A 144179-nucleotide genomic window follows, 5' to 3' on the forward strand; every position below is an offset into this window, starting at 1 on the left:
TTATATTGCTGCATTTAGATCAGAGTGACAATTTGACTAAATAAAGTTTAACATTGCAGTACTAATGAATTTGTCTTTTTCACAGAATGGTTTAATCATGGAAAATATCAGCTAATTATATCAACAAATATCAATTGAATTGAATAAACTAAATTAATTGTACACTTAATTTTCTAATCCTTCATAATAGTTGTTAATATTTGATCAGACTGATTACTTTTATTCTGAGAATATAGACTCTTACTTACTAACATTGATTTAGTGCTATTCCTGTATGTGGCGAGGTCAGTTAAACCATGAAGCAAATAATATTCAAGAAAAAGCTCAATTTTTCCAGCAGCATTATGTATGGAGATTAAACTTAACTGTGAATATTAATCAGATATGTCAAAATTATTTTATGCAATAGCTGTGATCCAAGCAATATCTTTTAAAATAAATGTGTTTTCACAGAAAAAAAGTTTAATACATCTGTAAATATCTGTATATTGTAGAGTGTTTCTTTACCTTGTTCAAACTTGGAGAAAAAAAATGAAGTTTGCTTTTAATTGCCAGCCTTATCTGGTCCATTTTTGACTTTTCCCTTTCCTTCACTGACTTCTCTGTTTCCATTTCTGGGGATAGCTTATCAGTCAACATCCACTACAAACTGACTGACTCTCGCCATTGTATGCCCGAAACGTCGATTCTCCTGCTCCTCAGATGCTGCCTGGCCTGCTGTGTTTTTCCAGCACCACATTTTTCAACTACTGTTCCTCACACTCTGCTTCCTGTTAGGACTTGATTCCATCAGTCAGTTCCTTCATCTCTGACACAGCTGTTCTGATGATGTCACCTTCCACAGAGGTGCTTTTGACTTAGCCTCAAGTGAGAACTTTTTCCAATGTGGTTAACTGTGCCCGAACTGCAGGGGAATTGTTCCCTGACTCTGGTATGGCCAAGTGCCTGACCGAGTGTGGCCAAGCTGCGGCACTAAGTTCCGAATAGTCCTTTGACTGAGTGTTACAACATCCCCAAACGAAACAAGGACTCCTAGATTCCACTAAGAACTTTCAGACATGACCATTTGGTTGATGGCCATGCAGTCCATTTGCCATGTAAACTGCTGGCACATGCTGAGGGTGGGACAATGATGGAACATGGTACTGTATAACATGTCCACCCTCAGTGCTCTGAACCATTACAAGGTGCCTGCCTCATTCTTTGTTAAAAGGCAGTGTGACCTCAAAGTCAGCACAAAGTGAGTGAGTGCGAAGAAAGTAAGCTACAAGCTGTGAGATGCATGTACCTCCCTTGAGGAAAGTGATCTGGCAGGAGCGTGCAAGGTATGAATGTTTGTGAGCTGTAAGTCCTAAACAGCTGAAGTATGTGCAAGTTGCTCCGAAAACAGCTACCATGCTGTGGTGAAGCTGGTGATTCAGCAATACTGGACGATGGATGGCAAAAGATGGTGTTCACAAACCATGCAAGAAAATAGTGGTGAAACTGGAATTGTTCAGAGGTCCAGAAAAGCCAGTGGCAAACTGCTGGTACCAGAGAACTGCCCTGACTTTCATATCCGGAATTGTCACAATCTAGTTTCTCAAGGAAGAAGGGAAGGATTGGGAACCACATAAAAAGTAAGTGAGATTATTGAACAATGAGATGCAAATTCATGGAAATAAGGTGGTCAGTGTTAACTGTTAACTATTATTAGAAAGGTTCAGAATTTGCATTAAAACCTTAAGTGAGAAGTTGGGAGCTTTCCTTTCAATGTTAAGAACCTAACTTTTTCATTTTCGCCATATTTTCCGATCTTTCTGGCCATGCTACTCAGGAAGGTAGAAAATGGAAAATTCTACCTACAATAGCCATTGTCTGTCAACATCATCATCATCATAATTGACAAGCAACCATCTTTAATATTAATGATGATTCGACAGCACATTTTTCTTCATTAATATTCTCCCTACAAAGCCTTCATTTCATTAATTGAATTATGGCCAGACTTACTGTTGCATCAGTTTCTTATTTCAAAATAAATAATTAAAATAGAGATCCTTTGAGGCTGATTCAGCTATTTTGTCTTTATTATTAACTGACTGAGACATTATTAACTTTCACAGCCATGCACTCCTCCAGCATTCGATCATTTAATTTCAGAAACTTTGAAATTGATTTTCTGCCTTTACCAGGTCATTTGATTTAATACTGTGTTCATCAATGTACTTGGCGCTGTAATATTCACACTGAACAGTTTGATAATGCTGAATTGAGCATTTGTTATGCCCCTCAATCTCTTCCAGAAGTGATTGAAATTTGCACCATTAATCTTAAACTTCGGAGGTATCAGGAGAATCAATACCTCCCAAAGATGAACCATCCATCAACAATGAGATGTTTTCAGGGCTTTTTACTTGCTGAAGGTTTCATTGATTTAGTTGGCAGCTGCTGGTTAGGGCTAGCAAGCAGTGTAAAATCTGAGCAGCACAGATGAATGCCACTCTTGTGTTTTTTGAGGTTTGCTTATGGCCCTGCTAACAGATGCAGCAGCCTCATATTTATTACAATGATCTCCCAGGTAATCTGAATGTTGATCAAAACCAATAGAGTGTCAGATGTGTGTGATGCATCTACAGGGTGTATCCCCCACACAATATTGATCCTTTTCCCCTCCATTTTCATCAAAAACATTGACATAAGTGACCAGTTTCTCCCTCCAGGACTCCCAGAATTTCCAACAACAGTTCCTTTTTAGAAAGGCTGCATTTACTGGCAACACAACTGCAGGGATGCACTCACTTCATGTGCAACTGCAGTGCCTGTGACGTCAATGCATTTCACCAGAAAAATTGGAACAACTAGTAGGAGCATACCACAACTGCTCACTATGGAAAACTCCATTGCCAATTGAGGCAATCAATCCATCTATATTCTTCATTCTCAAAAAGTGCAGATCATTTCATGCAATTATAATACAGTGCTGACCCCGGAATCCGAACGCCCTATTGTTTGAACAAATTGGAAACCGAACAATTATTTCGAGAAAATTTTGCCCTAAAATCCGAACACATTTTCAGAATCCGAACACCACGTACCGTTCAAGTCGCACATTGTTTGTTCAGTTCGTCTCGGAAAGTAGTCATGAAAGCATCTCTCATGTGTCCGTTACTAGTTTACCTCGTGTTTTCACCTTGATTTGTGCTGTTTTTTAAAATTATCACCCTTGTGCATTCACCATGGCACCCAAGAAGAACAGTGAAGCAAATAGGAGTAAAAGGAAGTCCGTGAGAACAACAATTGAGTTGAAGAAAGAACTTATCTGGGTCCAGAAACGGATTAATTCACTTGCCATTACTTCTTATGGGGAAAATAGTTTTGGAATCCAACCTTTTCGCAATCAGAACAGCCTCCTGGAACGCATTAAAGTTGGATTCCGAGGCACCACTGTATTTGCATACAAACAAATCTATCATGCAACACGCTATTGTTTCTGTCTGCAGATACTATGCTATTTAATAAAATATTCACAACAAGCAATGATGGTTTCATGAACACTATTACTGCAATAAGCATTTATTTTCTGAGTTTGTGAATTAAATTTAAATTCCATCGTATTTTTCTGGGAATTGAGCCCACATCCCCAAAGCATTAGCCTTGGCCTCTGGATTACTCAATAAATGACATTACCAACAAGACAGGTCACTCCCAAATCTTTGGGAAAGGTATGTTTGGAGCAAAATGCTAAGAACTACTAGCAACATATAGCTTCCTTTTGAGTTGCTTCTACCCATTTTAATTCAAGTTGTGTGAGTGTATGCTGGTGTCCTGCACCTGTGCTCAGGGAATTTTCGAAGAAGTGTGAGTTCTTCACAAGACACTTCATTTCCTTTTTATTGTATGTGTTACTTTGTGTGCTGTCCATGGAGAGGCCTATAATGGAAGTTTGTTTTCACTCATAGATAGTTCATTTTGGATAGTCATAATGTAAAGGATTGAGGAGGAACAGATCTCTTGAAATATATTCAATAGAACTTTTTTATGTCAATATGTCGAAGGTGCAACAAAGAATGGTGTAGTGCTGAACTTAATTCTGGGAACAAAGCTAAGCAGATGCTTGAGGTGGCAGTGGGAGAGCATTTTAATGATAGTGATTATATGTGTTAAATTTGTTATGGAAAAGGGAAAAAAAACTGTCTGCCAGGGGCTTGTACAAGGGAAGCAAATCAACAGAACCCATGGTGGGAGGATAGAGAATGCAGAGGGGCAGGACGTTAAGAAAGCAATTAGGACAGCAAAAGGGGGGAATATGAAAAAAACGTTTTCTGGAAATATATCAAGGGGAAAAGGATAATAGGGAAAGAGTAGGGCCAATATGGACTAAGTGGGAAATTGGTACATGGAGCCAGAGGATATTCGCAGGATGTTAAATGAGTACTTCACGTCTGTCTTCACTCAGGCAAAGGTGCATATCGGTATCAAATTTGGGAAGAGGTAATGTGATGTACTTGAGAAGATTGACATAATGGAGGATTGGGGGTGGTAATGAGGTGTTGGAGGGAAGGGGGTTTGTCAAACTTAAAAGTGGACAAATCCCCAGGTCTGAAGAAGTTATATCCAAGCTACTGTGGGAGATGAGGGAGGAAATTACAGGGACTGTGGCCAAAATTTTTAATTCCATTCTGGTCACGGGGAGGGGAGGGGGAGGTGAGTCGGGGGAGGACAAAGGGTGGTCAAGATAAACTAGGGAATTGGAGAATAGTGTGTCTCTGATCAATGTTAGGGATACTATTGGAGAAAATTCTGAAGGAGAGACTTAATCTCCAATGGGAGAGGCAAGGCTTGAGCAGGGCTTTGTCACAGTGAGGTCATTCCTAATAAATTTGATTTATTTGTTTCAGGAGGTGAGCAGGTCTGTAAATGAGATTAGCACAGTTGATATGGATTTCAGCAAAACCTTTGACAAGATCCCATGGTAACTTGGCAAGTTGGATCAATATGGCTGAAGTGGTAGGAGACAGAGGATGGTGGTAGAAGGCTGTTTGTGTGACTGGCGGCTGGTGTTCAGTGAGGTACCTCAGGGATCTGTGCTTGTTTGTGATATATATATAAACAATATAGATGAGACCGTAGGGATCTGATAAGTTTATGGGTGACAAGAAGATTGACCAACTAGTTGAGAGTAAGGAAAAAGGCCTTTGAATACAGGAGTGAACAGATGGATTGGCCAGATAGGCAGATTTGTGGCAGATTACATTTAACCCTAAAAAGTGTAAGGTCTTTATAACAAGACAAGGGAGTATTCATTGGCAGGACACATCTATCCCAGCTATGAAGAGAGGCTGGATTGGCACAGGTTATTTTCTTTGGAGCAGAGAAGGGTGTGAGAGATCTGACTGAGGTGTATAAGGGGGGATTATGAGGGGCATGTATAGAAAGCAGTAGTTCCCCTTTATTGAATGGTCAATAAAGAGGGGGCATACATTTAAAGTTAAAAAAAAGAGGTTTAAAGGTGATTTGAGGGAGAAAAAAATGTTTAATCCAGTGGAAGTCTAGAATGCTCTGCCTGGAAAGATAGTTGAGGTGAGAAACCTCACAACCTTTAAAACTTGGAAGCAAATTTGGCATGTCAAAACATTCAAGGCTTTTAGCCAAACGCTGCAGACGGGGGTAATTTATTCAATGCAGACTCGATGGGCCAAATGGCCTCTTCTGAACGGCATGATTTTATGATTAAACAGAAACTGATTGATTGTCATTGCTAATAATTCTTCTCCTGAGCAGCTCCAAAGATAGTTCTAATCAACAAATGTGTCTAAAATAACACAATTTTATATGCAATTCAAGAGTTATCTACGGCAACAGTACAAGTTTTGTATTTCAACTTGTATTTTTTCCGAACTACAATTACAATTAATTAATGTTCCCAATTAGCTTCTGCAAGTTTTAGTGGTTATAAATAACAAATATGTCAATGATTCATTGCTGCTGCTGCTCCACTATCCCTAATATTGTTAAAAGCTCTCCCTAGTATTATCATCAAATGAGATGGGGAGGTGGGGCTTCTGTCTGTTTTAGGAGAAAGTGAGGACTGCAGATGCTGGAGATCAGAGCTGAAAAATGTGTTGCTGGAAAAGCGCAGCAGGTCAGGCAGCATCTAAGGAGCAGGAGAATTGATGTTTCAGGAAGAAGGGCTTATGCCCAAAATGTCGATTCACCTGCTCCTTGAATGCTGCCTGACCTTCTATCTTTTTTCCATTCCTTGTCTGACTGTAACAGATTCTTTAAAAGGAAATGCTTAATAATTTATATTATTTAACTGTTTACATGTTGTGACAATGAAAGGCATAGTGCGGAATCTGATAGGAGCCTCAATGTCATAGGCTATGGGGAGAAATGTGTCTGAATCACGTAAGAGATCTGGTCAGGCTTAACTCAGCATCTGGAGCAACCTGCTGCATCTCCTAAGCAACTTCCGAGCATTGAGGAGGTTTCTTGCGAGGGGATGGCGAGTTGCCTACTAAGAGGGATTATTACTTGTTAATAACCTTATTTACTGCACTTCTTACCTCATTAATATGCAGCTTCTTCTCACTCGCTGCAAGCAAACTATGTATTGTGGATTCTCATATGGAAATCAGACTGGGAACCTAGCAACTTCAGCTTGTTACTGGCTGCAAGGAGCTTCCATGTTCTTCACCATGCAACAATATCTTACAGCACCATCAGTGGGCACCAGCCACATGCCCCATGACCCAACATTGGCATTCAACAGTTGCCAATGTCCCAGTGTCCTCATGGCACCTCTCTGATCCCCTTGCAAGATACCTGTGAGGCACGGACCTGCGTTGCAGAGCCCACCAGCAACAAGGATTGAAAGGCTGCTGCAGGCAGATTTTACACACAGGGACATGCATCTCATTCACCAGCTGCAACTTTGGCTGTCTATGTGCTTTGCAAGTGCTTGCTCATGTAGTGCCCCTCTGCCTGCACAATGTGTCATTGCCTTACCGTGCTGCTGTGCCACTTATTGCAGTCACATGATCAGGCAGCTTACCTTGCTGGTCAGCGGTCCTCAGTCAAAGGGCAGACACCTAGCTATATGGGAAATCGTGTCTCGCAAACTTGATTAAGTAACAAAGAGGATTGATGAGGGCAGAGTAGTAGATGTGATCTATATGGACTTCAGTAAGGCGTTTGACAAGGTTCCCCATGGGAGACTGGTTAGCAAGGTTATATCTCACAGAATAAAGGTAGGACTAGCCATTTGGATACAGAACTGGTTCAAAGGTAGAAGACAAAGGGTGGTGGTGGAGGGTTGTTTTTCAGACTGGAGGCCTGTGACCAGCGGAGTGCCACAAGGATCAGTGCTGGTCCTCTACTTTTTGTCATTTATATAAATGATTTGGATGTGAGCATAAGAGATGCAGTTAGTAAGTTTGCAGATGACACCAAAATTGGAGGTGTAGTGGACAGCAAAGAAGGTTACCTCAGATTGCAACAGGATCTTGATCAGATGGGCCAATGGGTCGAGAAGGGCAGATGTAGTTAAGGTCCGAGGGAGTATTGCTGAACAAAGAAACCTTGGAGTGCTCCTTGAAAGTGGAGTCGCAGGTAGATAGGATAGTGAAGAAGGCATTTGGTATGCTTCCCTTTATTGATCAGAGTATTGAGTACAGGAGTTGGGAGGTCATGTTGCGGCTGTACAGGACATTGGTTAAGCTACTATTGGAATATTGCATGCAATTCTGATCTTCCTGTCGGAAAGATGTTGTGAAACTTGAAAGGGTTCAGAAAAGATTTAAAAGGATGTTGCCAGGGTTGGAGGATTTGAGCTACAGGGAGAGGCTGAACAGGCTGGGGCTGTTTTCCCTGGAGCATCGGAGGCTGAGGGGTGACCTTACAGAGGTTTTCAAAATTATGATGGGGATGCATAGGATAAATAGGCAATGTCTTTTCCCTGGGGTGGGGGAGTCCAGAACTAGAGGGCATAGGTTTAGGGTGAGAGGGCAAGGATATAAAAGAGACCTAAGGTGCAACTTGTTCACACAGAGGGTGGTACATGTATGGAATGAGCTGCCAGAGGAAGTGGTGGAGACTGGTACAGTTGCAACATTTAAAAGGCATTTGGATGGGTATATGAATAGGAAGGGTTTGGAGCGATATGGGCCGGGTGCTGGTACATGGGACTAGATTGGGTTGGGATATCTGGTCGGCATGGACGGGTTGGACTGAAGGGTCTGTTTCCATGCTGTATATCTCTATGATTCTAGGACTCTATATTGCAGTGTGCTACATGAATCTCTCACATTTAGCCTGTTCCATAAGCATACACAGCAAAAACACTGCCATGCAGCAAGCATGGTTAGAGACAAAAAAACTGCAGGTGCTGGAAGAACACAGCCTGTCAGGCAGCATCAGGAGGTGGAGAAGTCGACGTTCTGGGTGTAATCCTTCTTCAGGACTTGGTTTGGGTGTAGGGAGAGCTGCAGATAAAGGGGATGCCGGGTGCAGGATGGAGAAGTGGGAACAGGTGAAGACAGGCAGAGGGTATGACCTGGTTGGTCAATGGAAGGAATGAATCTGGTTGGTGGCAGAGAGGAGTGGAAGGGAAGGGGAAGAGCTGGGAAGGGAATCTGGAGTTGGGAAGGGAAGTTATTTGAAATTGGAGAACTCAATGTTGAGTCCTCTGGGCTGTAGGCTGTCCAGGTGGAAGATGAGATGTTGTTCCTCCAACTTGCAGTGTGGTTTGTTGTAGCAATGGAGAAAGCCAAGAATGGTCATGTCAGAAAAGGGGTGGTTAGGGGAATTGTAATGGGCGGTGACAGGGAGGTCCGGTCAGCTCCTGCGGGCCTGGCTGCGTTGTTTGGTGAAGCATTCCTTAAGTTTATGTCCAGTCTCCCAATGTGGAGAAGACTACATCAGGAGCACTTGATGCAGTAAACTAGGTTGAAGGAGAGGCAAGTGGACCTCTGTCTCACAGGAAGGACTGTTTGGGACCCTGGACGGAGGTGAAAGGGGTGATGTATTGGCAGGTTTGTATCTTTTCCGGTTGCAGGGGAAGGTAACTGAGGGTTCAGGGGGTTGGTGGGAAGAGTGGCACAAACCAAGGACTGTCAAAGGGAACAGTCCTTGTGGAGACAGAGAGAGGTGGGGAGAGGAAGAGTTTCTGGTTGTGGGGTCCAGTTGGAGTTGGCGGAAGTATTTAAGGATGATGCATTGGATGTGGAGACTGGTGGAGTGGTAAGTGAGGACAAGAGGGACTCTGTCTGTATTGCGTTGGGAGGGGAAGAGGTTTAGAGCAATGGAATGGGGAATAGAGGTAGTGCAGCGGAGGTGGTGCAGCAAGCAAGCAAGTGATATCTCCAAGTCATAGGAATTTAGTCCTGACTGAAGTCTATGGAAGGACCTGTCAGACAGGAGTCCTGAAAGAGTAAGTGAAGGGCAATCTCCAAAACCAGTCCAGGGGATTGGCCGCATTTGAGCGACTGATCAGGTCAGGGAGTCTGTACCTCTGTGTAGTGGATCACAGACAGTCTTTTGGCTCAACGGTGGCCAGTCCTGGGGATAAGGCTAGTGTCATCAGGGAGATTTACAGTAATCACTCATGGGTGTGGGCATTTCTTGTCCTTCTGTCCACAGCTGGGTTGCTTGAGGGGGTGGGCCACAGTCAGACTGTCAGGGCCATTTACAGAAATTATGGGGAAAGGAGCTGGGGAGGTCAAGAGGGGGGTTGAGGAGATGCTGCTGGAAGGAGACTAAGAAACCTATTCACGAGAATGGCGGGGGTGCAGGCTCAGGAGTACAGGGGATAATAATTGTGAAGAGGAAATAAATGTATAAGGGTCAATAAAGAGGGGTCATAATTTTAAAGTAAAAAGCAGGATGGTTTGAAGGGATGTGAGGAAAAAATGTTTGACCCAGAAGATGTTGGGAATCTAGAATGCACTGCCTGGGAGGGTAGTTGAGGTGAGAAACCTCACAACCTTTAAAACTTGAAAATGTCAAAATGTATATTAAAGAATGGATGGGAATGAGGTAAAGCTGGACAGAGGGTACATCCACGGTGAGGATGACATTAGGGACGGAAGGAGCACCTCATATAACAGAGGTTGGGGAAGGAACAGATGGTCAGGTGAAGCTTCATGTAGATGCGTTGAGTGGGAACTTGGGGAGATACGAAGCCTTATGAGTTTTGGGGCAAGGGCTATCAGGAGGGGGATTATGGGTGGCCAGGGCTACACTGACACACAGAAGGGGAGGCTGGAATCCAATAGTCAGAGATTGCTCATTGTCGTCTTCCATTATGATGGAAATTAAACATTCACAATGGCAACGACCACACCCGCAGTGGTGAAGGAGGGGCCTGCAAGACCCACTGATGTGAAACCCTTTAAAGGCAAGCAACACTATTCACAGGCCCATGCACTGTGCACCTCCATGTCCCACACATCACTGACCTCTTCATTCACACCAATGCTATTGCACACAGAGGCCAAGGAAAGAATAGGGATATTTGACCATAAGGGACATTGCCATTGCCCTGAATATGCATTGTTCATCTTGCTTCCACATATTGCAGCAGGCTCTCAGCAAAGACATGGATCCATGGTACATCCTGTAAGGACATGGCATTAGACATCATGCTGCCACAGTTAAACAGAGATTCAAGCAAGTAGGAGTATATCAAAAGGAATCAACTTAGTCCAAAAATGAGACTTTATATAATGTGCAATGTCACACACGCCACCAAAGTGTCCTCAAAAGGTATTTTTTCTTCTTTGCCCTCTCACTACATCTCAGTGTAGTACATGGTTCTGCAGCTGGTGTGGAAGGTGCCTGTTTGCTAATGGAGCCCAATGGCCCTGGAGGTTTAGTTAGGCAATCCTGAGGTGTTTATGTCTGGACAGCCCAATTATCCTGAGGTCTTCTTGCCAGAGCCAAGTGTACCCTCCAGGGCAGGCAGGGTGAAGGTGAGGAGAGTCCTGAGAAGAGACTTCTGAGGCACCTGCGCGTGACTGGGTGCCACCTGGCACTGGCCTGTCTCCCTGTGAGAAAGGGACACCTGGTGTGAACCTCAGGTTACCGTTCCCTCATCGTCATGATTTCATTCCTGAGGATCAGTGGCTGGGGCAATGAAGTGTGACTGTGTGCTCCTCCAGCTGGTCATTGAGGGTGCTGGAACTGTCTTCCATGGCAGTGCCAATCTGTCATAATGGAGGTAGACAGACAATCGCAGCACTTAGGCACTACTGCAGCCTCTGGTCAATGAGGACCATTTTGTCCCACATCCCTGCCTGCTGCCCTTGCTTTTCCCTCTGTAAAAGGATAAAGTCCCTGACTGGCAACACCACAGGTTGCTCTCCTGGGCAGGGGGAAGCCTTGCGATGATTCCTCTGAGGCCTCAGTAATCTCTTCCTCAGAGGTTCAGAAGGCAGCTTCTAGTAGAATAAGACATTCCTCCTTTACTGCTGTGGGCATGTGGACTGCGAAAGAGAAAAGGCCACATGGTGAATGATAGAAGTGGGTGCAGTGAATGACATTGATAGTAGGGTTACCTTGAGAGTTGTAATGGAATGACAAGTGGGACTCATTGGTTTGGGCTATACAGATATGTCAGCATCCTGGCAGGAGAAGTCCTGATTTCCTGAGCAAGACAGGATTCTGTCCTCATTCTGAGTAGACAGGCTGATGTTGGAAACTCCTCCATTTATTAGGGCCTCTTCTGCCATAATGTAGCTGTCTACTTCTGGAATGTGAGTGAGAGACAAATTGAGTCAGGCCGAAGTGGTTGGTACAGTTAGTGCTGTGGGCAGGTGGGGGAGAAGATGGTGAGATGACTGAGTAGCCAGCACAGAGGCCATGTAGAGTTAGTGATGTGGAGGGTACAGGATAAATGATAGGGAGAGAGGGAAGATGTTGAAGACAATACTGTGAGTGGCAGAGCTTGATCCATGATGAGAAGTAGTTGCATTAGCAGAGCTGGAGTGAATGTGAAATGGCAGAGAGAACAGTGTGGCATTTACCCTTCTTGCGGCTCTGCTGGCTATTCCTGTGCCATGTTGAGACAGCAGTGGCCCAAGTGGTGAGCGGGGGCCAGGCTGCCATGGCTTCCTCTGCTGGCAGTGTCTAAATGCCAGTCCTCATCCAGGCCTTTTAAGTATATCGTGAGAGCCAGGGGTTTTGTTTTTTTTTGCAGATATTCAGCAATTGTTTTTTTTTTCTGAGTATGGAGTGTGGTAAGTTGGAACTAGAATTGGATGGGAGGAATGGCATGGGGATAGGTATGTAATTAATGAGGCGAGATTAGTAAGGTGGTCTTGAGTTTTTGGAACTCTCTGCCTAAAAAGGTGATGGAAGCGGTCGTTGAATCTTTTTAAGACAAAGAAAAATAGATAGATTCTTATTAAGAGATTAGAGTAAGATCATATTGAATGGAAGAGTGGGTTTGAGGGGCTGATTGAATGAATCCTTATTCTGATTCATATGTTTGTTGTGTCCTATGTAAAATGCTGCCTAATCTGTTGAGTAATTTCAACACTTTTTATATTACACCTAAATGCTTTGCTGTAAATCACCATTTCTTTGAGAAGTAATGGCATTTCTTTATGTCAGGCCATGAACAACATAAAAGCTGCACATAGTCAACATGATATATGATGGGATTAGTAATAAAACATTAGCTAAAGGTTCACATGTGATTAATGTCTTCAATGAACTAGCTGTGTTTAGCAGGAATACTTCTGATACTGTGTTAACAAGACAAGGATTGGTTGCTGTACAAATCCTTTTCAACACAGTAATGAAATTATCCTTTGTGTCTAATAGGCAGGGGAAAGCATGCTGCAAATATTGTTCTAAAACAGATGTGTGCTACCAAAATGTGAGATGTTTGGGCAGAGGGAGGGAGATGAACGCAAATTGATTCTGTGCTATTTTTAAAAGCAGAAATTAATGAAATATTTACAAATCAGATCATGCATTTGTAAGTATTCTTAGTGATCTCTAGGAAAACAAATTTAGTCAGGATAATTTGCATTTAAATTGCACCTTTAATGTAGAAAATCTTACAATCTATGTAGAAGGGAAAAATGGGCATTGTTTAGTAGAAGACGTAGGAAAGAGTCCCAAATGTGTTGTATTAACTGTTATTCATATCTTTTAATCTGTTGTCTGCAAGTTTAGCCACCTTCTGATCTGAAGAGAATGCATTTGTACAGTAAACAAAATGCAGTTTGCTGCATCTCTGCAACTGTTTATGGGTTATAAGAATAGGCTCTGCATTACTACAAAGACTATTGGAAGGACCTAACCTTAGGTCTGTCTCCCACAAGATCCTGTTTTACCCTTGCACCAAGTCCTCATCGCATCATCACAATAAGTACTGTTTATTGCACTAAATCACATATTAACCCTTTCAGACCATCTTGACTCAGAAATGTCGTCATTACTTCACTGTTGTTGGGTCAAAATCCTGAATTTTCTCCATAAGGGCAGTTTGGGTCTACATACAACACATGGACCATAGTGGTTTAAAAAGACAGCTCACCAATACCTTGTCAAGGACAACCAAGGACTTGCAATAAATGCTGGCTCAGCCAGCAACACCCATACTCTGTCAAATGAACAAAAAAAAGTTGCTTTGCTTCCAAACCCATGGAAAACATTGTCTCCTCCCCAGCTTTTATATCTGATAACTACTATTATTATATTTTTGTTTACATAATTATCTTCATCACTACCCCATCTCCCAAAAGTCACGTTACAATTTCGCGTGTTGTGGAGGTTTCATTATTCTTCCCAAGTTTAGGAAATAGTAATTTGTAGAGTTGAAGGTAATTATTTTGGACTATCTTCTTGGCAGCCTGAGTTTCTTTGTTGTTACATTTGCCATTTGGTTCATCCCAATCAATAATCTGAGGACAGTACAGCAATAATGGGATGAGGTTCATGCAGATCCTTCTTACAGTCCTTCAGCAGCATGGCTGATGTATGTAATGATCACATGAATTTGGGGCAGGGATAAACCATTTAGTCTCTTGAAATTTGTATGTCTTTCCCTCTTCATTTCGATATAGGGAATCACACCCTGGGGTAGGTCAAGGAAAGCACTTCCATTATGCAAATTGCCCTGGGACCAGAAATAAAGCCAGGTCCAGTGAGTTAGCTATGGAACAGAAGCACAGCCGAAGAAGATAAAAACTATTAGCCCACATCTCATCATAGACACCACAAGGTATTTTCGCTATAGCCCACAAATATTAACTTTTGTGCAAGGAGACAATAGCCTTGATTTTTAAATTGTCATTATTTTAAATCTGTGACTGATGACATGAAAATAATGCAAAATTACTGCCAGCTGTAGCTCAGTGATTGCACTCTAGACTTTAGTGTGAAGATTGTGTGTTCTCAAGATCCACTTTAGAGACTTAAGCACATAATCAAGACAGGCACTTCTGTGCAGCACTGAAGGCATACTGCAGTGTTAGAAATGCCAGCTTTCGAAAGAGATGTTAAACCACGCTCCAATCAAGTACAGTTAAAAGATCCAATGGTACTTTCCCAAAAGCAGGAGAGTTTCCTTGATGTTCTGGCCAATTACTCTTCATACAGTATGTTAAAAAAAACAAATGATTTCATCATTATCTCACAACTTGTTTGTGGAAATTAGCTTGGCACTATTTCTCAATAATTAGATTACTTTACAGTATGGAAACAGGCCCTTCGGCCCAACAAGTCCACAACAACCTGCCGAAGCACAACCCACCCAGATCCATTTACCCTACATTTACCCCTTCCCCTCCACTACAGGCAATTTAGCATGGCCAATTCACCTAACCTGACTGTTACATTTCCTGCATTCAAGAGTGGTAACACTTCAAAGATCTTTCACATGTTTATAAGGCACTTTATGTTACATAAATGCCCCTTGCTTTTTCTTTTAACCTAATCACAAGTTTTAGGTTACTGTTTAATAGGAACACTTCTTGCAGAATTTGATGTGCTTTTGGTAGTTTTGTTCTTTATTTCTGATAGCAAATGAGAATGAATATCTGAATATATAAAGATTATGTTAAGAAATCAGTGATCAATAACGTCCATTCATTTGGATAATAGATTGCTTACTATTGCATAGTTGCACATTAAGTAATTGGAGTAGAATGAAGATTATATCAGCAACATCTTGTGTCATTCAGTAGCACTATCTGAAATTAAATTTGTCAAAGAATTTGTTTCTAATTGATGACATTTTTAACTATCGTATTAAATTGCTTGTATATCCAATATGTACATGCCATGATGGATTAGTATATGTTGAAGTCCCACAAAACAATTAACTGTTAAATGTACAGAAATCTTTTCGTTGTATACATTTGTAGTTTTATATAAAAGGTTTGAGAGCAATTGGCACAGTCCGGGCTTTGAGTTAACATTTAAAAAGTAGATTTTTTCTGATTGAGCAAGAAAGTTTGACTGTTATCCCAAAAGGAGAGTCCAGCAGATCCCAATCAAAAATCTTTCAACGATCACAATAGGAACCAAATACAGCATGGAAGTGAAAGGAAATATAAGAAGCAAAGAGAAATTATAAGAGCTAGACAGCTAACAGAAAGAGACCCCAAGGTGTCTTACTGGTTAAAAAAAATTAAAAGTGAAGCCAAAAGTTTTTTTTTAAATGGGCATATTTATTCCTTGTAAAAGATGATAGAAATAATGACTGGTACCTATTAGGGGATTTAGGCATGGAGACAGATTTAAGCATGACTGAGATACTGACTAAATTAGTATTTCATGAGGAAGAAGACACTACCAATTTATAATGAAAGAAAAGGTGATTGAGACATTGAATGAACTAACTCTGAGAAAGGCCCTGAAATGAAATTATGGTTGTTTTGAAAAAATATATAGGATACACAAAACAGGAAAATAGGAACAAGAGTAGACCATCAAGTCCACTCTGACACTCGATGTAAAGATAAACCTAATAACTAAGAGCCATTAATTATACAATTCTTCAAGGTATGCCCAGGGTTTACTAGGGTAATTAATTGAGCGCAAGGAAGAAGTTCAACTCCTGACAATGACATTAATTTCTCTATTAAATTCCCAGAACCTTTCATGAAAGTTGGACATCCTGACTTTTTGCATTCATCAGCATTTCATGAATACTCATGAAATGGAATTATGTTCACAGGCATAAATTTGTTTACCATAAATGAGAAACACATGTGGTCACAACCTTAACCATTTTTATGAAGTAGGTCGCTAGTATAGTGGACCCCTGAAAATAAATCTGAAATGAAAATGGAACTCAAGTGAAAAGCGTAGAGAACACGAAATGTCAAAAATAGACAAGTGAGTATACCATCAAATTCACCTCACCATGCAAAATGATTGGTTGCACCTCTGTCTCAACGCCACACTCTTATGTTCTCTCGATACCACTTGGCACCTCTAACTTCTAGAAACCTGCCTATTTCTTTCTTAAATGTATTCAGTGACTTGGCATCCACCTTTTTCTATGGTAGAGAATTCCGCAGGTTCGCTATTCTCTTGGTGAATAAATTTCATCTCAGTCCTAAATGGCCTATTGCATATGCTGAGACCATGGGTCATTCAGCCAGAAGAAACAACATCAATTTTGTCCAGCACTTCAATGAAATCCCCTCTCTGTTATCTAAAGTCCAGCAAATACAAATCCAATCTCTCCTCATACCCCAAACCTGCTATCCCAGGAATCAATTTGCTGCATTCCCTCTATCGCAAGTGTGTTTTCTTTTTACGTAAGGAGATCAAAGCTGCTCACAATACCCCATGTGCCACATTGCCAAGACCCTGTACAGCTGCAGTAAGACTTCCTTGCTCTTGTGCACAATACACCTACATACTCCCTTTCAGTGACCAGAATACAGCGATACCCAGCCTCCTTTGTTCATCAACATTTCCCAATCTATCATCATTTGAATAATACTCTGCAATTCTGCTTTTCCTACCAAAGTGAAATATTTGGTAGGAAAATATTAAGTGTAATTTGTCCACATTACACTTAAGCAGGAGCCCATGCACTGATCCCTGTGGTATCTCACTAGTGACTGCCTTTCAATGTATACTCTAAGCTGTCCAGCACTGGGAAACTCCGTGCATGTCGATTGCCGTGCCAATATGCAGTTTTCACACGCAGAAGCTGCTGCAGCGCTCAGAACTCAGAGATCCACACATCAGCAAGGAAAGTTACATGAACCATCCTGTAAGTATAAATACAACAAAATGTTCTGGATATGTATTTGATTAAGATAACAACATAAGACTTCTAGAAGCAATGGCCGGAAATTCTTTGATTTGACAAAGTTTGGTGGATGGCAGGAGGTCTCTTTAAGGACAAGATTTCGTATCATCATATCATATAATCTCTACAGTGTGGAAGCACGCCATTTGGCCCATCGAGTGCACACCAACTATCCAGAGAGCATCCCACCCAGACCCACCTCCCCCCCCCCCCCCCCATCCCTTTAAATACCCCTCACCAAGACGAAAGCTTACCAGATCAAGATCAAATTGAAAAGACGTTTGGACAGATACGTGTCAGTGAAGGTTCTAGTTGAGTTTCGGAAAACTAGTTGACATGGACAGGTTGGGCCAAAGGGCTTGTTTCTTTGCTGTATGACTCTAACTCACTAACTATTAAATGGAGACAGGTCTAATTCTTTTGTCAGATATTTTCTAATCAACCTGTTCAGAGATGTTACTACATACCTCTGGAGCAGATGGGACTTGAACCCAGGTCTTTCAACCTAGGGGTGGGGACACTACCACTTCACCACAAGAGCCACTATAAGTAATTTTTTTCTTCAATTATTCCAAGCACACAGGAGCAATTTACCAGGGAATCCTGATTTGATACAAACAATTTCATTCAGGTTCATGACCATTGAATGATTTAAGGTTTTCAATGGTAATTCAACATTAAGCATGTTTACTGTATAAGGTACTTTTCCCGAAGGAGTTCATGTTGACGTTGCTCCAAACTATCTGATGATGTCACATGGTTTTAGATGGCATCTACTGAATTCTGCACTTGGCTTTGTTGGGAGTAGATGTATTCAGTCCAGCTTCTAAAATTCCTAGCAAATATGCTTGACTAGAAATCTAGTTATACTTATTCTATCTTAAAAAAAAACCTTCTTCTTTATTAAGAGCAGTGTTTTATCATAAAGAATCGATAGTAGTGTATCCTTTACCACTGATTATTAGATAGGGCCTGGACACAGCTTAGACAAATGATTGATGGCAGTGAACTACCATAAAAACCCTTGCCATGTGCTGTATAGGGCAGGGGATGGCACTGACAAAATTATGGTGAGTAGTGATGCAGATTTGAATCCCTTGCAAAGGCCCGCAACACAAGGAGAAAAGATTAGAACCAACAGAAGAAATTTATTTTTGAAGAAAAGTGTATTTACTGTTGTCTGGGCAATACTGTTCTAAGAAGACATACACACTTAGTCAGCAGCTGAAATGTGATTTCAAACAGGGAGAGGTTGCAGCTTCTGTAGAAGCAGCTGCAGGGTAAGCTGTACACTCCAGGACAAAACCTTCACCAGAAAGCTGGTAAGAAGTGCAGGGGAGAACTTGTGGAGAACGTAGGTTTCTTTGCATCATTCCCTATGTGCTATGAGAGCCGATGCTTTGTTTTAGCCCCTAACACTGCCACAAGCTCCTAAATCATTGAACATCCCCCTTTACAACTTCTTATTTCTCAGTTCCACTCAAATAACTTCCCTGGATGTATTTGCGGGAATATCCTTCCTCAGTAGAACTGTAATGCTATCCCTTATCAAAAACGCCACTCCCCCTCCTCTCTTGCCTCCCCTTCTGTCCTTCCTGTAGCATTTGTATCCTGGAACATTAAGCTGCCAGTCCTGTCCATCTCTAAGCCATGTTTCTGTAATTACTATGATATCCCAGTCCCAAATGCAGTTTAATTTATCAGTCTGACCTTGTTCTCTGCTTTTTCCTGCCTGCCCTGACTGTTTGGCTCACTTGTTGTATCAACTGCATGAGTTTCAGGTTGATCTCTTTACTCACTATCTCCCTTGGTCCCAGCTCCCTCCTGCCCCACCACCACCATACTAGTTTAAATCCTCCTGAGCAGGTCTAGCAAATCTCCTGCCAGTATATTAGTCCCCTTCGAAGTTAGGTGCAATCCGTCCTTCTTGTACAGGTCACTTCTAAGAAAACTAAAATAATGATCTTGAAACCCTCAATTTCTTGGAGCAAGATCATAGCTTGACCAAAACAAAATGCATGCAGATGAGACCATAAGAAATAGGACCAGGAGTAGGCTATTCGACCCCTTGAGTCTGCTACACCATTCAATAGGATCATTGCAGATCAGACATTCCTAACCTCCACTTCCCTGCATTTTCCCCATCACGCTTGATTTTCCAACTCATCAAGAATCTATCTATCTCAGCCTTAAATATATACCAGCACTCTCTCCCCACACGTCTCTGTGGCACACAGTTCCAAAGACCCAACCCTCTGAGAGAAGAAACTCCTCCTCATTTCAGTCTTAAATTGGCATCTGTTTCCTTTCAGTATATGCCTTCAAGTCAAGTTGCCAAAATCTTACCAGACCATAGGGCTGCTCTTTCATGAGAGAGAGAGAGATGACCCATGCTGATTTAACCTGAGGGTCATCACACCTCAGGGCAGGGGAGAGGTTGAGAAGGAGAGTCCTTCATGGTAACCTCAGCCAGTGTGGGAATTGAACCCATGCTGTTGGCATTACACTGCTTTGCAAACCAACTGTCCAGCCAACTGAGTTAAACCAACCATAGAAACAAGGCTTCAAACATGTTTAGACTTGAGGCAGGCATTAGTTCAGCTTGGATGTCATGACCTTAGACAGGCATTTTACCAGATGGGAACACTTCAACTCATTCAAACATTTTTATCCAAAGACCAAGAACTTTGGTCATATGACATGGTTCCTGGATGAATCAGTTTCTGTTAACAAGGTAGTTTCCGTGTTTCTGAATGAAGCCATTGTTTGTTGTAAGAGATAACAGTTGGGATATTAGAACCATTTCAAACATAATGAGTTAACATTTCTTCCCTTTGTTCTATGCTTCTGCTGGGGAGACTCAGTGTCTACTGTTGCTCAGCATTGGTTTGATTGAAATGACTACACAATGCATGGGTGTGAAATTCAATGTGATGATGTCTGAGTTATATATTGATAATTCCTGATTGGAATACTTCCAGAAATGGTGGTCAATTTACAACATGAAATTAGTACTGAACATGTTTTAGTACAACAATATTAATTTACAAATGTCAGCAAGAAAGTGTAGCTTTTAAAATAATTTATGATCTCTCCATGTCTTGTGGGCATGACAATTTACATGACTACGGTTATCCAATTTGATTTAAATAATTTATTTTCTAATTTTTCCAATTATTTACTATGGTCATGTAAATGTTTCACACATCCTAAATCTATATTGTAATTTATTCTGCAGCAATTCATTTTAATTCAGGCCAAAACCAACCAGATACAATTGCAACATCTACTCCAAGGTGAAATAGGTTAACAAATTGTCAGTTAGATGCTATTATGGGAGAAGGATGGTTAATTTTGTCTCAGACTAAATTTTGCAATAGAATTCTTCAGGTGATAAAGACTGTGCAGTTGTATTTTTAAATTTTATCTTAGGGATAATTTTATAATGCAATGCGATCAGATCAGCAGGAATGTTACGAAATTGCAGCTTTCATGTGGTTAAATGTACCCTAGTTTCTAGCAGAATAATTTAGTGCACAGAAAGATATGGATTCACTTTCTTCTTCAGCATTGGTCATGTGATGGCTATATTTAAAAGTGAAATTATAAGGAAACATCTGGCTGCAGGAGATTTATGCTATAGTAGCTGACAGCTCTTCCTTTGGGGATACATAGCCACTGGTGATGCAGTACAGGCAAAAGTCAATGAGAAATCTGTGTGATGGATATTCTTTCAACAAATTTGTTTCTATGTTACTTCTAACTCCATTTAATTTCAAATGTCTAAACTTTCATCTGATGAGAAAAGCTTTTTACTAAATTAAGCCAAGTTCCATTCTCCGTTCTTCTGTGTTATACTTCATGTCATGGTCACAGAAGAACTATTCATAAATGATAGAGCCCAAAAATCTTGAAATCTCTAATTCCATATGAAGAGAAAGTGTAAATATAAAAGTTGAGTAAAATTTAATTTTTTTTACATTACTGGGTTTACAAATGTTTTAGTGCAATGCATTACACGCTTTCAGGGTGCCACTAAACATTAAACTTAATGTGGAGGAATTGACTAACTTAAATTCATAGGGGGCAATTTTAAGCAATTAATTACCTATTCCTTGGCTGAAAGATGGCTGAGGATGGGAGTTAAAAATTGCAAGGTTCTCAGCTGCCCTCCCCCCACCCCCAAGACAACAAAGATCCAGTTGACATAATTTCATGTAGCCCTGCAAATGAATGAGCAACACGCCAAGCAGTTTCCAGAGGGAGGATAGTTAAGTGTGAAAATCAGGCTTTTGCATGTCATTTGTAATACTCCATTTATAATATTCATGTACAAGTTGGTACACTCACTCTACACATTTGTACTGGATGTAGAACTCCACACGCTCCAGTTCAAACAACAACTCTAAAATGTATTTGATAGTCTCTTTTAGGGTCAGGAGCAGCAAGGATTATTCCTGTATTCCTCTGGTGCTGAGTTACAGTCAAACCAGGCCAGTTCTCAACAATGCTCTAACCATTCCATGCAATGCCCAGGCGTTTTCAAAATGTGGAGAAAGTGAGGTCTGCAGATGCTGGAGAACAGAGTTGAGAGTGTGTTGCTGGAAAAACAGCAGGTCGACGGCATCCAAGGACCAGGAGAATCAATGTTTCGGGCTGGAGCCCTTCAAAGTGTGGCCTAAACTGAAAAATATGCTTCAGAGAAATAAAACAAAAGCAGAAATTGCTGGACAAACTCAACGGGTATATTGATCTCTGTAAGCTGTCTAAGGTGCATTGATCCATCATTTTCTTAGCATATGTGAAAGCACACTAAAAACAGTTTGACAATGAGTTAAATATGTTACATAGAAGGTGCCTTTGGTTGCAACTTTTTACGTAATGGAAAATAATTGTAAAGAAAAATACTTTTGATGATTATTTCAATTTCTTAGAGATTGCATCCATATTGTTGTTCCCATCTCATGTTACAATCAAAAGAGGAAATCATTGTTGACTTGCATAATTATTTAAGCGAAGCCATAAGTTCCTAGAAATTTTAGACTGCTCTGCTGTTACCTTGTTGAAATGGAGAATTAATTGAGTAGATAGTGAAGAAGTTTTCTAAGATTACAAAGGGATCTTGATCAAATGGATCAATGGACTGAAAAATGGCAGATGAATTTCAATCTGGATAAATGTGATGTATTGTATTTTGGTACAACAAACAGGGATAGGGCTTATACAATTAATGGTTGTCCTTGGGTGGTGTTGTTAGAACAGAGGGACCTAGAGGTTCAGGTGGGTAATTCTTTGAAGTTTACACATAGACAGGGTGGTTAAAAAGGAGTTTGGCACGCTTGCCTTCCTTGCTCAGTCCTTTGAGTATAAGAGTTGGGAAGTCATGTTGAGGTTGTACAGGACGTTGATTAGGCCTCTTCTGGAATACTGTGTCCAGTACTGATCACCCAGTTATAGGAAGGATCTTATTAAGCTGGAGAGGATTCAGAAGAGATTTAACAGGATGTTTCTGGGTACATTTGGTTTGAGTTATAAAGAAAGGCTGGATAGACTGAGACTTTTTTCACTGGAGTGCAAGAAGTTGAGAGACAACCTGTTACAAATTTATAAAATAATGAGAGATATAAATAGAGTTAATGGTATATGTCTTTTCCCTAGGATGGGAAATTTACTGGGCACATTTTTAAGGTGAGAGGAGAGAGATTTTAAAAAGGCATGAGGGCAAAGGATGGTTCACACGTTGAATGAACTTCCTGAAGAAATGGTGGATGTGGGTACAATTACAATGTTTAAAAGACATTTAGATAAGTACATGAATAAGAAAGGTTTGGAGGGATATGGGCCAGGAGCAGGCAGGTGGGACGAGTTTAGTTTGGGAATTTGTTTGTCATGGGGTGGTTTGACCGAAGGGTCTGTTTCCATGCTGTATGACTCTATGACTCGATAAGTTAGCTATGCTCCATTTAAAGTAGGTGATAATTGTCATAAAAATCTATCTGGTTCACTAATGTCCTTTCGGGAAGACAATCTGACCTATGCATGACTCCAATCTCACAGCAATGCAGTTGACTCCTAATTGCCTGGGCAATTGGGTTAGGCATTAAATGCTGGCCCAACCAATATCCCTCACATCAAACAAATGAATGAAAAACAGGCTTTATCAAGTGATCAACTTGAATGAAAATAATGGTGCTGTAAGGTCTTTGATGACCTGTGAGGGGTGTGACTCATTCAGGATCCATCTCACTTCAAATGAATGCTTTACATGTAAACATGCAGGAAACCTCACTGGCTATCTGAAAGATTAAAGGAACTTCCTTCCACTACCTTGGGAAATTTATCACCATTTAGTAAATGTGTTAGGTTTTAAACAATGCATTTAAAATTCATTGCTAGAGGTTGTAAAATTTCAAATCGTACAAAAGGTTAGCCAGATTTGTTCTGATGAATCAAAATTATCATCAGTTGTTCGAAACAAGGATGTCACTTTAAACTGCTATTCCCTTCATGTTTGCTCATTTTGCCTCATGAAGCAGATAGAGGGCTCTGTTGAGTCAATCTGTTAGTGTTGATTTATAACCTTGAGCTGACGCGCATCATTATCTATAACACTGCACATTACTAAATGTCCTGCAGCCACTTTACATAGGCTGTTCACTTTGATATTATTTGTTTGAAATCACACTGCCTCTATTCAGAATGCTGAGTGAAATTTTAAGCCGTAAATAAATCACTGGTGAAGCACTGACTTTGCCATTTATCTGGTTGTAATGCAGCAGACAAATCAAAAATATGTGCGTTGGAATGTAAGGTATGATGGGCCAAGGGATTTACTTACACTTAAACGTGTGGTAGCTACATTTTTTGAGAAGATTCTGAGATAAGATGTATATGCATTTGGAAAGGCAGGGATTGTTTAAGAGTAGGCAGCATGGCTTTGTGCATAGGAGATCATGCCACGCAACTTTGTTAGACTTTTTTGATGAAGTGACCAGGACGGTTGATGTGTTGTGTATGGATTTTAGTAAGATCTTTGATAAGGTTCCACATGATAGGCTGCTCTGGAAGATTAGTTTGCATGGAATCCAGGGTCAGCTGGCAAATTGGATACACAATTGGCTCGATGGTAGGAAGCAGAGGGACTGGAGGTCTGTGGCTAGTGGAATGCCTCGGGTCGGTGCTGGGCACATTGCTGTTTGTTATCTACATCAATGATTTGGATCCGAATGAACAAGGCATGATGACTAAGTTTGCAGATGATACTAAAATAGACGGTATTGTGGGCAGTGAGGAAAGTTATCAGAAATTGCAACAGGACCTTGATCAGCTGGGAAATGGGCTGAGAAGTGGCAAATGGACTTTAATATAAATAAGTGTGAGGTTTTTTTTGCAAAGTCAAATCAAGGTAAGAGTTTTATGCTGAATAGGAGGGCCTTAAGGAGTGTAGTGGAACAGAGGGACCTTGGAGTTCAGGTGCACGGTTCTCTGAAAGTGGAGTCACAGGTAGACAGAGCAGTGAAGAAGGCTTTTGACACACGCCCTTCATCAGTCAGGGCATTAAGTATAGAGGTTGGGAAGTTATGTTGCAGTTGTACAGAATATTGGTGAGACTGCACTTGGAGAATTGTGTTCAGTTTTGTTAACCTTGCTGTAGGCAGGATGTTACTAAACTGGAAATTAACTCGACTCGACTCAACTGTTAATAAGAGCAAAGAAAGGAGCTTTAATTAACTTCTGCAGAATTTGACCCAATACAGTCAGCCAGATGCCTCAATGTAAGGGGTATCTGAGCTTAATTCAGGTACTCGTCTTACACCGTTTCTTATCGTGCTCTCACGGGCAAAGACTAGGAAAACTCAAGTTGTGATTCTCTCATCCCCTGGTCTTGGACATAGAAGTTCTTCAGCTTTCATTGAATTCGACTGTCGCAAGGTCAAGTTGAATGTTTACAAAGTTCAAACAGAGACAAGCTGGCTGCAAATCTCATCAAAGTATTATTTACAAAGCTCAGCACAGCCTTAATTTTTAGGAAAGCATTCTCTTTCAAATTTCACAGTAAATGTAAAATTTCTTAATTTTCCATTACAGAGTACAGAAGAAATTCACAAGGATGTTGCCAGGATTCAAGGGACTGAGTAACGGGGAGAAGTTGGACAAGCTAGGACTTTTTTCTTTAGAGCATAGGAGACTGAGGGGGGTGGGGAAGGATCTTATAGAAGTGTATAAGATCACAAGAGTCATGGATAGGGTGAATATAGTTAGTCTTTTCCCAGGGTTGGGAAATCAAGGACTAGAGGACATCAGTTTAAGATGAGAGAAGAAAAAATAAAATGGAACCCGAGGAGCAACGTTTTCTACAGAGGGTGGTACACATATGGAATGAGCTGCCAGCGAAAGTGGATGAAGCGGGTATGTTAATAACATTTTAAAGTTACTTGGATGAACACATGGATCAGAAAAGTTTAGACGGTTATGGGTCCAGTGCAAGGAAATGGGACTAGCTTGGATGGACATTTTGGTCAGCATGGACCAGTTTGGGCTGAAGGGCCTGTCTCCATGTTATAGGACTCTGTGACTCTATAACATCATTACAAGAATCTAAACCAATTTCACATGGCTTTCCAATTGTTGCAGGACTTACTAAAATTGATCCAAATAATCAAAGCTCCTTAAATTTATTTTCAAATGAAGTACCTGAATTCTTCAATTAGGGGTTCAGTGGTTAACACTGCAGCCCCACTGTGCCAGGGTTCCAGGTTCAGTCCCAGCCTCAGGTGACTATAATTGTGGAGTTTGCACATTCTTCCCATGTCTGTGTGGGTTTCCTTCGGGTGCTCTGGTTTCCTCCCACGGTCCAAAGATATGTAGGTTAGGCAGATTGGCCATGCTAAATTGTCCACATGTGTCCAGGGATGTGTAGGTTAGCTGGATAAGCCTGGGAAATATGGGGTTGGGGGTGTGGGTCTGGGTGGGATGCCCTTCGGAGAGATGATGCAGACTCAATGGACTGAATGACCATTTTCCACACTGTAGGGATTCTATGTAATATGAAGACTAATTATTGAAAACCTTTCAATCAATAATATTTCATAAGCTGCGTGAATATATAATATGTAGAGGTTTTTATAAAATGTAAGCAGGTCATAAAGTGGGAAATATGCAACACAGCAGCATTAAAAAGTATGCATCAGTGTTATTTAACATTGAAACAATTCAAAGGTTTAAAATGAAAGGACGAGAAATGAAGTTAAAATCCCATTGCAGTTACGCTCGCCTGGGTCAGTAAGATTTGGTAGCAGTGGAGATGGGAAACTGCCCAGCTTTAAAAAAATAACAGGACTGATTGCCAGCTGGAAGCCCATAAAACTGTCTGGAGGTTGGAAGCAGCATTTCCCGCTCTGTCAGTTTCTGACAGTTGCTAAGAGTGGGAAATGACTGCAGGCAGAGTTGTGATTGAAGGAGCTGCTGCTGCTTCTCCAATGATAGATTCTGTCTTTCCAGGTTTGGTATACTGTGTAGGACCAAATTACTGCAGATGCTGGAATCTGTATTGAAAACAGAAAATGCTGGAAATCACAGCGGGTCAGGCAGCATCCATGGAGAGAGAGAGAGCAAGCCAACATTTTGAGTCTAGATGACTCTTCGTCAGAGCTTACATGAAATGTGGAGGGGGCAGCATTTATGCTATAGTGTGTGTGTGTGTGGGGGGGGTGGGGGGGGGTGGGGGAGGGGTGTAGAATTCTGGGGGAGAAAGGATATTGATAGTTCAGGTAAACTGAAAATGTGAGAATGGCGAAAGAATGGTGTGTCTTATTGCCAGACAGGAAAGAACAGACGGTCCCACTGGGGTGGAAGTGGAAAGAGAAAAATGGTGACAGAGAATGTAACAAATAACATAAAAGAAAGGGAAGGAATGGGAGTTGGCTCACAATTTGAAAGTGTTGAACACAATGTTAAGTCTAGAAGGTAGTAAACTGCCTAGTCTGAAGATGAGATGTTGTTCCTGTAGTTTGCGCTGTGATTCGATGAGCCCTGCAGCAAGCTGAGTACAGACAAATGGGCATTGAGAAGGATGCTGCGTTAAAATGACTGGCTACTGGAAGGTCAGGATCATGTTTGCACATAGACCGGAGGTGTTCTCCAAAGTGGTCACCCAGTCTGTGTTTGGTTTCTGCAATGTACAGTAGGCCACATTGGGTGCAGTGAATACAATACACAAGATTAGAGAAGGAACAGGTGAAATGCTGCTTCACCTGGAAAGACTATTTAGGCCCTTGGATAGAGGTGAAGGGGCAGTTACATGGGAAGGTACCATGGCGAGGGGAGTGGTGTTAGCAATTGAGGAATGGACTAAGGTGTCCCAGAGAGAGTAATCCCTGTGAAATGCAGACAGGGAGAGCGAGGGAGGGATGTGTTTGGTGGTGGTGTTCTGCTGGAGTTGTCTGAAATGGCAGAGAATGATCCTTTGAATGGGGAGGCTGGTGGGATGAAAAGTTGAGGTTAAGGAGAACCCAATCACACTGTTGTGAGTGATGGGAAAAGGCAAGTAAAGAAGCACAGGTGATAGGTTGGATGCAGATGAGGACCCTGTCAGTGGGCAGGAAACCATGGTGAGGGAAGAAGGAAGCCATGTCAGCAGCGCTGTTGTGGGAAATGGCATCATCCAAACAGATACGATGTAGGTGAAGGAACTGAGAGAATGGGATGGAATCCTTGCAGGACGTGGGGTAGGAAGAGCTGTCATGAAGGTAGCTATGGGAGTCAGTTTATTTCCTGCAATGGAGAGGGAGAGGTCAAGGAAAGGAAGGGAATTGTCAAAAATGGACAATGTAAAAGTTAGAGAGGGATGGAATTGGAAGCAAAATGAAGAAATTATTCAAGGTCCAGGTGGGAGTATGAAGCAGCACTGAAGCAGTTGTCAATGTACTGAGAGAAAGAGTTGTGAGAGGGGGGCCAGTGTAACTGGAACCTGTGTGGGTGCCCATAGCCACTCCTTTGAGTTGGCAGAAGTGAGATGAATTAAAGGAGAAATTGTTCAGTGAGTGACCATGTTCAGCGAGGCAGGGGGTGTGGCTGGGGTGTGTTCAGGCCTCTTGTGGAGGAAGAAGCTGAGAACTCTCAGACCATCCTGGTGGGGATTGGGGTATAGAGGGATTGGACACCCATGGTGAACAGGAGGCAGTTCGAGCCAGCGAACTGGAAATTGTCAATGTGGTGAAAGGCATCAGAGGAATCGTAGATGTAGGTGGAGACGGTCTGGACAAGTGGTGAGAGGATGGAGTCAAAGTAAGAGGAAATGAGCTCAGTAGGGGATGAACAGGCTGATGTGATGGGTCTACCGGGATAGTCTGTTTTGTAGATTTTGGGAAGGAGGTAGAAGCGGGTTGTCCAGGTTTGGAGACAATAAGGTTGGAGGCAGTGGGGGAAAGATCTCTGGAAGTAATGAGGTCTGTGATAGTCCCGGCAACAATGGCTTGATGTTCAGATGTGGGATCATGATCCAGGGCATGGTAGGAAGAGGTGTCCAAGAGCTGGAACTGAGCATCCACAAAGTAAAGATCAGTGTGCCAGACTACAACAGCACTGCCTTGATCGGCTGGTTTGATAACAAAGTTAAGGTTGGACCTGAGAGAGTGAAGTGCAACAATTTCAGAAGGGAACTGGTTAGAGTGAGTGAGAGGAGCAGAGAAATTGAGAGTCTGATGTCACACCAGCAGTTTTCAATGAAGAGATCAAGAGCAGGTAAGAGGCCAGGAGAAGGGGTCCAAGTGGAAGGTGAATACTGGAGGCGGGTGAAGGGATCAGTGGGATGGCGGGGATGGGGGAAAGGATTTCTGCCCAAAGAAATGAGCACAAAGACAGAGGCAGCGGGAAAACAGTTCAGCATCATGACATTAAGGTGGGAGTGTATGAGTAGGAAGTTGAGTCCTTATCTGAGGACAGTACATTCAGCTTCAGAGAGGGTCAGGGGGTATGGTGAAAACACAACACTGGTTGGGGTTGGGATGATTGACCTCAGGGGGATAGAATATGATGGTATCTGAAGGCTGGGAAAGGGCAACTCTCTGAGTGATGGGAGGGGATAGGGTCTGACAGGCAGAAAGGAGAGGGTGGTGCAGGATGGATAAAAAATGAGGTCTGCAGATGCTGGAGATCACAGTTGAAAATGTGTTGCTGGTTAAAGCACAGCAGGTTAGGCAGCATCCAAGGAATAGGAAATTCGACATTTCGGGCATAAGCCCTTCATCAGGAATGAGGAGAGGGTGCCAGGCAGGCTAAGATAAAAGGTAGGGAGGAGGGACTTGGGGGAAGGGCGATGGAGATGTGATAGGTGGAAGGAGGTCAAGGTGAGGGTGATAGGCCGGAGTGGGGTGGGGGCGGAGAGGTTAGGAAGAAGATTGCAGGTTAGGAGGGCGGTGCTGAGTTGAGGGAACCGACTGAGACAAGGTGGGGGGAGGGGAAATGAGGAAACTGGAGAAATCTGAGTTCATCCCTTGTGGTTGGAGGGTTCCCAGGCGGAAGATGAGGCGCTCTTCCTCCAACCGTCGTGTTGTTATGTTTTGCCGGTGGAGGAGTCCAAGGACCTGCATGTCCTCGGTGGAGTGGGAGGGAGAGTTAAAGTGTTGAGCCACGGGGTGGTTGGGTTGGTTGGTCCGGGTGTCCCTGAGGTGTTCCCTGAAGCATTCCGCAAGTAAGCGGCCCGTCTCCCCAATGTAGAGGAGGCCACATCGGGTGCAGCGGATGCAACAGATGATGTGTGTGGAGGTACAGGTGAACTTGTGGCGGATATGGAAGGATCCCTCGGGGCCTTGGAGGGAAGTGAGGGAGGAGGTGTGGGCGCAAGTTTTACATTTCCTGCGGTTGCAGGGGAAGGTGCCGGGAGTGGAGGTTGGGTTGGTGGGGGGTGTGGACCTGACGAGGGAGTCACGAAGTGAGTGGTCTTTGCGGAACGCTGATAGGGGAGGGGAGGGAAATATATTCCTGGTGGTGGGGTCCATTTGGAGGTGGCGGAAATGACGGCGGATGATACGTTGTATACGGAGGTTGGTGGGGTGGTAGGTGAGAACCAGTGGGGTTCTGTCTTGGTGGCGGTTGGAGGAGCGGGGCTCAAGGGCGGAGGAGCGGGAAGTGGAGGAGATGCGGTGGAGGGCATCGTCGATCACGTTTGGGGGGAATCTGCGGTCCTTGAAGAAGGAGGCCATCTGGGCTGTGCGGTGTTGGAACTGGTCCTCCTGGGAGCAGATGCGGCGGAGACGAAGGAATTGGGAATATGGGATGAAGTTTTTACAGGGGGCAGGGTGGGAGGAGGTGTAGTCCAGATAGCTGTGGGAGTCAGTCGGTTTATAGTAGATGTCTGTGTTGAGTCGGTCGCCTGAGATAGAAATGGAAAGGTCTAGGAAGGGGAGGAAGGAGTCTGAGACCGTCCAGGTGAATTTGAGGTCGGGATGGAAGGTGTTAGTAAAGTTGATGAACTGTTCAACCTCCTCGTGGGAGCACAAGGCAGCGCCGATACAGTCATCGATGTAGCGGAGGAAAAGGTGGGGGGTGGTGCCAGTGTAGTTGCGGAAGATGGACTGTTCCACATATCCTACGAAGAGACAGGCATAGCTGGGGCCCATGCGGGTGCCCATGGCAACTTCTTTAGTTTGGAGTGATGGATGGATGTTAGAGTCCATAAATTGCTGGAGCTTGTGCAGCTTGATGCCGAAAAAAAGAGGAAAAGTCTTTTGTTGAGGCAACGGATGAGACAGACAATTTGAGTAAGATGAAGTGAAATTGGGGAACGGCACAGCTTTCAGAGAAGGTGAGTCGATGTTGCTGCAGAATAGATTTGAATGCCCACGTATGACGGTGCATGTCATTATTGCGGATTGCAGTATCCGATGGGAACTGCAGTCCCAGGAATGTTGTATGTCCTGGAGCTACTTGTAATCCTGGGTGGATTTGAAACACGTAGGGTGAAACGAGTTGAAATCCATATGGGGTAAGTTTTAGTCATTGGCAGTCGATGAGAAAGGAAACATGGTTGTGTTTGAAGGTTGTTCTGTCACAGATTTGCAGACATGGCTCTTGAACATTTTGAAAAAGTTGTATGAATGTAGAGAAATATCTGTTTGCGCTTCCACATGAACTGTGTGGAGGAGGCTGGAATTGCCCTTGAGAGTAGGAAAGAAAGTTTTTCAAGGGAAAAACCTCTAGCCTGATGTCCATCAATGCCTATTTTCTTACACTGCAGTATCAAGCTTGTTGCAAAACCCACTTCTTAGCTATTTGCATGATACAGTGCTGTGTCTTCAAATTGGAATAAATTAAAATAAATTGTCTCTTTAAATATTTTTGCAATAATTTGATCTTTTATTGAAACTCGATGTACCTATTTCTTTAGTGCTCCTGATTTTACAATGCATTCAAAACTGGGAACGCAAGTATATGTGAGGAGCATGTCAAATATATGAACATAGAAGAGGAAAAATAAATGTTTTTCCAATTGCTTATTTCACACAGTTGAAACTTCACTGCATGCTTACAGGCTACATTGGATGTTCTTACAGAATATCTTGTGTACAGTCACTGACACCAATCTTTCTTAGTAGCATTAGTCTAATTCTGAGCTACTGATTGCCATGTTTGCAAAGAAAATGTCGTAATATTCAATGCTGCAGACCAAGTGTTGGAAAGTTGGATGAGTGAGATAGGTTGGCATAGATTCATTGGGCTGATGGAGCTCTCCTGTGCAGTTTGACTCTATTACTGTAACAGTGGGAGACTGAGACCAGAGTGAAAAAAGGCCATAGACAACAACTACCCATGAGTAATTTGGCTTTGAAATACAATTGTGAGCGGTGGGGCAGCCTGATTGCAGTAACACATCTATAATATATTGAAAACAAACAATTGTTTCACCAATTCATTCATCAGAAAGAATTCTTCCTAATGGCTGACTGAATTTTGAAGATAAGTGTAAATATTTTTATACATGGTCTTCTTTTGTTTGTCTTTTTTATAAATGATTTGAATGTGAATATAGGAGGCATGGTTAGTAAGTTTGCGGATGACTCAAAAATCAATGACAGAGTAAACAGTGAAGAAGTTTTCTAAGGTTACAAAGGGATCTTGATCAATGGATCAATCATCTGAAAAATGGCAGATGGAATTCAGTCTAGGTAAATGTGAGGTGTTACATTTTGGTACAACAAACAGGTCATACAACAATTGTATGACTTATACAATTAATGGTAGGGCCTTGGATAGTATTGTAGAACAGAGAGACCTCGGGGTTCAGGTACATACTTCTTCGAAGTTTGCATCACATATAGACAGGATGTTTAAAAAGTTGTTTAGCACACTCACCTTCATTGTTTATCCTTTGAGTATAGGAGCTGGGAAGTCATGTTGAGGTTATACAGGAGATTGGTGAGGCATCTTCTGGAGTACTGTGTCTAGTTCTGGTCACCCAGTTATAGGAAGGATATTATTAAGCTGAAGAGGGTTCAGAAAAGATTTACCAGAATGTTGCTGGGTATTGACGGGTTGATTTATAAAGAAAGGCTGGATAGGCTGAGACTTTTTTCACTGGTGTGTAGGTGATTGAGAGGTGACATGATAGAAGTTTATAAAACCATGAGGAGTTAACCATAGGGTTAATGTTAAGTGTTTTTTTCCCTTGGATGGGGGATTTCAAGACAAGGGGACATATTTTTAAGGTGAAAGGAGAGAGATTAAAAAAACAAGACATAGTGGCAAGTTTTTTACACAGAGGGTGGTTTGAGTGTAGAATGAACTTCCTGAAGAAGTAGTGGATGTAGATACAATTGCAATGTTTAAAAGACATTTGAATAAGTACACAAATGGAAAAGGTTTGAAGTGATATGGGCCAGGAGCAGGAAGGTTTAGTTTGGGATTATATTCGGCATGGACTGGTTGGATCGATGAATCAGTTTCTGTGCTATATGACTCTATCCCTGTAATAATTCTTTTTCACTTTTACTGTGGCATGTTCGAAGTAGAAATCCAAGAAATACTAATGTAACTTCTCATTAGTGAGATGGGCCCACAAGGAACCAAAATGTAAGATTGAATTTTAACATTTTTGGCTAAGTCCAAGTTGTGTTTAGCTTTTTGGAGGGTTTGTTGCCATGAGACCAAACCTATTTTCTTGCTGTATCTTATCAACCGTGCATCATTAATTGTTTACAATGCCCCATGGTGTTTCTCACATCTGATTTTCAAACCCATCCTTGCCTTGCACCATTTCGACAACACCTCGCTATTTAGCAGATCCACCAAAACACCAGCATCAATTGTGCCAGCGCCATCTTTGAAGGCCCTGGTGCACCTGGATAAGCACCATCTGCCGGGAACTTCCCTACACAGTTGCTGACATTCTCCCCAGACATGGCAGAAAGAGGGAATTCAGTTCCCTGCTTTGTATGTAGAACTCAGACAGGTTGATGCTAATTTGGGACTAACTCCACTGCCAGAACTAGTGAAAAAGGCAATAGCATCAGACTATGGCAGCCTGATCTGAGGTAGCTACCTGAGTCAATGAGATTTCCATTGTTCAGAGGAATATCCAGCAGTGTAGGCAATGTCTTTCTCGAGATTCCAGGTTCAGTGCCACCTGATATCTCGCACTCACTTTATCCGTGACTGTCCCCACCAAAGCTTATGCTTTACCATTCTCACTGTTGCCTGTAATATCTTCCTGCACTCATTATCAGTCACCCTCAACCTCCCACAATACTAACCCTGCCCACCTTCTGTGTTGCCTACTCACTTGGTCACAACACCACCCTACCTGCACCAAAAATAACATCCGTGAGATCCACCTTCATCTCCTGTGATATCTGTCACTCTCTCACTCCAGGAGAAAAACAGTCTGCAGGAGGGCAGAAAGATCCAAGACAGTTGGTGAACAGTTCAACATTCAGATCCTCAACTCCTGTGACAGGATCCTACCTCTTCACTCCCTGAGCAGGCCCTGCACTGGTATCCATGACCTATTGTGCAGTACTCCTTGAGTGAAAGCTATCCCTCTTCACTTGACTGAGGCCTAATGACAACCAAGACAGAGCTACCTGGCTTTCGATCTGTGCTAAACGGTAAGGCAAGACAACAGCAATGTGAGCTTAGAGTCTCTGATTAAAGGGGCAAAGCACAAAAAGACAATGCAAGGCAAGTTTGTTGTGAGCATCCATGTGAGTTCAGAGTGAGTCTGTGTACTATGACTGTGTGTGTGTGTGTGTGTGTGTGTGTGTGTGTGTGTGTGTGTGTGTGTGTGTGTGTGTGTGTGGTGTTCTTGCTGCATAGTTGCCAGTGCAGTCCAAGATGCAGTTTGAAACGTAGAAGCTAAATGTCAAAGGATCAGAAATATGACTTGAGACGTCTGGAGGCTGATACATGTTGGGCGCCAAAGTCCATGGACGTGCATTACACCGGCACCACTCCCCACCTCTTCCTCCGCTACATTGATGACTGCATTGGCGCCACTTTGTGCTCCCGCGAGGAGGTTGAGCAATTCATCAACTTCACCAACACATTCCACCTTGACCTTGAATTTACCTGGACCATCTCTGACACCTCCCTCCCCTTCCTGGAGCTCTCCATCTCCATTAATGACAACCGACTTGACACTGACATTTTTTACAAACCCACCGTCTCCCACAGCTACCTAGATTACATCTCTTCCCAACCTACCTCTTGCAAAAATGCCATCCTGTATTCCCAATTCTTCCGCCTCCCCCGTATCTGCTCCCAGGAGGACCAGTTCCACCACAGAACACACCAGATGGCCTCCTTCTTTAGAGACCGTAATTTCCCTTCCCAAGTGGTTAAAGATGCCCTCCAACACATCTCGTCCACATCCCGCACCTCCGCCCTCAGACCCCACCCCTTCAACCGTAACAAGGACCGAATGCCCCGGTGCTCACCTTCCACCCTACCAACCTTCGCATAAACCAAATCATCCGCCGATATTTCCACCACCTCCAAAAAGAGCCCACCACCAGGGATATATTTCCCTCCCCACCCCTTTCCACCTTCCGCAAAGACCGTTCCCTCCGTGACTACCTGGTCAGGTCCACACACCCCTAAAACCCACACTCCCATCCTGGTACCTTCTCCTGCCACCGGAAGAACTACAAAACCTGCGCCCGCACCTCCTTGCTCACCTCCATCCAAGGCCCTAAAGGAGCCTTCCACATCCATCAAAGTTTTACCTGCACATCCACTAATATCATTTATTGTATCCGTTGCTCCCGATGCAGTCCTCTCTACATTGGGGAGACTGGATGCCTCCTAGCAGAGCGCTTTAGGGAACATCTCCGGGAAACCCGCACCAATCAACCACACTGCTCTGTGGCCCACATTTCAACTCCCCCTCCCACTCTGCTGAGGAGATGGAGGTCCTGGGCTTCCTTCACCGCCACTCCCTCACCACCAGACACCTGGAGGAAGAACGCCTCATCTTCCGCCTCAGAACATTTTAATCCCAGGGCATCAATGTGGACTTCAACAGTTTCCTCATTTCCCCTTCTCCCACCTCACCCTAGTTCCAAACTTCCAGCTCAGCACTGTCCCCATGACTTGACCTACCTGCCTATCTTCTTTTCCACCTATCCACTCCCCCCTCCCCCAGCCCCCAACCTATCACCTTCATCCCCTCCCCACTCACCTCTTGAGAGATGTAGGTGCCCAGTTTCCAACATGGAGGCTGTTCAGACCCATATAAGATTTACTGTGTAAATTGCTGAACTTGCCATTTCATGAAATTCTGGGCTATATTCTGGTGAAACAAAGGTGCATACCTTTTTTACTTTGCTGGAAAGCCAGAGGCTCGAATTGATGTAATTATGGACTTTCCTGGTAGAAAAATGTAAAGATAAAATCACCATAGTCTTACCAGACCATAGGACTGCTCTCTCATTAGAGGGAAATGACTGCTGGTAGTTTAATCTGAAGGTCAGCACACCTCAGGCAAGGGCAGAGATTGAGAAGGAGAGTCCTTCACAGTAATCTCAGCTGAAGCAAGACTTGAATCACTGCTGGTATCACTGCATCACAGATCATTCATGCGACCAACTGAGGGGTAAACTAGAGCATTACCTGATCACAACAGAAGGAGAACCTTTCTATTTGAATTGGCAACTGACGTCAAATTCTAAGCTTCTCTCAACCACTTCTATCCTTTTGTAGAAATGTCTTAATTCTGAGGTTGGTACTGTCCCGATAAGTGCAATGTTAATTTTATATTTGCTACAATGCTATTCACTTAAAATTGAAGGTGCACATAAAGTATATGCTGATGTATAAGAGCAATTCTCAACAAAGCTGATAGATATAGTTTCTCAGCACCATTGAGACAAATCATCCATCAGTTAAGTATCCTTCCTCCATCAGAAAGTCAACAGAACTGTAGATATTATGGTTCAGTATTGTGTCAGATGTTTTCAGCAGTGAGATGCCTGGACACAGTATTTATACATTGCGGATTATATCAAAGCTATTTTACTTAAAAAAAAATCTGGAAAAGTTGAATTTATAATGTTTAACTGATACTTTTACTGAAACCAGCAGGATATTTTACTTTTTTAATTGCAGGAGGTTCATAACTGATGGCTGAATTTTCCCATCTTGGTAAAGGTCTGGTCATGAGTGAGTTTTGTATTGTCCAATTGTCATGGCCCAGGACAAATCTTCTCACACAATCTTCTACTTTTCACCTCATTAATTATGCAGCCAAGCTGTGTTTCTCAGGTAATCGTGCGGCAAATAAAATGGAAATGCTCACCACTGGTGAGACCTTCTGGCTTCCATGTTTGTGTTACATTTTGAACGCCCATTGCACTCAACTTCCGCCGCTGTATTGCCAGGAACTATTTCTCAAATTGTGATGCTTGACCTTGAAAATGTCTCAGAAGAAAGGCAAGCTAGCTCCCTGCTTCCAGGACAGACAATCTGGAGTCATTGGTAGACAGGGTGGTAGAGAAGAGAGCAGCCCCTTTCCCTGCTGACCACAAAAAGAGACCAGGTTAACAGAATCAACTGCAGCACACATCATTACTACATCCCAAGTGAAAAGATGCACACAGCAGTGTCACAAGAAGGTCAATGTTCTTCTATATTCCTCAAGGGGAAGTGTCACCATTATCTTACTGCTACCTCATATTTACAGGGTCCAGCATTCACTCTAACTCTGCTCCTGCACACTCATCTCACCAAAGCTGATAGATTACAACATACATCATGTTCAGTCAATGGTTCTCACCCACCTCATCCTCCCAAACTATTAATTCTTGCTGCCCTCAGCACTTCTAAGCTTCCTTAAAGGCTCAGCAAGTTAATAAGAACCAAAGATGTGTAACCATGAAAGTAATCTGTGGTGTTAACTGACCACCAGTTAGGCAGTAATTGCTACACTGTAATTAAGCATAACATAGAGGTAATGAAAGGACAAATCAGTCTGGGTTGACATTACTTATAGCTTCTATTGAACCTTAGAGATGGACATTATTTGAAAAGTCATTCAGGATAAGCTTTGGTGGAACAGTAGTTGGATAGGCTGGCTCCCAATAATATATAGCATTGACATCAGGACACCATTAGCATGACTTGATGAAGGGAAACTGAAGCCTGCAGAACTATTCCACAGCTTTGAAGAATATCTTTAAAAATGGTAAAGCTAGTAATTTGGTGGAATTTGTAATTGTAGTTGTATTGATATGCTGAGAGTTAGATTAGAATTAGATTTGCCTCAATAATGTCTAACCTGTCTTTTCTTTTAATGGACCAAAACATCAATATCCAAATAGGAAATAGGAACAGAAGTAGATCATCTGGTGCCTCAAGCCTACTCTGCCATTCAGTATGATCACGGCTGAACTGTTTTTGTTTTAAATGCCATATTCCTATCTATCCTGATAACCCATAATTCTTCTGCCTAACAATAATCTATCTACCTCTCCGCTAGCAATATTCAATGACCTTGCTTCCACTGTCTTTAGAGGTAGGGAGTTCCAAAGTCACAGATACTCCAGAGAGAAAAGAAAATTCCTCTCAGCCCTACTCAAATGCTATAATTTTAAAACAGAGTGCTCCCTAGTGCCAGATTGACCGACAAGAAGAAGCATGCTTTTGCCTGAAACGTCGATTTTGCTGCTCCTCGGATGCTGCCTGAACTGCTGTGCTCTTTCAGCACCACTAATCCAAAAAGCATTCTTTCCATGTCCACTCTGTGAGGACCATTCAGAATCTTATACATTTCAGTCAAGTCACCCTTCATTTATTACTCTTCCCTAACTGCCCAGAGGAGTCCAGCAATTTCTGTAGGTCTGGAGTCACATTGTAGGCTTGACCAATTAAACAGATTTCCTCCTTTGTAAGTCATTAATGAACCAAATGGCTTTTTACCATAATCAGCAATGGTCTCATGGTCTGTCCAAATTTTTAAAATTCAAATTCCATTACTTTCTGTGGTGTGATTCAAACCTGAATCTCCAACACATTACCTGGGTCTCTAGATTAATGTCTAACAACAATACCACTGTGCTATTGCCTCCCCCCGCACAGTTGGTAGCTCTTAAAGAGAACTCTTTGGGACCACCGCCATATGTGAGAGTTTAAAACAGAATTCTTACCTAAAAGTAGAGCCAGCAGGAGGACCAAGCTCATCAAGCCTCTTCTACACTAACCTCCCCACCACCACAACTTTTTCTGAACCCCTCACCCATCTTTCCTAACCCCACATCATTTCTCTGTATCCACTCCCCCATTACAACTTCTCTCCTTCATTCAATCACCTTTTCTCTTGCCCATAACCACTGACCTGTGTCTGTGGCCATGATTGGGACTCACTGACTTCATTAAGTGCACAAAGCACATACTACACTGGGAAAGAAAATTCTGCACCTACAAAGCAATTAAAAACCTACCCTGTTCTTTTCTAAATCCACACTTTCACCAAACTGCATTCTGCCCTAACAGAGTGAGATACTCATTCAACTTATGAACTTGATGCGCACTAATACTTTTGCCTTAATCATCAACAAAGCTTCTTAATATAAGCTGAGTTTCTGTGGTGTTGTCTGTGAGACTATATCAGATGAATTTGACTGCTTCTTTCCTCTGCAAAGCAGACTACAGGGGCATATAATTCATTGGATGATGAGAGCTCAGGCTTGTCTTGAAAAATGATAAGGCTTTATAAAAATGTAATTTTTTTCTTTCTCTTTTTCTGTCATTAAGGGTTCATCTGCCATAAGCACATTAGGTGATCACACATGTTTTGAAGCAGTAAGGATAACAGTAGAATCTTTCAGTGTGCAAGAAAAGTTATAACTAAGTCTCAGTATGAATCTAGTATATTCACAGTCAACATAAAGAAGAAAAGAACACTTAATTTCTGTTATACTTGGGAATAATCAGCTATGGTGTAAGCATGAATTGATCAGAATGAGCATTCTGATCTTTTAAAATCAAAAGGAGAAAACCTGGACAGTCAGAAAGTAACAGCAAGCTAACTGTCTTCATGAACATTTAAACCAGATAGTCTCTCGAGTCCATTCACAGATTTGATGAATTTGGGTTCCCATTTGAATTTGCTACATTGCGTTCTGAAGATTCTATTAACATTGGATGAGCATAAAATTTGGGATTCTTTCAATATACTTATATAATATTATCACTTTGTGTTATTCTGGATTAGTGGTGCTGGAAGAGCACAGCAGTTCAGGCAGCATCCAAAGTGCAGCAAAATCGACACTTTGGGCAAAAGCCCTTCATCAGGAATAAAGGCAGTGCACCTGAAGCGTGGAGAGATAAGCTAGAGGAGGGTGGAGGTGGGGAGAAAGTAGCATAGAGTACAATGGGTGAGTGGGGGAGGGGATGAAGGTGATAGGTCAGGGAGGAGAGGGTGGAGTGGATAGGTGGAAAAGAAGATAGGCAGGTAGGACAAGTCCGGACAAGTCATGGGGACAGTGCTGAGCTGTAAGTTTGGAACTAGGGTGAGGTGGGGGAAGGAGAAATGAGGAAACTGTTGAAGTCCACATTGATGCCCTGGGATTAAAATGTTCCGAGGTGGAAGATGAGGCGTTCTTCCTCCAGGCGTCTGGTGGTGTGGGAACGGCGGTGAAGGAAGCCCAGGACCTCCATGTCCTCGGCAGAGTGGGAGGGGGAGTTGAAATGTTGGGCCATGGGGCGGTGTGGTTGATTGGGGCGGGTGTCCCAGAGATGTTCCCTAAAGCACTCTGCTAGGAGGCGTCCAGTCTCCCCAATGTAGAGGAGACCGCATCGGGAGCAACGGATACAATAAATGATATTAGTGGATGTGCAGGTAAAACTTTGATGGATGTGGAAGGCTCCTTTAGAGCCTTGGATAGAGATGAGGGAGGAGGTGTGGGCAGAGTTTTTACAGTTCCTGCGGTGGCAGAGGAAGGTGCCAGGATGAGAGGGTGGGTTGTAGGGGGGCGTGGACCTGACCAGGTAGTCACGAAGGGAACGGTCTTTGCGGAAGGCGGCAAGGGGTGGGGAGGGAAATATATCCCTGGTGGTGGGCTCTTTTTGGAGGTGGTGGAAATATCGGCAGATGATTTGGTTTATGCGAAGGTTGGTAGGGTGGAAGGTGAGCACCACGGGCGTTCTGTCCTTGTTACGGTTGGAGGGGTTGGGTCTGAGGACGGAGGTGCGGCATGTGGACGAGATGTGTTGGAGGGCATCTTTAACCACTTGGGAAGGGAAATTACGGTCTCTAAAGAAGGAGGCCATCTGGTGTGTTCTGTGGTGGAACTGGTCCTCCTGGGAGCAGATATGGTGGAGGCGGAGGAAATGGGAATACGGGATGGCATTTTTGCAAGAGGTAGGGTGGGAAGAGCTGTAATCCAGGTAGCTGTGGGAGTCGGTGGGTTTGTAAAAAATGTCAGTGTCAAGTTGGTCATTATTAATGGAGATGGAGAAGTCCAGGAAGGGGAGGGAGGTGTCAGAGATGGTCCAGGTAAATTCAAGGTCAAGATGGAATGTGTTGGTGAAGTTGATGAATTGCTCAACCTCCTCGCGGGAGCACAAGGTGGCGCCAATGCAGTCATCAATGTAGCGGAGGAAGAGGTGGGGAGTGGTGCCGGTGTAATTACGGAAGATCAACTGTTCTACATAGCCAACAAAGAGACAGGCATAGCTGGGGCCCATACGTGTGCCCATGGCTACCCCTTTGGTCTGGAGGAAGTGGGAGGATTCAAAGGAGAAATTGTTACGGGTGAGGACCAGTTTGGCCAAACGAATGAGAGTGTCAGTGGAAGGGTACTGTTGGGGACATCTGGAGAGGAAAAAACAGAGGGCTTGGAGGCCCTGGTCATGGCGGATGGAGGTGTAGAGGGATTGGATATCCATGGTGAAGATGAGGCATTGGGGGCCGGGGAAACGGAAGTCTTGGAGGAGGTGGAGGGCGTGGGTGGTGTCTCGAGCGTATGTGGGGATTTCCTTGACTGGGGGGATAGAACAGTGTTGAGGTAGGTAGAGATGAGTTCAGTGGGGCAGGAGCATGCTGAGACAATGGGTCGGCCAGGGTGGTCAGGCTTGTGGATCTTGGAAAGGAGGTAGAACCGGGCAGTGCGGCGTTCCCGTATGAGGTTGGAAGCTGTGGGTGGGATATCTCCTGTGGTGATGAGGTTCTGTATGGTCTGGGAGATGATGGTTTGGTGATGGGTGGTGGGGCCATGGTCGAGGGGGCAGTAGGAAGAGGTGTCCTCGAGTTGGCGCTTGGCTTCAGCGGTGTAGAGGTCAGTGCGCCAGACTACCACTGCGCCCCCTTTATCCGCTGGCTTGATGGTGAGGTTGGGATTGGAGCAGAGGGATTGGAGGGCTGCGTGTTGTGAGGGTGAGAGGTTGGAGTGGGGGATGGGGGGTAGACAGGTTGAGGCGGTTAATGTCCCGGCGGCAATTGGAACTGAAGAGGTCGAGGGCAGGTAATAGGCCAGCGAGGGGTGTCCGGGTCGATGCAGTGTGTTAGAGGTGGGTGAAGGGGTGCTCGGAAGGTGTGCGGGAGTCCTGATTGTGAAAGTAAGCTCAGAGGCGGAGACGACGGAAGAAGTATTCGACGTCACGGCGTGTATTAAATTCATTGATACGTGGATGGAGGGGGATGAAAGTGAGTCCTTTGCTGAGGACTGATCGTTCGTCCTGGAGGGATGGTGTAAACTCAGCAGGGCTGGGAGCTGGGATCTGGTGTGGGTGTGGAGCTGGGAGTGGGGTCGGAGCCAGTAACTGGAGTGGGTGTGATGGTGGGGGGAGTGGGGGTGGAGTCATGAGCAGGGGTAGTGTTCCCCTTGGGGTTCTGGGGTGTGGGAATAGTGACAGTGGGGTCTTTGGGGGGCGTGTCAGCAGAATGCAGGTGAGTGGCACTGGTGGGGGCGGAAGTGGTGGTGACCATGGCAGAAGGGGTGGCGGAAGTCATTGAGCGTGTGGCATCAGCGATGATGTGAGGGGCGGACGTGATGTCATGTGTGATGCATGAGGAATTGTGAGGGGCGGAAGTGGTTGTGGGAGTGGCCATGATGAGGGCAGAAGTGACATCATCAATCAGTGGGTGGAGGGGGGGTAGCTGCATCACCCACATGACTAATGGCACCTGAATTGTTTCTGAGGCCAGGGGAATCTTCTGGAATGTTTGAGGAGTGCTGGTTATGGAGGTGGGTAGATAAAATTCATTATTGGTTTAGAATCTAGCTAGAGTAGATATTTTTAAACTAAATATTGGAGCATAATCAGTTTGCTCACTTATCCTATACCTTCCCTCACTTTCTTTGCTATTATTTGAATCATTCTTAACAAAACAAATTGCACATTTTGTTTTCAAACTTAACTTAATCTAGTCCAAAATGCCCTCAAGTCCAACTCTTCTGGGTACAAAATTATCTGAGCATGTACGTTTTTTCTTTTTTATGAACACCGACTGTTATGCTGTCTTTCAACTGCAGGCTTACATACAATTTTCGAAAATATATTTTCTACTGTGATTTTTCTAGTTAAGAATAACCTGCAATTGTTATTGCCTGAAAGATAGCAAAACTCTTCATCAGAGCTAATTTTTGATTGGTGTCTGTTTGTTGTCTTTGCTTGTGAAGGATAAAGAGTCACTGGACTCAAAACATTAACTCCACTTTCCCCCCACATTTGCTGCCAAACCTACTGAAGGTTTTCATCAATTTCTGTTTTTGAAAAAAAAATTAGACAAGTTAGTGAGATTACAAAAGCCAGGGTTGAAGAAATAGACTTTCAGAAGCCTTTCTGAAGTTTGAAAAGATTTAGTAAATTCAAGGTTTAAGATGAAAATCCCAGCCTGCAATGATTTGAAGATTGGAGGTTCAACCATACATAAATGAGAAGGAGAAGGCCAGAGGATGTACAGCAAGGTAATATCAGACCAGTGTCATGTGTGAATTTCTGCAGGGGCTGGGTTTCTTTGCAGAGGGAAGCTATGAATTGTAAATGGAGTAAGGATATTCTAAGCAGTGTATCAGGAAGCCAGTGTACGTTTGAGAGGATATGATGATAATTGAGTCAAACATCATACACAATACAGATGTAAGTTATTCAGACCATTGAGACTGTGCAAACTCTCTGTGGAACAATCCAGTCTTTCTCCTTAGTCCTGCAGGTTTATTTCTGTGGAGTGCCCGCACAATTTCCTTTTGAAATTGTTGATTGTTTCCTCTTCCAACATCCTCATGGGCAGTGAGTTCCAGAGTATTGCCTCTCACAGGGCTAAAATGTTCTTCCTCACAATCCTCCAGCAATTCTTCACTGAAACCTGAGATCTGTATTCCCAGTCCATAAGGTAATGAACAGGTTTTCCTTATCTAGATCTGTCATTATCATGTACACTTCTATCAAATCTCTCCACAATCTTCTTACTCCAACCTAATCATGTAACAAGAATTCCCCATGCATTGAGCCATCTGCTAAATCTCTTTCAAGAACTTGCACATTGTGTTGTGATCAGAACTGGTCTCAATATTCCACTTGGGACTTCACCAGAGCTTTATAAAACTTCAACATAATGTCACTTCCTTTGAACTCCATGCATCTATTCATGAAGCCCAAGATCCCATATACTTTGTAAGCAGGCTCTCAATATGTGCGATTGAGTCACATGCAGTCCCAGGGTCCTTGCTACTGGCACACTCTTTCAACCTTTGTCACTAAAATAACATTGTTTCTCCCTATCTCTTCTGCAAAAATGCATCATCCCAACCCTCTCTGCTTAACTCTATCTGCCACATGCCTGCCTTTACCTCCAACTAGTACCAAGCGCGAGTTTTGAAATTCTACTTCAAATTTATAAATCGTCCACATATAGCAAAATGGATGAGGTTGTGGCAGTAACACTTGGGGAACACCATTGTCTACCAAGTTCCAAACTGAAAAATAACCGTTCACAACGATTTGCTGTTTTAAGTCCAAAAACCATTTATTTTCATCTGATTGAACACTGAAGCTCCAACTCCAAGAACAACAATGTATATAGTATGTTCTTGAGCATTTGGCACTCTGTGTCCCTGCTATTTATACTATCATCTTCAACATTACTATTCCATATGATGCATCCCTTCTGGATTCGCGCTCTTTATATTGCTCCAGCTGTGTACTCCCACTTTTTCCATTACTCCTGGTCTATATTCCCACTCTTTACAATCCACCACTCTGGATTCCTGCTCTTTACACTGCTCCCACTATGTATTCCTGCTCTTTACAATGCTCCCACTGTGTATTCCTGCTCTTTATACTGCTCCCACTCTGTATTCCTGCACTTTACACTGCTCCCACTTTATGTTCTCACTCGTTATACTGCTCCCGCTCTGTGTTCCTTCTCTGTACACTGCTCCCACTCTGGATTTCTGATCTTTACACTGATTTGGCTCTGTATTCCTGCTCTATACACTGCTACCGCTGTGAATTCCCACTCTTTACTCTGCTCCCACTCTGAATTCCAGCCCTTTACACAGCTCCCACTCTGGTTTACTGCTCTTTACACTGTTGTGTGTTCCTGCTGCTTACACTGTCATCACTCTGTATTCCTGCGCTTTACACTGCCCCCCTCTGGACTCCTGGTCTTTGCAATGCCCGTGCTCTGTATTCCTGCTTGTTATACTGCTCCCACTTTGCATTCCCACTCTGTACACTGCTCTCACTCTGTATTCCCTGCTCTTTACACTGCTCCCGCTCTGAATTCCCCCTCACTGCACTGTTCCCACTCTGTATTCCTGCTCTTTACATTGCTCCCACTCGGTATTCTGCTCTTTACATTGTACCCCTCTGTATTCCCGTTCTTTACACTGTTGTCACTCTGGATTCCTGCCCTTTATAATGCCCGTGCTCTATATTCCCGATCGTGATACCGCTCCCACTCTGTATTCCCGTTCTGTAGACTGCTCCCACTCTGTATTCCCACTCTTTAAATTCGCCTCTCCCACAGATTCCTGGTCGTACCAATCCCCGTGCTCTATATTCCTACTCTTTGTACTGCACCCACTCTGTATTCCCGCTCTGCACACTGCTCCAACTCTGGATTACTGCTCTTTACACTGTTCCTGCTCTGTATTCCTGGTGCTTACACTGCTCGCCTCTGTATTCAAGGCTATCCGTGCTATTGAAAGGACAGATTGACATGCAGATTGGGCGGGGTGGCCCTGTTCATGAGGAATGATATTCAGTCCCTTGCGGTGGGGGAGATCGAATCAGGAGTCGTAGGGTCAGTATAGATAGAGCTGAGAAATTCCGAGGGTCGAAAGACCCGAATGGAAGTTATCTACAGGCCCCCAAACAGTAGTTTGGATGTAGGATGTAAGTTGAATAAGGAGTTGAAATTGGTCTGTCGCAAAGGTATTACTACAGTTGTTATGGGGGATTTTAACATGCAGGTAGACTGGGAGAGTCAGGATGGTACTGGACCCCAAGAAAGGGAGTTTGTGGAGTGCCTCTGAGATGGATTCTTAGAGCAGCTTATACTGGAGCCTACCAGGGAGAAAGCAATTCTGGATCTGGTATTGTGCAACGAACCGGACCTCGAAGTAAAGGAGCCGTTAGGGGTAGTGACCATAATATGATAAGTTTTAATCAGCAATTTGAGAGGGAGGAGGGAGAATCGAAAGTGTTATTATTGCAATTGAACAAAGGGAACTGTGGAGCTATGAGGGAGGAGCTGGCCAAGGTTCAATGGTTCAATACCCTAGCAGGGATGGCAGTGGAACAACAATGGCAGGTATTTCTGGATATAATGCAGAAGAAAGATCGTAAGGGGAGGCAGGGGCACCCATGGCTGACGAAGGAAGTTAAGGACTGTATAAAGATAAAAGAGAAGAAGTATAACATAGCAAAGATGAACGAGAAGCCTGAGGACTGGGAAACTTTTTAAAAGCAACAGAGGATAACTAAAATGGCAATACGCGGAGAAAAAATGAGGTATGAAGACAAACTGGCCAAAAATGTAAAGGAGGATAGTAAAAGCTTTTTTAGATATGCGAAAAAAAAATGGTTAAGGCTAAAATTGGGCCTTGAAGACAGAAACGGGTGAATTTATTATGGGGAACAAGGAAATGGCAGTAGAGTTGAATGGGTACTTTGGATCTGTCTTCACTGGGAAGACACAAGTAATCTCCCAGATGTATTGGGGCTGAAGGAGCTAGGGTAATGGATGAACTGAAATATTAGGCAGGAAATGGTGTTGGATAGGCTGTTAGGTCTGAAGGCTGACAGGTCCCCAGGACCTGATGGTCTGCATCCCAGGGTACTTAAGGAGGTGGCTCTAGAAATTGTGGACTCATTGGTAATCATTTTCCAATGTTATATCGATTCAGGATCAGGTCCTTTGGATTGGAGAGTGGCTAATGTTGTCCCACTTTTCAAGAAAGGAGGGAGAGAGAAAACAGGGAATTGTAGAATGGTTAGCCTGATGTCAGTGGTGGGAAAGATAATGGAGTCAATTATAAAAGATGACATTACAACTCATTTAGATAGCAATAACAGGATAGGTCAGAGTCAGCATAGATTTACGAAGGGGAAATCGTGCTTCAATAATCTTCTGGAATTTTTTGAGGATGTAACTACGAAGATGGACATGAGAGAGCCAGTGGATGTAGTGTACCTGACTTTCAGAAAGCCTTTGATAAAGTCTCACATAGGAGAATAGTGAGCAAAATTAGGGCACATGGTGTTGGGGGTAGAATACGGACTTGGATTGAAAATTGTCTGGCTGACAGGAAGCAAAGAGTAGTGATAAATGGGTCCCTTTCAGAATGGCAGGCAGTGACCAGTGGGATACCACAAGGTTTGGTGCTGGGACTGCAGCTGTTTACAATATACATTAATGATATACATGAAGACATTAAAAGTAATATTAGAAAATTTGCTGATGACATAAAGCTGAATGGCAGGGTGAAATGTGAGGAGGATGTTATGAGAATACAGGGTGACTTGGACACGCTAGGTGACTGGACGGATACATGGCTGATGCAGTTTAATGTGGATAAATGTGTGGTTATCCACTTTGGTGGAAAGAACAGGAAGACAGATTACTATCTAAATGGAGTCAAGTTAGGTAAAGGGGAAGTACAACGAGATCTAGGTGTACTTGTACATCAGTCGATGAAAGCAAGCATGCAGGTACAGCAGGTAGTGAAGAAAGCTAATGGCATGCTGGCCTTCATAATAAGAGAAATTGAGTATAGAAGCAAAGAGGTCCTTCTGCAGCTGTACAGGGCTCTGGTGAGACTGTACCTGGAGTATTGTGTGCAGTTTTGGTCTTCAAATTTGAGGAAGGACATTCTGGCTATTGAGGGAGTGCAGCGTAGGTTCACGAGGTCAGTTCCCAGAATGATGGGACTTTCATATGTTGGGAGATTAGAGCGACTGGGCTTGTATACACTTGAGTTTAGAAGGATGAGAGGGGATCTGATTGAGACATATAAGGTTATTAAGGGATTGGACACTCTGGAGGCAGAAAAAATGTTTCCGCTGATGGGTGAGTCCTGAACCAGAGAACATAGTTTAAAAATAAGGGGTAGGCCACTTAGAACAGAGTTGAGGAGAAATTTCTTCACCCAGAGAGTGGTGGATATATGGAATGCTCTGCCCCAGAAGACATAGAGGCCAAGTCTCTGGATACTTTCAGGAAAGAGATGGTTAGAGCTCTTAAAGATAGTGGAATTAAGGGTTATGGGGATAAGGCAGGAACAGGATATTGATTACAGATGATCAGCCATGTTCATAATGAATGGTGGTGTTGGCTCGAAGGGCCGAATGGCCTACTCCTGCACCTATTGTCTATTTCTTCTCTTTACTTTGCTCCCGCTCTGTATTCCCACTCTTAACACTGCTTCCGCTTTATATTCCTGCTCTTTACGCTGCTCCCACTCTGTATTCCCCCTCTTTACACTGTCCCCTGACTGTATTCCCACTCTTTATACTGTCATCACTCTGTATTCCTGCTCTTTACATTGTCATCGCTTTGTATTGACTGTCCTGCTACTTACACTGCCGCCAAACTGTGTCCTCGCTCTTTTCACTGCTCCCACTCTATATTTCTGCTCTGTACACTGCTCCTACTATGTCTTCTTGCTCATTACACTGCTCCCGCTCTGTATTCCTACTGTTACACAGCCGCCGCTCTGTATTCTTTCTCTTTACACTGCTCCCATTATGTGTTCCTGTTCTTTACACTGCTCCTGCTTTTTATTCCTTCTTTTTACACTGCTGTCGCTCTGTATTCGCATTCTGTACACTGCTCCCTCTCTGTATTCCTGCTCTGTACACTGCTCCCAATCTGTTTTCCCACTCTTTACACTGCTCCTGCTCTGTATTCCTGCTCTGTGCACTGCTCCTGCTCTGTATTCCCTCTCTATACACTGCTCCCGCTCTGTATTCCTGCTCTGTGCACTGATCCTGCTCTGTATTCCCTCTCTATACACTGCTCCCGCTCTGTATTCCTGCTCTTTACACTCTTCCTGTTTTCTATCCCTGCTCTGCACACTGCTGCCACTCTGTATTCCCACTCGTTACACTGTTCCCACTATATATTCCCACTTGTTACACTGCTCCGCTCTGTATTCCTGCTCTGTATGCTGATCCCACTCTATTTTCCCCACTTTACATAGTCATCGCTCTGTATTCCTGTGCTTTACACTGCTCCTGCTTTATATTGCCGCTGTTTATACTGCTCCCACTCTGTATTTCTACTCTTTATGGTGCCCTCACTCCGGGTTCCATCTCTGTATTCCCACACTTTACACTGTCCTCGCTCTGTATTCCCACTCTTTAACTGCTCCCACTCTGCATTCCCGCTCTGTACACTGCTGCCAATCTGTATTCCCACTCCTTACACTGTTCCCACAATATATTCCCGCTTGTTACATTGCTCCCGCTCTGTGTTCCTACTCTTTACACTCCTCCTGCTTTCTATTCCTGCTCTGCACACTCCTCCCACTTTTTACACTGTTCCCACTATATATTCCCACTTGTTACACTGCTCCACTCTGTATTCCTTCTCTTTACACTGCTCCCATTCTGTATTCCCACACTTTACACTGCTCCACTCTGTATTCCCACGCTTTCTGGTACCCTCACTCTGCGTTCTGTCTCTGTATTCCCGCTCTTTACACTGCTCCCACACTGTGTTCCCCCTCATTACACTGTCATCGCTCTGTATTCCTGCTCATTACACTGTCATTGCTCCGCGTTCCCTGTCCTGCTACTTACACTGCCCCCAAACTGTGTTCTCGCTCTTTACACTACTCCCACTCTGTGTTCCCTCTCTTTACACGATTATCGCTCTGTATTTTTGCATTTTACAGTGCCCCCTCTCTGTATTTCCACACTTTATACTGCTCCCATTTTGTCTTACTGTTCTTTACACTGCTTCCACTTTATATTCCTGCTCTTTACACTGCTTCCACTCTATGTTTGGCCTCTTTACACTGTCCCCGCTCTGTATTCCCGCTATTTACACTGATCCCACTTTGCATTTCCGCTCTTTACATGGTCATCGCTCTATATTCCTGTACTTTACACTGTTCCCGCTTTATATTCCCGCTGTATACACTGCTCCCACTCTGTATTACCACTTTTTACACGATCATTGTTCTGTAAGTCTGCATTTTACAGTGCTCGAATTTTATATTCCCACTCTTAACACTGCTCCCATTCTGAATTCCCACACTTTACAGTGTGCCCCACTCTGTGTTCTGTCTCTAAATGCCTGCTCTGTACACTACGCTGACTCTGTATTCCCACTCTTTACACTGCTCCCATTCTGTATTGCAACTCTTTACACTGTCATCACTCCGCATTCCCTGTCCTGCTACTTAGACTGCCCCCAAACTGTGTTCGTGCTTTCTATACTGCTCCCACACTGTCTACCCGCTCTTTCCACTGCTCCTGCTCTGTGTTCCCGCTGTTTACACAGTCCCGACTCTGTATTCCCGCTTTTTGCACTGCTCCCGTTCTGTATTCCCACTTTTTAGACTGGTCCATCTCTGTATTCATGCTCTTTACACTGCACCAGCTCTGTATTCCTGCTCTTTACACTGCTCTCACGCTGTATTCCCGCTCCTTACCCTGCTCCCACTCTGCATTCCCACTCTATACACTGCCCCTGCAGTTTATTTCTGTTCTTTACACTGTCATTGCTCTATATTCACGCTCTTTACACTACTCCCGCTCTGTGTTCCCGCTCTTTACAATGTCATAACTCTGTATTCCTGTTCTTTACACTGCGTCCACTGTGTATTCCCACTCTTTACACTGCTCCCCCTCTGCCTTCCCACTCTATACACTGGCCCACAGTTTATTCCTGTTCTTTACACTGCTCCCGCTCTGTGTTCCTGCTCTTTATAATGTCATCACTCTGTATTCCTACTGTTTACACTGCTCCCACTCTACATTCCCACTCTATACACTGCCCCCCAGCTTATTCCCACTCTTTACACTGTCATTGCTCTGTATTCCCGCTCATTATACTGCTCCCGCTCTGTATTCCCGCTCATTACACTGTTCCCCGCTCTGTATTCCTGCTCTTTACACTGCTCCCACTCAGTAATCTCGCTCTATACACTGCTTCCACTCTGTAATCCCCTTCTTTGCACTGCTCCCATTCTGTATTCCAGCTCATAACACTGTTGCCCGCTCTGTATTCCCACTCATTACACTGCTCCCACTCTGTATTCCTGCTCTTTGCACTGTCATCGTTCTGGATTCCTGCTCTGCGTTCCTGCTCTTTACACTGCTCCTGCTGTCTTCTCCTGCTCTTTACGCTCCTCCAATTCTGTGTCACCGCCCTGTACACTACCCCCACTCAATGTTTCCACTCTTTACGCTGCCCCCACTCAGTGTTCCTATTGTTTACACTGCCCCACTCCATGTTCCCACTCTTTACACTATCATTACTCTGTATTCCCACACTTTACACTGCTCCCGCTCTGTATTCCCGCTCTGTTTTCCTGCTCTTTATAGTTTCAACACCCTATGTTCCCTCTCTTTACACTGCCCCCATCTGTGTTCCTTCTGTTTGCACTGCCATCTTTTTGAATTCCCACCATTTATGTTGCCTCCATTCTGTATGGCCTCTCTTCAGATTGTGGAATTTTAGACAAATTGAATTTAAATGATGAGTAGACCACCATGTTTCTAGCGTAAATTTGACAAAGGCACAGAGTTTCAGTTGTAGTGAATCTGAGGTAGTATTGTTGGCACATATTTTCAAATATTATGTTCCACTTAACCTGTGGTAAACTACATTTCTATCGTAGAAAATCTAAACTGGAAGTATATTTATATCGTTTCCTTACATTGAAATGCAATTTTCATCATTTGGAAGGTTCCTGTTGACTGTAATTGTTAGATTGTACCAGAGCCATACTATTCTTCAAGATGTACTATTCGTAGAAATATTTTACTTCAGTCACCAAAATGATCAAATTGGTTTCCTTTATTACTGTTATCCTGAAATAAAATAAACTTTCAGCAGTTTTCCATGATATACTTAAAATTGTTTAATGCCAACAAAACATATTCTTCAAACAAGTAGAAAATCAACTAAACGGTATTCCAAAATTGAACTATATCTTTTTAATCCTAAACATTCACATTACAAACAGGACAATTCATCTCCACAATGATGATGTGAAGTTTTTTTAACAGGAGAAAGGGGGAAACAAACACCCCATGGGCCAAGGTTCTGAATTCAAAGAATAAAATGGGATGACTTCTCACAGTTCCCCAAATTTCTTATTGAAAAGATCATTATGCTGAGTGCTGTATGTTGATGTAAAATCTTCAGATCAACTTTCAGTGAAATTGGAAATCCAGTTAAGCTTAGATCTTTAGATAAAAACACCAGTTTAGCATACAGGGTTTCTATGGTAGTCCGAAAAACTGATATCTGTTACCTTCTCTGGTGCCCAGAATGCTTAATTGAGGAACAGACCGTGCATCTGGTCTTATTATAAAGTTGCCTCTTACTTTTTCAGGAGAGAGAGAGAGAGAGAGACTTGCCTGCTGCATGTTTTGGAGGTCTTTCTTCTACTACTGACACATCCAGATATTGTGGAAAAACAAGAACAATTTCCAAATGTTTGTAAGAAATGTCACTGGACTTAAAACACTAGTTCTGTTTTCTCTCCAAAGACACTGTCAGACTTGCTGTGTTTCTCCTGCAATTTCCATTTTGGTTTGTTCCAGAAGAGTGTTTGCTGAGTAAAATTCAGCATATAAACATCACCTCTTCCAGGCCAAGTTTGTTTGGCATCTCTTATTTCTTTTAAAAGTTTTATTTATCTCTTTTCCAAATTTATTTAACTTCAGTAATTACCAAGTGTGTCACAGATTCAATTACGACCGAACCAGTCAAAGAAATCATTTGTCCCTTTGAATCTTGGTAAATTCTTTTGAATGCAGAATGTCTGAAGAGTTCCATATTCCAGTTCCTCATGGTCCTTATGTCTCAATATGTATTCTCAAAATTTAGATTTTGTTTAGAATGTTGTAGCTTCTGTGATGAAGCTGCTTCTTTATCAAGTTTATGCTGCCCTTGACTTTTTTTCAGAGAGGTCATAAAAGACACAGACTCCAACAAGTTTACGTTTGAAGGGTTTTAGGGCCAATTTGATTAGAGCTAACAGGTATTGCCTCAAGGAACAAACAATTTTAAGTTTAAAAAAAAACTCTTATACAATGAAAGAGGAGTGGCCAGTTCTCCCAGATCAGCCCTCCCTCAGTTCGATTTGGTTTTGCTGGTCTGGCTATTCACTGAAGGCAGGCAGGCAATTGTGAAGCTGCTGACCCAAAGAAGCAAGTGCATGCTGAAGCTGTCTCTCTGATTTCTCTCCTGTAAACCCTGTGCTTGATTTTACCTTTTGTGCTAAGAGGTGTTTGTGGGAATTGTTGCAAGTATTGGGAACAGCATTATTAAGTTGCTGGTCTGTTGAGCTTTTGGATATATTAAGTTATTCAGTATTCTGTTCTCTTTTATTTGTGTTTCATTTGGTAATCTTGTAAATAAATTCTATTTTGTTTAAAAACAAGTGGCTTGACCAGCTGCATCACTCCTGGAATATCCACTTCACACCTGTTTAAAACAAGTTAGGGTCTGGGCTACTTTCTCGAAATGTTTTGAGGGGGTCTGGCCTGGTCCATAACACTTCCCAACTTCCAAATGCTCACTTTGACACATTTTTGATCAAACAAAGAAATAGTCATTTTACTGCAAGCAGCTAAATAAAAGTGATTCCAAAAATGTTAATTTATATAAGACCTCTTGTTTGTAATTTGCATGTTATCAAAACATATACTGTTAAAATTACTTGGATAAAATTAACACTTGCACTTGTAGCTACACCATATTATTACTGAGGTCATTGTATTTATTTTATTTTGTGTAATGATCTCTATAGAATGTAAGTAAAATGAAATGTCTACATTTCAGGGCTAGCCTGTCACAATTTATAATTGTGATGACCGATTGCAGTAACTGATGAATATTGCCTCACACATAATAAAGCAGAAAAAAGACAGAATTAAGGTACATTTTTTCTTTTCAGATCAAAATAATAAACATGGTGTGTGAACTGTGTTAACTGGTTTATTTTAGTGTACACAAAGTGGTAGCTTGTTTAGAAATTGTTTCCTCAGGGAGGTATTCTGAACCACGTTGTGGAAATATTTATGAACAGGACTGATGTAAACATTCAAAAATATGAAACATGAAATGAAAGATAATTTAAGTGACTGTACTTTCACTGTGAATATGCATTGATGGACTCAATGCTTCATGTGAATCAACATTGAAATTATTTGTTGAAACATATCATGCTGTGTGAGGTCCAGAAATGTGGCCAAAATGCAAGCATAGATAAATCTTAACTGGCATTAAAATTAGACTGCTGAAGGGAATTTGACTTTTCAGTCAGGATCTGGTACATCACTTTTAATTGTGGCAGAAGCGGCTGAATAATTTCTGTCTTGTGGTAGAATTTCCTGATTTAAGAAGAGCTCAACAAGACTTTTCCAAACTTGTACTAATCATTCTTACAAAGGGAGCTGTTTGTCACCATCACCTTCCATCTGCTCATAATTTGACTGCACATTTATCAGTCAATTCACCACAAAAAAACTCCTCATTCTGTTCCAAACTCACTTTCTTGTGTCCATCCCTAACACAAAACCTTTTGTTATCCTTTCTGTTGTCTCTGCTTTTGGTTATCTTTGAACAACAAAGGCACCATATAAATGGAAGTTGTTTCTATTCATCTATCTGGATATTTTTGTTTAAAATCCCTGAACAGGAATAAGGGGAAATTTATTGCAGAGAGAAGGTATGTTACTTATAAATTTTCTTTGGAATCCTGAGGAATTATAGGAAACAGTGAAGATGAATTTCTTTATGGCTGCCTTTGCTTTACCAAGTAACTTTCACAGAAACCCCACTTTGTCACAAGTGAAATATTATAGATGTTTTAGGTTTGGATATTGCAATGTATTAATCTAAAATAAAGAAAATAGAGCTTGATCTGGATAGACTTGGAGTGACAGATCTGAGACGAAAGCTTATTATGTTTCTGGGATGGTAGTGAGATGAATTTTCACCTTGGTTTATAATGTTCTTTCTGAATATCACTTAAGGAAATGGACTACCTTCAGAATGGGATTTTGAAGTTAAGTTGTGAACTGGAGGTAGGGAAGGAAATTAATTTAATTATGCATCTAATCTCTCCACAGTTGACCTATTCCTAGTTAAGTGTCTGATATATCCAAATTTATTGCCAGTACATAAAAAGGTGGAAGGAAATGTTGTGGAGAGGACATATGAAATCTGCAAGGAGAGATAGATAAGTTGAATGAGTGGGATCAAGCTCGGCAGATGGAATTTAAATATAGTTAAGTGTGAGGTTATGCACTGTGGAAGAAAGAATCAAAAGGCAGATTCTTATCTAAATGGACAGAGATTCTAAAAAAGTCAAGCAGAAAGGGATATGAGTGTTCTAGTACATTAAGCACAAAAGGTTAGGATGTAGGCACAGCAAATAATTTAAAAGACAAATGGAATTTTTGCCTTTATTGTTTTAGGATTTGAAGTTTAGAAAAAAGAGGAAATTTTGCTCCAACTGTTCAGTGTATTGGTAAGGTTGCACTTGGAGTACTGTGTACAGTTATGGTCCTTGTATTTTAAAAAACATTATGTACTAGCATTGGAGAAGTTCAAAAGAGATTCACCAGGTTGACTTAGAAAGAACAGCTAAACAGGTGAGGCCTTCATTCATTATAATTTTGAAGAATGAGGAATGATCTTATTGAAGCATACAAGATTCTGATGGGGCTTCACAAGGTAGATGTTGAGGAAATGTTTCCACCAGTGGGGAAATCTCTAACTGGGAGACGGTTAGAGAATAATGTGAAGTTAACTAAAAACTAAAATGCAGAGGGATTTCTTCTCCCACAAAGTAGTTAATGTCTGGAAGAGAGTTATGAAGGATAAATCAAATATTTAAAGCGGAAGTAGATAGATCTTTGAAATATGGAAGAGGTGAGCCATGAGCAGCTGGCATGAAAGAGGAGTTCAGGCCTGGGGTAGATTGAGGAGCTAGATGACCTACTCCTGCTCCTATCTTTCTAGTGTAAAATAACTTTCATGAAATAGCTTGGCAATCCACCCAGCACCTTGTTTAATGTTGCCCAATTTAAAGTTATGTCACAAAATCCTTCAAAATTCTGTCTGCTTTACAATGGATCTTATGATCTTTGTCTTCTTTGATTTAACTTGATTCTCAGTAGACAGCACCATGCCATCAACCAGAGCTGCACAAGCTTGGTCATCACTAGAAATGGTACACATCTGCAGAATCTCCTCAACTGTGCTTATGATAGCTTGGATGATGTGGATCCATCAATGTTTCATCAAATAACACAAATATTTGTAACAAATAGATCTTTCTTTTATTTAAGCTTTTGGTCTAGTCTCTGTTTTCTTCAGCCCACCTCTACTGCACCATTAGTCTCATCATCTACAATGAGCTTTGATGATTCTGTCTTCTTTTATATAGTTTCAACCTGGATTTCTAGTTTCCAGTCTTAGCAGCAATCACAGTTACTTTAGCAACTGGGACAATCAGTTTCTCCATTTCTGACTCAGTTTACTTTTTAATTAAGCTGATTTTCAAAAGGTGTATGCATTTGTCGCAGACTCATTTACACTATACATCACTGCTAATATGAAGTAATTTCAATACTGCAGCAACGAATCAATACTTCACGTAAAATGTTGTTTCAGACTAATCATGTAAAAATGCAAATAAAGTTCAAAATATATGATCTTAAGTCTATTTTCAAAGTGACTGTTCTGTCAGATTCTCCCATTTTTGTCCCCTGATATCACTGTGTTAATGCAAACAATCAACAGGGGCTTGAACTGTTGACATATAATTGTAATTGTGGGTTTCTTTGTTTTGATATCCAGTGACATATGTAGCATGTGGGAAAATGGGTCAATAATGCTCTGTTACTGAATATATTTGTGAAGGCATTTCGAGGAGGTTTAAGGAGTATTTCTCAGGTTATTATTGCAGTTGGAAGATTGTAAGTTGACCTCTGTGTGGAGCACTAGAGCCTGCAGTGCAGCAGTTTCCATTTGAGGAAGAACACTGCATTTACATGAATAGGTTCATTTCTGAGACAAGATCAGCTCCATGCCTTTGATGAAGACTTGCACTCCACCATTTGAGGTTAGTAGTTTGATAAGCTAAACATAGTTATCAAGAATGTTGCATCAACCTGTGAAATAAAATATAATTTTCACACAGCATTTTGGATGACAAAAGGCCAAAATAATTCGAAGATAAATATGATTTCAAGTGCAATATGAGATATGGCTTATCTGAATGTGTTTACATATTTGAAAAATGTATGCAGTTGTTGCGCATTGCAATGCATTTTACAATCTTTGTTATTTTAATCAATGTTTCTTTATGTTTCTGCCTGACCGATATTATTTTAGAATGAATTTCAAAATATTTTCCCTCTTCACATTTCCATTAAATTTGTATTTGTGGAATGCATTATGATATATTAAAAGAGTACACTTCAACTATAAGTAGTAAAGGCAATTTTGCTTTGCAGAATTAGATCTGTTGGGAATTGCTTAGTAATGTATTTGCTGATTCTTGACAGTTCAATCAATTACCACTTACTGCCCTTTAGTAAAATTTAGTTTCATGTGCCCACTAGGGCCACGTTTTGCAAAATTTAGTTCTGAAGATGAGACATTCATAAGTTCCATTCTTTTTCTTCAGGTTTATTTATGCATATGTCATATTACTGGATTTCAAAGTTGTTTGGTGTTTCATGAAAATTTGTATTGTTGAATATTTGTTATATCCTGAGCTGCAGTTAGAAGGAAGCTGAGTAATTTGCTCTTTGATTTTGATAAATTTATCACTCTTCATTGGATTAAATACCTTATTGTAACTTTTTTCTTTGCAGTGGGTTTATCAATATAATATTTTATATTAATCAAACTCAAGTTTTACTATGATTAGAATCCTGCTTGACAAATTTGAGCTTCCCTGCTTCTGGGCAAGAATAGGTTTTATTCTGCAGGGTAATCTTCCAAATTATTAAGCACTGAATAAGGCTTGCTATGGCTCTACACTTAATTTACTTTGCTGAATTTCCCCTCGACTGTTCTCAAGCATCTTTGAAATGCTCCAGTTACACTGTTAAATTAAAACAAATCACATACAAATGGACACATGCATGACCTGGTCTGACCCTTGCAACGTATAGACCAGCTTTAGAACTGCACAAAAAGCTATATTATATATTCTGAAAAAAAATTGAGACATGAAAATGTTTTCACAGGGGACCTGAGAGCCAAGGGATGTGGTAGCTCTGGAGTCACGTTGTAACCCAGTTCTGGGGTAATACTGCAATTTGAAGATTTTTCCAAATTGCTCTGTAGTGAGCAAGAGAAACAGGAACAGCTGAATCTTAGGCATTTTCGCTTAAGTTTCATTTTGTCAAATTTCATAGAGGGTTTCCCTCTGTGAATCCTCATGAATTATCTCAAGCTATAGTCTCAAACATACCTCATTAAAAACCAATCACCTCACCCCCAGACCCCGCCCCCACATGGTACTCCATGCTGACAGAATTCTACTGTTTGCTATAGCCAGAGGAATTTTCCACTGCCTGGATATCCTGGAATGGATTGGCACCCCAGACCATGGTGCCATACTTAAAAGGCAATTAGACACCTCAGCAGGCCCTGTCCTTCCAGACTTGCCCTGCATGCTTTGTGCCGTTTGCCCCAGACATATGCAAGGGTAAACTGATGCCCCACAGGTATGTGGATGTCTCGTTGGAGTGGTGGTGCAGATGGGGGATGTTCTGTGCCCTCAGGAAAATCAGAGGTGACCATAATAACAGGCTGAGGTTGTCACCTGGGTCAGCGTGGTCTCAGCTGTCTGGAGGAGTGCCCAGCAGTGTAGAAAGAAAGTTAATGACCGTCTCTACTGCCCCGGGTAAGTAGCACCATCTTCTCTTTGCTACCTCACATTCACTCCATCTCTGCTACCATATCCACCACCCACCACCCACCAAGGCTCGTGCACTACCACTGTCACTTTTACATGTGACACACCACTCACTCTTACCCACTCAACTGACCTTGCATGACTAACCGTCTGTGCTCACTCCCTCAGAACACCTTGCCTTCTTTCCCTTGCCTGCAACAGTATGAACAATTGTCTAACCAACCTTCACTTCTCTTAATACCTGCCTTTCCCATTCCAGGAGAAAGCAACCCACATTAAACAAGAAAGAGCCAAGAAGGACACCCCCTGGCTGATGGATGTCTCCTTAGAACTGATTGAAGACTTCCACTACAAGCTTCCTGACTTCCTGTCTGGGCTAAGTAACAAGGAAATACAGAAGTACAGTGACCTCTGGCTGAGGTGCAAAAAGGCAAGACAAGGCAGGGATGCTGTGAGCATCCAGGCAGGCTCCAAGCGAGTGAATGCTAACAGAGCAAGCAGGCAGCAGCATTGCTGGTACATTCCAAGGTGCAGCATGGCTGTGCTGAATTGGAGATATGTGATGATGATGATGATCAAGGCTTTTTGATTAATAATAGGTTATGGAGAGTGGTCAAGTAAGTGGAGTTGAGGCCGAGATGAGAACAGCCAGGCTCTTATTAAATGCCTGTGCAGGCTCCAAGGGCTGAATTGCCTAGTCCTGCTCCTCGCTCTTATGTTCTTTTGGTGTGGAGAGGATGGCACAAGATGCAAAGTCCATGAGTGTGGATAGTGTATAGCTGCTGCCTACAGGGCATGCCCTGAGATGATGGTACTAGGTCTCCAAAATGGTAATCCAAAGGAGCAAGTGATGAGCTGAAGTCACCAGGTTCTTGCTCTGACTTTCATATCAGGAATGTTGGCATCTAGTTTCCTTGTGGTGGATGATAGGAGAGGAAGTTGCGAGATGTGCAATTAATGAGGCCAATAACAAGTAATAATCCCAGCTAATTGTCATCTCACCACTCCCTAATGGACATCTCATACGGAAGCTAAGAACTGGTTGAAAATTCAATTCAACAAACATCAAGAAACAACTCATCTAACTTCTCTTGATGATTCTCTGAGATTTCTCACCATAGTTAATATCATTCATTAAGATTCTGCCCATAATTATTTTAAATTGGCATTCAATACCCAATTAAGGGAGACCTAGAATGAGACAACAGTTCATGGCCACAATTATGAAATGTTGTCAAGCCAGCATTTATGTTGGTTAGAAAGAACTGCACTCACGTTAAATAAAGCATGACATAAATATGTTGCTGTATAGATCTGCTGTAGCCAATACCTGTTCCAAGCGGGAAGTATGTTTTCACATAAGTAGCCATCACACTGCAAGTGAATAATAATTCAGCTTATCATGGAAACAGCAGTTTCATTTTCATCCTGTTGTGGAAATAGATTGAAATGCGGTATTTATTGAAGTGTTTATAATCACACAAAAATGGAATTAACTGACTGCTATGACAACTCCACAATGAAGTGACTTTTTGTATTAATGAAGTGAATTCTGTAAAGTGCAGGCTGTCATGATCTGAATTGATTGATCATCTGCTTAGGAAAGAATAAAACAAGGGATTGAATTTTTCCAAAACTTGGCCAGGTATTAATTTTAGGAAGTTTATGGCAATTTCTCTCTCTGAGTTTCAGCAAGTTTTCTCATGCAATTCCCTGCTGTTCACCTCATTAGGTATGCTCCCATCTTGGCACTCCCCACTGGTAGAAACACTCGCTGTACACCAAATGATCAAACCAAGAACTGCCCTTCTCAGTTGCAGTGTGTGAAGAACTTGAGATATTCGATAGAGCCGAGATTGCACTCTGATTTGCTTACAGGTATTAGGTGATACGGTGTTAGAGAGGAGGGCTGTCTACTTTCCTCAGGACCACTAGGGGACACCAAAGCAACAAATCCTGCCATTCTGTCTAAAGGTGCCACCCAGGTCAGTGCAGTGTCCACCATCTTCTCTCCATTCCCTCACACTCACTCTGATTCTGCCAATGCACAAACCACACCTCCCCAGCCCTCAAGGCTCATGGTCAATTACGATTGCATTCGGCATCTTCACTCAATCAGTCTCAGCCACCTCATGCCCCAAAATACTCACGCTGTGAGGTCCCTGTGTTTCCTACTTACTCATGTCGGACACCTCGCCACCTTTCCAGTTGCACCAACACTAACCACTGTGTCAACTACTTTTATCTCACCCAGTCCCTCTCTTTGTCTCATTCCAAGGGAAAGTAGCCCAGAATAGAGCAGGGAGGGCCAAGACAGGTGGTGGGGTGTCCTACATTCATGAGTTCACCTCTCAGAAGGAGACAATCCTTGCCTTAGCAGCAGAAGACCATGACTGTTCACATGCGATACCAAGACCCCCATGCCCCTGCCATTAAGTAAGGTTCGTAGTAATGTATTGTGCTACTTTCCCATTACAACCACTGTGAACCTGTTTTTAAAATGGTCCTTCAATGTGTTCTGAAAAGAGTCTTCAGGAGAGTCTATAAGGGGTACCTCCTCAGGCTGAGGGCTTACCCTGACACTTTAAGAGGAAGGGGCACCTGAATTAATGTCAGGGTCCCTTGTCTCCATGTCATCTTGCCTTTGGTGCTGAGTATCAATGATTGGAGTGATAGTATGCAGGTTTGTGCCAATATTTAGCAGACACTGAGCATTCTGCTGGACCTGGTTCTCCATGGCAGCTGCAAACCTGTCCATAGATATAGCCAAACATACTCATGCCAGAATAGTATAGATAGCTTTGATAGACTTCTCGAAACTTTGATCTAATTTACCATGCAACCTTCAAAACTACAGAAGACTAACCCAAGGGAAGTGCGCCTACATTTGGCCACAACATTCTCAGCATGTCTGGGCCCTTTAATCGCACCAGAACTCAACTGACCTTTCCAACAAACCCAATACCCTCCAATGTAGGGCAGCTTCCTGTACCCTCTATTGGTGGACATTCGAACTGCAGCTAAAAGCAGCAGGAGGGCAAGAAAAAAGTGCCTTTACATAACGGCATGGATGAGACTTAATTGTACTTGGGATATCACGTTTGTAAAGTTATGTTCACTTTAAATCATCACCATCATGATTGACTGTCACTGCAGCTACAAGAGTGAAACTATAGAAATCACCCTCCCTTTGTACCATACCATGTTAGGACTTTGTCTGACAGAGTGCCTTTCCTTCCCTAATTCCCATTGTAATGTAACATCTTGTTACTGTTGAACGTGGGAGCAAGTGGGAAATGTTGTGTAGCCTTCAAATGGTATTAATGATAACTTTAATTATACTGCAGGAAAAGTTGAGAAAGAAACAGCCAAAAAGGCTGCAACTGCTTTTGGGGCTACCCTAGGGCTTGTTTGTTTTTTGAGCAGCCATTCATTTACAGTCAGTGAATGTATCTCGCCCAACTCCAATCGATTGGAGGTGGCTAACAATTAAATCCTGCCTGACTTATTGCACTGCTCTCGTTGTGAATGTGATGTTCCTCCTCTTCAATGTCATCATCATCCTCCTCCGAAGACTGTTGCCATCTCCCAACTCTTAAGCATCTGTCACATCCTCTCTTTGCCAGCTCCAGTTATGCAGCACATGCTGCCTGGAGCATTGTGCAAGATCCTTCCAGACCAATTCAAACATTGGAACCTTACTCTCAAGAGGCCTGCTATCTGCTCCATGGCAGTCATGGTGTCCTCTGTTTATACACAGTCTCGTTTTCGGGGTGTGCCTAGTGCAGTCACCAACCCTCATTGTCAAGGGTAACCCTTATCTACCAACAACCATCCTTGTTATTCACGCAGTCCTTGAACTGAAGCAGGATTTTGAGAGCTATCAAGAATATAGGCATCATGGCAGCTTTGAGGGTACTTGGCACAAAATTCTAAGAAGTGGTTCTGATGATCTCAGATGATCTTTGCATTGACCAAATGTAACTCTTTCCTATTATGACATGACCCTCTCAGCACAATGTGGGTACACTCTAGAGCACCCTGCACCTAGGGCATACCAACTATATTGACAAAGCCTACTGCCCAGGCAGCAGAATTGACCTCGCCATAGGCAAAGTGAGTTGCAGCAGTGTGATCTGGTACAAATTGCATCAGTAATAGTCTTGATACATTTGTGGCTTGAAAATTGAGAGATCCCGTACAGGACACCAGTGAGTCCTTGGAAGCAGCCAATCTCATAAACATTTGGCACAGCTATCCCCTTGATGACCAATCATCTCTTCAGATCACAGGACCTGTTCCAGCAGATGACATACATCCTGGGACACAGTGACCAAGGACATCCTTACTGAGCAGTGACAATGCTCCTCCATCAGCTGTCGGACATGATATTGAAGATGATGCACTCTGGGCCTCCTGCATCACTTCCACATCATGAGGAGCCTTTCTGCAATGACATCTTTTGTGAAGGCAACTTGGCCCAGCTTCTGGAGCTTGCTGCTGCTCCTGAACTTGTTGATAAAGTGATTCCCTTCAATTTCTTTGTGCCTTTGTTTGCAGGAGCTACATCAATGATAAACTAGCTGTGGCTAGAGCCACTGGGGACAGTTCCAATGACCCTGTGTGGGGAATATCAGAAACAAAACAGCTCTGCGAGCAGTCAGCAGTCACAGCACACTCAAATGGGAGTTTACCATAGTCTTCGATACAGTGGGAAATAAAGGACACTGACAAGGAGGGCAATGGGATGCATGTTTCTGGACCTCTGACATAGTCAATCATGTTCAGATGTATGCGGCACACACCATGATATGCAAATACAGTAGGAGACTGAAAATGCAACAGGATTACAGAAACTTTCAACCCTCCCCATGCCCCCATCAATCAAGCAAGGGAGCAATGCTGTAAGAGTCTGTTAGTAAATACTCTCTGTTCAAGGTGAGAGGAAAGCAGCTTCATGCCCTTGAGCAGTCTGTGAAACCTCAGATTCTCTTTGTGAATTGTGGACCCATGAGATACTTTAAAGGTTGCCTGTAGTTAATTGTTATGAATAATTTGTCATGGCCAATGATGTGGTTAAGATTGCTTTGGCCAGGATTTTTATTTGATATAGTTTCTCACTGCATGATGATCACATGCAGAATTCTGTGTTTACAAATGTTTTTATCCTATAATTTTTAATGCAACCAACCCTCTGAAGGCCTCATTATCATATACAAATTGGGTACATTTACTCCACCCACTCCAATACCCATTTTCATTTCTATTTCCCAATTACATTTTAGAGGAGAATGGAAAGGAATACAGGTTGTGTTTTGGAGAGTGAGTTGTAGGTTCAGACTGATCTAGGTGACTCCCTAAACCCTTGTGTGTCTTGTCCTTCCTGTATACTCCATCAGTGTTGAGGCTTCCCATATTCTCATCGAACTGCTTCCTGTTATTTAATTGCTTGTATCGCAGTTTTACTCCTGAGCGCCAGGCCTGCAGCTTAATTATGCCAGACATTGTTATGCACTATCTCCCATATTAAAGCCAAGATGGTGGTAACCATCAATAAGCAATCCCCCCTCCAACCCCCACCCCCGATCCCCTCAGCTTGGAATGCCCTGTGACTCTTGATCATCTCCCATTCCAATACAGAGGAACCTCAATTATCTGAACGACACGGGTGGGGGGTATATTGTCGGATAATCAAATGTTCGGATAATTGAATGCCAGATAACACAATTTAGCCGAGTATCGGGTTCTTGCGATCTTGCCAGATGATCCGAAATTTGGATAATCAAGGTTCCTCTGTATGTTGATTTTATTTAATTCAGTCAGGGAATGTGGGTGCTGCTGACAGGGCCTGCATTTATTGTCCTTCTCTAGCTTTCTTGGGAACGTGGTGGTGAGCTGCCTTCTGGAATCACTGCAGTCCATAGGTAGACCCACAACACCATTCAGGAGGGTGTTCCAGGCTTTTAACCCATGACAGTGAAGGACACTGACATATTTCCAAGTCAGGATGGTGAGTGGCTTAGAGGGGAACTTGCAAGTGATGGTGTTCCCATGTATCTGCCGCCCTTGTCTTTCCAGATGGAGTGATTGTGGCTTTAGAGGTTGCTGTCTGAAGGCCTTTGATGAATTTCTGTTTTGCATCTTGTAGTTGGCATGCACTGTGCATCAGCGGTGGAAGGAAAGGATGCTTGTGGATGTATTGCAAATCAAGTGGGCTGCTTTGTCCTGGAGAGTGTCAAGCTTTTTGAGTGTTGTTGGAGCTGCACTGACCTTAGCAAATGGGGAGGATTCCATCACACTCTTGCCTTGTGCCTTGGAGATGGTGAGCAGTTTTGGGGAGTCCAAAGTTGAGTAACTGACCACAGGGTTCTGAGTCTTTGAACTTCTTTTCTAGCCACTGTATTTGTACAGCCAGTCCAGTTGAGTTTCTGATCAGGATGTTGACAGGGAGGATTCAGTGATGGTAATGCCATTGAATGTTAAGGGACAATAATCAGAGCTGTTTCCTGATGAAGGGCTCTGGCCCGAAACGTCGAATTTCCTGTTCCTTGGATGCTGCCTGACCTGCTGTGCTTTAACCAGCAACACATTTTCAGCAATAATCAGATTCTCCCCTGTTTGAGATGGCCATTGCCTGGTACTTGATCAGCACCTGCTATTTGTTTGCCTCCCTTAGCAAAAATTGTCCTAGCACTGTGCAAACAGAGCCTGGTAGCTACAGTCCCCTCTTGACTGTCAGCAAACAAACCACCAGAGCTGACCATGGCCCACCCCTTGACTGAGTTGAAAGGATAACCCTAACTGATTTCTCCAATCTGAGTTACAGATAATTCCCAGACTGGACGTACAGGACTATGGACTGTAATTATAAAAAACCTTCATTCTGAACACCCCAAATGGCTGACATGCCATGTCAAGTCTATGAACTGAGACTGGATGATGCCCTTGAGTGACTAGGGTGGGATGTCCTGACTAACACCAGTTCCCCCTTGATTTGACTAAATACTACTCCACATAGAGCACGTGACATGGTCACTTAGGTGTAGTCCATACAGTGTGTGTTTTCGACATAAGTTGCTGGTACATGCTGCAGGTATGATGTTAATAGAGCACTGTGGCATCCATCAACATGTCTACCCATTTCAGTCATCATTGTTGGTAACACAAGCTGCTTAGCTTTGTGTCTGCATTAAAATATATGGCAAGACAGGGGCTGTAATTTCTGAATGAGGTGACAATACACAAGGTGAGATGGTGTGAGCATTCAATTAAATACAAAATGAGTGAGTTCTATGAAAACAAGGTATGAACCGGACCCCTCTCCCTGGGTTTCTGTGTGTGGGGGAGCCTGTCCCAGTGAGGATAGCTCTGTCTAGGCCAGCAATGTTGCAATATAAGCTCTCTGTGAGCTCTAAAGCACACTAATAAGGTGGTAATCTGTGTTATAAGTAAGTCAGAACTATGTCATGATGGTGTGGTAAGGCTGATGTTTGACTATGCCAGCCTCTGTGGCTGGAGGATGCAGGCAGTCAATGCCCATGGGCATATCCAGAGTTGTTGGGTAATGCTGGATATGATGAACGTGCAATGAAAATGCCAGGGAGTTACAGATGCCAGTTAGAGTTCTGACTTTCGTGTTGGGACTTGCTGCCGACTACTTTCTCTCCATTGCCTTGGGAAAATAGCAACTTGCATTTTAATGAGGTGAAAGTAGGCCATAATGAGACATTAATGTAGGCACATTAGCCCTCACTGCTCACAGGCAGGATTCTTACCTAGCCATTGAACCATTCTGCACAAAATTGGACTTTTGTACTTAACATCAAGAATTTCATGTCTTCATTCTTGGTACCATATTTTCCCAACTGTCTTGTCATTGCCCACATTGTTCATGGGCCTGGAATAATTGAAAGAACTAAAATCCAAGATTGAATTATACTTATTGTCTGTGTAAACAAAATTAATATACTAGATGTTAATCCAACTGACATATATAAGTTAGTATATATTAATATTGCTCATAAACATCTGTTTCCTTCGATATAATAAACATGCAATGTTTCGTAAAGGAAGAACCATAATTCATGTTTTTGGGAAAAGTGATACAACTAAACTATGCAAATAGCACCTGATGAGTATAATTTACATGATATCCCTTTTACTTATCAATCTAACATTATAAAACTAGGTACTTGTTGAAAGACCTGTAAGATGAAGGGCTTATGCTCGAAACGTCGAATTCTCTATTCCTGAGATGCTGCCTAACCTGCTGTGCTTTGACCAGCAACACATTTGCAGCTGTGATCTCCAGCATCTGCAGACCTCATTTTTTACTGAAAGACCTGTAAGGACTGTTGACAGATCTATGACTTTGTGCAAAATCTAATTCTAATCTATGATAGACTCTTGAAGAGGCAAATGTACTTCAGAAAAGCAGAGAGAGGTTGTTCAAATCAATTTAAATAATATGTAGGAACTGTTTTAACTAACTCAACTTAATTAATTACAAAGTTCATTCCACTTTAGTAATGGAAAGGTTTAGGTTTGTTAGTGCTCTGTGCGTCAGCCTGTTCTTATTATGAGATGTGTAATAAATACGGCATTGCCTCTGGCATTGTGCAGTTGATTTTGTTTTTCTCATCACTGCCGACAGTACCTCTTAAACATTGTCACTTCTGGTTCTGTCCAACACTGGTTTCTGTTTCTATTGTGTATAGGCAAGTTGATTATTGCCCATAAAGCCAGGGATAAAATTGAGTGATACTCCAGCTCTGAAGTCTAGTCCTCACTGCAAATTGAGCAGATTCCAGAGAATCAGCAGCCATTACAGATAGAGCTGTTATCATTTGCTGTGTCAACTAATGCATTACGACAACACTTGAGCAATGATGTGAACTGAGTGCTGCTTTACATTGCTGTTGCTCATCACTGTGAAATGAGGAAAGCAGAAGTCTGCACAGGTGGACTCCAGCATATTCACTATGCATTCAATTAAAGTCTGTTACAGCACAGGAACCAGTCATCTGTCACATCAGGCTTGTGCTGTCAGCTTCTCAACAAGCCACTTATTGAACCCAACTCTCTAATTTAATTCCCCAATATTTAATATTCCAAGCAAAGTCTTATTCAAAAAATTTGAATGTATGAAATCTGCTTCAAACAGTGCTTTATGGCAAACAAATTCTAACCATTTTAAATAAAACATTTTTAAATCCTCCCTTTTAATTATTTTAGCGCTCTCTTTATTGTATATCTGTGCCCTCTAATTATCTTCTCATTCAGTATTACTATTCACTTTAACATAATCCTTTGTAACCATTCTTACATTTTAATCAGGCTTTTGTTAATTAACATTTTCCCAGTCTAGCAGAAAAACAGGAAAGATAACTTGATACTTATGTTACTAAAGTAATAATCTACAGGCCTAGACTAATGATTTAGAGATTTGACTCTGAATTTTCTGTAGGATGTTGAAACTACACATAAGGGTTAGTTCCAGGTCCTGAAACCACATTGTGTTCTTCAGGCATGGCTACTGCAATCTTCAATGCTCCAGGCATTTGGATCTGGGCTGACTATCCCAATCCAGTAGTGTGTGTGACTCCCAACTGGAGGGCCAATGGGAGGCCTTCTAGCGCTCAGTGACCGGGAACCCCACTATCCCAGTAGTCATCTTCCAATCAAATATTTAATACTCAAATGTCCCTTATCTTTTTTAACTATTCTAAACTGATGTTATGATCATTCTTCACATGATGTTCTCTCACTAGAGCATGTTCCAGACTTGCTTCTCTCCTGTTAGGGTTTGAAATAACCAAAAAATAAATTGCAGGAATTTCTACATTTCTTTCTCTTTTCATCTTGTAGCTACCTTAATTTTTATTATTATCATCAATTGTATAATTCTTCCATCATCATATACGTTGCCTGCGCATTTGCACCGTTATTATTTTCCCACTAATTTGTGGCCGATACTATGCATCTAGTCATGTAATAGCTGTTCTTTTGTTGGTTCTGTCCAAATAGATTTAGGCCTTGGCCCCTCAGTACACCATCCCTTTCCATAACAGTTTATTTGATAAAGATTGCCACACCCTCCTCTAGTTCCTTCTCTTTCCCAACTGTCTTCCTCTCTGGAACATTCCTCTGTTTCATTGCAATGTCTTAGTTCAATGTGGTGACTCAAAAGTTTAGTTACCGCACTCTGTGTTTTCATATGTGTACCCTAATCCATCTTCATATTTGACTGTTTCTATGCTATTCTTTGGTGTACTATCCTTTACCTCTCCCTGTACACCTCCTCAGTATTTCATTCTAATGACCATTCCTCTGCCAAATTAGTTTAACCTTTCACCAACTTAGAGGCTAAAAAGGTATACGTAAACAACAGTTATCCAACAAATAATAGTTTCTCAAAAAATGCTGGTGAAGGAAAAAAAACATGGTTATTGGAAATCTGAAAGAAGAAAAAAAATTCTGTTGTATGGTCCCACTTCAAGATCTTGATTTCAATTAATAAGGTAAGCATTACCAGCTTTTCCATTTCTTGGGGGGGGGAGGAATAGAAATCTATTTATTAAGAACCACATTTTAAAATAGTCAGCAATGTACTACATGTATATTCACCTTAATTAAGTAGTCTCAATGGGACGTATCTACATCAAGACAATGGATGACTGTAATAATGGAAGAATATTCACCTTTCCTTCAAGTTTTTTAAGAATTCAGGAAGAGGTTTAAATCCAAATCGCACCAAATCCTACAAAGCATAAATAAGTATGAGAACCAATTCAAAAAGCAGTATTTGTTAGAAATTGACCCCTACCAATGGGTAAATTTGTTTGGATTTGTCCTGGATATTTTTTCCAACTAAAATGTAATAGTCATTTATCATAACAGCATGTTGTGTTTGGAGTTCTATGGCCATTCAGACTAATGTTCATTTCAGGTTTCAATTTTATCTGCAGTATTGAAATTTTACTGCACCTAAAATGAATAATTGTTTTTTGAACCTCCGCAGTGTGAAGACTAAGCAGATTATTTACTGCTGGGGGTTGTAATTAATGCTTGCTGCTGCAGTTTCTTCAAAGCCTCTTAACAACCATGTCTCATTTTCAAATTATAGGATATTCACTGAATAATTGATGAAATACTGTTATTTTGAACATGATTTGAAAAGCAAAGTGCGACATTGGTCTATTTTAGCTCATCTGCCAAAACACTACAAGCAACTTTGTTATGGCATCTCTCTGCTTACCTTTTAGTTTTCATTTGATCAGAAATTGGTTCATTTAATTCTCTGTATATTTACCCTTACCCTAAAAAGTATCAATTTTTAACATTTATTTTGAAAGTTCCAAGGTATCCTGTTTAATGATGCACTATATTCTCTTTTTCTACAGAAACTGCTGATATTTTACTACCAGCTGGGTGTAATTTTCTTTCTGTTCTTTTCTATGTGATTCAGAATAAACTATTTGTTATATTGGCTTATAATAATTGCCTGGCTGGGTAGTTTACTTTCTGAAATGTGCAACAAAAGCCTCCAGTTCAAGGCTGGTTTACCAGCTCAAGCTCTACTTCAGTGTCTGACAAGCACCAGTTCCAATGTCATAGTTGGAACCTGCAGAACAAATCACTGCCAATCAAACCAAATTATTTCCTTAGCTTCAAAACATTAAGTAGAACATGTAAAGCTTTTCAACTTTACTTCATATTTTAAGTATCTATATTGAAATTGACACACTAGGAAGTAAAAAAAGATGTGTATATATCCTGCTCATGGTATGTGAATATTATTAAGCAACATGTTTTTATAATGGTGCAAATGTTAGTAAAGGAATTGGATTCAAGAATGCACATCTTATTTGTGTGGAAATTGCAATGCAAACATGTTAATGCAATATCAGATGTTAAAAGAACAATTTATTTATCTCAAGTTGACCAATTTAATTGCAAATAGTGGCTATGGAAAGAACAGGTTGAATGTTATCAAAAATTGACTAAGTGCCAATTTTGGAGAGTTTCATGGAGGATGTTTTTCCATGAATTCTAGTGACTTATCTCATGCAATTCTCTGCAACTTGCTTTATCATACATCCCGCACTCACAATATCGATGCATGGAGCAATGGCTGAGGTATTTGCCACTGCCAAGACCTCCCAGCATTCCTGCCCCTTCACAGTGCACATAGTAGGAGGAAAACAAAAAAGAAATGTTTCTGAGAGCACATAGGTGACATGGTTGACATTTCTTTGCCAATGTAAGTTTACATTTGTTAATGTGTTGCAACTTTACATTACCACATGGCTGAGTAACTGTCATTCTATCTGCAGCTATAAGAATCAAGCTCTACAGTTTTACCTATCCTTAGCATCATACCATCTGAGAACCATGGCTAAGGGAGTGCTACACTTTCCCCAACACCCAAGGTTGCATGATATCTTCTCATTGTTTACCACATGCTGGAAAGTCTTCAAATGGTTGAAAACAATAATTTTTATTTAGCAACAGTAAAAGCAAACAAACAAGCAAACAAAAAAAAATCTGTGTCTGTTTCTGCAAACACACAAGGGCCACTTGCCTTCCAAGCAACGACAAATTTATAGCCAATGAATTGCCAGCGCACCCAGATCTCTGGTATTGGAAGTGGATGTCAATTCATTCCTGATTAATTTGTTAAGCACAAAGCTGCACTGCTCTAAGATGGTAAAAGTGATGTTTCTTCTTTTTAATATCCTCATCTTCCTCCTCAGAAGATTCCTGCTGCTCTTCCAGCTCTTCAGCATCCATCACATCCCTTGTTTTCCTCCTCCAGTGTGCAAAGCATAGAATACTAGGATTTTGTGGCACACTCTGTCTGGATTGCATTGTAATGCCCTAAAACCATTGATGTATTGGAAGCCTACTTTGAGGAGGCCTAGCAATTGCTCCATGACTTCCCTGTTGAAAGAATGGGCTGCACTATATCTATGTATGGACTTAATCAGGAACCTGAGCATTCTCAAGGTAATAGGCATCATGGTAGCCCCAGAGTACCTGGTGCAGACTTCTAAGATGTGGTACTGATGATTAATGATGACTTGCACATTGTTGGAATGAACTCTTTTTAGTTGATGAAGTCTGCTGCATTATAATGCGGCCCTCTCACTGTGATGTTTATCTATAGCCTATAGTGCTTTGCAACTGGCTGAATCAGCTGCATTAATAAAACTGACAGCTCAGTTTGCAACACTGATATCGTCACACAGAAATGTCAAGATGTGGATCTGTCAATTCTATGAAAGCACAAGTTGCATAAGTAACTGCCTTTATATTCTTGTAGATTGGGGATTGTGAGACACCGCCTCCCCCTCCCCCCGCCCCCGCCACTTCACACAGGTCCACAGTGGATTCTTGGAAGCAGTCAGTATATAAATGTTTAGGGCAGTTGTCACCTTGATGGTTACTAGAATGGCCAAACATCCCTTCAGGCCACAAATTCTGGTCCAACAGCTGACTCAATTCTCTCATGATGTCCCAGGATATCCTCAGTCTGTGTGACATTATAGCTCACACTGTTGGAGGAAATGGCATTGATGATGTACTGTAGGCCTCCTGTACGTTCTCCACATCCTGAGGGGATCTTCAGCAATGACTTATTCATGTGGAGGCTGTTGAAGGTTGCTGCTGGTCCTGGCCTTGCTTGTGCATCTGTTTCTCCTACATTTCACTGAACCTTTGTAGCACCACAGCCACAGTGGTGATGATCCCTGTTGTGGCTGGATCTATTGATCACAGCTCCATTGGACTTGTGTGAGGAATATCAGAAGCAGAAATGGATCATTAGGAATGTGAAGAGTCAAACATACTTCATGCTGCAAGCAAATAGCCATGTCTCAATTGGTTCAGGGAGACATCCTTTGCTCAGGGGGTCCAGGGACTAAGGTTCAGTCAGGCAGCCAGTCAGAGTGGTCAGATTCAGGAAGTCCATACTTCTACGGTCTGTCCTGTGCATCCAATCCCCGAATTGTGGGAACTTAATTGGGAAGTTAAACTGATATCAGTCGGAGATTTGCACACTTGTCATTTTGGGCTGTCCAGCTAAATCTCTCAAGGGGGTGGGACACAGTCAGTCCTGGCAGCCTGTTGACTAAAGTTATCAGGGGTCCCAGCTGCAGGAGGGACACTGGGGGATTTAATTGTGGAGATTGGAGACCCCATTATGAATGGGGATGAGTGTTGCAGAATGTTGGGGCTCAGAAGGGATGACAACACTGAGGGAGGCCAACACAATGTGAAACTGGGGGAGATGCTGGAGCATGGGAGAGAAGAAACACTGACAGATTCACCATCAATGTAACTGAAAAATCCTAATTTCATCAACATCAGCAGTCTCTGTAAAAGCAAACACTGTAACCTGAAAACTGATTTGTTAGAATTAATGTATTAAAAATGTACATAAATTCCCCATTGAAGAACTAATCCAAGAATTTATGCCTCCATCTCAAAAAGCACAATGCCTGCAGTCTTATAGTTCAGGTTCACAGCAGAGTAGCACTTCAATAACGATAGGCCACTCCTGCAATATGTATAACCCAAGGATCATGAGAGAGAATTTACAACCATTATTAACCCCTGTCAATTCCATGAAAGATGACCTGTCCTGAGTGTCACTCTTCACTGCAGATAGACAGATTTAAAAATGATGCACAATAAGTGAACACGGTCAGGCTTTAGGATTCTCTGCTAATGTATTTCTCAGTGACAAACAGTTGATGTATTAGATAAGACACAAAGCATTATTTTGCCCTACTTTCCAGTCTGTCATTTGAGATTAGCATTTTTTAAGTATATGCTGCTGGAGGGCAAGGTAGAATCTAATTACCTGACAGATTTTAAAGAAAATCAAATTTGTTGGCTATATCTGGAACTTTGAACAGAATTGCCAGTCTACCTCTAGTCAGGACTTTTGACGCTATATAATTTTCATCTGAAACACAGAACATGTTCACAAGTCAATTTTGTGCTGTCATCAGTTTAAAACACCACAGTGCCAATAGGAAAATGGCACACACCCAAAGTGCTGCTGCACATCATATACCATCTTTGCATCTCATCAGATGCAGAGATCTGAGCCACTGTAACCATGAAACTGTCAGACTGATGTTGTGCGGAGACCGTCATGACTGATGTTGTAACTCAGGAGATATTAATAGAGATGTTGGAAATCATAAGGTTATGAAAACTAGCAGAAAGGCACTTTACTCGAAAGCTCATAGCATTCTTAGACTTAGACTTACAGTGTGGAAACAGGCCCTTCGGCCCAACAAGTCCACACCGACCCGCCGAAGCGCAACCCACCCATACCCCTACATTTATCCCTTACCTAACACTACGGGCAATTTAGCTTGGCCAATTCACCTGACCCGCACATCTTTGGACTGTGGGAGGAAACCGGAGCACCCGGAGGAAACCCACGCAGACACGGGGAGAACGTGCAAACTCCACACAGTCAGTCGCCTGAGTCGGGAATTGAACCCGGGTCTACAGGCGCTGTGAGGCAGCAGTGCTAACCACTGTGCCACCGTGCCGCCCCAAATAATAATAAGGTTAATGAGTTAATGGCACAAATCATCGTGAATGAATATGAGTTAGTAGCCATTACGGAGACATGGTTACAGGATAGTCATGACTGGGAATTAAATAATCTGCGGTTTCAGACTATTTGGAAGGACAGACAGGAAGGTAAGGGAGGGGGTGTAGCTCTGATATTCAGGGACGACATCAAGGCAGTCCTGAGAGGTTCTATGCGAATAAGGTTGGGTCCATTTGGGTGGAAATTAGAAATTCTAGGAAGAAAAAGTCACTGATGGTCAGTGTCTATAAGTCACCAAATAGCAACATCACACTGGGATGGGCAATAAACAAAGATATAACTAATGACTGCAAAAAAAGTTATGGCAAGTATCATGGGGGATTTTCACCTACATGTTAATTGGTCGAACCAACTCGATCAGGGTAGCCTTGAGGAGGAGTTCATTGTGTGTATCCGCGATAGTTTTCTTGAACAGTATGTAATGGAACCAACAAGGCAGCAAGCTATCCTAGATCTGGTCCTGTGTTATGAGACAGTCCTGTGTTAGGAATAATTAATGACCTCATAGGTAGGGATCTTCTTGGAAGAAGTGATCACAGTATGGTTCAATTTAGAATACAGATGGAGAGTGTGAAGATAAAATCCAGTAACAGGATCCTGTACTTAAACAAGGGAGACTACAATAAGGTGAGGGAGGAGTTGGCTAAAGAAGCCTGGAAACCAAGACTTTATGTTGGGACAATTGACAAGCAGTGGAGGACTTTCAAAGTTTTCAAAGTGCTGAACAAAAGTATATTCCAGTGAAAAGGAAGGACTGTAAGAAAAGGGGTAATCTGCCATGGGTGTCTAAGGAAATAAGGGAGGCTATCAACTTGAGAGAGAAGGCATATAAAGTGGCCAAGAACATCAAGAAGCTAGAAAATTGGGAAAGCTTTAAATATCAACAAAAAGCCACAAAAAGAATGATAAAGAAAAGTAAGATAGAACATGAGAAAAAACTAGCACCAAATATAAAGACATATAGCAGAAGTTTCTGTAAACATACAAAATGAAAAAGAATGGCTAAAGTAAACATTGGCCCTTTAGGTGATGCGAAGGGGAATTTAGTTATGGGATATGATGAAGTGGCTGAAGCATTGAATAGATATTTTGTATCTGTCTTCACGGTGGAGAACACTAATAACATGCCAGTAATTGACAAAGAGATGAAGGTAGGTGAGGACCTGGAAACAATCATTATCACAGAAGAGGTAGTGTTGGGCAAGCTAATGGAGCTAAGGATAGACAAGTCTCCTGTCACTGATGGACTGCATCCCAGGGTACTAAAAGTGATGGTGGGAGAAATACCAGGTGCACCGGCAGTAAATGTCCAAAATTCACTGGACTCTGGGGCAGTCCCAGCAGATTGAAAAACAGCAAATATGATACTTTGTTTAAAAAGGGCAGTAGACAAAAGATGGGGAATTATAAACTGGTTAGCTTAACCTCTGTAGTGGGGAAGATGCTTGAGTTTATTATCAAGGAAGAAATAGCAAGTTATCTAGATAGAAATTGTCCCTTTGGGCAGATGCAGAATAGGTTCTTGAAGGGCAGGTCATGCTTAACAGATCTTTTGGAATTCTATAAAGACATTACAAGCAAAGTGGACAATGGGGACCCAGTACCCTGTGGTGTACCTAGATTTCCAAAAGGCTTTCAACAAGGTGCCACTCAAGAGGCTGCTGCATAAGAAGGGTGAAGTATTAGCATGGATAGAGGATTGGTTGACTACAGGAAGCAAAGAGTGAGGATAAATGAATGCTATTCTGATTGGCAATCAGTGAGTAGTGGTGTGCCTCAGGGGTCAGTGTTGGGACAACAATTATTCACAATTTACATTGATGATTTAGAGTTGGGGACCACATGTAGGATGTCAAGGTTTGCAGATGACACTAAGATGAGTGGCAGAACAAAGTGTGCAGACGACTGTGAAACTTTGCAGAGGAACATAGATACTTAAAGTGAGTGGACAAAGGTCTGGCAGATGGAATACAATGTTGATAAATGTGAAGTCATCCATTTTGGTAGGAGTAACGGTAAAAAGGATTATAACTGGACTGGTAAAAAGTTGCGGCATGCTGCTCTGCAGAGGGACCTGGATGTCCTTGTGCATGAATCACAAAAGGTTGGTCTGTACGTGCTACAAGTAATTAGGAAGGCAAATGTAATTTTGTCCTTCATTACTAAAGCGACTGAGTTTAAAAGCAGGGAGGTTATGTTGTAGCTGTATAGGGGCTGGTGAGACCACACCTGGAGTACTGCATGCAGTTTTGGTCTCCATGTGAAGAGGAGGTTCACTAGGTTGCTTCTGAAGTTGAGGGGGTTGGCTTATGAGAAGAAACTAAGTAGACTGGACTTTAGAAGAATGAGGGGGGATCTTGAAGAGAATAGATAAGATAGACGTAGAGAGGATGTTTCCACTGGCAGGTGAAACTACGACAAGAGGGCAGAGCCTCAAAATTAGAGGGAGCAGATTTAGGACTGAATTGAGAAGGAACTTCTTCACTCAGAATGTTGTAAATCTATGGAATCCCCTGCCCAGTGAAGTAGTTGACACTGTTTTAAATTTATTTAATTTTCTCTGTTATCTCTTATTCCTGTTGCCTCATATTAAAGTCATGTTGTTCATTTAGCGGTTTGTGTTTTATCAAAGCAATTCTGCATCCTAGTATGTTTTTCCTTTACCTTCCTCTTTGTTAAATTGCTATTCATCTAAAGTTCTCCAGTTTTAGTGACAATTTACCTGTACTCTTCACAACTGCCGGCTGACTCTCTCAGTTAAGCCTAATATGCTGACAGTTTAAAGAACAGCTACACATGCTGCTAAATTATACATGTAATTCGTTACCAGAATTGATCATGCTAGCTTCAACACTGTCTTCACCTAGAGAGCAGATTCAGAATATTGGTGTATATTTTTGTCCACTTCAGTTTGCAGGTAATTTTGGAGATGAGCATCTTGCAAAGTATATGTTGTGTTATTAGGTAGTGAACAAATTGTATAATGGTTATTAGTTCAGATTGATGAAAAAGGAGACCAGATACCAATCTTTTCACTTAATATGAGACTCATTTACAAAGTGCATAATATGTCTACCTCTTCCTAAGCAGTACTGAGTGTCCTAGATTCTTTCTTTATATGTTATTGGTTAGGCCACTTTTGGAATACTTTATACAATTCTGGTCTCCCTCCTATGGGAAAGATGTTGTGACACTTGAAAGGGTTCTGAAAAGATTTACAGGTATGTTGCCAGGGTTGGAGAGTTTGACCTTCTGGAGGGGTGACCTTATAGAGGTTTATAATATCATGAGGGGTATGGATAGGGTAAATAGACAAGGTCATTTCCTTGGGGTGGGTGAGTCCAGATCTAGAGGGCATAGGTTTAAGGAGAGAGAGGAAAAATTTAAAAAGGACTTAAGGAGCAACATTTTCTCGCAGAGGGTGGTGCATATATGGAAAGAGCTGCCAGAGGAAGTGGTGAAGGCTGGGATAATTACAACATTTAAAAGGCATCTGGATGGATATATGAATAGGAAGAGCTGAGAGGAATATGTGCTGGCAAATGGGACTAGATTAGTTTAGGATATCTGGTCAGAGATAAAAAAAAAGCTGCAGATGCTAGAATCCAAAATAGGCAGGATGCTGGAAGAACACAGCAAGCCAGGGAAAATCAGGAGGTGGAGAAGTCGACATTTCCGATGTAACCCTTCTTTAGGAGCCTTGTTGGCATGGATAAGTTGGACTGAAGGTTGGACCGAATCTATGTGCTCAATATTTTCTAATTATATCATTAACAATAGCAAGTTGACACAATGCATTGGTACAATGAACAGCCTTTTCTACAACTCCCTCTACCCATGACAGCCTTCTTCCTTATAAAATCTTTATTCTCAGCTATTCTGGACCATTTGCTCACCCCATATATGCTTCATCAACTCTACATGACGCAGTCATGAGTTTAACAAGTGCACACATGGTTTAACCATTCATCGGTAGATCTGGACAGACCACACAATCATAATGGTCAGTGTTTTCCTCTTCCGTAATGTCTAATACATGAGGATTTCTCAAAGAAGAAAGATAACCCATGGCTTGACTTTCTCTACTATCAACTATCCTAAACAACCTTGAAATGTTGTTCTATATTCTACATGTTCTAAATGCACCATCTAATTGCAAGTTATTAATTCTCTGTGCCTTATATTTTTCCAAGTTGCAAATACATTCTTCTACATGATTATAAACAGGCAGAAAGAATTATAGTATGTGAGATTTATAGGTTCTTCTTTCTGTACAGTAATTGATTCTAAAATTGGTACTGGAAGAGGGCCAGGAAATGTATCAATAAAATTGATGCTTGCAACTACATAGTGTTAGTTAAGCACTTGAATCTATCAACTATCTCTTATTTTAGCCTGCTACCAGTTGTTGTAACCTTCCAGTTTTGCAGAGTTGATATGTGGCTACTGTACTTCTTGACAAACAAGGATGTGAGCTAACCAAGGGAACAGCTCTATAAGAGGAAGAGCTCAAGACCCAAGCTCTAGTGAGAGCTTAGAACTTCAAGCACAATTTATTGAACAAATTTCCAGAATGATTTGATCAGTTTTATGGGCATCGCTAAGAATTCTGGGTAATCCAAGATGGAGGATGAGAAAATGTGGCTGTAAGAGCTGCTCATTTTTTGAGGTATTTTCAGCAATAGAGCTGATTTCCTCAAATTCTAGGAACAGTAATTAGTATTTTATAAGCTTTGCATTGTTTTGGAACTTTGAGGAAAACAAAATCATTTTAAAAAGAAGGAAGACAGACAAAGGCAGTGACCACATGGGAAATGAATCAAATGGAGAAATAAACCAGCATTGCTGACTGACCCAGCAGTGAAGCTGCACAGTTCTGCCTCTGCTGTTTGATTTCAAATATCTCTGGACATTGGAGTCATTTAAGAAAAATTAACAAACAGAGAAATTGAGCAGACTTGAATTTCTCTGTGGGAGAACTCACTCAGGGAAGCAGCTAAGTGGCTTTTTAAAGTATAATTTTTTTTTGTGAATCTACAAAAGTGAGTAGAGTGGGTTCCTTTATGATTATATGTTTTATTGAGATCTGTCTCTTGATTATATTTTAACATTATAAAACATAGGTACTTAGTACATAGGTACACTGGAACAGTGTATTTAGAACAGTAACTGTGCTATTTTCTGGGGCTATAGATTGATGAGGCACAAAGATAGTCTTGAATTGAATTGAACTAAATTGAATTTATTGTTACGTGTACCGAGGCACAGTGAAAAGCGTTGTCTTGCGAGCAATACAGGCAAATCACAAAGTTAAGCAGCATAAATAAGTAAATAATACGTAAACAGCAGTAAAGACAAAAACACAGGTACAGGCGAATGTTAATAGTTTGTGAGTCCGTTCAGTGTTCTAACAGTAGGGTAGAAACTGTTTCGAAACCAGCTGGTGCATGTGTTCAGGTTTCTGTACCTTCTCCCTGATGGTAGAGATTGTAGAAAAGCATTGCCAGGGTGGGATGGATCTTTGAGAATGCTGGTGGCCTTTCCTTGACAGTGGGACTGGTAGATGGATCCTATAAATGGGAGGTTGGCCTTTGTGATTGTCGGGGCCAAGTTCACCACTCTCTGTAACCGTCTCTGATCCTGAATGGTACAGTTGCCATACCGGGTAGTAATACATCCAGACAAAATGCTCTAGTTGGCACACCTATAAAAGTTGGCAAAGGTATTCACCATCATGCCAAATTTCCTCAGCTGCCTGAGGAAGAAGAGACATTGTTGGGCCTTTGTAACCAGTTCATCCACATGAAGAGTCCAAGAAAGCTTATTGTGGATGACCACTCCCAGGAGCTTGACACTTTCCACTTGTCTCACCTCTGTGCTGTTAATGTGTAGGGGGGCATGAGTAACATCCTGCCAAAAGTCAATAATGAGTTCCTTGGTTTTGCTGGCATTGAGAGTTAGGTTGTTCTCAGTGCACCATTTTTCTAGGTCTTCCACCTCCTGTCTGTAGTCTGTTTTGTCGCCATCTGAGATTTGACCGACTGTGGTGGTGTCATCAGCGAACTTGTAAATGGCATTTGTCTGGTATTTGGCAACGCAGTCATGGGTATACAGTGAATACAGTACGGGGCTCCAGTGTTGAGTGTTAGTGAGGATGAAATATTGTCCCCAATCTTCACTGAGCCTTTAGTAGAGTGATATGATCTTCCTGTCAAGTGTTGGAAATTAGGGAGGATTTCCACGTTAATAATTATTACATTTGCAGGAAGTGTGTTTGGTTGCAAATCCTATCGATCATATGGATCGGTTGGAGTAATAGTTAGAGACAATAAGCAATTTACAGGAACTGGAGGTGTAATGGCTGGCAGTTGCAGGGAGGGAGATAAACTGTAGATACAGTCAGATAGTTGGGTGACCTCTAGGAAAGTTGGAGAGGGAGGTAGGCAGTCCAGGAATTTCCTGTTGCTATCCCCATCTCAAACACGTATGCTGTTTTACAAATGTAAGGGGTGATGGACTCTCAGGGGAATGGAGCATGAACAGCAAGGTTTCTGGCACTGAGACTGGCTCTAATGTAGTGAGGATTCCAAGCGATCGATTGTGATAGGAGCCTGTCTAATCAGAGGCACAGACAGACATTCCTTGGCTGACAGTGAGTCATCAGAATGTCCTGAAGAAAGGTTACACTCAAAATTTTGATTTCTCCACTTCCTGAGGTGGACTGGCTTACTGTGTTCTTCCTGCCTGCTTGTCTACTCGGGAGATTTGCTAGAGCTGCTCTGGAGGACTTAAACTAGGAATGGGAGGGTGTGAGTGTGTTGTGTTGGGACTGAGGGAGATAGTGAGGAAAGGGATCAGTCTGCAACTGGTACAGGTGGGAAAAGGAGCAAGTTAAACAGTCAGGGCAGGCAGGAACAAAGCAAAGAATGAGGCAGGAACGATTAATTAAACTGCATTTATTTCAATGCAAAAGGCCTAACAGGTAAGGGACAGTTGGGAACATGGGACAGGGCTATCTTAGCAATTACAGAGACAGGCTCAGGGATGGGCAGGACTGGCAGCTTAATGTTTCAGGGTATAGATGCTACAGAAAGGATAGGAAGGGAAGCAAGAGAGATGGAGGGACAGTGTTTTTGATTAGGAATAATATTACAGCTGTATTTAAGGAGGATATTCCAGGGAGTACATTCAATGAAGTAATTGGGTGGAACTGAGAAATAAGAAAGCGATGATCACCGTATTGAGAATATAATATAGACCCTCCAAGAGTAAATGGGAAATTGAAAAGTAAATTTGTAAGGACATCTCAGTTATCTGTAAGAATAATAGGGTGGTAATGATGGGGGATTGTAACTTTCTAACTGCAGACAAGGACTGCTATAGTGTTAAGGGCTTGGATGGAGAGGATTTTGTTAAGTGTGCCTAAGAAAATGTTCTGATTCAGTATGTGCAAAACTTTTGACCTATTCTTGGGAAATAAGGCAGGGCAGGTGACAGAGGTGACAGTGGGGGAGCACTTTGGGGCCTGTGACCATAATTCTATTAGTTTTAAAAGAGTGATAGAAAAGGATCTAAAAGTTAAAGTTCTAAATTGGAGGAAAGCCAATTTTGACAGTATTAGGCAAGAATTTTCAAAAGTTGATGGGGCGGATACTTGCAGGTAAATGGACGGCTGGCAAATGGGACGCCTTCATAGATGAGATAACGAGAGTCCCACAAAGACAGGATATTCTTGTCAGGGTGAAAGGAAAGACTGGTAGGTAAAGGGAATGCTGGATGACTAGGGAAATAGAGGGTTTCATCAAGAGAAACAACGAAGCATATGTCAGATACAGACAAGCAGGGACAAGTGAATCCTTAGAAGAGTATAAAGGCAGTAGGAGTATGCATAAAAGGAAAACCAGGAGGGAATAAAGGGACATGAGATAGCTTTAACAGATAGGGTTAAGGAGAATCCAAAGGGATTCTGCAAATATATTATGGACAAAAGAGTAACTAGGGAGAGAATAGGATCCTTAAAGATCAGCAAAACCGCTTATGTGTGGAGTCACAGGAAATAAGGGAGATACTAAACAAGTGTTTTGTATCAGTGTTTACTGTACAGGAGGATATGGAAGCTACAGAACTTGAGGAAATAAATAGCAACATCTTGAAAAATGGCTATATTACAGATGGCTTAAAATGCTGGATGGCTTAAAATGCATAAAGGTGGATAAATCCCGGGATCCTGATCAGGTGTACCCTAGAAGTCCGTGGGAAGCTAGGGAAGCGATTGCCGGGTCCCTTGCTGAGATTATTGTATCATCGATAGTCACAGGTGAGGTAACTAGAGGTTGACTAATGTGGTGCCACAATTAAAGAAAGGTGGTAAGGAAAAGCCAGGGAACGACAGACCAATAAACCTGACATCAGTGGTAGGTAAGTTGTTGAGAGGAATCCTGAGGGACAAAATTTACATGTATTTGGAAGGGCAAAGACTGATTAGGGATAGTCAACATGGCTTTGTGCATGGGAAATCATGAGTCACTAAATTGAGTTTTTGAAGGAGTAACAAAGAGGATTGATGAGGGCAGAGTGGTGGACATGGTCTATATATATGTCAGTAGGGTGTTTGACAATGTTCCATATGGTAGACTGGTTAGCAAGGTTAAATCACATAGAATAGAAAGAGAACTAACCATTTGGATACAGAGGATGGTAGCCAATCAGACTGGAGGCCTATGACCAGCGGTGTGCCACAAGGATCAGTGCTGGGTCCACTGCTTTTCACTATTTATAAAAACTGATTTGGATGAGAATATAGGAGGCATGGTTAGTAAGTTTGCAGATGATACCAAAATTGGAGGTGTAATGGATAGCGAAGAAGGTTACCTCAGACTACAGTAGGATCTTGATCAGATGGGATAATAGGCTGAGGAGTGGCAGATGGAATTTAATTTAAATAAATGTGAAGTGCTACATTTTGGAAAAATAAATCAGAGCAGGACTTATACACTCAATGATGAGGTCCTGGAGAGTGTTGCTGAACAAATAGATTCTGGAGTGCAGATTCATAGTTCCTTGAAAGTGGAGTCGCAGGTAGATAAGATAGTGAAAGCAGCATTTGGTATGCTTTACTTTAGTGATTAGATTCCTTAGTGTGGAAACAGGCCCTTTGGCCCAACCCAACCCTCCAAAGAGTAACCCACCCAGACCCATTTCCCTCTGATTAATGCACCTAACACTATGGGCAATTTAGCGTGGCCAATTCACCTGACCTGCAGACACAGGGAGAATGTGCAAACTCCACAGACAGTCACCCAAGGCTGGAATTGAACCTGGGACTGTGAGGCAGCAGTGCTAACCACTGAGCCACCGTGCCGCCCTTCAGTGCATTGAGTATAGGAGTTGGGAGGCCATGCAACAGCCATACAGGACATTGGTTAGGCCACTTTTGGAATACTGCATGCAATTCTGGTCTCCCTGCTGTAGGAAATATGTTGTGAAACTTGAAGGGGTTCAGAAAAGATTTGCAAAGATGTTGCCAGGTTTGGAGGGTTTAAGGTAAAGGCAGAGGCTGAATAGGCAGGGGCTATTTTCCCTGGAGTGGTGAAGGCTGAAGGATGATGTCAGAGAGGTTTTTAAAATCATGAGGGGCATGGATATGGTAAATAGACAAGGTCTTTTCCCAAAGTTGGGGGAGTCCAAAACTAGAGGACACAGCTTTAAGGTGAGAGGGGGAAGATTTAAAAGGGACATAAGTAGCAACATTTTCACACGGAGGGTGGTGCATATTTAGAATGAATTGCCAGAGGAAGTGGTGGAGGCTGGTACAATTACAACATTTAAAAGGTATCTGGATGGGTTTATAAATAGTAAGGGTTTAGAAGGATATGGTTCAAGTGCTGATAAGTGGGACTAGATTTATTTAGGATATCTGGTCAGCATGGATGAGTTGGACCGAAGATTCTGTTTCTGTGCTGTACATCCCTATGACTCTAAATAAATTGCTTTGGTGTTTTCACAGACAAGAAAGGAAGTTGTGCCATACTGGGGAGAAATGATGTAAGCATTTAAGTTTGGAGTAACTTGTCTTTGAGTTGAAATCAGCTTTGTCAATTTCTATGCAAGACACTTTTTCTCTGTCCTTGTACATTATTCCTTGTTCCTACAACATAGCTGATGGAATTTGCTCAGCTAGCTGAGTACATAGTGTAGTGCTATGTGCTATTTGATTTGTCATATATATAAATTTGTTCTTAATGTTGCATGTTTCTATTAGACATGTTTCTGGATAAGCACTTCACATCTCCTGGATTGCGGATCATAATTTAAAATCAATCATAATTTGCTTACTCACACTTATGGTCACTGATGGAATAGACTGCACAGCTACTAAACAGCTAGTATGTTGGAACAATGTGTATAACACTCAAAACAAGTTAACATAATAAACAATGTAGGTAGTCTGTAAGTCCCTTTAAAAATATATATGTAATGAAGATTGTCTAATATAGAACCTCCCCAGGGTGGAAACAGACAATTCAGTCCAACAAGTTCACACCAGCCCTCTGAAGGCATCTCACCCAGACCCACCCTCCTTCTCTATCCCTGTAACCCTACATTTCACATGGCTAATGCAACTAAACCACACATCCCTGAACACTGTGGGTAACTTAGCATGGCCAATCCACCTAACCTGCACATCTTTGGACTGAAAGAGGAAACTGGAGCACCCGATGGAAAGTCTCACAAATATAGGGAGAACGTGCAAACTCCACATAGACAGTAGCCCGAGTCTAGAATCGAGCCCAGGTACCTGGCACTGTGAGGTAGCAGTGCTAACCACTGAGCCATCATGCTGCCCCTAAAAATGAAGGTAAGCAATCAGGGCTTGCCTGGGATTTGAACCTGGGACCTCTCACATGTCTGCCAATGTATAGCCCCCAAAGTGAGAATCATACCCCTAGACCAACAAAACTCTTTATCAGTCTATTAGACATGTACTAAATACTGCACTTCACTCACTACAAATTTACATTTTCCAAGTATTTTAGTTTGTATTTAGACATTTCTCTCCTGTTCTGAAAAAAATGCCTTTGTTTATTGTTCTGTTTTATTTTTCCTAATCAACTTGCTAAAAGACATTATAACTCACCTGTGTGGCAGGTCGGACTTGAACCCAGGCCACCTGGCTCAGAGTTAGAGCATTACCACCGCGTCACAAGAGCCCTCCCGATAGCTTTCTTAAAGCTGAGTACAAGTATAGGTGCATGTTGAAATTTTCATCATCGGTCTCACATTTGCCATTCTTTAGTGTAGCTGACCATATTTATTCTTTGTTAGTGTCTCTTGCAAGCTCCTTTCCATCACTCTTCTCAAAGAGGATTTTCTGTCCAAAGCTTAGCTGGTGAAGAGTTACAATCCCTTTTAAATATTTCCAGCCTACATGAATTGTATGTTTTATTGAGCTAGTCTTTGACTGGTTAGTAACTATCCAATTGCAAAGTTTCTCCCCAGTTATGCTACCTCATCAGTTAAAGATGTAAAAACATCAGGGTTGTTGTGATGGATGATCCTAACTTCCCCTATATTGACTGGGACTGACTTTGTGCTAAGAGCTTGGATGGGGCAGAATTTATAAGGACTATTCAGGAAGATTTCTTGACACAATATGTAAACAGTCCAACCAGAGAAAGTTTACAGTGGACCTGGTTTTGGGAAATGAGCCCAGCCAGGTGAGTGAAGTTTCATTGAGGAAGCATTTTGGGAACAGTGACCATGATACTGAGGGTTTTAAGATGCTCATGGATAGGGATTACAGCAATCCTCGGGTGAAGGTGTTAAATTAGGGGGAGGGCGAACTGCAACAATAACAGGCAGGACATGGAGAATTTTGAAGGGAATCCAAATTGGAGATGTGGGTGTATTTCAAACAGCAATTGATAAGAGTTCAGGAGTGGCACATAAATGTGGGAGTGAAGGATAGGTACGGCAAGTTACATGAACAGAGATTGACCAGGGATTTTATGACCTTGGTCAAAAAGAAAGAGGAAGCATATGTAAAGTCTAGGAGGATGGGAACTGATGAAGCATTTGAAATATATAAAGAAAGTAGGAAAGAATTTAACAAGGAATTAGAAGGGCTAAGAGTGATCATGAAAAGTCATTAACAAACAGGATTAAGGAGAGTCCCGAGGCTTTTTTTGTGTAAAAAGCAAGAGGGAGGCCAGGGAAAGGGTTGGCCCACTCAAGGACAAAAGAGGAATGTATGTGTCGGGCCAGAAGAGGTAGGTGAGATCCTAAACGAATACTTTGTGTCAGTATTCAGGAAAGAAAATGAATTGGTGGAAGATGACCTCAGGGAAGAGACTTTCGAATTTCTAAGCCAAGTTGGTATTAAAAAGAAAGAAATGGTTGTGCATCTTAAAACATACCAAAGTAGTTAAGTCCCCAGGAAAAATGCCAGAATATCGAGGGAGGCAAGAGAACCAATTGCTGGAGCATTGACAGACATCTATATATCCTTTTGGCTACAGGGGAAGTCCCAGAGGATTGGAGAATGGCTAATGTCTTATTGTTTAAGAAGCGTAGCAGGGATAATCCAGAAATTATAGGCCTGTGAGCCTCATGTTGCTGATAGGGAAATTATTGGAAAAGATGCTCACAGACTTGATCTATAAACATTTCAACGTAAATGGATTTATTAACAAAAAACAGCATGGCTTTGTATGGGGGAGGCAGACTGGTGCAAAAAGTGGAGTTACATGGTATCAAGGATGAGCTGGCAAGATGGATACAGAACTTGCTCAATCACAGGAGGAAGCGGCTGAAGGATACTTTTCAGAATGGAGGGCTGTGACTAATAGTGTTCCACAGAGATCGGTGCTGGGACCTCTGCTGTTCATGATCTGTATAAATGATTTGGAGGAAAAGGTAGCTGGTCTAATTAGTAAGTTTGCAGATAATACAAAGATTGGTGGAGTTGCAGATAGTGAGGAGGATTGTCAGAAAATACAGCAGGAAATGGATCTGTTGAAGGTATGGGCAGAAAAAAGTAGGTGGAGTTTCATCTGGACAAATGTGAGGAGATGCATTTTGGAAGGTCAAGTACAGTTGGAAATTATATAGTGAATGGCAGAACCCTTCAGAGTACTGATATACAGAGAGATCTGGGTGTGTAGGTCCACAGATCACTGAAAGTGGCAATGCAGGTAGATAAGCTAGCAAAAAAAGCCTATGACATGTATGCCTTCACCGGAAGGGGCATTGAGTATAAGATAAACAAGTTATGCTGCAGCTTTATTGGACTTTAGTCAGGCAACACTTGGAATATTTCATATAGTGGATGTATGTTTGCTCGCTGAGCTGAAAGGTTCATTTCCGGACATTTCATTACCCTACTACATCAAAGACATCTTGGAAATGACTGCCAGACTACTCAGACCCCTTGGCATTTTGGTAGCCCACAAACACACCAACACACTAAAACAGCAGCTAATGAACTTGAAAGACCCTTTCAGACAATGAGCAAAACTAACATCATTTACAAAATACCACGCAAGAACTGTAACAAACACTACATTGGACAAACAGTCAGAAAACTAGTCAACAGGATACATGAACACCAACTAGCCACAAAAACACATGACCCTCTCTCACTAGTATTCTCACATACGGCTGAGGAAGGACACCACTTCGACTGGGACAACACATCCATCCCAGGACAAGCCAAACAAATACAAGCACGAGAATTCTTAGAAGCATGGCATTCCAACTGGAACTCAACAATAAACACATCGAGTTAGACCCCAACTACCATCCCCTGAGAAAGGGAACAGGAAGTGACTTCACCACAGGAAATGACATCACCCAGGAAATGACATCACCAACCCAAAGAAACCCAAACATATAAATAGAAAGCCAGAATGTTCAGCATTGCTTTGCCTGAGGCCCACTGAAGATGTTATCTAGTAGGGTAATGAAATGGCTGAAAATGAACCTTCCAGCTCAGTGAGCAAACCTACATCCAAAACCTCAACCTGAGCTACAAATCTTCTCAAAACTGACTATTTCATGCAATTTTGATCACCACACTATCAGAAAGATGTGGATGCTTTGGAGAAGGTACAGAAAAGGTTTATCAGGATGTTGCCTGGTATGGTGGATTTTAGCTATGAAGAAAGGTTGAAGAGACTGAGTTTGTTTACACTGGAATGCAGGAGGTTGACGGTTGACTGATTGAAGGTTATAAATTGAGAATAGCAAAGATAAAGTGGAAAGTATGAGGCTTTTTCCTCAGGTGGAAGAGGCGCAGGTTCAAGTTGTGGGGGGGGGATATTAAAAAAAATGTACGAGGCGGGTTTTTCACAAAAAGAATGGTGAGTGCCTGGAACATCCTACCAAAGGAGGTAGTGGAAACAGACACAAGAGCAGCAAACAAGAAGCATTTGGACAAAATATATGAATAGGAAGGGAATGGAGGGATACAGATCCTGTAAGTAAAGACAGTTTTAATAAGGAAGGGCAAAACATGTCAGCACAGGCTTGGAGGGCTGAAGGGCCTGTCCTTATGCTGCATTGTTCTTTGTTCTTTGTTTGTTGATGGGCGTGGGTGTATTGCAGCTTTTTCTTTCAGGAGTTTAGCAAGCATTCTCCTCAAATTAAGTAGGACTGCAGATGCTGGAGATCAGAGTTGAGAGCATGGTGCTAGAAAAGGACAGCCGGTCAGGCAACATCTGAGGAGCAGGAGAACTGACGTTTTGGGCAGAAGCCTTGTCAGATCACCACCCCCCCCAACCCCATCCCTCACCCCACTCCTAGCACCTTCCCCTGCCACCACAGGAAGTGCAAAACCTGCCATCTACTGTATCTGTTGCATCCAATGTGGTCTCCTCTACTTTGGGGAAACAGGATGCCAACTTGTGGATCGTTTTAGAGAACATCTCTGGGACACCTGCAACCAACCCCACCGCCCCATGGCTGAACACTTTAACTGCCCCTCCCATTCCACCAAGGACATGAAGGTCCTGGGCCTCCTCCATTGCCAAACCCTAACCCCGCTATGCCTGGAGGAAGAACCTCTCATCTTCCGCCTTGGGACCATGCAACCCCATGGCATTAATGTGGATATCACCAGTTTCCTCATTTCCCCTTCCCCCATCTTATCCCAGTCCCAAATCTCCAACTTGGCAACGTCCTCTTGACCTGTCCATCGTCTTTCCCATCTATCCGCTCCACCCTCCTTTCCAACCTATCACCTTCTCCCCCACCTTCATATACCTATTGCATTCTCAGCTACCTCCCCCCCACCCCACCCCACCCCCTCCCATTTATCTCTCAGCGCCCCCCCCCCGGCCGTTAAGCCTCTTTCCTGATGAAGGGCTTATGCCCAAAACATTGATTCTCCTGCTCCTGCTGCATGCCTGACTGGCTGTGCTTTTCCAGCACCACACTCTCAACTCCTCAAATTAAGTGACAGGTTAGTTTATCAAGAAGTTCACAAACATAATGCATTTGCTTTAATTACTATTACCAAAATACCCTCTCCAAGGATTGATTTTCCACTAACGTATTTACAAACAACCATGTCTTATCTGACTGAATTATGATTTAAACCCTGAGCGGAGATGACCTTTCCAGGTCTGATATGTTAGCATGGCAATCTCAGCATTTTAATAGTATAAGTAAACTGTTGTGTCTTTAATCGCAATCATTAGCCGAAACCAACTTCCATGTGTTATTAGGTGAGGGCAAATTGCAGTTAAAAGGTCCCACATTATATCAGTTCTAAGTGAGAAATTGCCAAATAAATGTGTTCTCTGCCTGTAATTTTAATGAGTTGAGGTTTATTGTGCATTCTTAAAGATGTGTTAACAATGTAAAATTGTTACAATTTCATTATCTCTGTGTTAATAGTGGCAGATGGTATGGAAGAAAAGAAGATATTTTTAACACAATACTCTGCTCCACTGTCATGATCTTGGATCCATTCCAAAATTAGACTTCTGTTTGTATCTCAGCAGGTGCAGTGGAATGCTGTTGATACTCTATTTTCTAGTATATGCAAATTCTGTCTTGTTCTGATTAGTAAACGTTTGCAGTTGGTCTCCAAACCGCATTATTAATTTGTGACATAATACAATACATGTGTAATAATTATTCATGTAATTTTTATTTGTAAGATTTCCATTTTTATGCATCACAGCTCTTATTGATTCACTTGAATGAGCCTAGAGCATAACATCAACAATTTGAAACCTTGCAATTGTCACATTCTGAAACAACTGCTGCTTATTTTGAATGAGAGCATTATGAAATATAATTTTGAAATTTCTAATTTATTTTAAACAATTCAAATCTATTCAAACAATGTGCTGGCAAAGGGATTGCCTTCTTCTAAATTTCAGTTTGGTTACTGATGGAGAAAAGACAGCCTACAATAGCTTCTCAATAAAACTATGACTGAAGTATAGAGTTGTTTTCTTTGCACAATGTAATAGTATTCAGCCTCAGATGGGTTAGCTGTTTCTGTTTCATTTGCATGCGCAATTATATTTTTGTGTTCTTGGGGTGGAAGCTTCAAGGAGTGAGTTCTGAGTGACGTGGGCTATACCAAATTATAGGTCAGAATCAAATAAGAAGTCCAGCAAGGCAATCTCAATATCACAAGCACCTTGTTACATCTTTTGTACTTTTGATAAATGGTGCAATGAGCTTCACCCTAGACAGCAGCAAGTTACCATGTAACGGTGATTTTTTTTTTGCATGTTAAAACCCTTTTCCATGCCCCAACACGCCTCCTTAGCATTCAGCTTTCTATCCTACCACACCTGTCAAACACGTTAGACATTGAGAAATCTTGACATGGAAACCAAACTGGGTACCTGATGACTTCAGCTGCTACTTGCTCAGAACCACCTGGACATCATAGAGTCATAGAGACATACAGCAACGAAACAGACCCTTCAGTCCAACCTGTACTTGCTGACCAGATATCCAAACTTAATCTAGTCCCACCTGCCTGCACCCGGCCCATATCCTCTAAACTCTTCCTATTTATATACTCATCCAGATGCCTTTTAAATGTTGCAATTGTACTAGCCTCCACCACTTCCTCTGGCAGCTTATTCCACACACGTACCACCCTCTGCGTAAAGCAGTTGTCCCTTAGGTCTCTTTTATATCTTTCCCCTCTCACCTTAAACCTACGCCCTCTAGTTCTGGACTACCCCACCCCAGAGAAAAGACTTTGTCTATTTATCCTATCCATGCCCCTCATAATTTTATAAACCTCTATAAGGTCATTTCTCAGCCTCCGATACTCCAGGAAAAACAGCCCCAGCCTCTTCAGCCTCTCCCTATACCTCAAATCCTCCAACCCTGGCAACATTCTTGTAAATCTGTTCTGAACCCTTTCAAGTTTCACAACATCATTCCGATGCGAAGGAGATCAGAATTGCACACAGTATTCTAAAAGTGGCCTAACCCAACTCCTGTACTCAATACTCTACCAATAAAGGAAAGCATACCAAATTCCTTCTTCACTATCCTATCTACCTACTTTTGGACTCTATTTTCAAGGAGCTATGAGCCTGCATTCCAAGGTCTCTTTGTTCAGCAAAGGATTTGCTTTCCTAAAGTGCAGCACCTTGCATTTATATAAAATAAACTCCATCTGCCACTCCTCAGCCCTTTGGACCATCTGATCAAGATCCCATTGTAATCAGAGGTAACCTCTTTGCTGTCCACTACACCTCCCATTTTGGTGTCATCTGCAAACTTACTAACTGTACCTCTTATGCTCACATCCAAATCATTTATATAAATGACAAAAGGTAGTGGATACAGCACTGATCCTTGTGGCATTCCACTGGTCACAGTCCTCTAGTCTGAAAAACAACCCTCCACCACCATCATCTGTCTTCTATCTTTGAGCCAGTTCTGTATCCAAATGGCTAGTTCTCCCTGTGTTCTATGAGATCTAACCTTGCTAACTGGAGTCCCATGGGGAATCTTGATGAACGCCTTACTGAAGTCCATATAGATCACATCTACCGCTCTGCCCTCATCAATCTTCTTTGTTACTTCTTCAAAAAAACTCAGTCAAGTTTGTGAGACATGATTTCCCATGAAAAGCTATGTTGACTATCCCTAAACAGTGTTTGCCTTTCCAAATACATGTACATCCTGTCCATTATCTCTGGAAATGCTCCAAGGCCAATGGCTGCACGTACCCAATATCCATGACACTGACATCTAATGTGTGCCCACCTCTAAGAACCTTCTCACTGATCAACTTAAAGGACTCTTCTGTACTTTAATGCTGCACATCGGGCTGTGCTAACAACTCTCATTCTAATACTGCAGCAAGGACACTGTGCACTCAGAGATCCACACCCCCTGCTTATAGGGTGGAGTAGGCTACATCTCCGTCTTCACTTGCTATCATAGGATCCATTCACTCTGAGCCCACCTGGATGCTCACTGCATTCCTATCTTGCCTTTCCTTTTTACTCCTTTTCCCCTTGGGCAAAGAAAATGAGTTTGCAGTCCTTCTGTATTCATGCAGAGGATCCCAGTACAATAAGTCAAGAGCAGCATCCGATACCAGTTCAGGGGCTTGCAAATAACCAATCAACTACTTGGAGTGCTCAAAGTTGGATCCTGCCCTTTTAAGGAGTGAGGAGCTAAATTATGGGCAGCCCCCCGCTTGGTTTGACATTTTCAGTCGTATTGTGGGACATTTTTCAACTAGAATGAGAGAGAGGCATATATTATAGGGGAGCTAATGGTGTAGCAGTAATGCCAATGGACTAGCAATTCAGAATTCAAGGTTAATGCTCTGTGACATGAGTTTGAATCTTACCATGGCAGATGGTGAAATGTGTGTTCAATAAAAGTCGGGAATGAAAAGCTTAATAGTAACCACAAAACCACTATCAATTATCAGAAGAACCCATTTGGTTCATTAATGTCCCTAGGGATGGAAATCTGCCATCAGTACTTGGTCTGGCCTACATGTGACTCCAGACCCACAGCAATATGATTGAATCTTAAATGCACCTAGGCAATTAGGAATGGGCAATAAATGCCAGCCTCGCCAACAATGCCCATAATACAAGAGTGTTTTTTAAAATTGTGGGAAATGAAATGCGTAGCTGTTACTAATGGTGAGGAGGTGCCCTGAGTGAGTGAGTGGGTATGCAGAGAGCATCCAGAGCGAGCGAGAGAAGATGATACAGGCAGTAGTGAGAGTGATACAGCATGAGTCTTATTGTGCTTTGGGTAAAAGAGCAGAGATCGAGTGAGCGTGAAGTATTGGAGAAAAGATGATGGCACTTAGGCTGGTAGAATGGAGAGGATCATTAACCTTCTTTTTATGATGCTGAGTATTCTTCAGGTGGCTGAGAGTGCTTTGACCCAGTTGGTAACCATGGACCAGGCTGGCAGCGTCTGGTGTCTCACCCTCTTCTGCTGGTCCTGGGGAACATGATGTGAAAGTGCTGGTGTTCGATTGGAGTGGACAAGGTCAGAAGTCACCAAATGTGCTCCTTGGATGCTGCCTTTCCTGCTGTGCTTTTCCAGCACCACTCTAATCCAGACTCTAGTTTCCAGCATCTGCAATCCTTGTTTTACCTAGTTGATTTTAACCCTGCTGCAAATCCTCTTGCAAGGATGCCTGCCTTGAAGAAGTTTTCCTCCTCTCTCTACAAGAATCTCAGTGAGTCTCTACTCTATGCTACTTTCTCCTTACCCCCACCCCCCTCTCATTTATCTCTCTATTCTGCAGGCACCCTGTCTCTATTCCTGATGAAGGGCTTTTGCCCAAAACATTGATTGCTGCCTGATCTGCTGTGCTTTTCCAGCACCACTCTATTCTAGACAGAAGTCACACAACGCCAAGTTATAGTCCAACAGGTTTATTTGAAATCACAAGCTTGTGATTACACAATATAAATTAGTGTCTCTGACTTCTGATCTGACCCTGGGGAAGATGAAATCCCACACCACCCCACCAACAGGACCACCAGGAGAGTGCTTTACCCAAAAGCAGAGTGTTGATTTACCCTTTTTCCTATTTCCAGGGGGTATGTCAGGAGCCATGCAGGATTCTATACTAACAGTGCTTGTTTTGGTGCACAACAGGCTTTTAAATGTATCAAGGGGGCATATGTGATGCTGGTCAATTCTGGGATATCCTGGCAGTGGTGAGTTGCTCCAGGAATGGTGTGCGGTAAGATGAGGCTGGAATTGAACATAACAAACGCCAAAGAGTTGGGATAAGTAAATGAAGTGAGCTTGGCAAGATACAGTGAGAAATTGTGGCTTAAGTCTCCCAAAGCAAAACCTCCAAAAGCCTACACACAGCTCACAAAAAAATTCAGCCTTTGATTTCATTAGAAAGTGTAAGTATTCTCCGTTAAATGATATTATTTATTACAATGATTTTCAAACACTGTCAAGCTGCAATTTTAATTCTGTAGAACCATTGCCATTGCCATCAGCTCCTGAAGGTCAAAGTCCTGTAAATCACTGTACAGTCAAACAGCTTGGTGTTGCAAATAGCTGCTGACAGAAAGACCTACTTATAGTGAGCCTTTCACATTATCAGTTTCAGTGAAGTAATCAGGTTGGAGCTCATGATCTCTATTTTAGGAATTGGTGACATGAGTGCTATTCCTACAAAATGTTGGAGAGCTGCATTGTACACAGAAATAATTTGCAGTAATATTATATCTTTCACAAATTCAGAGAGCTCAAAAACCACTAAGCATGTTCAGGATAGCCACCATTATTACATGGAGATTATCTAAATTGAGTCCTGAATTAACCCTGGCTCGCTACAATTCAGAAGTTCTTCTTCCAGCCATTGGAGTTTAAATACAATGTAGAGGCATCTGCTCTCAGATGCACAGTCCAATCTAAGCACACTGTTCAATGATGCTCTGGAATCATGTTCCAAGCAGTACAAATTGAGATGGTGTCACAACCCCAGGTGTGGAGGGGTTAAATGGCTCCCTTTTTTTTTCTCCTCATTTGACCACAGCAGGATTTGTATTTGTTTCAAAAAGGTTTTTCTTGTCTATGAAGTTTTCTTGAGTTTAACAAAAAATTTTTTTTTTCTTATTCTTGAGCCAATCTGTCATATAAATGCAATCTGACTGTCCCATGAACAGATTCGAACTTCACATAAACAATACAAATTACAGAATAGAGGAGGATAGATGAACCACAATAGAATTCAAAAAGAAAGTTGAAAAATTATGTAGTTCATCATTGGCTTCAGGATGAATTCAAAGGGTTTGATGCTTCCAACTTGAAAATGTAGGCAGCAGAATTGATTGCTTTCTTAGTAACATGCCTATAGAGTAGAGCTCTTTCGTTAAAATCATGCACACTAAATATGGAGGAAGGTTAGAAAATAGTAGACAGGGCCCAACTTGCAAGCTATGTAGAAAGTGCGGGAAAGGGTAGTTGAAGGGACCCACTTATCTTCTCACTTCTTGTTCCTTCTGCTAGGGGAGCATGTACTTGAAACCAGGCTTTGGTGCGATCATGTGAGCCCTCGAGATATGCCAGAAATTCAAATATATTTCAAACTTCCAACTGTAACTTGATTAAGTCAGGACCAAGAGCTCCTGCTATTTAACCAGGACTCCCATTATCTGAACAATTATCCTGCACTGTTTCATCTTCACCAGTTCAATACTTCATGTGATTTGCATAAATATCTTGTTAGTAGCACAAGATGGAAGATTGAGTGCAATGTCTGGAAGGGTCATAATTTTTCATGGGTTGTAAAGTCCTGCTGTCTCATTTCAATGGGATTGGAATTTGGGGTATATAGCAAATTAGGATTAACCATTTTGAGCTTTGAATTGAAGTCTCTGAACAAAGTCGACCTTTGTCAAACTTTAATTCTTGTCTCCAGCTGCAGAATTAAAAATCAATATTTGATAAAAACACATCTTCATAAAAGTGATGTGAGAAGACATTGTCTGAGGATCAAGTTTGCTCTGTTCCTGATGAAAGTTTGGTTGGGCTCTAACTCTGGAAACACATAGCAATGTTTGCATTGCTGTGAAGTTATCGTATCAAAACAAAACACTTGTATTCAATAAAAGAAAACAAAACCAGAAAATGCTGGAAAAGCTCAGCAGATCTGGCAGTACCTGTGAAGAGAAATCAGAGTTAATGTTTTGAGTTGAGTCACTTGACCCGAGACATTAACTCTGATTTCCCTCCACAGAGGCTGCCAGACCTGTACTCAATTCTGTTTGTGGACTCCAGTTCTATTTTGTTTGGGGAAAAAAACACATTCATGTTTACAAGTAATTTCTAAAAAAATTATTACATATTAAGGAAAGGATCAATGTGTCCAATTCTTTTGTTCAAACTTTAAAGTATTCTGAGGCAATAAAAAATCAGAAATGTACCCCTAATAGACCTATTTGTTTGGATTTCAGCAAGTCTTTTGATGTAGTACCATATGTGGGATTTGTCTGTAAAGTTTCAAGGCAAAGTACAGAGAGGTATGATTCTCAAATAGTCAAAATTTGGTTAGACAGAGCCGGATCAGCATGCGATGAGGTGTCACTGTTTTGAAGACTATCACTGTTTACAGTGCGAAAAAATAACCTGATAGAAGGAACAGGGATGTTTCCAAAATTTGCCACACTGGACTTTCAAAGAGCCAAAGCTATTGAAGTACAGAGGGACCTGAATATATGATGGACAAATGAGTGAAAGCAGTTGTGAGATTGGGAAAGGATAACTGAAGAGGAAGATAACAACTAAATTGCCTCATTCCATGGTCCATAACATAGAGGAAGGATTTGAAAGTAATGTGGCTAGATTATTTAAATTGTCAGCACAATCTGCAGCAGCAGTGAAGAGAACAAATAATATTGTGGCTTCATACACAGAGAAATAGAATATAAATTTTAGCAAATGATTCTAAGTTTATACAGTGTCCTAATTCATTCTTGCCAGGGGTTCTGTGAACAGTTATTATTACTGTATTAAAGAAAATATATTCAGGCACGTGAGTAAAATTGATAGCCTGAGAAATGAGAAGTGACTGAGCTAGAGAAGCTAAACATGTTCATACAGGAAAGAAAAAGACTCAAAATTGATCTCCTTTTAAGTTTTTAAGATTCTGAAGAATGTGAACAAGGCAAACATATGTTTAACATTGTCACAGATTGTAGCATAGCCCCACAGTGAGAAGGTTAGGAAAATTAATGCAGTTAAAGGTGGTGAATGTATGATTAAAGGCAGTGATATCAGCTAATTCTTTAGATTTAGATTAGATTACTTACAGTGTGGAAACAGGCCCTTTGGGCCAACAAGTCCACACCGACCTGCCAAAGCGCAACCCACCCATACCCCTACATTTACCCCTTTACCTAACACTATGGGCAATTTAGCATGGCCAATTCACCTGACCTGCACATGTTTGGACTGTGGGAGGAAACCCATGCAGACACGGGGAGAATGTGCAAACTCCACACAGTCAGTCGCCTGAGGCGGGAATTGAACCCAGATCTCTGGCGCTGTGAGGCAGCAGTGCTAACCACTGTGCCACCATACCACCCAAAATTCATGAGTGTTGGATAACTATAAAAATCTGAGATGCAAATTATGGGATATGGCATGTCCTCTACAAATTGATTTCAATATTAACTCCCATGACAGGCAGGAGAGAGTTGTCATTTTAGAAATAAAAGAAAGAATTTGCCTTAGTCCTTAACTGATGGTAATCATGCTGTGCAAGTGTCCATTGTGAGGTAAGTCACTTCATTAACAGCTTTAAATCCCCTGTCCTTTGACCTTCCATTTCACCCTTGCTAAGAGCTAAGCATCCTGCTTCACTCAGGACACACCACTGAGCTGGGCTGCAGTCTGGGTCTCTGCTGACTGCGTCTTGCTCCGTAGTCTCCTGTTATGGCCAGATGGAAGAAGCACAGACTTTGACTTCACTGCCAGGTCCATCAGCACCTCCAGGTCCCTGTTTCTGAAGCGGGGAGGAAGCTTCCCTTTTGTGCCATAATGTTAAGCACCACAGCATGAATGGCAATTCCTGACTTGCGGCATCTGAAGTGGTGTTCAGCAAGGCTCAAGGTTTGACACCAACGTTGTGAATGTCAACTGGTCCTAGCACTGATGAGCGTTTCTGCCTCTGTTTGCACTCAACGTTGCAAGAAGTGGGTAGCAAAGAGCTTGGGAACATAATTAATGAAGTGAAAGTGGAAGACTGTGGGGGAAGAATCATATTGATCCATGGTGGACTAGTGCCATGAATCAGGCTCAAGTGGAAAATTCCACTCTTATTTTCACTTGTTTAACATAATATCATGTAAAATAACTGCAATACATTTATTATTATACTTTTAAATTGCAGTTATATTGCAATAAGTTTTCCCAGCTGGTATCTCTGGAACGTGCTGTGCGACAACTGGTCAACCTGATCTGGGAAGTGGATGCATGCAGGCTTGAGCACATACACAGAACTCTGCTTCCTCGAAGGCTAATTCTGAGCGTTAGACATCAGCAAGTAGGAGTTTCCATGTTCTCCTAATTCTAAAAAGGACACATCTTTTCAATATTCCATGAGGCCCAGTCTATGACCTGAATGTTTTTTTTCCTTTTGGTTTTGTACCAATCAGCAGATTTAATGCATTCAATGTAAACTCAAACTCAAAGTGAGCTCTATGTTTAAAAATAGCTTGTCATCAGGGTTTAGGACATGGGCGTAGATTACAGACGTTGCTGTCAACTTGTGAGCTACTTCATGTTTATATCAACTTGAGACACCAGCCTAATGTTTAAGTGAGATGGGATCCATTGTTCCAAAGCTTCCATCTTTTAAGACAGACCTGACCTTAAAGGGAAAATTTCCATTTTCTAGGGAAACTAAGACTGGAACCTAGATCAAAAAGTAAAATTTCTAGTGAGTCTGGATCTGGTTGAATCAATGAATAGAAACACAGAGCCATCAGAGCTGATGATTTTACCACTGGTGCAGTATTGGCAAGTAGAAGAAGACAGAGGCAAATATGCAGCTGCTGCACCTGTTCGTGTTTACACTATCAAGACTATCAGTAGAGGAGGAGGGGTGAAAATGGGTACAATTACAATATTTAAAAGGCGTCTGGATGTTTTTAAAATCGAGAGGGTGGAGAAAAGATTTCCAAGAATGTTGAGGCAGTAACACCCTGAAATAGTTGTTTTTCTTCACTTGTTTGTGATGATACTATGGCTTGAAGAGGTGGATTTTGAGACAGAGGTGAATAGTGGTCTGTTTTAAGCCAATAAACTAAACAGTTTGTGAGGTCTTGATTTTGTTTTAAAGTTGAAATGATGGACGCAGCATGAATGGGTAGAGTCAGGCTCCCACAGAACCAGGGTTTTAGTTCAACTTTCAATAGTTGTTGAGGTTTTGAAGCTTCCATACATCTCTCCCTGCTACAGCAAAATGTTTCAATTCTCTTTCTTTCTCTAAGCCAAAATTGTCTCTTTGTTAGAAACAAAAAAAAACTGCAAATGCTGGAATCCAAGGTAGACAAGCAGGAGGGTGGAAGAACACAGCAAACCAGGCAACACCAAGAGGTGGAGGAGTCAACATTTCAGGTGTAAGGGGAGCTGTAGATAAAGGGGGTGGTGGGCTTGGGGGAATGGGGTAGTGAGGTAGGGATATGTGAATTGTCTTGATGTTTTGTTCCTCCATTGTGTGTGAAACAATCTATTTTACTGATTTTGCCTTTGCCAAGGGCGTGTTTATGGGATATTATAGTCAAACTATACTATATTGGAACAGTTGCTGTTTAGTAGTTAAAGGATCCATTATTCTGTTAAGTTTCCCAATAGAGTTACATAGAACATAGAAAAATACAGTGCAGTACAGGCCCTTCGGCCCTCGATGTTGCGCCGACCGAAGCCTACCTAACCTACACTAGCCCAATAACCTCCATATGCTTATCCAATGCCCACTTAAATGACCATAAAGAGGGAGAGTCCACCACTGCTACTGGCAGGGCATTCCATGAACTCACAACCCACTGAGTGAAGAATCTACCCCTAACATCTGTCCTATACCTACCACCCCTTAATTTAAATCTGTGTCCCCTAGTAACAGCTGACTCCATTAGCGGAAAAAGGTTCTCACTGTCAACCCTATCTAAACCCCTAATCATCTTGTACACCTCTATCAAATCTCCCCTAAACCTTCTTTTCTCCAATGAGAACAGCCCCAAGTGCCTCAGCCTTTCCTCATACGATCTTCCTACCATGCCAGGCAACATCCTGGTAAACCTCCTCTGCACTCGTTCCAATGCCTCCACATCCTTCCTATAATATGGCGACCAAAACTGCACACAATACTCCAGATGAGGCCGCACTAGAGTCTTATACAACTGCAACATGACCTCAGGACTCCGGAACTCAATTCCTCTACCAATAAAGCCCAGTACACCATATGCCTTCTTCACAGCACTATTTACCTGGGTGGCAACTTTCAGAGATCTGTGTACATGGACTCCAAGATCCCTCTGCTCATCCACACTACCAAGTAGCCTACCATTAGCGCAGTAATCCATCTTCTTGTTGCTGCTACCAAAGTGAATGACTTCACACTTAGCTACATTGAACTCCATTTGCCACCTTTCTGCCCAGCTCTGCAACTTATCTATATCCCACTGTAACCTGCCACATCCTTCTTCGCTGTCCACAACTCCACCGACTTTTGTGTCATCCGCAAACTTGCTCACCCAGCCTTCAAGCCCCTCCTCTAGGTCATTTATAAAAATGACAAACAGCAATGGTCCCAACACAGATCCTTGTGGAACACCGCTAGTAACTGCACTCCAAGATGAACCTATACCTATTTTTCCAATCCACGCATCCTAAGTCATGCCTCACCGCATCATAATTTCCCTGCCCCCAGGTATAACTCTTGCCCTGCAGTGCACACTTATCCCTCTCCATCACTAGAGTAAAAGTCACCGAGTTGTGGTCACTGTCCCCGAAGTGCTCACCTACCTCCAAGTCTAACACCTGGCCTGGTTCATTACCTAGAACCAAATCCAGTATAGCCTCACCTGTCTACATATTGTGTTAGGAAACCCTCCTGCACACATTGAACAAACACCGACCCATCTAACGAACTCAAGCTATAGCTTTCCTAGTCAATATCTGGGAAGTTAAAGTCCCCCATAACAACCACCCTGCTACTTTCACTCTTCTCCTGAATCATCCTCGCAATACTTTCCTCTGCTTCTCTCGGACTATTAGGAGGCCTGTAGAAAACTCCTAACAGGGTGACCTCACCTTTCCTATTTCTGACCTGAGCCCAAACTACCTCAGATGGCAAGTCTTCCTCCATCGTTCTTTCTACCGCTGTAATACTATCCTTGACAAGCAATGCCACACCTCCCCGTCTTTTACTCCCACCTCTGACCCTACTAAAACATTTAAACCCTGGAACCTGCAACAGCCATTCCTGTCCCTGTTCTACCCACGTCTCTGTAATGGCCACAACATCGAAGTCCCAGGTACCAACCCACGCTGCAAGTTCACCTACCATATTTCTTATACTTCTGGCATTGAAGTATACACACTTCAAGCCACCTTCCTGTTTACAGGCACCCTCCTTCGAGATCGATGCCATGTTCCTAACCTCCCTACACTCAAGGTCCTGTACCCTAAAGCTACAGTCCAGGTTCCCATGCCCCTGCAGAGTTAGTTTAAACCCTCCCAAAGAGCACTAGCAAACCTCCCCCCAAGGATACTGGTGCCCCTCAGGTTCACATGTAGACCATCCTGTTTATAGAGGTCCCACCTTCCCCAGAAAGAACCCCAGTTGTCCAGAAACCGGAATCCCTCCCTCCTGCACCATCCCTGTAGCCACGCATTTAACTGTTCTCTCTCCCTATTCCTCAACTCTCTATCACGTGACACGGGTAACAAACCACAGACAACAACTCTGTTCGTTCTAGCTCTGAGCTTCCAACCTAGCTCCCTGAAAGCCTGCCTAACATCCTCACCCCTCTTCCTACCTATGTCGTTGGTGCCAACGTGGACCACAACCTGGGGCTGCTCCCCCTCCCCCTTAAGGGCCCGGAAAACACGATCAGAGACATCACGTACCCCTGCACCTGGGAGGCAACATACCAATCGTGAGTCTCTGTCGCCCCCGCAAAACCGCCTATCTGTGCCCCTCACTATTGAGTCCCCAATAACAATCGCTCTACCTTTCTCCACCCTTCCCTTCTGAGCAACGGGGACAGGCTCCATGCCAGAGGCCTGAACCTCGTTGCTTACCCCTGGTAAGTTGTCCCCCCCACAAGTATCCAAAACAGTATACTTGTTCTTGAGGGGAATGACCGCAGGGGGTCCCTGCACTGGCTGCTTCCTCCCACTCCCCCTCACTGTCACCCATCTCTCTATAACTTTCCGAGTAAGTACTTCCCTAAAGCTCTGATCTATGACCACCTCTGCCTCCCGAATGATCCGCAGTTCATCCAACTCCAGCTCCAGTTCTCTAACATGGTCTTGGAGGAGCTGGAGATGGGTGCACTTCTTGCAAGTGTAATCAGCAGGGACGTTAATGGCTTCCCTCACCTCATACATGTTGCAAGAGGAACCAAAGTTTGACCAATTCTTTTTTTTGTATTTTAATTGTAGAGGAAGAATAAAGTGTGTTTTGCTTCAAGCCGAGTAGTAGAACCAATCAAATTGCATCTGGAACGCAGCACCTGACACTTCCCTTTAAATAAGAATAGTTGGGGTCTCAGCCTTCTCCTTGTTATATTAGAAAAGGGTTTGCTCTGGTTCATAACTTGTTGCACAAATTTTGACCGGAACTTTCCAGAATAATCAAAGATACTTATAAACTGGTAGCCTCAGACCTGAATATAGCTTTGATTGAGTCTGATGTATTTCAAGGTTATAAATATGGATCTCTAATTATAAGGCACATCAACCCTGGATCTCCTCTGTTTTGATGCTTGCATGTTTAAAAAAAGTTTTCAGAAACTTTGAACTGATATAGCTGAAAATGTAAAGTACAGCCATTCACTTTAGCAGCATTTATTGGTAAAATACAAGAAAGAAACTGTAGTTTCTGTGACAATTCATTTTATATCTTCTGAAACAAAATAGTGAAATATTTCACAAATGGAAGAACTGTTAATTGTCTGGATCATAAAATGGATCAGAAACTATCAATGAATCAATTCACACAGCTAAGAATAAGTACTGAAACAAAACAAAGCAGTGAGGATGTTGGAGATCAGAAACAAAAAACCAGAAATTATTGGAAAATCTTGGTGGGAATGGCAGCATCTGTGAGAAAAAATTGAAGTCGATGTTTCAAGTCCAATGGCTCTGTATCATGAGTCTCTGCTGATTTTCACCAGTAATTTGTTTGTGTTTTAGAATAATTACCTATTGATTTCTTTCTAAATTAAGAATCATATCTATTTTCTCGTAACCCATCTCAATCTAGCACTTCATTTCATGATTTCAGTGACATTGACTAAACTGTAATTCAAGTCTAAAAAAGAAAATTTGTAAACCATTGATAGAATTAAATAGATTCTAATTAATGTTGAAAGTAAACAAAATCAATATCTCACAAATTATTGATCCATAGCTTAATTCAGCAAACCCCGCCCCCCCCCCCAAAAAGGAGCCTGACTTTATTTGAATCCTTACTATTACAATCTTGGTCAAGACCAATAACTATTTTTATGGATAAAATCCAAAATCCCTGTGATTTATGGAAAGTATGAAACCACATGATTCAACAGTTTAACAAAATAATTTTTCCTTTACAAGAGTCAAACAAATCAAACAGTAACTGCTATTTTATCTAAAACCCAGAATCAACAAAGGTTAGACATGAAAGAACAGGAAGATTGTGGTTGATCAGAAGCCACAAGTGATACTTTATATGACAGGTACAAATAAAGCACATGATCAAAATGGGCTCAGTAGTCCATGAAGCATGTAAGTTGTCAACCGATGTCACAAACACTTCACAGCTCTGTCTTCCATGAGTAGTATTTCCAACACTTTTCTAGCATTTAGCATGATACCCAGCCTGCAATAGCAACAGATAATCAACCCAGCAAGTTCTTCATCCAAAATACCACCAGTGTATAGAATAGAGTCATGGAATCATACAGCATGGAAAGAAATCATTTGGCCTATCTCATTCATGCCAACCAGATATCCTAAACTCAACTAATCTAATTTGCCTGCATTTAGCTGATATTCCTCTACACTTTTCCTATTAATGTACCTGTCCAAGTCTTTTAAATGTTGTAACTTTACCCTCCACTACCAATTCCTCTGGAAGCTTATTGTGTATCCGCACCGCCCTCTGATCGAAAAAGTTGCCATTACATCTTTTTTTAAAATCAGGTCCCTTTTAAATCTTGTCCGTCTCATCTTAAAGCTTTGTCCTCCAGTTTTAGACTCCCATATCCTCAGGAAAAGACCATGGCTATTCACCTTATCAATGCCCCTCATGATTTTATAAACCTTTATAAGATCATCTCTCCGCCTCCAATGCTCCAAGGAAAAAGGCCCAGCCTATGCAGTCCCTTCCTATAGCTCAAACCCTCCAGTCCTGGCAACATCCTTGCAAACCTTTTTCTGTACCTTTTTGAGCTTAACAACATACTTCCTGGAGAAGGGCAACCAGAATTGTATGCAGTATTCTAAACAATGTTCCATCAATCTATAGTTCAATGCAATTTCATCAACAAAAAACCCCAGTAAAGATCAAGGTAAAGTCACCAGAGATGTACCAGATCATTGGTTGTTCTCATTAGAGACACACAACTGGTGGTAGTTAAACTTGAGGATCATTATGCCTCAGGTAAGGGGAGAGATTGAGAAGGAGAATCTTTCATTGTACCCCCAGTCAGCATGGGAATCGAACCCATGCTGTTGTCACCCTTTCACATTGTAAGCCAACTGAGTTATTGGTACCCAATGTTTAGAGATGACTGACTGTTGATGACTCTAACCTGAGGGTCAACAAGCCTCAGGCGAGAGGGATTGAGAATGAGAGCCCTGCATGGTAATATTAGGTAGCGTAGGAACCCATACTGTCCGCAACATTCTGCAACATTAACCAGATATTTGGCCAACTGACCATGGGGCTACACTCTCTTACGGGAGAGATGGCTGGTGGTGGTTTAACCTAAGGATAAGTGGAGAGATTGAGCTGGAAACCCAGTAAATTGTGAGAACTCATCAAATTCTATCTTTTGCTCTTCAATACATTAACCAGTAAGCTAGTTTTTTTTTGCCCTTTCTCAGATGTAATTTTTTGCAAGGTCTATGGTGTATTTTTGTCGCGTGCACGTGTGGTGCAGGGGCGGTATAGCAGCAGAGCAGGGAAACAATTAATCTTTTTGTGCTTGACTCAAAGTATTTATATGAATAGTCTGACTCTCAGAGTAGTGGGCCTTCATTTAACAATGCATTCCTCCATCCACTGTCATAACACAAATCACTCACGTTATACTTACTGGAAGTTGCCAACCTCTGTATACTTCATATTGCTTACTTAGTGCACACTTACTGACTTCAGCAATGACTTGCATTCTATCAGTCACTGAGTATTGCTTGCTCAGTGCACAGGAATTTTAGTGCCCAGTTACAGGCTGCTAGCACCTGTAGCTTGCACTGATTTTTAGCACAGAGGGAAGGGTCAATGGTTTGTCAGGATGAGGTGGGTGAGAGCTGGTGTGTGGAATGCTGACAGTTGTGGTCTATGAGCCTTGGTGAGAACGTATGCAGAGGCAGAGTTAGAGCGAATGGATGCAGCACTCATCCAGTCTGCTATTCAGCTCCAGAATGGCTGTGTCAGCTGGAATGGCCCACTGTGGCAGTTCACAAAGATGGAACTGCCCTCCTGTACATCATCTGTCTTCCAAGATACCCCAGGCTCTGCCACCTGTGTGTTTTTTGTTCCCTGGGTCATGCCAGAAAATAGACAAACAACATTGTGCAAGGAGCAGTTCCTGGCTTGCTGCATCTGAAGTAGAGTGCAGCTGAGCTTTCAATATGACACCAGCTGTGGGAACATGACTGGGTCATGGAACATAGAACATTACAGTGCAGTACAGGCCCTTCAGCCCTCAATGTTGCACCAACTTGTGAAAGCAATCTGAAGCCCATCCAACCTACACTATTCCATTACAATCCATAGATTTATCCAATGACCATTTAAATGCCTTTAATGTTGGTGAGTCTACAACAGTTGCAGACAGGGCACTCCATGCCGTTACTACTCTAAGTAAAAATCTTACCGCTAACATTTGTCCTATATATATCACCCCTCAATTTAAAGCTATGTCCCCTCATGCCTGCCATCACCATCCTGGGTAAAAGGCTCTCACTGTCCACCCTAATCCTCTGATCATCTTATACGTCTCTATTAAGTCACCTCTAACCTTTTTCTGTCTAACAAAAACAGCCTCAAGTCCCTCAGTCTTTTCTTATAAGACCTACCCCCCCTCCCCCACCTACTACCAGGCAACATCCTGGTAAACCTCCTCTGCACCCTTTCCAAAGCTTCCATATCCTTCCTATATTGTGGCGACCAGAACTATATTGTGGGCGGCACGGTGGCACAGTGGTTAGCACTGCTGCCTCACAGCGCTAGAGACCCGGGTTCAATTCCCGACTCAGGCGACTGTGTGGAGTTTGCACATTCTCCCCGTGTCTGCGTGGGTTTCCTTTGGGTGCTCCGGTTTTCTCCCACAGTCCAAAGATGTGAAGGTCAGGTGGATTGGCCATGCTAAATTGTCCGTAGTGTTAGGTAAAGGGGTAAATGTAGGGGAATGGGTGGGTTGCGCTTCGGCAGTCGGTGTGGACTTGTTGGGCCGAAGGGCCTGTTTCCACACTGTAAGTGATCTAATCTAAAAAACTGTACGCAATACTCCAAATGCAGCCACACCAGAGCTTTGTACAGCTGCAACATGACTTCATGGCTCTAAAACTCAATCCCTCTACCAATAAAACCTAACACACAGGTACGTGTATGGAATGAGCTGCCAGAGAATGTAGTGGAGGCTGGTATAATTGCAACATTTAAGAGCCATTTGGATGGTTATATGAATAGGAAGGGTTTGGAGGGATATGGGCCTGTTGCTGGCAGATGGGACTAGATTGGGTTGGGATATCTGGTCGACATGGACGGGTTGGACCAAAGGGTCTGTTTCCATGCTGTACATCTCTATGACCATATGCCTTTAACAATCTTTTCAACCTGGGTGGCAACTTGCAGGGATCTATGCACATGGACACTGAGATCTCTCTGCTCATTCACACTAGCAAGAATCTTGCCATTAGTCCACTACTCTCTATTCCTTGTATTCCTTCCAAAATGAATCTCCTCCCACTTTTCCACACTAAACTCCATTTGCCACTTCTGAGCTCAGCTCTGCAGTTTATCTATGTGCTTCTGTAACCTGTAACATCCTTCTGCACTGTCCACAACTCCACCAACTTTAGTGTCATCTGCAAATTTACTAACCCTTCCTTCTATGCCCTCATTCAGGTCATTTATAAAAATGACAAACAGTATGGCCCCAAATCAGATCCTTGCAGTATACCATTAGTAACTGAACTCCAGGGTGAACATTTCCCTTCCACCGCCACCCTTCATCTAGCCAATTTCTGATCCAAACCACTAAATCACCTCAATCCTATGCCTCCTTATCTTGTGCAATAGCTGATTGTGGGGAACCTTATCAAACTCTTTACTGAAATCCATAGGACAGGGCTAAACTCATGAAGTGCAGATGATTGACTGAGAAAATTTACTCCAAGTCATGGCAGATGAGGAAGACTTGGATCTCACTTGACAATACATTTTTTGTGAAAGTGGGAAAATTCTGTCCATAGTAACCAGCATTAAGACAGTTACAGAATCCATGTGCATTGTGTTAAAAGGTAAAGAGGCATCTGGAACCCTAATATGGGAGAATACCATGGATCCAAATAGCGAGTAGCCATTGGAAGAACAAATATGTAGGCAAACCTATAAAATAAGTAAGAGGCGTGGAATAATTACCATGGGAAATTTCAACACCTCCCAATCTGCCACCATCAATACAATACATGGTCAGGAAGAACTTAGTAAAGGTGTCAATCATATTCCTTTCTCAGTTCAAATGTAAAATATTCCACATCAAACATAAATCACTGCTGAATCTTAGAACAGGTAATTAACCATAGCACATACAACAGCATCTTAGTAACAGTAATCACAACATAGAAAGGATGACGATGGCTAGTGAGGGAAAAAGTGTTAGAATGGAAAACAACTGAAAAAAGTAAACTGGGGAAACATTTTGAGACAAGATAAAGTGGAAAATCTTTTAAAAGAGTAATCAATAGAGTTCAAGAGTGTTCTGTAAGTCAGAGAAGGTATCCGTGATGTGCCAATTGCTTATCCCGGCAATCAACTAATTGAGTCTACATCACAATGTTCCTGTCTGCTCGCAGGCTACCAGCTTCCTCAATCCTTCATCCTTGCGATGACAAAAAACATCATCGTGCCTGCTCTTTACTCTTATTTCTCAGGAGGCAAAGTAAAATGTTTGTGTTTTGGGACTTTTCTGGGTTAATTACTAATCATGAATGCAATCATTGAGTAATGCCTCTATTTGGCTTCAATTTACCTGTCATTAGTGGGTCATTCATTGTCTAAGAATGTATATTAAGAATTCATGAGAAATCATGAACATTATTTCATACAAACTAATTGCCCCCTTGTCATGACAGCTATGCAAATATAATCAACAAATGTTCTGAAAGTGAACCTACACTTTTCATCTCAGCAATACATTCCATAGCTATGTCTGGGAGAAAACATTCTTTTGTGGTTGCTACTTTTGCACATATAGCTGGAGGCATGCAAAGACAAGGTCAGTGATGTGCAAGGGTGCCTTTTCTGTGGAGTGGGGATGGCTATTGTGTTGGTCTACTAGCAGACCTCGACTCCCGCAACGTTGATTGTCACATATATTTGGATAAGGTTATAAGCCTCAGAGCTCCTTTTGGAAGCATGGTATTGATCTTGAAATCTGTAAACCATGCTGTGTGATGGCTTAACATGAGGCATTCTTATAATGGATATGGATCTCCTCAATAAAATAGTACTCTCTTTCTGACCTTCCGCACAGATTATTTTTTCACACAACTGACATGGACATCATTGAGTTTGGAGACCTTGTGACATTAGTTTAAATGAAAAGACAGTATAGAGAGAGAGAGAGACAGCAAATACAAATGTCATCAGCAAGAACAGCAACATCCTGTAGCTGTCACACAATCACCAGATGGAGATGCAACAGATAAAGGAGGAAAATAAGAAATATAATACCTCTCATCTTAAGCCTCACTCACTGTCATTTTCTTTAACCCCCTGAAAGTCAGTCCTACCACTGATTAAGGATGTCACAGACCATCATCCACAAATTGTGTCAAGTGCTGAAGCAAGAATTGGGCTCAAAAGATCTGGGTGACAATCCCATTCCAGGGACCTTCCAAGCCACAGCTGCCCTATGCCACGTGTTCATTTCAAGGAACAACTGGAGACCTGTGTGTCATCTCCCAATCCTTGAAAATAATGTACCCGGGATTTGACTGGTACCATGTTTTCCAGATCACAACTTCATAACCTTGTCCCTGGGAAGGAGTATCAAGCAACTCGGGCCAAATGATTGTCCACCATCACTAGCTTCCCCCAGATATGGGACACCTCTGACTGCATCCATGTTACTTTCAGAGCAGCCTGTTACCAACCTGCAGAGTCCATCAACAGAGAAAGCTTTGTCTCTATCAACATTCAAATTATACAGAACCAGATCTTGAAGGTGTGTGCCTGATATCATGAGAGCTACCACAACTCTTATGCACTTGAGACCTTAAAGGTTCCTCTGCCCTACCAAGCTCCTGAGGCCATACAGGGAGAACCAGGGCTACCCCCTCCATGATATTTTTTATGAAACCATCAGACTGAGGCAGAATGAAGATGTAAGTGTTGCTCACGCTTCAACCAGGGCCATGGCAAAACAGACCATGATCCTCCTTAAGATGAGGTTTCAAACCTTGGACTGCTCCACCAGAGCTTTGCAATAAGAAAGGATATCCCTATCATTGTAGAAACCTGAGCTCTTCACAAGTGGATCCTAGATGCAGAAAAATTGGGGAATCAATAGCACTCTTCTGATGATGATAATGAGGATCAGGACATTGATCAGGAGGGCCATTCAAAATGCCCTGACAGGGCAATTCATCGACTAGAAACCAGAGGCAAACCCATTGCAACCCTTTTCCAGAATGAATGAGCTGAATTTGCATTTCTTTGAATTGTTTAACATTCTGTTAGCATTGTGGCAAGCAGCCCTGCTTAGTGCAAAGGACATGTTATTTTTGCAGTCTTTAATCTTTTTTATTGCAGATTAAATGTCTCATTATCCATTTGATTGAACATTTGATATCTTCAGATGACCCCGTTTTCAAGTATCTTCATGTTACATGTTTTACTGACCATTAGGGAAAAAGCTGCAGTGAGACAGTGCATTAACATTGGCATGAAAGTTAGGTAGTTCTTAAGGCATCAGTCAGCGTATCATATCTGAGTGTTGTGCAGTGAAGCCTCTCAGGATGAGACGAATCTCCTTTTGTCCCTCCCATCAGAGCGCTTGCAGACTGGTCAGTTGCCCTAGAAATTAGAGCATCCTGTAGTACAACATTGAACCTGTGAGAGCCAATACTTTGTATAGCTTTTCTCACCAGACCACAGCGCAATGATGGAGAGTGGATGTGTGAACTGTGCATTGCACATCTTCCAGCCTGGAAAAACGTTGTACTCCATTGGATAGATCATGCATAGCATGAATCTTTCCTTGTAGAGATGTATGGAATCACAACAGGTTCTGGACCCTCGCTCACAAGATGTATGTAAGTCCTCCACTCTGCATCAAAGTGTCGTTCCAATTTCTACAGCTGGGGTGAAGGCAGCCTGTTCCGTAATTGGCCACATTGAGCGGTATTCCAGGATGAGGGAGCTGTTCAGTAGCTAACCACATTGAGCAGTATTCCAGGATGAGGGAACTATTCGATAGTTAGCCGCATTGAGCGGGTAGTCCTTCAGACCACTTGGGCACAGAGGCCTTGTCTGACAAACATGTCCTATTTAGATGCATATCCCACCCAGCTAACCAACTGGTTCTGACAAACCTGCTTGATGTCCCTGTATTGTCCTTGCAGTTTGACAAAATAATTAATGACAAGACAATGGGGTCATCTTCTGCCTGAGGCTGAACTTGCACCTGGTCTCCGTCTTCCAAATATGAAAGAACTGGGGTGTTTCTTCTGCCACCAGCTGCAAAGACATGTCAGTGATGTATCCATCAGACTGTGCTCCTGAGTCTTATCTAGTTAGAAAACACACGGAGGTGAAAGTCACAGGCTGGAGGAATGTGCATCCTCTGATTGATTGTTCTGTGGCTTTCTCCACTGAGCTGAGGGTCTCCAGTGTGGGCCTTCTATTAGTGGAGCTTTGCCAGCTTTTGTTGATACCTTCATAAAGAAGAGAAGGAATTCCCTGTGTAAGAGGGACAAATAGTTTCCAGGTTAAGAATGGTTTAGCACTAGTGTTAATAGGAGAGCAACAAGCACAATAAAACTTTCTGGGTTGGTTTATCCTTGAGGACTTCCCATCTCCATGGACCAGTTGTGCTCTTTTTTGGCCAAATCCACTATTTTCTCCTCAAAAGGAGTGAGGTGCCAGGTGCCTGCCCAGAACCCCAGCCAGATATAACCCTTTTGGCCTGTTTTGAGCCATTTTATTCCTGTAATAAGACATCGAACATGAACTTGAGTATGCTGTAAATTGGTGGAAGAGGAGTTAGTAGCGATACGTGAACATTAGAGATGATGTGGTGTGCTCACTGCGTAAGTAGGAAATGCCGAGGCCTGGAAATAATGCACAAAGAAGTGAAATTGCAGCTAAGCTGAGTGTGCAGTGGCCCAGTTAGAGTGAGTAGTGGCTATGTGAGTGTGAGGTGGCAGAAAAAGGATGGTGCCACTTATCTTTGTGGAGTGCAGATGATTATTTGGTTCATTTAACCAGGGATACAGAACTGCCCAGAGCCACACTTTGTGTCCAGGAGGACTGTGTCTGCAGCTTCCTATGGTGGTCTGCAGGAAAAAGGATTGTCCTCCTCTCTTCCAACTTGTCTAACAGTGCCTCCAGGTCCTTGTTCACAAAACATGGAGTTAACCTACCTTTCTTGGCCATGAGGATGGTTCAGGACCCCAGTGTGAGAGGCAGTTCCTCATTTGCAGCATCAGAAGTATTGTACAAATGGTCTTGAAGTTTGCTGCCAGAGGTGTGAATGCCACATGGCCTGGGCAGCAGCAAGGACCGCCATCTCTCCACACACTCATGCTAAAGCATGCGAAAGAGTCCTGTTGTATCACCAATGGGATCCAGAGCTGAACATTGTGTGAGAGAAGACGCAGCGAACTGTGGCAGACTAGGCGCTGTGAATGTCACTCACAAAACACTTCAACTGAAAATGGGAAAATTTTGCCTAAGGAATTTTAAAATATTAATACAGTTTAGGAGAGAGAAAATAATGAATCATCAGGCAAAGTTAAAAGAAGACAATGTGCCAAGTCCAGAAAGCATACGGGCAACAAATTTTGTTCCTATACAGTCTGGAAACAGACCCTTTGGTCCAACTTGTCCAGGCTGACCAGATATCCTAACCCAATCTAGTCCCATTTACCAGCACTTGGCCAATATCACTCCAAAACCTTCCTATTCATATCCAGATACCTTTTAAATCGTGTAATTGTAACAGCCTCCACCACTTCCTCAGGCACCTCATTCCATACGTGCACCACCCTCTGCTTCCCACAGAGTTCCAGGGTACCCCTCATCAGGTCCTGGGGATTTATCCACTTTTATGCATTTCAAGACATTCAGCAACCCCTCCTCTATAATATGGGGATTTTTCAGGATGTCACCATCTATTTCCCCACATTCTATATCTTCCATGTCCATCTCCACAGTAAACACTGATGCAAAATACTAATTTTCCTCTTTAAAATAGGAAAATGATACAAAACCTGGCAGTATAGACCAGTCAGCTTAAAATCAGGCATATGAAAAGATTCTGTAACCTATACTAAAAGAAATGATAGTAACTGTCTCTGTATGTTCTATGATGAAAATTGTCTGCATAAATCCTGAAAACTTTAACTAATCTGAGAGAATTTTTGAAGAGTAGCAGAAACAGAAGACAATTGCAACAGCTATCAAATACTTGGATTTTCAAAAAGCTGTTACTAAAGCACCATTATCCCATGATAGGGTTGAGGCATGTGAAATTAGGAGAAATATTTGAGTGAAAAGTAAATTGCCTTTAATAAAAATATAACAGACTCCGCGTAAAGGATAGTTTCTATGACTGGGGGAAGGTATGTCCTGAGGAATATGTGCTGGGACCAAGGTCATTCATAACGTACATGAATGATTTAACTTGAACAAGTAACTCAATATTAAAATTTGTAGATGTAGCTATACTGAGGAAAAAATACAAGGTAATCTCATACAGTTCTTTAAAGATAACAATGTATTGGACAGAGCTGACGTCACAGCATTTTTCCATTTGTGATAGAAATCCAAAACTAGAGACCATAAGAGAAAAAAAAAACTGAAAGAATTGCAGATGCTGGAAATCGGAAACGTAAACAGAAATTGCTGGTAAAACTCAGCAGAACTAGCAGCATCTATGCTGAGAAAGCAGAGTTCACATTTTGGGTCCAGTGACCCTTCAAAAACAGTTGTTAACAGAAAACAAAACAGAAGTTCCTTTATTCAGGTATTTAGAATGTGGGAAATCTTTAAAACAGGAACCAATAGAATGTGGAACTCACTATGAATGGATGTGGTTGAGGCAAATCTTTTAAAATGTTTCAAAGAAAATTAGATAAACGCATGAAAAATAAGGGAACATGAAGCCTTGCTAAAAGAATAAGATCAGGTGTTTAAAATTGGATAAGCCACTGGGAATTTGTTCCAAGGAATAACCATTGTTGGAAAACGAATCTGGTCCTGGAACTTTGTGAAATTTTGTTAACTGATTCCATTAGAATTAATTACCAGATGGTTTCAACTAAAGATTGCTTTCATTGCATATGGATGTCCTAGGCTTTATTCTGAAAATGTTGAAAGTTGATTTAATTTTAATGCTTGTCATTTTTTTGCTTGGCTTCTGTAAGATTTCTTTATTCTGATTAGCTACTTCAACAGCTTGACAACATCAATGTAGTTCAATAATGGCAATCTCTATTAAAGTAAGCCATAATCAATTCCACAATGAATTACACAATGAGACATGTGAGGTTTTTGGCATGGAAGTCACTAATTCTCAGAGAGGTTCCTTTGAGGTCAGTTGAGCTCCTTTGCTTCCCTATTGTCAGTAAAATCATGGCCAATGGTTTCATGGTTGCCTCTTCATATCAACTGAAGCATATGCCATGCAATATTATTTGACACAATTTAAATTATCGCCAGATAATTTTTAGACCCAAAAATAATTTGGATTGAAGTTATAACTAATTAAAATAACAATAACACTTAGAGGTAAATAGTCTGAGGGTTATCCAATATCAGTGGAGCCATTTCGGACAGCCTTAATGGCTTCCATTGTAACTTCTTTTTGCAGCAATTTCTAAAGCCTTAAACTTGTCTGCACTATTGTTTGTCTTGCCTAAATATATAAAAAGATGAATGTAATCATTTCCATTTATGTAATTATGATTGAATAATGCTTGTAGCAATTTTAAGTATGAATGTGACATTTTAAAATGTGAAATAAAATGCCTTTTGATTGGTAAATGCAAATATTGTGATGTTTCCTTCTCTGACTTTATTGCATAATAAACAGCACAATCATTTCAGCAAATCTGGTGTTCTTTAGCTTGTTGTGTTGAGATCAATACCACAGTCACCCAATGCATAAAACAATCAGAGTAGCATAAGCAATGCTATTTGGAAATGAGATGCTGTGTCTGCTTTTTGAACAATAAAAAGTGATTATTCTTAAAGGCATAAAAGAGGGGGTGTGTGGGAGAGAAAACTTTGACCAGGGTGTACATATATCAGTGTTGCCTGCTGGTATGGAAATTGAGTCTTCCTTCAGAAAATATTTTATACTGACAAAATGCCTTGTTTTGATATGACCATGCCCATGACTTTTGACCTAAAGACCTTCATCAATTATTCTTTACAGAGCAGTATGACTTATTGCTGGATGTTCTAAGTTTTGTGATTTACATTTCATTGTTGCAAAGCTATTGATTTTCTCTGGTAGAAACCAATCTTTGAGATGCAAATACATATTTTCCCTTAATGAAATAGCTGTTTTATCAGTAATGCTAAATCGAAACCTTAAGTCATTTAAACAATTTTAAAGTCATTTCATGAGATATATAAAATGGGAAAGTGCAGCGCTGGAACTAATTCTGAGGAATGTAGCCAAGCAGGTGGTTGAGTAGCAGTAGGGGAGAGTTTTAGTGATAGCGATCAGAACACACCACATTGTTATTAAGTTAGGGAAAATGAACAGGATGGTCAGCAAAAAAAGGGTTTTGGATTAGGAAGAGGCAGATTTCATTAAAATAAGGCAGGACATGGCCAATGTAGCCTGGGTATAATTTGGCCACTGTCGACTTGTGTGTATATCTACAGCAGAATAGTGCAGGGGTGGTGGTGGGAGGATTCAAAATGAACTGAGGAGAGTCATGTATTTTCCCTTTAGGATGAAATAAGTAGCAACAAACCTGAAGAACTCTGGATGTCCAGGAATATAGAGGGCTGGATAACAAAGAAAAGAGAAGCTTTCAACATGTTCAAAGGGAGCAAATTAACAGAGACCAAAATGAAATCTGGAGAGTGCAGTGGAAGGCGGAAGGAACTTAAGCAAGCAATCAGTAAAGCTAAGAGGGGGCATCAAATAATCACTGGTCGGTAAGATTCAGGAGAATCCCAAAATTTTCTTTAATTGTATCAAAGGGAAGAGGATAACCAGGGAACGTGTAGAGCTCATCAGGGACCAAAGGGGCAATCTGTGCTTGGAGGACATTGATAGGGTGTTAAATGAAACTTCACATCTGATTACACTTGGGAGAAGGAGGATGCAGGAATAGAATTCAGAATGATAAACAGTGAGGCTCTTGAGCTGATTGACATAGAGAGTGAGGCAGTCATAGAGTCATGGAGTCAGAGGTGTATAACATGAAAACAGACCCTTCAGTCCAACTCATCCATGTCGACCAGATATCCCATTTGCCAGCATTTACCCCATATCCCTCTAAAACCACCCTATTTATTTGCTCATCCAAATGCCTTTTAAATGTTGTGATTGTACCAGCCTCACCACTTCCTCTGGCAGCTCATTCCATATATGCACCACCCTCCTGTGTGAAAAAGTTACCCCTTTGGTCCCTTTTAAATCTTTTCCCTCTCACCTTAAACCCTCTTGTTCTGGACTCCCCCACCCTCGGGAAAAGACCTTGTCTGTTTACCACACCATGCCCCTCATGACTTTATAAACCTCTATAAAGTCGCCCCTCAGCCCCTGACGCTCCAGGGAAAATAGCCACTCCCTGTAGCTCAAATCCTCCAACCCTGGCAACATCCTTTTAAATCTTTTCTGAACCCTTTCAGGTTTCAAAACATCCTTCCGATAAGAGGGAGACAAGAATTGCATGCAATATTCCAAAAATGGCCTAACCAATGTCCTGTATAACCGCAACATGACCTCCTAACACTGATACTCAATGTTCTGACTAATAAAGGAAAGCATACTAAAAGTCTTCTTCACTATTCTATCTACCTGCGAGTCCATCTTCAAGGAGCTATGAATCTGCACTCCAACTCTCTTTGTTCAGCAAAACACCCCAGGGCCTTACCATTAAGTATATAGGTTCTGCCCTGAGTTGCCTTTCCAAAATGCAGCATTTAATTTATTTAAATTAAACTCCATCAGCCACTCCTCAGCCCACTGGTTCATCCGATCAAGATCTCAGTGTACTCTGACATACCCTTCTTCACTGTTCACTACACCTCCAATTTTGGTGTTGTATGCAAACTTGCTAACTATATCTCCTTTGTTCACATCCAAATCATTTATATAAATGACAAAAAGCGGTGGACCCAGCATCAATCCTAGTGACACACCGCTTGTCACAGGTCTCCGGTCGGAAAAGCAATCCTCCATCACCACCCTCTGTCTTCCACCTTTGAGCTAGTTCTGTATCTAAATGGCTAATTCTCCCTGTATTCAATGAGATCTAACCTTATTAACCAGTCTACCATGAGGAACCTTGTCAAACACCTCACTGTATTTCATATAGATCATGTCCTCTGCTCTGCCTTCATCAGTCCTCTTCGAAACTTGTTCAAAAACCTCAATAAAATTAGTGAGACATGATTTCCCATGCAAAAAGCCATGTTAACTATCCCTAATCAGTCCTTGCCTTTCTAAATGCATATATATATCCTGTCCTCCAGGACTCCCTCCAACAACTTGCCCACCACTGAGGTCAGGCTCACCGGTCTGTAGTTCTCTGGCTTGTCCTTACCATCTTTCTTCAATAGTGGCAGCACTTTAACCAACCTCCAGTCTTCCAGCACCTCACTTGCGACTATTGTTATAAATATTCATGCAAGGGGCCCAGCAATTACTTCCCTAGCTTCGCACAGATTTCTAGGGTACACCTGATCAGGTCCTGGGGATTTATCCACCTCATGCATTTTAAGACATCCTGCACCCCCTTCTCTGTATTTAGGACATTTTTCAAGATGTCACCATCTATTTCCCCACATTCTGTATCTTCCATGTCCTTCTCTACACTAAACACTGATGCAAAAATACTCATTTTGTATCTCCCCCATCTCCTGCAGTTCACACATTGGCTGCCTTGCTGATCTTTGGGGGCCCGATTCTCTCCCTAGTAACCCTTTTGTCCATAATGTATTTATAAAATCTCATTGGATTCTCCATCACCCTATTTGCCAAAGCTATGTCATATCCCTTTTTGCCTTCCTGATTTCCCTCTTAATGTCCTACTGCCTTTGTACTTTTCTTAGGATTCACCCAATCTCTGTTGTCTATACCTGACATGCTTATTTCCTTTTCATGACCAAAATCTCAATGGCACGAGTCATCCAGCATTCCCTAGACATATCAGCTTTGCCATTCAGCTGAACAGGACCATACTCTCTATGGACTCTCATTGTCTCATTTTTGAAAGTTTCCCATTTTCCAGCCATTCCTTTATCTGTGAACATTGCCCCCCACCCCGCCACCCCCTCACCCCGGCCGGCCCCCAATCAATTTTTGAACGTTCTTGGCCTAATACCATCAAAATTGGCCTTCCTCCAATTTAGAACTTTAACTTTCAGATCTGATATATCCTTTTCCATCACTATTTTAAAACTAATCGAGTTATGTTTGCTGGCCCCAAAGTGTTCCCCCACTGACACCTCAGTCACTTGTTCTGCCTTAATTCCCAAGAGTAGATCAAGATTTGCACTTTCTCTAGTAGGTACATCCACATACTGAAACGGAAAATTTTCTTGTACACACTTAACAAATTCCTCTCTATCTAAACATATAATACTATGGTAGTCCCAGTCTATGTTTGGAAAGTTAAAATCCCCTCCATTGTTTTTACAGATAACTGAGATCTCCTTACAAATTTGTTTCTAAATTTCCCATTGACTATTGGGGGGTCTATAGTACAATCCCAATAAAGTGATCATCCCTTTGTTATTTCTCAGTTCCACCCAAATAACGTCCCTGGGCGTATTCCCAGGAATTTCCTCCCTAAGTACAGCTATGATGTTATCCCTCATCAAAACCATAACTCCCCCTCCTCTCTTGACACCCTTTTTTATCCCTCCTATAGCAATTATATACTGGAACATTAAGCCCTGAGCCACATCTCTGTGATTGATATATCCCAGTCATTGGAAATTTTGGCAGGTTTAGAAGTGAACAATCCCCAGGTCCAGATGAATTGTATCCAAGGCTGCTGTGGGAGGTGAACAATGAAATTACAGAGCCTCTGCCCTAAAGTTTTAAATCCTCTGTGGCCACAGGGGAAGTGCCAGAGGCCTGGAGGACAGCTAATGTGATTCCATTTTTCAAGGAGGGTGAAAGATATAAACCAGGGAATTACAAATAGTGAGTCTCAAATCAGTGGTAAGGAAGCTATTGGAGAAAATTCTGGAGGAGAGAATTAATCCCACTTGGAGAAGCAAGGTTAAATCAGGGATAGGCAGCATGGATTTGTCAGAGCTAGGTCATGCTTAGTAAATTTGGTTGATATTTTTTCAAGGAAGTAGGCAGGTAAGGATAGTGCAGTTGATGTAGTTTATATGGATTTCAGCAAAGCCTTTGACAAGGTTCCATATGGGAGACTGTTAAAGAAGGTAAAAGAACATGGGAACCATGGCAAGTTGAATTTAAAATTGACTCAGTGGTAAGAGAGAGGCTGGTAGCAGAAGACTACTTGTGTAACTGGTGGCATACCACAGGGATCAGTCCTGGGTACCTTATTGTTCATGACATGTATAAATGATATAAAAGAGAATATGTGGGGGGGAATGATAAATAAGTTTGCAAATGATACAAAGATTTGCCGGGTAGTTAATAGTGAAGATAAAAGTCTTATAGGAAGATATATATGGTTTGGTCAGATCAGTGGCAGATGGAATTTAACCCTGATTAGTGTGAGATGATGCACTTTGGAAGATGTAACAAAACAAGGGAATGCTTAATGAATGATAAAACATTAGGAACCTCAGAGGAATAGTGGGATCTTGGAGTACATGTCCACAGTTCCCTCAAGGTGGCAGGATAGGTGAGTAGGGTAGTTAAGATAGTATATGGGACACTTGCCTTTATCAGTCTTGGTATAGATTATAAGAGCAGGAGAGTTATGTTGGAGTTATACAGCATTTTGGGTTAGGCCACAGCTAGAATACTGAGTTCTGTCACCATACAGTGGAAAAATGATGATTGCACTGGAGAGGATGCAGAGGAGATTCACCAGGATGTGCCTGGGAGCATTTTGGCTATGAAGAGAGGATGGATAAGCTTGGGCTATTTTCTTTAGAGCAGAGAAGGCTGAGAGGGGACCTGATGGAGGTGTATAAGATTATGAGGAACTTGGACTGGGTGGATAGAAAGCTGCTCTTAGTTGAAAGGTCAATAACAAGGAGCATAATTTTAAGGTTAAAGGCAGGAGATTTAAAGGGGATTTAAGGATTCTTTTTCAACCAGAGGCTGGTGGGAATCTGGAATGTGCTGCTTGGGAGAGCAGTTAAGGAGTGAAACCTATAACCTGTGCAAAAGTACTTGGAAAATCACTTGAAATGTCATAACATTTGAGGCAATTTGTCAAATACTCGACTGTAGGGCTAGCCTAGATTAAGGGTAATTTTGGTGGTGCAAACTTAGAGTCATACAGCATTGAAATAGACCTTTCAGTCCAACTTGTCCATGTCAACCAGACATCCCAATCTAACCAAATCCGATTTGCCAGCATTTGGCCCATATCTCTCCAAACCCTTCTTATTCATATACCAATCCAGATGCCTTTAAATGTTGTAATTGTACCAGCCTCCACCAACTCTGCAGTTCATTCCATATATGGGTGTAAAAGTTACCCCTCAGCTCTCTTTTAAATCTTTCCCCTCTCAACTTAAATCTATGTCCTCTAGTTTTTATCTTCCCTACCCTGGGAAAAAAAGACCTTGGCTATGCATCCTATCCATTCCCCCTCATGATTTTATAAACCTCTACAAGATCACCCCTCAGCCTTCGATGCTGCAGAAAAAATGACCCTGCCAGTTAGGCCTCTCCCTATAGTTCAAACCCTCCAATCTTGGCAAACCTAATAGGCCAAAGGGCCTTTTCTGTACTGTATGATTCTGTGATAAAATGAAGAGGTCTATTTTAGTCTAATCTAAAAATTTCCTGATTTAATCACTTAGCAGACAATCAATGATATCCATCCCCTTTTCTCCATTGTAGTCAATAGAGACTCCCAACAATAAACTACCCAATAAGTGGATACAAAATTCCAGGAAATTCAATTTGTTCTTTCCTTCATTAGCATTTCAAAAATATCATATGGATGAAAATGACATACTAATGCCAATGGATCGCTTCAGTTAGCATACTGAGAAAGGCCATGAGAAATTTGCCCCTTCTCCCACTCCATGTCATCTTGAATGAGGCAAGAAGCCTCCGCAAACAAATGTAGTACACTTTTCCTCATCCCCCTCCAGCAACCTTCATACCTACACTTGCTTCCCTTCTTCCTTCATCTACTGCTTGGTGGTGTTTTACTCTTATTAGCTCCCTGTAGGATTGTCAAAGACCGAGTGTGGTACTTTGTCATGTCACGCATAGCGCAGCAGCACATTACCTTCCCTTGAGAATAGGCTTTCTAAATTAACATAAAAACCAACAATACACAAATCACAGCTTGTGGAATGCATAAATTAAATTTTTGTCAGCCACAGATTTTTAAAATCATTGTTATTGCCATAGTCCACTTTCTAACGGCAGATGTATGCACTTATAAACTTAGTATCTTGTGAAAAATTGAAATAAAAACTTCTCACTATTTGTGCACATTCCCTCGAAACACATGTTTTCACGCTTTTCCTTTAAGAGTTTAGCAGTTTGCAATTTTCCTTGCCTCTCCGGTAAACTCAAGAGTCATATGGGTCAGGAGATCATTTGAATAAATATAAATATATTACATGCACAGGAACAATGGGCCAAATGGTCTCTTCATGATTTATCATTCTCTGCGCCAACCACAAAAATCATATTTGCATTTTTGATCATAGGAGTCGGAAAATCCACTTCTTTCACCTTGTTAAAAAAAATGGCCTTTTTAAAAAGCTATTAATATTTTATGCTCTTTGTGATCTAGCTTAAGATTTCAGCCTTGTTGCTCTGCTTCACTTGCCTGCACCTGTCTACGGAAAATAGATTTAATAGAACAGACATCAGGACCTAGTTCAAGGACATCACTCTACTGAATACAAATAAAATATCAATAGAAAACAAGCGATCAAAAAGGTTGTTCTCTGTTATAAGCAGCAATGCCCATTGCAGGAACCAGCCAGTTCTTAACTCCTGGTAAAGCAAGTTGGCTTGTCTTTGTAGTTGATCTCTTCACTGATCAAATAAGGTTGTCTTTTGTCAATTACCTGGAATTTATTTCTTGTAGATCTGAGAGATTTAACAACAAAGGTATATTGGATTTTCCCTAATGGTTGTATAATAAACTTTACATGAAGGATTTCCGTCAGAGATTCAGTTGTGAAATGTAAAAGGCATTTTTATCCATCATATATTTAAGGCGAAATAGAATGATGTGCGGTCAGAATTATTATTCTTGTCAGTGGTTTTGCACGTTGCCTTTCAATCACTATAAAATGGACCTACAAAAATGACATAAAAAAGGAAAGTACTGATTCATCATACATATCCCATATGGTTGTGTTGTCTTATGGATCACAAAGCATACACTGCATAGACACTTGCAGCTATTCATTATCCTGGGAGAGCAAAGAGGAAATTTTTTTAAAAATCAATTCAGGGGATAAAGGGTCAATGGAATTACATTTTGGTCCCTTAAGCAATGAGATCACAATGCAACTGATTTATACATTAGCTACCTCTTATTTAAGATTAAAGTATCTCTACCTCAGCCAGGAACTGGTCCAGCAATTCTTAAAGAGATAGTGTTACATCCAGCTCTGGGCAACATGCCTTGAGTTATTATAGATACAACCATCAAGCTTTTTGGTGTGGATGGATGGACTGGCTTCCTTTATTTATTCATCTGCCACCTCAATTGGTTACAACCAAGGATCCCCTCTCTCATGGTACATTTCTACCAGACCAAATGATTTTATGTTTTAAACAGAATTAATCTAACCAGACTTTCTTGAGTTAACAAATAAGTAAGTTTATTACACACATACACACACACACCCAGAAAAAAGTTAACAGATATACAATCAGTCTCTGAGTTGCTCGTCATGAAGTCAATTTCAAAACTCTTATTTGACAAGTCAATTGAAATTCTATTGTCAAAGAGGACGGAAACAGACCCTTTGATCCAACCAGTCTATGCTGACCATAATCCCAAACTAAACTAGTCCCACCTGCCTGTTCCTGGCCTATATCCCTCCAAACATTTCCTATACATGTACCTATCCAAATGTCTTAAACATTGCAATTGTACCCACATCCACAACTTCCTCAGGAAGTTCATTCCACATGAGAACTGCCCTCTGTGTGAAAAAAATTGCCTCTCTTTTTTTAAAATCTCTCTCCTCTCACCTTAAAAATGTGCCTGCTAGTTGTGAAATCTCCCATCCTAGGGAAAAGACAACTACCATTAAATCTATATACACCCCTCATTATTTTATAAACTTCTATTGGATCTCCTCTCAACCTCCTTGCTCCAATGAAAAAGTCCCAATCTATGCAGCCTTTCTTTATAACACAAACTTTCCATACCTGGCAACATTCTGTTAAATGTCTTCTGAACCTTCTCCAGCTTAATAATATCCTTCCTATAAATGGGCAACCAGAACTGGATACAGTGTTCCAGAAGAGACCTCACCAGTGTCCTGTACAACCTAAACTTGACTTCCCAACTTCTATTCTCAAAAGGTTGAGCAATGAAGGCAAGCATGCCAAATGCCATTTTAACCACCCTGTATATATGATGCAAACTTTAATGAATTATTGACTGGCTTGTCAGCACGTTGGCTTTAAGCACGGAAAGTGCAAGAGACTTTACCTGTTATACAGGGGTGACTACTGGTGATTCTTTAACTATTACCTTCACAGCACATTAATGCTCAAAACTTGGCACATAAAAACCTCAGCTCACTAGCACACCTTCTTCTATTAGGGGACACAGACCAGCATTGAACTGGCTTGTAATCCCTGTTCTTGTATATGTTTGAAAGGAGAAGACATAAAATATGCCTCTCACTCAGACTATATTTTTATCATCAGGTTCTGAAATACGTACAGGAATGATAGTTCAATTTGTAGTGTATTATTGCTGTCTAGACAGCCACTGAGTTTACATCCATAGTCATTTGTTGAGCTGGAGCAATCCTTTTTTCAAAAACACACGTTGAAATTAAAAGTTCAATATGCACATGGGGTTATGCAGGGTTATGATCTGTTATCATGACAAAACAGTGAATGAATGCTTGCTATCAAGCATGCAACAGATACCGTAAGGTCAATAGTCTCTGCATAATAAACAGCCTGACATCTGTCTAGTTCTCCACTCAACTAGCTGATTAAAGATAAGCCGAGACCTCTGACATCTAATGAACGTAATTAACTATCTAGTTCATCACAAGAGTAGCTCACTAATGCCACTACTGATTGAAATGGTTGAGTCCTGAAGGACATAACAGCCAGTCTGGGTTTCTGACAGGTGGTGAGGGAACCTAAAGGATGCAAAGACCTAATTAAAATGGAAATTGCTGCATCAACTCAGCAGACCTGGCAGCATCTGTGGAGTGAGAAACAGAGCTTCACAACTAGCTCAGTCCTAAGCTGGACTTGAAATGTTAACTGTTTTTTCTCCACAGATGCTGCCAGATCTGCTGAGTTTTTCCAAAGATTTCCATTTTTGTTTCAGATTTCCTGCATCTGCAGTTCTTTGTTTTATTATAAAAACCTAGTGAACCTTGACATCATCCAGTTGTCTGTCACAGATGCCTGTCTAAGACCCAGTCAATAAAGGTGTAACATTTCTGTGGAGCTTGAGTCCAATCTTCATTGTGTTCTGTGACACTAACAGTGTGGTAAATGGGATCATTTAGGAATGGATCTAGCAGGACAAAAGTCCATACAGAGGCATTGTGAGGCCTTTAGAGGTAGCCTGAAATGAATTATATCTTAACACATCAGCTACCCCACTCTGCCATTATTACAAAAATAGGGAATCAATCCTGGTTCAATGGGGAATATAGGAGTACATGCCAGGAGCAACACCAGGAATCAATGAAAATGAGCTGTCAATTTAGTGATGTGCCTATAAACATGTTGAATAGTAGAAGCAGGAGATTATAGATCAGATTAAGCAATCCCACAACTAACTGCAGCTCAGCAGTGCTGTCGCATCTGGTCATGAATTTTGGTGACAATTAAGCGTTTAACCAAAAGAAGAAGCTTCATGAACATTCCAATCTGCAAGAAGATGAATGAAAAAAAAAGCCTGCAGCATTCACAGTCATCCTCAGCCAGAAGAGTCAGGTAGTTGGTCCAAATCAGCCTCATCCATGGCAGTTACCATTGACAAGAAACTTAATAAGACCAACCATATAAACACTGTGGTTACAAGAGCAAATTAGGGAGTAGGAATCCTGCAGTGGGTATCTCATTACTGACATTCCAAAATCTGTCTACTCCCTACAAGATACAAATCAGGAACGTGATACAATACTCCCCACTGGCCGAGATGAGCACAGCTCGAACACCACTCAACAGTCCGTTACCATCCTGGACCAAACAACTCACTTGATAGGTACCACATCCACAAACATCTATTCCTTTCTCCACTGCCCTTCACTCTTAGCTGTATGAGCCATCTACGAGATACACTGCAGAAATTCATCAATGCTTCTTAGACAGGACCTTCCAAACACACAAACAATACCATCTAGAAGGACAAAGGTAGCAAATTGCTGGGAACACCACCATCTACAGGTTCCTCTCCAAGCCATTCGCCATCCTAACTTGGAAACACACCACTGCTCCTTCAGTGTCACAGGGTCGAAATCCTGACACTGCCTCCCAACAGCATTTGGTTGTCCTACATCACATCAGACAATATGACCATACAATGTGGGAGCAGAAGTATGCCATTCAGCCAAATTGCTGGGAACACCACCATCTACAGGTATGCCATTCAGTATGCCATTCAGCCAAATTGCTGGGAACACCACCATCTACAGGTTCCTCTCCAAGCCATCAAGTCTGCTGCACCATTCAAAGAGGTCGTGGCTGATCTGATAATCTTCAACTCTACTTTTCTGGCTTTTCTTCAGAACCCTGGATTCTCTTACTGATGAATATCTGTCTTTCTCAACCTTGAATGTTTGGTCATTGTCACATCGCTGCTTATGAGGAGCTTGCTTCTTGCAGGCTGACTGCTGTACTTTCAACAACAACTTGTATTTAGATTGCATTTTAACTTAAGAAAAAACAGTTCACGGGAACATTATAAAATAAAATATGACACTGGGCAACTTAAAGTGGCAGATGGCTAGTCCAAGTGAAAGTTTATCAAAGGAGGGAGAAATTGAGAGTTTTAGGGGCAAAGTCACAGCATCCAGCTCCCAAGCAACTGATGGCATGGCCACGCCTCGTGGGTCAATGGGTTTCAGGGATGCTCAAAAGGCTAATGAGATGATTGTGGATATTTGGACTGCAGCATTCTAGAGGATAGCTCAGCAACATTTATCAAGGGCAATTAGGGATGGGAAATAAATATTGGCTCAGTCAGCAATGGCCATGTCTCTTGAATGAATAAAGCAAAATTCAGTTCACAAGGGGATGTTGAACAAAGGCTATGAGGCACAACGATTTTAAAGCCTTAATGCTGAAGACCTGTGTGCCAGATATAACCATGGTTGTAGCCAATAACGTATTTTGTTTGTTCATGAGATCTGTGTGTCGCTGGCAATGTAACATTTATCCTCAGTTCTTTGTAGACCTCAATCAAAACATCTGAGTTTTCTGAGCATATTCTCGTCAGTAATGTTTTTCTCAGAATACAATCTCCAAAAGACCCATTTCTGGACAAAGCCCAAAAGATTCTCTGCATCCTACAATAGGATTCTCGTACACTTTGATTCAGAAGAGATATCAAATTATAATTCTTGTGGAGGTATTTCAGTCATTAAATAAGCAATAATTTCATACAAGAAACATTTCATGAAAGTATGTCAAGAACGAGGTTAATATTTTTTGTGATTGTTTTTCAACATAATTAACCATTGATCTGAATATTTTGTTTTCCACCTAATCTAGTCTATAATTCATAGCAGCAAAATTCAGTTTATCTTTTTGAAACGTCAATGGGCTAAAACGTGGCAGATGAAGTTTAATTTGGATAAATGCAAGGTATTGCATTTTGTAAAGCAAACAAGGGCAGGACCTATACTGTTAGACGTAGGGCCTTGGGTAGTGTTGTAGAACAGAGAGATGTAGGGGTTCAGGTATATTAGTCTTTGAAGTTTGCGTCACATATAGAAGGAGTGGTTAAGAAGGCATTTAGCACACTTACCTTCATTGCTCACACCTTTGAATATAAAAGTTGGGATGCCATGTTGAGGTTGTACAGGAAGTTGGTGAGACTCTTCCAGAGTACTGTGTCTACACCTGGTCACTCTGTTATAGAAAGGATATTATTAAACTGGAGAGAGTTGAGAAGAGACTTACCAGGATATTGCCGGGAATGGAGGGTTTGAGTTATGGGGAGAGGCTGGATAAGCTGGGACTACTTTACTAGAGCAAAAGAGGTTGAGAGGTAACTTTAAAGAAGTTTCTAAAATCATGAAGGGTATGGTTAAGGCGAATGGCAGGTATCTTTTCTCTAGGGTAGGGGATTTCAAGGCTGGGGTGCATTTTTAAGGTGAGAGGAATAAGTTTTAAGAAAGACATGAGGGGCAATATTGTTACACAGAGAGTGGTTTGTGTGTGGAACATATTTCCAGAGGAAGTGGTGGATGCTGATGCAGTTACACCATTTAAAAGAAATTTAGATAAGTACATGAATAAGAAATGTTTGGATGGATATGGGTCAAGTGAAGCAGGTGGGGCTAGTTTAGTTTGGGATTACGGTCGGCATGAACTGGTTGGACCGAAGGGTCTGTTTTCATGCTGTGTGACTCAATGACTCTAAATGATATGAGCACGCCTGGCTATGGATCTGCAAAGTAGGTTTTGTTTAATACATACCCATTTTTGGATGTGTCATCAAAGATTTTACTGTTTCTTGCACACTATTGTTAATAACAGGGTTGCTAAACATATTGAGTGGTTGAAAATTAACTGTCTGTGAAGGTATTTTTATAGTATTTGATTATATGTTGCAGCAGTCAAGATTTTACAGAGAGACAGATTAAGTTGTTGAATGAAAAACTCACTTAATAACAGTGTGAAATACAGATAATACTTTCTGTTACAAAATCAAAATATTGCTGGTACTAAAAGACAGCAAGTGTTCGCAATCTGATCCCTCTCTAGAATGTTTACCCTGTTCCAACAAAACTTAGCAAAAGCTTGAGGAACAACATCTTATCAATGTAACCAATTTCCAAATTGATAGATTTGACAATTTCATACCATAATCATTGCTCCTGTTTCTCAGACAACAGTTCTGCTATTTGAGTTTAGTGCCTTATTGTTCATTTGGTGTGTAATCTTGCCTCACACCCAACCCCCTATGCCAGGTCCTGCTATGCATTTGCTGTGCAGGCCTTTCCTTTTCAATCTCCATCTTTCCTGCCCTCCCAGTCCCTTCCCAGCTTCAATCTTTGCTGAAAACCAGTTATTTCTCTGAGTAAAGGTCATTGGCCTAAAATCTTCCAGGAGGAAGTGATGACTGCAGATGCTGGAGATCAGAGCTGAAAATGTGTTGCTGGAAAAGCGCAGCAGGTCAGGCAGTATCCAAGGAGCAGGAGAATCAACGTTTCGGGCATGAGCCCTTCTTCAGGAATCAGCCCTTCCTGAAGAAGGGCTCATGCCCGAAACGTCGGTTCTCCTGCTCTTTGGATGCTGCCTGACCCGCTGCACTTTTCCAGCAACACATTTTCAGCTCATTGGCCTAAAATGTCAACTTTTTTTAACTGCAAAGCTCCTAAGTGTCTCTAGTATTTTTGGAAAGAAAGCAGATGCCTGTTTCTCTTACTGCATTGAATTCAATATCTAAAGCTCTGGAATAAATAATTCAGTTACACCTCAGAATTTCTGTAAGGGTTCTCCCAATCTCCCCTGAAAATGTGTTGCTAGTTAAAGCACAGCAGGTCAGGCAGCATCCAAGGAACAGGAAATTCGACGTTTCGGGCTAGAGCACTCCCATCTAATCTAGCTGGACAAAATGGTGCAAATTAACAATTACAATATTTCTCCTCAATTAATCCTAATCTTTCTCTGGCATTACGTTGAGAGGTCCCCCAAGAAAATTGCAGAGTAGGTATTCTAAATTCAAATGTTCAGTTTGTCCAATTAAATTAATACACTATTAATTGCAGACAATATTACTATAAATCAACTGTCCAGTGAATACCCATCAGTATTGATTGCACATTCCATTCATATGGCGATATGCAGTTTCACTAGCATGGATATTTTATTATTCTAGCAGTACTTGTACATCTCACTGTTCAATTAGGTTTGGAATTGCTCTTTACGGGTATCTGAAAGGGAACTCTATATATAGGTTTGAGAAAAGGAAAATAGGAAATAAGGACACCTATAGTTATAGGAAAGCATAAAATGAATTAGAATTATTGAAAGAAACATCTGAATTTAAAATAAGGAATTTAATCTAATGTAAGAAAAGAAATTGCACAATTTCTCAGCTAGTTTCATTTCCAATACTCTGCGCCATGCATCTTTAGAATGAAGATATGTGAAGGCTTTCACCAAGATGTGTGAGTTCTTTATATCTGCTTCATGAGATGATATCGTACAGAGGTTAAGATTCAGCCCAAATGAAAGGAGGGAAGATCAAAGAGAAAAATCAAGCTATAAGCTGCCTGTAGAAATCCAGCTTTGGGATTATGTTGGATGCAGTGGGATGAAGAAAAGCAGAAAATCACAAAACTGTTACAGTACAGAAGGAAGCCATTTTGCCCACTGTATACACACTGGTTCTTTGAACATTTTAACTTAATGCCAATCCCTAACTTTTTCCTTGTAAATCTATACATTGTTTCTGTTCAAGTACATATTCAACACCCTCTTGAATGCCTCAATTGAACCTGCCTCCATCACACTTCCATGAAATGTACTCTTGGCCCTACCCACTCACTGTGTGAAAAATAAATTTTCTCACTCCACATTGATTTTTTTTTTACAAATCATTTTAAATCTTTGACCCCAAGTTCTTGATCATGTTATGAGTGGGAACATTTTCTCCCTATTTACTCTATGCAGATCATCTCATCATTTCGAAATCTTCTATCAAATTTCCCCTTGACCTTTGTTTGTCCAAGGGAAATTCTTCAAATTCTCCAGTCTATCCACACAACTGAAGTTTCTCATCCTGGAATCATTCTTGTAAATCTCTTCCATGTGCTTTCCAATGCATTCACGTTCTTTCTATAGTGTGGCATCTGGTACTTTATATTGTACTCTGTGTGCTATAGAAGCTCAGCAGGTCAGGCAGCATCTGAGGAGCAAGAGAATTGACATTTCAGGCATAAACTCTTCATCAGGAATGCTGTGTAATTTCAGCATAATATGCCTGCACTATGTCCCAGAATTCAGTCCAAAATGCTGTAATTCTTTTAAATAGCACTCTCTATGTCACCTACCACCTTTAATGACATATATAGAGTCATAGAGGTGCACAATATGGAAACAGATCCTCAGTCCAACCTGGCCATGCCGACTAGATATCCTGAATTAGTTTAGTCCCATTTGTCAGGACTTAGCCCATATCCCTCCAAAACCTTCCTATTCATTTACCCATCCAGATGCCTTTTAAATGCTGTATTTGTACCAGCCTCCAATACTTCCTCTGGCAGCTCATTCCATGCACACACCACCCTCTGCTCCTTAGGTCTCTTTTAAATTTTTCCCCTCTCATCCTAAACCTATGCCCTCTAGTTTTGGACTCCCCCAACCTGCGGTTAAGACCTTGACTATTCACTCTATCCATGCCCCTCATGATATATTACCAGGTCACTTGGCTTTTGCATACCCTTTACAACAGTTCCTTTTATCTTATACTGTCTCTTCACCAAACTGCTTCGTGTCACATTTCACAGTGATCTTAATCACTCCTATTTGCCCACTCCACCAACTTATCTTTTCAAAGTTCTACACACTCCTCCTCATTGTTTCCAATTCTTCCAAGATTTGTGCCATCGACAAGTTTTGAATCTGTGCTCTGCACACCCTGGTATAGATCATTAACATAAGTCAGAAAAAGCAAAGGTCCCAATGCTGACCCCTAGAGTATTTCTCCATCCTGAAAAATATTCATTGATTATTATTCTGTTTTCTGTCACTCAGCTGAATTTGTATCCATATTGCTACTTCTCCTTTTGTTCCATGAGCTATATCTTTCTTCACAGAGAATTTTCCTCATTTTATGACATACCTTTGGAAGTCCAGATAAACCACATCAACAGTCTTCCCTTCATCAACCCTCCCTATTAACTCTTCACAGAAACTTCAGCAAGTTGGTTAGATATGATTTTCCTTTAACAAACCTATGCTGACTTTCCTGAATCAATTCCATTTTCCTACATGACTACTGATCTTATTTTGAATAATTGTTTCCAGAAATTTTCCCATCACTGAGGTTGAACTGACTGGTCTCTGATTGCTGGGCCAACAAATAAGCTGATCTTCAGAAAAATGTCTGCAGATGGATCAACATGTAGGTTAACAGATTGTAGTAGAGCATTTCACTCACAGAATTATCCCTTTCAGTGGAGTCCCACTTGAAGTGACTGTGAAAAATATTGCATAATGGTTTGACTTTCTATTCAGTGCTAGAGAAACTAATGGGCATTCAAATGCAGGGAAAATATGATTTTAATACATTATAAGTAGTCTGAATAAATGGTGAAAGTGATAAGCAATCATAAAAAGATTTTGACAGTATGAGAAAAGAAACAAAGAATTGTAAATGTTGGGAATCTGAAACAGAGGCAGAAATATCTGGAGAAACTCAGCAGGTTTGGCAGCATCTGTGGAGAGAAAGCAGAGTCAATGTTTCAGATCCAGTGACCCTTCTCTCCACAGATGCTACCAGACCTGCTGAAGTATCCCCAGCAATATCTGTTCTGTTTCAGATTTCCAGTATCTGCAGTTCTTTGTTTTTCCCTAATGTTTAACTCACTGTGATATCTATTCCACATCTGCCCACTTCGAAGAAGTTCTCCAACAGGATTTCCATTCTAATCTTTCTTGAAGGATCACCAGACCTGAAACATTAATTGTGTTTCTCTCTCCACAGATGTGGTCAGTAATCTGCTGAGTTTGTCTAGCAATTTCCGCACCTTTTGAAAAAAAAGGGACTGGATTTTGTGGGAAATTGGGACCTGCAATTAAAATGCCAGCAAAGAGTGTGCCAATGATACTAATAGTTGCCCAGCAGCAATTTAATGCTGGGAGCAGAGTTGATTGCTTTAAGGTGTGACTTCCACCCATTTCCTGGAAGGAAGTCCCATCTTTGAAGCTACCAGGTAACCAGAAGGGTGGAAGCCTCAACATCACTATCTGGGAGTGGTGGCCACTGCTGACAGTCACACTACAGAAAGGCAAGGTAGAGCTCTCAGCAAAAGGAAGGACTAATGTGCTTAGAGTTTCAGGCTCAAGAACCCAGGGAAGGGTTAAAAGAGGCAATGACTTTGAGGGGAACAATGCATCCAATGGACCAAGGGCATCCATAAGGCCTCCTTTCCCACCCCCCCCACAAACACGACACTCACCCACTAAAGCTTCCCTCATGAATTGTGTGCCCCTGGTATGTGGGGAAACTGACTGTAGGGATGAGAAGTGCCTCAGAGCTGACTAATAAGCTACAAAGAGATCTCACTTGGCCTAAAGGTGCCGGGCTGCCCAACGCATCCCCATCCCCTGTAACATTTCAGACATCAGGGGTCCAGTGGGTAGACAGTGGGAGAGACATGCTCAATGTTGCATACACTCCCTACCTTCAGTTTCACTGGCAGGTGAGTGTAAAATTGACTCTAAGCCTGTTTGATTTGGACTATGATAGTATATAATTCTTTGGAGTAAAATTAATTTTATTAGACAGCTGCACATATAAATGAGGATGTAGCAGAATAATTAAATACAGTGGCACCTCAGTTATCTTTATTCTCATTATCTCTGTTCTTAATTAATTGCAAGACTTTTGTTGGGAATTGGGTTGGCAATTTTTTTTATCAGATCATGTTAATGCAAAGAGCATATTGGTGGAGCAATAACGCAGATAGTCTGGCATGTAACTCCTCAATCTCCCATACACAACAATATCAACCAAATCCGAGGCAAATGCAAGAAAACCCACCCGAAATGCTTTCAGCAAATATGCAACTCTGAAATGTGAGAAAACACACAGGGCATCATGTGCTCACCTCCAATGTCTCTGTCAGCACTTTCCCTTGTGCTGACCTCAGCAAGGGTGTCAATGTTAAAATCAACCCAGACCTTGTCTATAAAATCTTGCTGTTATTGTTTTCAAGCTTTAATCAACTGTCTCCCATTCTGACAGAATTTTTTACAGAAATATTTATTAAATTGAATTTTAAATTTAATTTCACATTCATTCATTCATGGAAGAGCTGCTTTGACCAAAAAAAACTTGCAATTGATTTTAAAGTAAAATTTTGAAATCTTTTAATACGTTGTCTTATAAGCACCATAATAATTTAACTGCTATGTTAATTGACCAGGAATAATTGTTGGGTTGAACTGTAATATTCTAAGTATTTAATTAATTACTTTAGTTGAGTACATGAAATGCTGATCTTATGCAATTTAGTTTCTCAGTATAGCTGTTCCAGTCATATCCTAATTGGGCGAACAATTCAAAATGCATTACTGAGGAAATCTATTTTTATTCATTGAAGCTAGTTCTATCTGCAGTAATACATGTCATATAGTTGGCATAACATGCGAAGAAAATTTGGATCACACTGTGATTCAGCTGCTTTAAGCTTTAAGCTTTCTTCCTTCGTGAATACATGGCCAAAAGGCAGCTGGAGCCTAAAGTTATATGAAGTAATACAGAGACAGGAACAATGCTGTCATCTGGTATCATTACTGGTAACAGTAAAGTAGTTTCCTCTCAAAGTACAGGAAGTATATTTTCTTATTTGTTCTTGGGATGCAATCATCATTGGCATGGCTAGTACCTTCTATCCTCAATTGCATTTGAGAATTGATAACAGCCACCATCTTGAACTACTGCATCCACCAAGCATAACACAAACAGAATTCGACAGAATACCAGCTAGTCTGGCAGAATCTGTTGAAAGGAAAACAGAGTAAACATTTAGAATCCAATATGATTCTTCTTCATAATTGAAAGGGAATGGAAATACTGGGGTTTTGTTAATAGCAGAAGAGCTGAAAACTTAAGTTATTAAAGTTGTCAGATCAAGTGGTTAAGTAGTAAATAAAGCATACAGTATCTTAGGCCTTATTAATAATGGCCAATCGTACAAAATTAGGAATGTATGCTCAACTGGTATAGGACACTAGTTAGCCATCAGCTGTCGTACTATGTACAGTTTGAGAAGGGATGTGAATGCATTCATGGAAGTATGAAAAGGGATGAGAAATTGCCTTCATTAGATAGATTGGAGAAGTTGGGACAGTTTTCCTTGGACAGGAGAAGATGAAGATGAGATTGAAATTTTCAAAATCATGAAAAGTTCGGACAGAGTAGACAAGGAGGAATATTCCCATTTTAAAATGCTCAACAATGAGATTTAATATGATTTGTAAAAGTATAAATGCAATGTGACAGAAAGGTTTTTCACACAATGAGTGATTTGGGTATGGAATGCACTGTCAGGAAATGTGGTGCAGATAAGTTCAACTGAGGCATCCAAGAGGTTATTGGCTGATCATTTAATTAAAAAGTTGTAATGCTTGTTTGGTAATTTGGTGTAGAAATGATAGGCCAAATGGCCTTCTTCTACACGGTAACAATTCTGTGAGTCTGTGACATCAAAGCTATGCAAATCAGGTGGACTTATAAGCCAAATAGAGGACAGAGTTCATGGTCTGAAATTGTTGAACTCAGTGTTGAGTCCAAAAAGGCTGTAAAATGCCTAAGTGAAAAATTATTCATTCAGCCAGTGTTGGACTTGAATGGAACCCAGCAACAAAGTCCAAGGGTTCTTTTTGTCAGTTTTTAGTTTTATGAAGGTGACTTTTTTTAACAGTAAGAAATCCATTCCAAACAGCAGTTCCAAGAAATCATGTGACTTGAACTAAATGACTGGACAAGCTACCTAGTGAGATCATTGCTGAAGTGTTTGCTAAGTTGAGTTATTAAGAGCTAAAAAAAGAAAGGTCAGAAGTAGGTTCATTTCAGAAGATATTAACCATGCTTAGAGAATTTCACAGAGTTAGGAGATGAGGGGAAATTTCTTCCCTCGGATGGTAGTGAATCTATGGAATTTTTTTATCACGGAGGCCTGGACAGGTTGGATTGTTACCTGCATTCACGGCTGAAATAGACAGATCTTTAATCTGTAAGGGAATCAAGGATTATAGGAAAGGCAGGAAATTGGATTTGAGAATTATCAGATCAACTGTGATTGCACTAAATTGAGTTCTTTGAGAAGGTGACCAAACAGGTAGATGAGAGTAAACTGGTTGATGTGGTGTATATGGATTTCAGCAAGGCATTCAATAAGGTTCCCCACAGTAGGCTATTGTACAAAATGCGGAGGATTGGGATTGTGGGAGATATAGCAGTTTGGATCAGTAATTGGTTTGCTGAAAGAAGACAGAGGGTGGTAGTTGATGGGAAATGTTCAGCCTGGAGTCCAGTTACTAATGGTGTACCGCAAGGGTCGGTGTTGGGTCCACTGCTGTTCATCATTTTTACAAACAATCTGGCTGAGGGCGTAGTAGGGTGGGTTAGTAAATTTGCAGACGACACTTAGGTGGAGTTGTGAATAGTGACGAAGAATGTTGTAGATTACAGAGAGACATAGATAAGCTGTAGAGCTGGGCTGAGAGGTGGCAAATGGAGTTTAATGCATACAAGTGTGAGGTGATTCACTTTGGTCGGAGTTACCAGAATGCAAAGTATTGGGCTAATGGTAAGATTCTTAGTAGTGTAGATGAGCAGAGAGATCTCGGTGTCCAGGTACACAGATCCTTGAAAGTTGCCACCCATGTTGACAGGGTTGTTAAGAAGGCATGCAATGTTTTAGCTTTTATTAATAGAGGGATCGAGTTCCGGAACCTTGAGGTTATGCTACAGCTGTACAAAACTCTGGTGCAGCTGCACTTGGAGTATTGTGTACAGTTCTGGTCATTGCATTATAAGAAGGATGTGGAAGCTTTGGAAAGGGTGCAGAGGAGATTATACTAGGATTTGCCTGGTATGGAGGGAAGGTCTTACGAGGAAAGGCTGAGGGACTTGAGGCTGTTTTCATTGGAGAGTAGAAGGTTGAGAGGTGACTTAATAGAGACATATAAGATAATCAGAGGGTTAGATGGGGTGGACAGGGATAGCCTTTTCCCAAGTATGGTGATAGAGAGCACGAGGGGACATAGCTTTAAATTGAGCGGTGATAGTTATAGGACAGATGTCAGAGGTAGTTTCTTTACTCAGAGAGTAGTAAGGATATGGAATGCTTTGCCTGCAATGATAGTAGATTCGCCAACTTTAAATACATTTAAGTCGTCATTGGACAAGCATATGGACATATATGGAATAGTGTAGGTTAGATGGGCTTCAGATTGGTATGACAGGTTGGCGCAACATCGAGGGCACTGCACTGTAATGTTCTATGTTATAAATGGAAGAGCAGACACAATGAGCTGAATGGCCTTGACATTATGCCAGCAGATGTGCTATTTAATAACCTCCAAGTACAGGGGATCCCCCATTTATGAATATCCGACTTACAAATGCTCATAGTTACAAACGTGATCTCATAAAGGGGTATAATTTTAAAGACCCAACATACTAATATTTCCTGTACTTATGAGCGGCTCCTTTACATTGTCCCGCATTGTGTTCTGACTTGCGCACAAATTGACTTGTGAACAGACTCCAGAACAGAACCCAGTCACCATCCAGGAACTGCCTGTAGTCAATGTAAGCAGAAAATCCTTGAGTCTTTCCTGCAAATTCAGTGAAGTAGTTAACTCGTGTCCGTGCATTCTCAGAGAGACAGAAATGGACAGAATTACAACTGGTGAATATGTGAAAATTCACCAAAAGGTAGTGCTTGTGATCTTGTCAGTTGAATCAGAAATTAAAGAGGCAGGACAAGAATGATACTTCACTGGGCTTGAGTGTCTGCAAAAGTATTGCTGGTAAAAAGTCTTTTTGTTTTTTTATGACAAGATCTTTCCAAATTGTCTTTTACATTACAGTATTTTTGCTTAATAAACTCATGTTGTTTTGTTAAACATACATAGGCAGCCTTTTATGAATATGTTCAGTTGCTGACCATCACAATAACAAAATTGCAAAACTAAAAGCTTTGGTCAATTAAGTCAGGCGTCACTCTAGTGTCTGACCTGTTCAGTAATACCATCAGCTGGGATCATTATGTTTGTTCCCCATGCTTTTCTGAATGCCTTTCTTGGATACAGCGCTTCTCTGATCCCATTGTTTGACTGTGAGAACAATTCTGTGGTCTAGGCTGTGTGTTAAAGTTACTGATTAAACAAAATAATCACAACATCAAGAAATTACATGTGCACCATGAAGCAATATAACTAGGTCAGGTGAAAATAAAAATTAAGACCAGTGGATAATAGAACCAGAGAATGAGGAAGCAACAATAACCTTTTGAATTAATCCCTTGGAACAGCAAATCAGCTGTAGCAGAACACATACTTCAAAACCTGATTTACCAGACTAAGGGATAACAAGATTAGCAATCAACATTTATATCTGCCAACACCATTAGCTTGGGAGTGCTACTGCCTCATTCCATCAAGTTTTAGAATTTGTTTTAACAAACAAAATATGATTAGGAGGTGCTGCAGGTTTTAAATCCAAAAATATGTAAAGTTAATGTAGACAGGTCACTAATTTACAGTTGAAAATTACAGCTCACAAGTAATGACTTAAAATCTCCACCAAGTATGGGGAGAGGGAGGCCTTGTGTTATGGTGGGCAGTGTCCCTGCCTCTGAGCCACAAGATCAGGTTTGAGTCTGACTCTGGGACTTAATGACCCCAGGAGGTACATTAATGATGTAACAAAATTGGTTGATTGATAAGATATCAATCCAAGATGCCAAGGGCAGGGAGTTAGAGTAGGAGTGTCTCCTGATCAGCTATGTCTGAAGCAGAGTGGTGCCCTGCCAGTGACTGCCTCAGATGACAATCTAGTGTTTTGCTTCAGGAAAAACTAGTTATGCAGTAGACATAAGCATGTGCTTTGTTTGCCTCATGCATCACTGGATGCTGTTAAGTCAAAAAAGTTTTGGACCTATGGAACAAATACAATGGAAGAGTTGTTCGTGTTCTCAATTAACTTTTTAAAACATAAAGAGCTAGTTAAACATGCAGTTAAAGACAAATTTAAAGGGTGGACCTTTCCATTTTGAAGTTAAAGTATGGCGTCAAACGTGTTGGAGGGTTTCATATCTGTTGTTGCCTGGGGTGAATTATTTCAGACATTTACATGTCTTTCAGCTTATTATCTAAGCTAAGAAGTGTGATGTTGAATGAGTTATTCAGTGAATCAAATGAAATATGGAACAAAGGAAACAGGAGCAGGAGTCCACCATTTGGCCCTTCAAGCCTGCTCTGACATTGAACAGGATCACAGCTGATCATCCAACTCAGTAACCTGCTCACGCTTTCTGCCCACAGCCTTTGATTCCTTTAGCTCTAAGAACCATATCTAACTTCTTCATGAAAACACTCGATGGTTTAGCCACAAAATGCTTTCAATGGCATGTGGCTGTGTACCTGGGTAAGCAATCCAGAGATTTTTGCCACTAGTGTATCCTTCTGTTTTGACACTTTATTGAAAGACCAATTGGACACAATTTCAGAAACTGCAAGACAAGAGTTTTCCCTCAGCCTATGATACTCATAAAAGAAGCCAGAAATATCAGCTAAGAATCTCCTGATAGCTCCCTGGGTTACTGATGCTATTCTGCAGACACTGCTGGACTGCGTTACTGACAAAAAAGATATCCTCTTCCTGGGATATGATTCCAGGAAGTCATTCCATCAGTCCCATGCATTCAGGGCAGACATAGCAACATATCTAATTTTCTATGAAACTTCAGGTTACACCCTTACAGAGGATAGTGTCACATGAGTCAAAGCCCCAACAGGATGTGCTCCAATTGATTCTTCATTGCTGTGCATGTTCAGAGGACAACTTACAGTATTCTGGACCCACCAATGATTGCAGAACTGACCATAGCTTTTCCATGGACATCAGTCATCCTCATGTACAATGGCTGAAGAAAGTGTCTATGTGTTGTGGGCATGAAGTTGCACTCCGCCCATAAATGGCCCTCCATCTCCCACTCCTGACTAAAGAAGCAGCCTTATAGGAGGCCTCAGATTCCAACCCTGAGCTCTGCCCCCTTTCAAAAAATATTTACTTACTCCTTCCCAGTTTTAGTTGCTGGCTATTGAAATCTGATTTCATAGTTGATTTTTGAATCAATATGATGAGGTTTTGTTGTTGTGTTCTTGGCAATGACTTGTAAGCTCCACGTGTCACCCATGATTTGTCATCATTTTTCATGTCCTCTTGTTGTGTTGCAATCCCTGTATCCTCAATAATCCTTCACACTCTCCTTTTAGTTTTGCCTTTTACACGACATTTAATATCCCTATTTTACCCCTAGAGGTCTTGACTATCAAGGTGTTGATGCCCTTATTCACCCTGTACCCTCCCATATCGAGACCAGAGGGACCACGTCTTGTCTTGAACCCCTACAAAACTGTGCAATCTCCTCTGATAATCCCCCAGCTCCCAGCCTACCATCTACAATTGCTGCCTGTGACTGTGGAGACAGTGAGGTCTGCAGATGCTGGAGATCAGAGTTGAGAGTGTGTTGCTGGAAAAGCACAGCAGGTCAGGCAGCATCTGAGGAGCAGGACAATTGAAATTTCAGGCAAAAGCCCTTCGTCAGGAATGAGTTTGGGACCATCAGAGGTGGAGAGATAAATGGGAGAGGGGTGAAGCTGGGGAGAATGTAGCTGAGCGTGCAGTAGGTAGATGGAGGTGGGGGTAAAGGTGATAGGTCGGAGAGGAGGGTGAAGCGGATAAGTGGGAAGGAAGATTGACAGGTCGGATAGGTCATGAGGGTGGTGCTGAGCTGGAAGGTTGGAACTGGAATAAGGTGGGGAGAAGGGAAATGAGGAAACTGGTGAAGTCCACATTAATGCCCTAGGATTGAAAGGTCCCGAGGCAGAAGATAAGGTGTTCTTCCTCCAGGCATTGGGTGGTGACAGAGTGGTAATGGAGGAGGCCCAGGGACCTGCATGTCCTCGACAGAGTGGGAGGGGAGTTGAAATGTTCAGCCACAGGGCAGTGGGGTTGAGTTGTGTGGGTGTCTTGGAGATGTTCTCTAAAGCGCTCTGCAAGAAGGCGTCCAGTCTCCCCAATGTAGAGGAGACCGCATTGGGAGCAATGGATACAATAAATGATGTGTGGAAGTGCAGGTGAAACTTTGGTGGATGTTAAAGGTGCCTTTGGGGCCTTGGATGGGGGTGAGGGGGGAGGTGTAAGCACAGGTTTTGCAATTCCTGCAGTGGCAGGGGCAAGTGCCAGGAGAGGAGGGTGGGTTGTTAGAGGGTGTGGACTTGACCAAGTAGTCGCGGAGGGAATGGTCTTAGTGGAAAGCGGATAGGGGTGGGGAGGGAAATGTATCTGGTCCGTTTGTAGGTGACGGAAATGTCAGTGATGATGGGATTTATGCAGAGATTGTTGGGGGGGAAGATGAGGACCAGGAGTTCTGTCCTTGTTACGGTTGGAGGGGTGGGGTTTGAGGGCAGAGGTGCGGGTCATGAATGAGATGGGTTGGAGGGCATCTTCAACCATGTGAGAGGGGAAATTTTAGTCTTTAAAGAAGGAGACCATCTGGTGTGTTCTGTGGTGGAACTGGTCCTCCTGGCAGCAGATGCGGTGGAGATGGAGGAATTGGGAATACAGGATAGCGTTTTTGCCTGTGACTGTGGCCATTTCCTCAGCCAGCAAATATAAGCAGACTTATCTGAAGGCTTGAGCTGCCAGAAGCCTCAGTAACTGATCCAATGACAAATGCCCCCCCCCCCCCCCCCCCCCCATTGGACAGAGTTTGAGAGACAGCCCTAGGTGACCAGAGCCCAGCCCCAGGACTCACTGGCAACACAGACCGACTGAGCAGTTAGCAAGACCCAGCGTGCTTTTAAAACAAAAACAGAAGTTGCTGGAAAAGCTCAGCAGGTCTAGCAGCATTTGTGAAGAGAAATCAAAGTTAACATTTCAGGTCCAGTGACCCTTCCTCAGAACCCGAAACGTTAACTTTGATTTCTCTTCACAGGTGCTGCCAGACCTGCTGAGCTTTTCCAGCAACTTCTGTCTTGTTTCAGATTTACGGCATCCACAGTTCTTTTGTTTTTTTATCCCAGATTGCTATTGCTTGACTCCTGGCTCTGACCATTGCCCAATCCTTGGACTGCAACAGCATGGATCCCCCAACTTGTGTTGGACTAACCATTCGACTGGTTGTGACCACACCCCTTGTAATACTTTGAAGCTCACTTTAACCTTTCTTGTATAACTTAAGTGTCTTGCTTAATTATTGAAAAAAAATTAAGCCCTGGACTGACTGTGGTATCCTCTGATTGGAGTCCATCCACAAATCATGCCTCCCCTTTCACCTATTAACATATATCATGTTCCTCATATATATGCAGTGTACCAACTACATACACTACAGTTGCATGCATTACCTCTGATATTGATGTAACACTATACACCGCCATGTCCCCTGACCTTCACATTTACCCTTCGCTATCTGTTAGAGACTTTCCTTCTGCACTAAAAAGAAGTTACTGCCTGAGCCTGACCTGAAAGTGCCACGCAAAAATCTGACCCTCATGCATTGTCAGTGCCCTGTTGGATGGAGCGATGGTCTAGGGAATCATTAAGCCTGAGTCAACATAGAAGTGTTAATCCATATATTTGTGACGGTTCATTTAAAGTGAAAAGAAGAAACGTGGCTTCAGTATCTGTGTTCTCACTCAGACTGAGGGGAGAGGACCAAACTCAACAGTTACCCACTTGGTTCCTGCAGTTTTTGACGGGTCTTATTTCAAATGGACAGAGGTTAATTGGGAAAGGGAAGTTCATTCCAGTGAGAAGTATAATTAATGAGGTGCAAATGCATGTATATAGGCTTCTTTCTTTTTGACAGTGAGAAATGGATCTCTTGATTTAGGGACTGAGGACGTAACTGCAACAGTTTAACTCTGGCAAGAATCTAATTTTGGATTCGTATCCATTTAAGTCATCATGCTTGTCATTATTCTCAACAGTTGAGGGATGGGGAGTGATGAGGATAGGAATTGATCCGGATGATCAGCACGGAAGCAGAATACTGCAGGGACTGGAAATCTGAAATAAAAATAGAACATGGTGAAAACACTCAACGGGTCAGGTAGTATCTATGAAGAGAGAAAGAGGATTTATATTCCAGGCTTTTATCACAATAGAACATGTTGAAGGTGTAACAGGTTTTATACAAGAACCTGGAATGTACAGATTGCCTTCTTGGAAAGGCTGGGCAGTGTATAGGCCTGTATCCTGGGAGTTTAGGAGTGTAACTTAATTGAAACATTAAAAATCCTGAGGCGACTTGACTGGACGAATGTTAAGAGCATGTTTCCTCTTGTGGGAGATCTGGAGCTGGGGGTCGTGATTTAAAACTAAAGAGTTGCTTTTAAAACAGATGAGGGAACATTTTTTTCACTCCGAGAGTTCTAAATCTTTGAAATCCCCTTCCTAAATGGCAGTGGATACAGAATCTTTAAATATTTTAAAAACAAAGGTAGCTAGATTCACGATTGCCAAGGGGATGAACGATTATCAGGGACATGCAGCAATGTAGAACTGAGCTTAAAATCAGAACAGCCATGAT

The sequence above is a fragment of the Hemiscyllium ocellatum genome, chromosome 16 (genome assembly GCF_020745735.1).
Source record: "Hemiscyllium ocellatum isolate sHemOce1 chromosome 16, sHemOce1.pat.X.cur, whole genome shotgun sequence".
Lineage (NCBI taxonomy): Eukaryota > Metazoa > Chordata > Chondrichthyes > Orectolobiformes > Hemiscylliidae > Hemiscyllium > Hemiscyllium ocellatum.